This window comes from Drosophila elegans, unplaced genomic scaffold, assembly GCF_018152505.1.
Source record: "Drosophila elegans isolate 14027-0461.03 unplaced genomic scaffold, ASM1815250v1 contig_476, whole genome shotgun sequence".
In the NCBI taxonomy this organism is placed as follows: Eukaryota; Metazoa; Arthropoda; class Insecta; order Diptera; family Drosophilidae; genus Drosophila; species Drosophila elegans.
The window spans coordinates 597,466-719,361 of NW_024545863.1; the positions used below are offsets into that span (position 1 = coordinate 597,466).

The 121,896-nt window shown below is 39.4% G+C and overlaps 1 protein-coding gene across 3 annotated transcripts; it reads left to right on the forward strand.

Moving 5' to 3' along the window:
• The first annotated feature begins 55,337 nt into the window (after window positions 1-55,337).
• On the forward strand, window positions 55,338-121,637 carry LOC108148658. Of its 3 annotated transcripts, none has more exons than XM_017275788.2 (7): window positions 55,338-56,019; window positions 83,797-83,842; window positions 105,204-105,400; window positions 107,665-107,756; window positions 107,980-108,090; window positions 118,283-118,552; window positions 119,463-121,637. In XM_017275788.2, the coding sequence occupies exons 3-7, from the start codon at window positions 105,271-105,273 to the stop codon at window positions 119,841-119,843; spliced, it is 984 nt and encodes a 327-aa protein (XP_017131277.1). In that variant the 5' UTR covers window positions 55,338-56,019; window positions 83,797-83,842; window positions 105,204-105,270; the 3' UTR covers window positions 119,844-121,637. The 3 variants fall into 3 exon arrangements, with proteins under 3 accessions (XP_017131277.1, XP_017131278.1, XP_017131280.1); XM_017275789.2 differs by having other exon boundaries at window positions 105,207-105,400; XM_017275791.2 differs by lacking the exon at window positions 83,797-83,842.
• Window positions 121,638-121,896: the final 259 nt, after the last annotated feature.

The window sequence follows — 121,896 nt, forward strand, 5'->3', positions numbered from 1 at the left end:
CTTATTTTTTGGGTGTGGGGCATGGACCATGGGACATGGGACATGAAAGTATATATATCCCGGCAATAAATGAATGACATGCCAGACAGAATATCCAAGCAGTTCATTAATCATACCACAGCAACACTCTTATCGCATTGATAAGTGTATAGGGTTTTTGGCCTATGAATACGGCTATTGTGGGTTTCGCTTGAGCCGCATTTTAATTGTTCCTCCAGTAGTCGATCCATTTTTCATAAAACCCAGTCCCACCATACTGAATAAACTTTAAAGAACAAACCCAAGACATCAATTGGCGTCAAGGGGTCTGGGTCCTTGGGCTCTGGTTCTGGTTCTGCCATTTTGCGCTGCTTTAAAGAGATCATCAATCTTGTTTAATGGTTGTCCGCACGATTGAATTATTACATGTGTCAGCTGCGCGTGAGTTATTGATATTACGTAACAAATGAAGAAAGCGACCAAATAAAAATCAACCATCAAATGGGGGAACAGACATATAAAGATGGGCTAGTGTTTTTCAAGTGCAGTAGGTGGCTTCAATTGTCTATGGCGATAATAATAAAGAAAATTGGATACGAGGATCATTGATTTGTAAACCTGTGCAAAGGGATTTTAGCTTTAATCAGAAGTAAGGATGGAAATATTTTCGTTTTTACGCAAACGAGTCACTCAATTAAAATGATTATAACAAGTTGATAATTTCAAAATATTTGCTTTTCTTCAAAAATTTACCTAAAACCAGCTCTTACTTTTTCGAATAATGAAACCTATTTTTGTTAAAAAAAATTGATTTGCAGAAAACTTTTTTTTTTACAAAATTTCGATTTTAAAAATTATTATAGGCTTGTGGCTTGTGTGAAGATTTCTTTTCTTGTCACAACAACAGCATTTTAAGCCGTTTGGCAATGTACAACCAGTTGCATGCATTTACTGCAAATCTGCCCAGCAGGTAAATTTCCAGCATTTTAAGTCGCCAAAAAAAACGAATTACCCGAAATGGCTGCGAGTACGGCATGGCATATAAAATCGATGGCCTGCCCAGCAAAAACAACAAAAAGTCGATAAAACAAAGCACAAAAAAGAAAAATAGAATTCCAACGTGATTTGCATATACTTATTTACTTGTAGCGCGAAAGACAAAAAAAAAAACAAAAAGATGAAAAAAAAGAAAAAGAAAAGCGAATTGAGCTGCCGACGTGAATCTGCTAAAAAAAATCGAGTTCGAGGAAAGAGTTTTTCTTCAAAGGATTTTCCCTTCGAGGCGACTTTGATTGCTGAATGCAATTCCGGCTTCGGAATGTTAATAATATAAAGTCCATTTTCGCGCAAGACATTTTCATTTGATGGAATTTTCAATTGAAATATTCAACATTGACTAAATTAACAGTTTCCTTGAGTGAAAGTATTTGTACTATAAATATATTAAGCAAGTCACGTGCGCGACCATAAGCCGCAACTTAGCTGAGAGCCATGAAAAGAAAATCTTAAATTGTCATTTCATATTTTTGGTATTATCCTTGGCAAGGACAATGATTTTAAGCCCGTGGCGGTGACTTGATTATGCAATTTTTGGCTAAGCTTTGGAATTCACATAGACAAACCGCAGGAGAAGAGGGAGAAAGCATATTTGTGGTGCGGTTGGCATGTAATGTTTATTTATGCCACATCAAACTGTGGCCATAAACTGCACTCCATGCCGGCCAGGAATTTGCATAATGCAAATGAAGTTTCACCATGGCATCGAGTACGGTGTAAATAAGTTGGTCTGAGGCGAGCATTCCATTGCGTAAGTTTTAATTGAGCCGGGGCAAGTTAATAATTGATGCATTAACACTGGCCAGCCAGCAACAGGCCAAAAAGTCCTTTCACTTGTTTACACTTGGCCAACACAGAGCACAGCATTGCATGAAAAGCGGTGAAAGCAATGAAAGCTGGAAAGCAAGAAAAGGTGAAAACAATGGTGCAAGAAAACGGAACGGAAGGGAAATCCTTTACCTTTCGGATTGACGATGGGTGACAAGCATTTGAAGCATGTCACAAAAAATTTCATTTCACCCAGCCTTCTTCTTGCCCCGCCTTCTTTTCGCCACGCCCCCCTTCCAGTGTCCTTTACAGCCCTTGTACCGTGTGGTGTCAACTTTTATTTTAGCTTAAAGCTGGAAATAACATTGAATGAAATAGCCCGTTTTCCTTGTTGATGTTTTTCGCTCGTGCTTTGTTTGGTTTTGTTTTTCTTTGCCGTCGTTTCAATTCTTTTTTTATCGTCCATTTATAGGTTTTCTGGGGTATATTCAAGTCTTAGATTTCAGAGGAAAATATGCCTTAAAATAAATTAATAGAAAATATGGTCCTGTAGATGTTCAATGGCTTTAATTGTTTTTTGTTTAGATTTATAATTCTTAGCTAATTTATTTATTTTCGGAAATCCAAAAGATCTTAGCTATGCAGTGGCATAAAAAGTTATTGTAATAAAACCTTTAGAATAAATTTGCCGTCAACTGGTAGCACTTAAAAATTATATAAATTAGCAGTAAATAGTGGGTATACCACAGTCGATAGTAGGTCATAGATAATTTGTTCTTTCTTTTCTATACGCTGCCCCTGCACATTTTATCGCTCATTCGCCTTGCCGTCTCTGAAGGCGCGCTAAACGCTTTGGGGCGTGGCACCGATGGTGACGCTGTCGCCGGCGCCGGTGTAAAACAGCATGAAAACTCAGTCACAACCAGTGCAAAAACATTTTGACACTAATTTCATTTTGTATAGAAAAAAACAGACACGAGTCCCTCTCTCTCCTTCTATATACATTTTACTTATATTTTTTTTTTTGGATGCCTTGCTGGCGTCAAAGGATTTTCCGGGTACAAGGAAACAAAAAAAGGTTGAAATAGAAATAGAATAGAAATGGAAATGTAGACAACGCAAAATGGTAGAAAATGGAAAACACATTGCCACAAGGGACTCGAGCAACCCAACGAAAACCCTAGGGGGTCGTGTCTTTGAAGTTGGCTTGCCAGTGATTTGCTAAATAAAAATATATGCGGCATGCTAATTGAAATGCCACACACACAGAAATAACTTTCAATTTACACCGAGAAATGGCAGGCCGCGTGTGCTTTATAATTAACATAATTTTCGCAGGTTCTCAACACTTTCGCACCTGTGCTGAAAATGGTTAAGGCAGGCTGCTGCTATTGTTGCTGCTTCTGCTGCTGCAGGCAGGATGTATTCGCCAGGGACATTTAACGCTTCGTTTGGGCCTGGCAGAAATTAACTGCCGTGAAAACATTTAACATTTTTCAGCAAGAAGCCAAAAAACAAAAAAAAGGTACGGCAACAAAGGGAAATGTTTCGAAATGTACAAGTGTTCGAAATGGTAGGAACTATTCGAATTCTGTATGCTCTTCAGCCGCCTAAGGTATAATTCCCTGAAAACCACTTGATGCGGATCAACATTTTTTACTCAGCTTGGCTCCATTTAATTGCTTTAGCACTCACACACCCATTTGAGAGAAATCGGAGGGCAGAACAGACCCGGAGGCATGGCTTGTCGTACCAACAACACTGCCAGATAAAGGGCCCCTGCCAACAGGAAATTGCAAGTGACATTAAAAGGTCCCCAGAGCTCTTGGCCAACTTGCCTGCTCATTGCCAAGAATCGCAGACAAAGAACTCTGGCCATAAAACAGGGGGCAAAACACAGTTTGGGGCGTAGGCAAATCGCTGGCTTGGTTAATTTTCAATTTGTTGCTTTGCCTGGCCAACAAGCAAAAAAAACTAAACCAGAAAGTTAAAGCTGCAAATGAGTTGAGCCATAAAAAGTTTTCAATTCCCAACCGGAAAACACAGAGCCCAGAGCACACAGCACGCACAATTTGCCAAAGAAAACATAAATAGTAGGACCAGCAAACATATGTATGCCAAATGAGCTGGAGGAGCTGGGAAATGTAGCTGAGAAAATGAAGTCATGTGCTCACCTGCTCAATGCATTTCGTGTTCATTTGTATTGTTGTCGTTGCCATTATCACAGCAACAGTATGGGCCGAGGGATAACATCACCGATGGCGGCGTGTCTATCGACGCAACATGGAATGTATCCCAATACCTATACCAAACCCAATACCAATGCCTATCCCATCATACATTTGTTTCCCTGTCTGTATGTAAGCATGATTGGAAATTCGATCACAGCTGCACACGTAGAACACATAAATCAGCCTACGAGTCGAGTGGAGTCGAGAGTAGGTTGCTTTTGTTGCCTTCGAGACACAACTCGGGTATCCCAAAGATACACCCCAGGGGCAGGGATATTCCATGTGCGTTTGTCCTGTGTATAAAACCCCCACATTGATATGCAAACGCTCTGTCGCCTGCTGTGTGTGCGTAAATTAACTGACCAAGTCCATGTCCATGTCCTTGTCGATGTATAGTACATGTCCATGTGCTGACTATGACCATGCAACAATTGATTGTTGCATTTAAGTTTTAAAACCGCAAAATGAATTTATATGCCCGCTGGCCCAAGGCAATAGGTTGCTGGAATAATATAATGCACAAAGCCCCATTGCAACAGCAACAAGAAAAATCTATAACATAATTAAAAGGTCGAGACAATAAGACCTAAATATGGAACAATAGTCGTAAATGATGGTTTTTGTGCGGCAAAGCAGGGTTAAGATATGTACTATATGTGAGTTGGAAGGAAGGCTGGCAGGACATTTAGTGGGAACATGCTGAGATATCTATATATATATGTCCTTAGTATTTCCTCAATTTCAAAATGTAAAACATAAATAAAGTTAAATTGGCCATGCACATTGTTCTTGCTTACATCACGACTATTACATAGCAAGCTAAAAGAGAAACAAGTATGTATAATATATTAGAGGGCAAACGACTACAAGTTACCCTAAATGTAGTTGAAATTAATTCCTTAGATTAGTGTTTACAAAAACATAGTTATTATCAAACATTTGTACCCATTCATAATTAAATAGGTGTGTAGAAGGCAATAAAGAAATAAAGGTTTGATAAGACTTAAAAATAAATAAATAAATCTTAACCTTCAGTTCAGTTGTTCAAGCTATGAATTATAATAACAATATTTAATTAAAGAAATAAATACATTTAAAGTCCATAAAGAATTTTCTCCTATATAAATTCAAATAATATTATGGCGCAGAAATTGATCCCCTTTTGTTTTGTCTTTCATGACGGAATATTTGTCGTACAAAAAACTGGGTGACTTAATTATTAATCCTGACCAAGAGTGGCTTTGAATTTTTTATGTGCTTTTTCCCGATTTCATTACAATAATTCATTCCGTAACAGTCGACAAAGAAACACCATATGCCCCACGAATGCTGCGCGTACGCCAAAAAACTACGCTGCATGCTTTTTAGGCTGGCACTTTGTTTTTATATCCACATAAAAATGCTAGATTGAAAATTGCTATTTTTTTAAACAAAAAAGCGGGGAACGCGAAATAACAACTTTGGTTGATTATTTTGATGAGCCGAGCGCGCATAAGCACAGAACAGTGAACATGGCATGGCTCAAACAATCACAAGCACATAAAACAGCGAAGGCATACCAGCGGCACATGTCAATGACTGAAATTGGGGGGCTTTTTGGGTGGACTATGGGCTGTGGGCTGTGGGACATGGGATATGGCATGGTTGCCAAATTGGCATATTTGCCATAGAAGCAAAGAGCAATTCATTCATTTGCCGCAGACAAACAATCTCGACCGAAATAAGCATACAGCACATACAGATAAATACGCATATGAATGCGCGTATTACCGATTGTTTAAAGGAGCCCAGAGGGTACACAGAAAGAAAATATGATGTGTTGCTATGATGATCAATTCTATGGTTTTACTTAGTGTGTGGACAGCAAATATCCATTGAATAAGTCTGGATATCTCAGTGAGAACTTCTTAATATAAACTCAAAGATATATAATTATTTAATTAAAACTTTGATATGTAATAAATTTAGTGGGTGGGAAATATGTATAGAAAATAATTTATTATTAAACAATTTGCCGATTTAGTTGCTTAATTCTCCAAAAAGTGAACATATTTGGGTAAGCCCTAGCAAACAATCTTTTAGAGATTTTATATCTTAATAATGGTATCTTTCCTTGAAACTTTGTTTCAAATATTTCATCTAATTCTTTATAATTGTTTCTCTTTAATAAAATTATTGTGATTAAAAATATTGTAATTTTTGGTGACTAGCACATAAAATAATAAGTACTTATAGTGCTGGGATGTCAAATAAATAAATAATATAATACTAATCTAGGTTTCCATTCTAGGTTAAACAATTGTTTTATGGAAAAGAAGAAAAAATATGTACAAAATTCAATTGATTTTGATATTACCTAAAAATTAATACTATACAGACGTTTTTTTTTTGTTAAGTGTAGACTGAGTAGGGGTGAGATCTAAGTGGGTGGTGTCTAGTAGGCGTTGCCCTCGGCGACGCCAATGCCACAAACAGCGACATATTTTCAAATCAGTGCAAAATGGTAACTTCCGCTCGTTAAGCAAGTGAAAAATTAACTCTCGTCCGTAATTTGCTTATGCCTGGATGTATGGTGGACTGGGGAAAATGCTGGGGAACTGGTAGGGGCTATTTGGATCAGTTTTTGGTACAAAAGACGAGGGCGGTTCGAGCTGACAATGATGCGGCTTATGTGGTGGCGGCGGCGGCGTCGATGGCGACGACAACAACAATAATAAACGCTGGCGCCATAGTGCGCGTCTGGGCAGTAAATAAAAATAATTGCCTTCTGCTTCACTTCGCCGTTCGTCCTTTTTGGGCAATACGTGTGTGTGTGTGGGTGTGAGTGCGAGTGTGTCAATGTGTATGTAAGGATATGCGTGTGTGCCAGCCATAAAAGCGTGTACATTATGAAGAAGCGGCTTAAAATTCACGCATGCCCGTAGTAGTTGTAGTTGCTTCCTCAGTGGGCCAAGTTTGCCATTCTGTAATAAATGATTACTCTTGTGCCGACTTCTCGTACCCGGTAATCGTTGGTAAAAGGGGTATATTGGGCTAGAAGGAAAATTTAACGAGCAAGGTTTTAAAGACCCTATAGAATAAACTTTAGACAAATTCTATAATTGAGCATCTTCAATACTATGTAAAGTTTCGAAGGTAAGGCAAGCTATTAAAAATATTTTTTAATAAAATTCTTAAAAATGTATGATTTTCTTAGGGTTTTTTTTAGCAATTAACTTAAATTCGAAAATACATTTTAAATATATCAAATCTTCTTAATAATTAGTTTTTAATATAGTTTGATCAATTTAAGTTATATTTTAATTTCCGAACGTTAATCTCAGGTTTACTTAACCCATTTAGAAAAATATATAGAAACAAGCTTCCAATCAATCAAAACTTCTTATAACTTGTAAAATAGTAAGACTAGTAAAGTGTAAAGTGCAAGCATTTTCCCAACTGGTCACTAAGTACCAGGCATTCCCAAGTCTGATTGTTAAACTCCCTAGCTTGCTCTTATTTTTTCCCTTATTGTTCGTGTTGTGTGTCAAATGGTCAACAATGCCTCACTTATATGTGAGTCCGTTTTTACTGTTAAATGAAACACGTGCCAAGGAAGCAATTTCAGTGCAATCTATGACACAGGCGGCCCTTCGATCCTTCGAAGCCCCCGGCTCTTTGGTCACTTTGGCGCATTTAAACCGCCACGGGGCTCGTTTCGAATCGAATCGAATATAGTTCGATAGTTCAGAACGGCTCAGCCAGCTCGGAGCTTTCAATTTGGCTGGCCAGTTTCCGATGCCTCTGCCATTTCTTTTTTTTTTTGCACTCTTCCGATCCATTGAAATTGCTTGCCGGTTTGCTGAACTGTTCAGTTCAGTTCGGTTTGGTTTTGGAATACAGGTTCGCATCAGCGGAAGTTAATATTTGACCTGGTCAGTTGCACAGAACAAGGCACTGATTGCGATTGCTGATGGAAATGAGATGGCTTTAATTGCGGCTTTTTAGGGCCGCTCTGTGCATTTCAAGGGCTTCAATTAGATCCCGAATTTTCATATCCTATTTCTCCTTTTTTTTCCTGCTTTATTTTACTTAATTTTGTTTATATGTATTTTTCAGCCATTTGTGTGTTTGTAGCTGGCATGCAAATTTATGCAAGTTCTTGGCACGCTTTTCCAAGAATTCTCATTATTTTCTCAAGATTATGATTTCATAAAAATTATGTGCAGAGCGGGATGGCCAACGGATACTCGGACTATCCGGACTTTGGGCTTGGCAAAATGACCCTCGGACATGCACACATACACATGCACGTTGGGGAAGGGAAATAAACACACACACACACTTACAGGCCGTCTGCCACGAACACACACTCAAACACAAGTGCTCTAAAGTTTTTCTATAAAATGGAAATATTAATTTCCGAGCAAGAAATTTGTTATTTCCGCGACGCCTGCGCCAATACGATGGGCGGTCCGTCCGGGAGGCGGATGCTGAAATTTTAATACGATAATAAATGACTGTTTGGCCGCCCCCCGCTACCCCGCCTATGCACTTGCATATACTTAAAATTTGAGTAATAAATTTTTGTGCTGCAACTTTGGCCGTGGTACCTTCGACCTTTGGACAAGCCAGCCCCGAGAACTAGGCAACGAAAGTTTGGCAACCAAATTAAATTCCAGCCCGAATTCACTAGGCCTCGGGTCCTTCGTCTCTAAAGCGCAGCAGTGGACCAGTTGGGTGACTCTTGAACATGCACATCATTAAATGGATCTCCAGACAACGCATAATTGCTACAGGCCCTCTGGTTTCCCTTTAGCCGTGTGACCACTGTGTCCAGTGTGTCCCCTGTGTCCAGTTGCCAACACTGCTTACCATAAGTGTGAATTCATTTGGTTAATTAGAACGGAATTGTTGGATTACACTGCCTGCTTCGGTGCGAAGCCTCACGGCGTCCTGGTTTCTCGGTGTGATTGTGTGGCTGCACTTGGAGAAAGTTGAAATAAAGAAAACACACTTGATTCTCGAGAAAAATTTGATAGGGCCATGGATTATAAAGTTAATCTAGCTCACAATTTATCTTAAGATTTCAATTTAAAAAAAAGTATTTTATATTTTAAGGCAAAGATTATTTCTTTGATTAGAAATATCTTTGTAAATGATGATATTTTCCATGTAAAAGTTTTTGCTAAAATCCTTGTAAGCATTAAAAGCTCATTGTCCCAATTTAAGCGTTCGAGATAAATATATAAATTATTTTATAATTAAATTAATTATGATTTTAAATACTTTGATAATTTTCACTCCAAATATTCAGCGAATAGTTTTATATATGCGAATAGTAAGTTAATATTGTATTAGCTAGTTAATACAACTAAATGGTTAAAGAATAAATTGATGAATTGATTGTTATTTGATGCAAATAGAAAACAAAGGGAACCCTATTCTATTTGGTCATTATAAAAAAAATTAAAACCTCGTACATTGATTAACTCTTCTAGACTTATTAAATGCACTTCATGTGAAATGTTTTTGGAAATTATTAAATAGTCCTAGGTTAATAGTATAGTAGTCAGTATATAGTAGGAAATGCTTGGCGTTTAATAAAAACCATTATTAAATTGGCCAATTCTACCCGATTTCTCTTAGTGCACATCAGGTGGGTGTGTGGTGAAGAATTTCGGACAGAGTCGTCTCGAAGCATTTTGGCCACGCATGAACAGCTGGGAATGTATTGCGGCTACCACTGTCTTACGTCTCCATCTTGACAATCTTAAGTTTCCACGAATCTGCCTGGCATACACTCGGCCCTTGCTAATGAGGTGTCCGCCCACCTGGACACTGTGTGTCATTAAATGTGAAACAACGAGAACGAACAGGCCGGGGCTAAAAGTTTGCTAATGTGACAACAAATGCGTGACAAACAAGTGAACAGCAGTCGTTCACCAACTAAATTGTAAATATTTTGAACGTTGTGCAACGACGAGAGAGTTGAAAAACATAAACAGAAATGGCAAAAGTAAAAAAAAAAAACAAAAAACAAAAAAAATATGAGCGAAAATTGAATGTTTTTGTTGTGGCCAGGCAACTGGGCAAACTTTATGGCCACAAACACAAATTACAACTACAACATTTGGCAACAATAGCAACAACACAAAGTTTGCCATGCAAACAAGCCAGGATGCTACCTGGTTTTCCATTCCAGCCAAAAAGGGGGAGCACTGAAAGTGCTAGAAAAGTGCGCTGATTTACATGTTGGCCATGGACTACTCCTCTCACGGCCACTAAATTAGTAGTAACTCTGATGCTGATTTTCAGCGGAGTGTGGCGAATGGCTGGCAGGAAAATAGGACGGCAGAAAGGCAGGAAGGAGGCGCTTCCATTTTATCTCAATTAAAAGTTGTCCTTCAGCACGTCAGCAGGAGGCGGGTCCAAGCGCTGTTGGCCACTTGAAAGTTTATGCCTTATGAGCCGCAAATGGCCACAGGACACGAGCACGGGGACACGGGAATACAAGGGAACACCAGGCACCCAGTCTCCAGGTCTCCAGTCTCCCAGCCTCATAATAAAGACACACGGACAACGCAGTAAGGATACATTACACTTAGAAAAAGTTCGCTTCGATAAGGATTTGACCAAAATATTTGAAATTAGTTTTAGGTTGTCTATAATCTGCAAACTTAAATCGGGGATTTGCAAATTCGCCTGAAGCAGCCAACTTTTAAGTAATTTGTAATTTCTATTTTATTTTTGTGACTTCCTCTTGAAATTGACTCAAAAACAAACCACTATTTTTAAAATAATGTAATTATTTTTAACCCTGATGAAAATACTGAATTCAAATAATTATATATATTAAGGTTATTTATTTTTTTTGAAAGTATCCTTATTCTGCAGTATCCTTGTTATTAGTTACAGTAAATTTAATATTTCAGTGGGCCCAACTTCTAGTAATTTTTAATCTTTGCTTTATTTTTAAGTGTTTCTTTTGGTCAAATAATGTTTAAAAATGTATCAAAAACACATCACTATTCAATAAATTAGGACATTTTATAAATAATGTAAGAAAAATAACGGGAACATATTTATAATACAGGTTTTATTCCTAATTGAAAAATATTATGCACACAATATATATATGATTTAAATCTCTTTTAGTCTTCAATCTATACCATTTCAATTTTATTAAAATAATATTGTTTACATTTTTACATATTACTATTGCACATATTATTAAAAATAATAATTCTCAACCAACAGTTTAAATTAAAGAGCAGTTTAAATTAAAAGATTTAAGTTATTTTAATGACGAATATTAAGTTAAGTGAAATTAAATTTTGATTAATATTAAGTTGAAAAAATTGATTAAAGATTAAACTTTTTAAATTTTTTTTTATATATCCATTAAACAAATTTAAATTAAAATCAAAATTCTCTTTAAGTGGATTTTTTGAAGTGGAACATTTCAGGCATAAGCATATCAAATTAAAAGGCATTTTAAGTTTAAGGTCAAATTTAAATGATTTAACTTTATAAATAATACAAATAAATTATTAAAGAAATTACGATTTTGTTCTGGGTGTATGAGGCTAACTAAGCCGGCTTGGAGCACACTAAAAAAGGTGCTGAGTCAACAGGAGGAGAGTTGGCTCTCCTGACTCGGCCGCTTGCGATGCCCTCCAGGGTGTTTTGCGAACACCATCAGCGGAATGGGGCCCTGCTCGTCATTAGCATCAGTAGCCAGGATAGCGGATAGCGGGATTGCAGGATGTTGGGATGGAAGGATGGAGGGATGTCAGGAACAACACCGACACCTACGCGTTTGTCTGCGGTTCTGCACTCGCTGTGGCCAAGGTGCAGGTCCACGGTAACCGCAGCAGCAGCAGCAGCAGCATGGCCCAAGCTCCAAGCTCCTAGTTCCTTGCTCCATGCTCCATGGTTGAACAATAAAACCGAATGTGCGGCGTGTGTGGCCGAACTGGCCAGTGTAAATCCCGAAAAAAGTGAACCAACTTAATTCAGTTTGTTTTGGGATTTTTCACTTTTTGTGACCACAATTTTTTTGAACGGTGTGCTGGTTGGTTTTCTTCTCCCTTTTTTTCTAACTCATTTCGTATGCAAATAAAATCGTTATGAATTATTTATGCATGCGTCTGACTGTGTGCGGTTTGGCTGGTATTTGAAAATAATTTTTATGTAAACTCTAGCCCGTGTACAATTTAAATTTTTGTCCATTCGAATTATGTGCAAACATACGTAAGCCCATCGTCGGACAGAAAACTAACGAGAGAGCTCAATGCAATGCAAATGCAAAGAACAAAAAAATCGGATCATTATGGGGGTTATTGTTGTGCAAAACCACATTATATAGATTATAATATTTTAATTAAAATCAAAGCATGCACATATAAACTACATATATTATATAAATTATGCAATCAACATGAGCCAATAAAGATGCAAATGTAAAGTTTAATTTTGAATTAATATTTCAAATATGTCATCGGTTTTATATACCCTTGCAGAGGGTATTATAATTTAAGTCAGAAGTTTGGAACGCAGTGAAGGAGACGTTTCCGACCCTATAAAGTATATATATTCTTGATCTAGCCATGTCCGTCTGTCCGTCCGTTTTTACGCAAACTAGTCTCTCAGTTTTAAAGCTATCTGCATGAAACTCTCCCAAAAATTGTCTTCCTATTGCAGGTAGTATATAAGTCGGATCGAGCTGGATTGGACGACTATAGCATATAGCTCCCATAGAATCAATCGAAAAAATAAATGAGAAAAAATTATAACTTTTTTGTTTTTTAATTTTTTTTTAGTTCTTCGACATATAGTAATGGTTAAATATTTCAGAATAACGTTTTAAATATCATAAAAATCGGACGACTATATCATATAGCTCCCATAGAAATAATAAAAATATATAAAATAACTATCTAATAATTGAGCTGCAAATCATGATAGCTTCAATGCTTTGAAACATCATAATGTTAATGTTTTAAAAAATATTTAATTCTTGCAATAGCTGCAAGGGTATTTGAACTTCGGCTTGCCGAAGTTTGTTTTCTTTCTTGTTTTTTAATACTATACTGCAGCTAAAGTTATTGATCACTTGTTGGTTGGCTGTGGAAGTTTACTATATATGGATTTCTCTCTGCTCCAAAATGGCAAGTAGTTCACTGTATTATTTAGGGCCATCATTTTGCCCGATGTACTATATTTCATATTAATGACATGTTTAAAATGTTGCAAAATGCTCAATGTCTACCGGCTGCAAGGGTACACAAAAACAACAGGCAATCAGTCCGCCTGCCACTCAGTCAGTCAGACAGTTGGGTAGTTTTAGGGTGATTTGTGGGTGGAAAAAGGGGGTTTTTCTGGGCATGCATAAGCACCTGGGCAAAAGTCGGGGAAAAATGAGTCGCCGCATGCCACATGCTGCATGGCGCTGTAATCATTTTGTGGGGCTGCGTGATGTATTACACTGGCATATGATTGTTCATTTTGTAAATTTACACATGTTTACATGCACCCATCCAACACATTCCCTAAAATAAAACAATCCCCGGAAAAACTGCTGACGATACACGTCGCGCATTTGTGATGATAAAGCGTTATAAATTTTCTGGTCGCATTATATTTGTCACCAGAGAAGCTCACGCACCACGCACTGCACCTTAAATCCCTGTAATTTTCCTAAAATATTGTTTAGCTTTAGCTTGGCCCGCGGCTTTGAGCTGCGAATATGTTTGTTGATTTGCGGCTAAGCCGCTAAACGCTGCACGGCACAAAGTTGATGGCGGCACACACACTTTAAGATTTATTTTTATTTGCAGCTACAAACCACTTGCCACTTGACAAAAGGGCTGTGGCCAGAATGGCGGGGTTTCCGAGGGGCGCCAGTTAGCTGGGGTCGCCCCTAAACCACCACCGCAGGGGCTTCTCACTCACAACTCCCCGTTTCGCTTTTTTCTGCTTATTTCTTTCATTATTCGACCCGACCCTGCCCCGCTGACTTGTGTTTGCCCATTGTCATGGCGTTCACTTTGTGAGCCGACGACCACCGCGCGCAGACTTTTCTTTGCTGCAGAAATTAAATGAAAGGATATTATGATTTTGTTAATGCACTTGCATTGCCTTGACATAAAAGCTTTACGAATAATTGCGGTGGAAGTTAAAGTGTGCTAAAACGGTTGCAGGAAATACAAGCTCAATCTTTGTAGTCGAGGAGATTTTTTAAGCCATGTTTAGATTTAGCAAGAGAAACTATTGCTGCAGTATGCTATAATTCTAAATCAGCTATATTTTATAATACAAGCTTTGGCATGTTTACTTCAAGTTCGCTTAAATACCAAAACTTTATTTTACTAAAGCAAGCTTTGTATATGAAATATATAATTTATTTTTTAAAGCACTTTCGATCTTTCTATATTTAATCCAAAAACGTAGAACTTGTTTGGCTGTTTAGACTAAGATATAAAATTGAAATGTTTAATCTTAACTAAATTCAAACTTGTTAATAGCCAAAAATACATTTCCTAAGAGTATCTAATCATTACCTCTAAGAGCTTAAAGTACTCCTCTTTTGTTTTCGCATATTTAGTGGCGTTGGGATGGGTCTTAAGTGCTAGTTTGCAAGGTCAGCACGTTTGTCTGCTTGACTGGCCATTAAAATGATTAAAACCAGCTTGAGCCCTTTTTCCGAGGCATTTTTCTTAGCTTGAACAGATGACGATTTCTCCAGAAGAGTCGCGGATAAATTTGCTTTACGTGCAATGCCCTGTGCTACATTTGGCAATTTACGAGTGGCAGTGGCAGTGGCAATAGCAGTGTGCTTTTCTGCTTTTACCAGGCCCAAAGTGGCACGCAGCAAATTCTCTTCTCGCATCAGACTTAAGCCGCTTAATCCTTTTAGTGTTAAACGCGGGCCAAGTGGAAACTGGCAACTGAAAAGTGGCAAGTAGCAAGTGGCAAGTGCCAACCAACTTTCGCCGGGGGACGAAAGACTCGACTCGACTCGACTCGACTCGACTCGCCTTCTCTTGTCTTGTATTTCTTTAAAGCGAAAGAATATATAGCATACATACGTATGCAGTATAAAGGGGCGTTTTGGGTGGTCCAGAGAGAGGTGGGCGTGGGCATGGACTTTGCGCTTTACACGCGTGTAATGTGCAAAAACGGCGTTTAATGCCTCACTAATCCCTCAACTACAATGCTGCCAATTTACGCAAGTGGCGCCTCTACAACTCTGCAACTTCCCATAGTCGTAGCCTTACGAAGGGGAAAAAGGGGGCTATACCGTATATCCAACTTGCGACGCGTCTGGCTGTGGTGTAAGTGTAATGAATGGGGGCGAATGGAGGACCTACAAACTTGCCTTGAGTAGTAAAGCATCAATTTATTTAAGTGGATTTTAGCCATGCTTATATTTTGTTCTGGCAAATTTCTCAAGCTTTCTTTGGCTTCACATGAATTATCATTAAAGAGATTTGGCAATAGTGCATTTGAGTTTGGTTTATGTTACCTCAGAACATACATTCTGAAGGTTGAACACGAAGAAATACCAACTTTCGGAATTTATACGTTTTGATTCGTTTAAAAAATCTGCAATGCATTTGAGTTTGGTTTGGGTTACGTACGTTTATGTGCATAACATGGATACAAAAATCTACTTTTTCTGAAATCAAATATATTCTAGCATTTATCTATTTTAAGAAGCCTTATTAATTTGATACAATTTTGTTTTAGCTCCCTTTGATTAAGGAAAATTCACTTACCGATTTGGTTACTAAGCAACTGCTAAAAAATTTTATACATTTTTGATTTACTTATGATAACTATATTATTTTCATTTTGTACTTAATTATTTTATATTAAAAAATAGTTTACAAAACTACATTACATAAAAATTATTTTTTAAATTCGGTTTATTAACTATCACTTGTCATTTGTTTCTATCAACTTTTAAATCCATTATGTTATCCTATATAAATTTGTTTCTTTTATTTAATTAATTGTGTTATTTATATATAAAAACGATTTTTCATATACAATTTTTGTTATCATCTTTTAATTCAATTATATTTAATTTTTTGAAGACTTTTTATATTACTTTAAGCTTTCCCTTCCACAGTACTAGAGTAATTTCTAAAGCTTTCGTCTAAGTTGTGGTGATTCAATAGCTTTGAGGTGATAATAGAGAACTCTGCCACAAGTCCTTGCATTTATTTGGCTGTGTCAGAAATTCGGATGCTAGGGTTTCTGAACAACACTGCATTGTCTTCGCAAAGGCAACCACATGCATATCGTATAGCTCATGTCGTATCGTTATCAGAACCCATTTAATTGTGCTGGCGAATATTTCGAATGCCACCCTTTTCGCCCCCGAAAATCATTTAGTTAAAATGAAGCGTTGATTGCCGTGAAGCTGTGCGTGAAAATGCATCAAACTTCCTTTTGTGTTTTTGTCTGAACATTTTGTAGGGGGCTATTGCTATTTCTCCCGTTTGTTGTTTGTTGTTTTGGCCGCGATGCGTTGCATTGCGCATATAAATTGCATTTTTAACAAACAAACATTTTTTCTGTTGGTTTTGCGCTTCGGCATTTTGCGAACTCATTTTTCATTTTGCTTATTTTTTGGTTTTTCCATTTTAGAATGTGGGTGTGGGTGTGTGCCTCGTGGATTTTAATTGATTTGCAGCACTTTTGGTCAAAATGGCAAAATGTTGTTCCCCATATTACGCATACGCAGTGTTTGCCGGCTGCCGCCGCTTCTTTTCACCCATTTGCCTTTGTTTTCAGTCGGATGCTCGAAAGTCTATCAAAACAAAATTAATTTGAAGGCATTGGCCGGTATTTGTTTTTTGGGTTAGAGCATGTGGGTCCGTGGCAAATGGAGGCTAGAGGATTGCGAAAACTCGTGCGAAAATTGAAACGAAACACTTGAGTGCCAGGGCACTTCACACACACACACACACAGCCATAAAGGGGCGTGGCTAAGGGCGGTGGACGTTGTGCGGGGCAAAGAGTTCAGGCCAAAAACTTTGTGAAACCACTTGAAAAGTTATTTACATTTTAAGTTGTTGAGGTTCACACGACGTCAAGTTGTGTTGTGTCCTTGTGATGTGCAAAATATCTGTAGGCAGGTAGAGACGCTACACAAAGGACAGGCTCCCGTACTTACTACTCCCCTCTTTTTTCCCTGTGTACGTGTGTCTGTGGGGTCGCCGGTGTCAAATCTGAGGACCGCAGAGGCTTACATAGAAAATCTATTAAATTGCGGTGCCTGCGAAAGCAGGAGTTGCTGCAGCTGGTCTTCTTCAGCTCTTCAGCTCTTCTGCTGTTCTGCTGCTCTGCTGGCAAAAGTTTGCTACATAAAACAAACATTGGCGAGATATCCGCCGGAGTAGAGCCACGCGAGTCCTGACTGACGACGTCGCACTCGACGCTCTCAATGGCTGACTAAACTTTTGAATAAAAGCAGCAGACTCGGACTCCGAGTCTAAGTCTGCCAGCTGGGAGTTTCGAGTTGCTGCTGCTGCACTAGCTCACACAGTAAAAAAACGATGCCAAGATCAAACAAATATGTGAGGGGTCATACGAAAATCTCTACAAGTTCTTGAAAAATGCATCGCTCTCGCAAAGTTTTGAATGGCTTTCAGATTTTTAGAGTTCGTGGGGTGTAGAACTTAGTTTTATGTGGCATAAGCCTTTTATCATACTATATTTAAAGACAAAGATGTAAAATCCTATTGAAATTAATTTAAATTTTATCCCAGAAGATAAGAAATATTATCATTTAAATATTTTTGTGTTTATTGTGTATGATATTTTATTGCACACGTCGAATTTAAAAATTTTTTAATTTAATTGACAAATTCCAAAATAATTTAGTCAGCCTTTTGACGAGGATGCTTTGTAAAAATGATATGTAGTTAATATAACAGTAACCTCCTAACTATTAATAAATGAAAAATTTAAAAATCTCCAGACCTAAAACAAATTGCATTTGGTTTTAACAATTATTGTTTCATTTATAAGAACGAATTATTGAACAAAACAACTGATCAGCGCATGCTAAGATATAAAGTGTTTTTGATTGGTATTTGTAATATTAAATCAAAATGAATAATTTTTAAAAATTTTATTTTTTTTATAAAAAATATTGTTTTGTCAAACCTCTTTGATTTTCAAATTGGTTGGTGTAGGCAGGATTAAATCAAAATAACCAGCTTCAATTCTTTATCATTACCTTTTCCTTAAAATACAAACAAAGAGTGACCCCAATTAAATGTATAATTTTGATCGCAGTGCAGACAGGGGCCGCTGGCTGTTGGCAATGCAGTTCAGCCGGAAAACATAAAAAACTACTTGATTCTTCCTGCCGGAGTGCCAAAAGTAAGCACAGCAGCGCCACATAATAAATAAGGCAGACTGCGGGGGTTCGGTGCGGCAATAGCAGCAGTGGCAGCAGGAAATATGGCACTTAAAGTGCTTTAAATAACATTAGAAAGTTGACTCGCTTTGGCCATGCTATGTACTGTATGTATGAGTGAGGAGGATATTTTTGATACCCCCTAAAGTCTGGTTTTCTTACCTCCCCATCATTGTCGACTTTGTCAGTCTGTTTGACTTGTGCGAAAATCTTTCAAGTTGTGACAATCGCTCTGGCAAAGGCACCCTGCATTTGTTAAAGTTGTTCATTTGCAAGGCAGCTGACAGACAGATACAGACAACGAAACAGAAACGGAGACGGCAACTAAGGAGGATCCTCCTGACGTCCTGCCACTCCTCACTGTTTGTCTTGTTCCTACAACGCATATGACACTCGCCACGCCCACCAACTCACACACAAACACACATACTCCTTCTCACGCCCATAAATAAAACATTTCACTTTGTTTTGTCGACTGCCTCTTAGCCTAAACAAACAGAGCTCGGAGAATCCCAAGAACAGCATCCCAGACCTGAGTTTTCAGCTCAATGTGACACACTTTGATTTGACTTTAATGCACAATAACATTTTATACTGCGCTGCCTTTGGCTGTTTTCTGTTTTCAGTTCTCTCTGCTGTTTGTATGGCTGTAGTCTGATGAAAAATGCACAAAAGCCGAGGCAAATTGATGATGGAATGCCGGGGGAATGCAGTTTCACGAGTGCCGCGGTGAAGTCCCACAAACGCAGCTACTTAATATGACTTTGCATGTTCACCAGCCTCTCATCCCCGCACGAAATACCCCCCGGGCTGCTATTAATCATTATTATTCAAATCTCGACTCACATACACGCCAAAAAGGATACGCATTTAAAGGCCAATTAGAAGAGAAAATTGCACAGCTTTGTGGTTTTCGTCTTTGAGTTATCTAAAGCCGCAACAATGCTATTAAATTGCCAAATTGCTAAGGTAAACTTAAGTGGAGAATTCGTTTGTACATATTTTGGTTACCCCCAAGTGTACTTTAAATCAACGTAAGCCGCATTTTTAAGAGACATCAAATTGAGCAAGAATTTATCTTTTCGTGGATTAAGAAAAGTTTATTATTGCCAGGAATGTCTTTAGGTTTTTTTATAATAAACTAGCTAATCTAGACCATTCAAATGCAAGTGTAGATACATTTATGTTTTAGGATGTGATAGAGCATGTTTTTGTAGATAGCTTCTGTGGTCTTAACGTAATTTTATTTACCTTACTTTAACTTGAGTAATTTTTGAAAAACATTTCCGAAGCTTAAAAATCATTTCTTTCTTTCAAAAATGCTCTTATTTTTAGTGAATATTTATTATTAAAGGGTATATATATATATATATATACATATATATACATAAAACACTCAGAGCAAGAGTTTAGCAACCATTTTTCGATTTAAGAAAGGTTTATTTGCTCTGGCAGAATTGTCGTTCTATTCGTCGCATAATGAACTACATAATTAGTTGAATGCAAACTTTTTTCCGCCTACTGACAACTTTTGTGGGATCCACAAATAATGTAAATTTCAAACGCGCCGCTTCGTTTGGTCTCAAATTTTTCTGTGGACTCTGTGGCCCCCAAAAACTTTGCCTAATTGGCAGGAGAAGGGAGGTTAAGAAAGGAATCTCCCGCCAGCCGTCTCCTTCAGTTTCCATAATCTGCAAGCCGCCAACATGTTTAACTCCTGCACAATGTCAGCGGCGCTGTCGTCAAGTTGGCTTGGCTACATTTCGCCAAGAAGCCCCCACTCGACAAGTCGCAATTCTCAACTCACAACTCTGGCCAAAGTTTTTGGCTGCCGAGTGCTCTAAACTCTCCACTCCACTCCACTCGCTAGGAATTTTTGAAATGCGCCCCTGCAAAATTGTTGACAGTTCGAGGTCGTTAACGCCGGCAGTTAAATATTGAAAGCGCAAAGCGCGGTGCTAGCACTGGCACCCCAAGTTATTCAATAAATGTCAGGGCGGCAAGCCAAGTCTGCAGCTTGTCAGGTGGGCTTAGTGCTCAGAGCTTAGTGCTGCCCAGGGATTGCCCAAATTATGGCAGTTGGCACGCATCGAAAGTCTAGCTTCTATATACTATATATATTTCGACTGCAATGCTGACGATTTCTGGCCACATGTGTTTTTTTCCCTGCTTTTCTCCAGTGAAAGGGAAATTCATCCCACATAAGAGTGCATGACCTTCGTCGGCTAGGCAAATTAATACCAGTGCAGGCGAAATTTAAACTTAATTAAACTTTTCGGGTGCGTTTTGCATGTGTGTGTGTGTGCAAAACGCACAGCCAGAATTCAATTTTAATTATGAACTTAAATCGAAAAACTTTGCATTTACACGAGGCCTTCTGTCTGTCTGTGGGTGAACGTGAACCTGCCCGCGGACGAATACGAAGGTCTGCCGACTGCTTTGAGTGCAAGTACCCATTCAAACAGACATTCGCGGCATTCATTCAGTCGCTGCCTGCTGCACCGCCCTGCACCAGAAGAAAAACATGTCCATTTCGGATTTAAAGCTGTCTCAAGGCATCTTAAATGTGTCAGAGCTTTATTTATTTCCTATTTTTTCGGACAATTTCAATGATAAAAGTAGTATAAGTTGGCCGAAAAAGTTCAGGAAAAACTAAATGGCACACATCTGCCAGACAAGTCATAAAAGGGGTATGAATTTAGTACTCAATTCTATTTTCTATTAAATATTAATAGACCCATTTTTTTGCCACAATAAATAAATAAATATGAATGACTTTTCTGGAAACCTTATTTATATTTATGAACCTTATTCAAGATATGCACACTTAAAGGAGTTTATTTAAACTTTAAAAATTATAAGATGCTAAACGAAACGCATATTTAAAGGGTGATATTTTGTCCATAATTTTTGTGTGTTTTAAAATTTATACAAGTTTCAAGTTCTTTGTAAGGTTTTTGAGTTATGCATCACTATTTTAAAATTTCAGTATGTGAAAGAAAATAGAAACTTTTTCTCACTTGTAGTTTGTAACTCGAGCTACGTTTTGGATGAGAATCCAGATTAAAATGTTTCGTTGCAGTGTGCGGCCCTTCTGCTTTTATTTATGCAAATTTTCGGGTTGTTGCACTTGCGGCGACTCTCCAGCGCACTGGTATGTAGCCACTAACTAGCCGGGAGCTAATTAAATGTGGCCCAACAGCGCGAGCTGCAGCCATTGAAAGGCGAGCCAAAGAGCCCGCACAAAATATGAGTCGACTCTGGATGGGCATTTTTAAAGCTAATTTAAAGGCTCCTTACTGTTATTTTTTGAAACAAAGGTGGGATGGGGAAATATCTGTACGGCATGTGCCACACATCACGTGCCGGCGAAGACATTGCAGTCGATGTTCATGCATACAAATGCAGGAGTTTTCCGTGGCCTTCCGTGGGAAGCCTTTTTATGACGTCAGTGTGCGACTTTTGCCTTGCTCCTACGAGAAACTAGGAAAACTATGCCATGACTTTTAGTGTCGTCTAATGCGACGACGAAACTGCCACAAAGTCGTCGCGTTCGCCGCCCTTTCTTCCATTTCCATTTCTATTCCCATTCCTGTTCCTTTTCCTTGTCGTTTTGTTTTTAAAACAAATTTCCAAAATCAATATTTGCCGAAAGTGTTTTGCATACCAAATAATTTGGCCAAACAACTTGCAAGGCAGCCATAGCATGGAGTGGGCAAAAAAGCGGAGAATTTGTAGTGGCAACAGCAGCTAAACAAATTGTCAACAAATGATTTTATTTTCCTCTCTATTTTTTTCGTTCTCCATCGGGGAACCCACATACGGTGGATTCTGACCTGGCCGCAGGGCATTGGCAAACAGTAAAAATTGAATCGAACTTTAAGTTCAATAGGTATCGGAAAAAACGGGGGTCAAAGTTCCCCTTTAAATGCTCTGCAAGAATGTAGTATTGGATTATGGTAGTTAAATTGGATGGGGAAAAGCTCATACTGGGAGCTCCCTTCCCCAAGAAAATGTACAAGTAGACGAGAGCTGCCTAAGCAAATAAGCGTTTCTGCCTAATGTGTGCCTAAGTTTTAGTCCAAGTTTTCTCCTGTTTGTACTTTGCATAAGTAAACAGCAAACGATCCTGGGACCGAGCCATATTTCAAGCGGTCACGGTCCTTCAGTCGGGCGGGCTGATGGGGCTGCATTGATATATTACGTGTCAGTAAACCAAGCGCTGGTCATACCCTGTTATCGGAATTCACAAAGGTGTATTGCCTTAGTTGAAAAACTATGTTTATTTACCCTTACATTCAAAGATACATTTTACTAGCTTTGATAGCCTTCTGTTATTATAAATAACAAATCCTGGCTAAATGTACTTAAAACATCAAATGAACTGTCTTGATGATCAAAATTACTAATCTTTTAAAATACAATTCATAATGGCAATTGTATATAAAAATTGTCTTATGGAAATTAAGAAAATGGGGGGGCGTATATAAAAATTGTCTTATGGAAATTAAGAAAATGGGTGGTGCTACAAAGGTATAAAGGCATTTAAGAGGATGCAATACAAAGTAAAAACGTCGTCTTTATTAACAAATCTATCAGACACAATGGCATAAACATTAGAGTACTTTATAAGTGATTTTGTAAACCTAGTTATTTCTGTAGCAATTTATTATTTTTTCTAAACGAGATATATACAAATTGTATATTTAGAAATCTTTTAAAAAATATAAACTAACAAAAGCCAAATCCCATTTTATTATCTATTGTTGTTTATTATATCACATTTGGTGATATATAGGCAGTAGATGATTACCTTTTAAATAGTGGGTTAGCAAAAGTCGTGATTGACGGCTATAAAGTTCTTGGTTGTTATGCCCGGTGCCCATGACCATGCCCACCGCCTCCATCCTCGTTAGCCTTCCATAGTTGGCAGCACTTCCGTCAGGCAGTGCAAGTTTGACACGCGCATCAACACGCGCTTTGTCAACCGCACCCTCACTCTCACTGCTTTCTCCTTTCTCCGTGCTCCTTTCTCTGCCGTATCCAGCAACAGGAAGACCGCTCAGACGCACACCCATAAACAAACTGTGTGTGTGTAGGAAATTGGTTTCGCTTGGCTGCACTTTGCTGAAAAACCAATACCCAATGGGAGAGTCGAGCAGGAAGTCTTCAGTGACCGCGTCGCACTCGATAATCAGCCATGACGGCGGCCATACAGGACATACAGGACATTCAGGACATCCAGGACATGAGGACTAGCGGACTTGCGGACAGTGGGCTTAGCAGCAGAATGGCCTCTGTGCTTTGAACCCACTATACAATTAATTTACTTTGTTTTTCCAGCTGACCAGACATTAACATTACATACTTGACTTCCGTGCGTGCCGGGCGCACATACTATATACACACTTCGATTGCTGACCTGCCATATGCCAGCATTTAGCCGTTTACTTACTTTAAGCATCATAAATTATTTTAAGCTGCTAAGCTTTTGCTATCACTGATATTTCGCGAGTGCTCCAGAGTGTGTGTGTGTTTGTGTGTTTTTGCCGAGCACATTCTGGCAAAACGGTGGGCAATTATGGCGCACCTGGTTGCTATTAGGGCGTTCGCCACACCCCCGCCACCATCTTACCTCTAATGACAGCCATTTGTGCAGTTTTTGTCAGTTGCGCTTATTTATTACACTTGTGTTGCTGCTCGTAATTTGTTTATTTGTTGCTTTAAAAACTTTTGCCGCACGACATGCAAACCACCTTTTTTTTTCTGGCATAGGTACACACCGAAAAAAAAGTTTTTCAATGATTATGGCTGTGGGTAACTTCTTTAAAATCATGCAAATAAAGGATCTTAAGAGGTTTGAATGAATGCGAGAAAATACTCTTAAGATATGTTATACACAACGAATATATTAGATATATTTCAACAAATTTATTGCATTTAGCACAAAACAAGTAAAATTCAAATGGTTTTTACAGCTTAAATCTAAATAAATTATGTTGTTCATACTATTGAGCAAAACATGGCAATTGAATATTTCATATAATCTTGGCAATTCTTTTAGACCCCTCGGGTCTAAATCAGTACCGAAAATATTAAAATTAATTCAAAGTAAAAATATTTAAATTTACCATGATTTTTCTCTGGGTTTAAGGCAAACTAAATGAACTTTATAGCTTACATCCTGCCCAGAAGTAAAAACATGTAGTATTTGAAATATGTTAATCAAATCCAATAATTAAACTGTACACAGTGTATATAAAATGTTTTAATCAATTCCAATCATCCAACTAGAGATGAGATATATATTTTTTCTTTTGCATCGCGAGTTTCGCTGGCTTCAGATATTTTGCTTTTGTTTAAAGCAGGGAAAGCAGTGAATCGCATTTACATACATTGGGTTTAAATATTCATTTGCTGCAAGTTGCCGGCACCGCACAATCAGCCAGGACAATAAACTCCCGCCGCCCCCGCCGTTTTGACCCATCGAATTGGACAGTGGACGGCAAACAAAGAGCCAACCGGATGGTTCATTGCGGGTCAGGCCACTCAATTTTCAGTTTGGTTTAACTTCAAACGAGACGCGATGACAGCGAAATTGAATTTGCAGCATGTCGCGTTGATCCGCGTGACGTTCGATCGCTAATTGAGGGGATTAGCGTTGCGTTTGCTGACCTGTGACTGCAAATCGGGCACAATTGCAAGATGTTCACGAACCCAGCGAAATGGGGCTTACCATGGCGAAACAATAAACAAATTAGGCGAATGGGCTGCCTCAATTGAAATGCGTTGTCGCTGGATAGAACAATATTAAAGTTCCTTCAAGCTTAATGAGCATAAATATTTGTTTGGCACTGGGAAAGTCTCTGTGGGGATAGCAAATCCTTTCGAGTTGGGTTGAGTTGAGTTGCTGTTGCCGATCAAAGCAGTAATTGAGCTTCTCGACACACAAAAGCCTTGATTGATTGCCGGAGAGGACTTTAAGTTTGCTGCTTATTTAATTAGTCGAAATTTTAATGGCTTTGCTGAAGGGGGAATGCTCGGATGCGCTGAAACATTTGGCTTAAAGCGTTATGACCAAATTATTTTAAAACTGGTTGTGAAACAAGCCCCATGGCTTTCAGTTTGCTAATTTCTCAACATAATTACGGCAATTGCCGTAAAATGTTGGGTACAAATAAATGGGAAATTAGTTAATTTGCTGTTGCATTGCCATGATTTGGGGCCAGGCCACAAATCAATATGCATGGTGCACAGTGCACATTTATATATATTTATTGACATGTCAGCATTGGCAGCAATATTTTAATTAAAAACGTTTGCTAATTTCATAATTTAAGCATATTAGCTCTGCGTTTTTGTTCGTCTCGTACTTAAATATCGGCCATGCGTTCAGCTTAATTCACATTATTTATTTGCCAGGCTTTTAATTGATTTCAATGTTTATTTTCGCCATTTTTTACGTCTACTCACGTTTATATAATAATGTTTTTCATGTTAATTTACCAATTTGTCAGACAAAATAAAATATTATTTTAATTCAACTGTACAAAAGTGCGTTCGCCTCGCGATATTCACAAGCAATTTGCTCAGCTACTTATGTATATCAAATGAATATATATTTTCGTATGCGCATCCAATTATTTATGAATACTAAAATGCAGTCTCATTTAAATGGGGCAGCCGAAAAAGCCCTTGATTACGCACACTTCAAATGCCGAATAATTTCGCAATATAATTTCAATTATGAACAGATTTTACAGCGCCTGACCGCCTTCCCGCAGTCGGTTTCTAAATGCAGACACAAATGGCATTTTGGTTGTTCTTGAACTCAAGTATGATTCAATTAAGCCTTGGTTAGAACCTCTGTGTGAGTGTGTGTGTGTGTGTGTGTGAGTGAGCTATCAGCACATGCACATGCATTTGGTTAAAAGCGAGTTTGAGTGTGTGTGAGTGGCGGTATTATTTTACCTCAGTTAAATGCACAGTTTAAAGCGCATCTCGCAGGCGAAATGGGAGAAAGCAAATTTCGGTCCAGAACTTTCAAGTTAATTAACTTAATTGAATCTATTGTTTAGCCTTTACAGCTTCATTTTTAAGCTGTATACATTTGTATAGAACATGAAAAGAACAAATTATCTAAAATTTAAGTAGCCTGTATCATAGACTAAGTAGCTTAATACTTAAGAAATTTAAAGTAAAATGGTCACGCTCTTAACTTTAACGAACCTATCCAATTCCTTGTAAGTTGATTATAGTTTGTTTAGAAGTCTAGTATATTTAAATTCAGGTAAATATAGATGTAGAGATATGAAGCTTGCAATTTTGGAGGATTTATATTTAGAAATCGCAAACTTATGTACGTTAAATTGCACATGAGCTGTAAAAACGTGTAGACCTATTATACTAATGTTTTTCGTTTTGTAAAAATTACTTTTGAACAAATTTATAAAGTAAACTTTTACTAAAAGATAATTATTTATTATTGCCAATCAGAACTGAAATCTCTCGAGCCGACTCGAAGTGTAGCCTTTAACCTTTGAACCCCACAATCTACCGCCCAGTCGAGCTCGCTATTGGCATTGCAAGTTCGTCGGACACCTTAATGGGCAAACAGCCGTGACAATCTCTTTTCACATTCCGGCCATGGCCCACACATTTTGACACACTCTGTGGCCTTCTAATTGATGTAACAAGTGTTTGGGCCATGTATCTGCCAGAATTTATAAGTGGCAAAAGAGTCAGAGAAGACATGGTCGACACACACACACACACACACTCACACACAGAGTCCAAGACGCTCGTCGATAGTAGTTGGCCTAAGGTCATCAGCAAGTCACCCACATGCGACATGCAGGGGACGAAGGATGAAGGTCGAAGGAGGAGGAAAAAGGGACCTCCCCCCAAGGATTCACACTCAATAGAGGACGACACGTAGCTTGGCCAAGTGCTGATGGCCCAGACAACTGCCACTGAACCGGAGGATACCGCTGCTGCTCCGGCGGCGAAAAGCTCTGGCTTCGGCTGTTGCTTGTAATAAATTTGCTTGAAACATGCAATGATGCCCTCTAGGGGGACAAGTGCGAAGGATTCCGCAGGATACTCCATCTGTGTGTTTTAGTGTTTGTGTGTATGTGTGTGTGTGTGTGTGTGTGTGTGTTTTTGTTCTATATATCCATCGCTGATGATGTCGGTTTGCCGTGCAAAGCCACAAATTGCCACTTGGCTGCCCGCTCGTGCCAATCTGCTGCAATGCCTCCTATTCCTATTGTCCTTATTGCTCCTTCTACAGCTCCTTCTCCTCTTGTTTGTTGGCTTTTGAATAAATCTAAAGAAATAGCATTTAATGTCTATTTGCCGGAGATTAAGATAAAAAGCATTCCCTGGCAATGCCATCCGGGGGAAACGAAACCAAACGAATCGAAACGGACTAGACTGGACCTGCTGCAGCTCTGGGCATTCGTGCGGCTTATCGATCTGGATTTGGTGCATTGTCTTGCTATCCGACCAATCCCTTTTCAAATGGCACGCTCGTAACTGCCACAAACAAGTGACACAATCAACACTTGATAGAACAAACACTTCTAAATTAATTAAATTGCAAATATCCTTGAAGCAGCTGCACTGCTCACTCACACACGGTCAGTTGGTCGCTCACGAAAGTCCTCGGCACTGTGCGAAAATCAGGATATTGAAGAGATTTCAAAGGAAGTATAAAATGGAATTGATTAAATATTTATGCTAAAGAAAATTGTATTTCTTAATTCCTTAGTCTTTAATTATTTAAAAGTTCGGTAATTTGATATTTCGTTTATACATTTTCTACATATTAATTTGATATGTTTGTTATCCGCAAATGAATCAAAATAATACAGAAAATCACTAAAAAGAGCAACATATATAATTAATTTTTGGACATTTCTAACAATTCAAATCTTGCTTATACATTTTATACCGATTAAATTAAAACGATTCAGTTAATAATTAAAGAATCACCATATCTTATCAATAACCAAATGAAAAGATCTTATTTTTAACGATTTTGAGCTAACATTTTGACTTCCAAATTTTAAAACATAAATCGAAATTTAATTTCGGAGAATGAAAATATTTGCAATAGAAAAAAATATTATTTTGGAGTTTATATTTTTTTTGGTCCCATTATTAACATTTTTCATATTTCGAAAATTAACCAAACTATTTTTGAAAATGAAGATCATAAATTACCAAAATAAGCAACATAAATTGTTTTTCAGAAAAATTCAAAATGTTCTTAGTAGAATATGATACTGTTAAGGAATTTGTACTTTTTTGTACCGTGTGCCTTGCACTTCCCATATAGTTGTCAACGTACTCTCGTCAATACTCGTCCGTAGGACCACTCTGCTCAGAGATAATCCAGGCCATCAATAATGCAAACAGTTCTTCCTGGCTCCTAGCTCATGACTCCTGCCCCTTATCCTCGGCCTCATCCTCCTCCAGTTTTGAAGGAGCTGTAGAGCTGTAGCCTTGTTTACTTTTCCTTGCGTCGCCTGCAGTTCTTTTGTGCTTTTGGTTCGGCTTGGAATAGTTTTGCTTTTGTTTTTTACCCCAACTCAACTAAACTCAACTCAACTCAGGTTCTTTGGCTGGCGGCCGTTGGCTAACAATTTCGCCAAAGATTTCTCAAGTTGAGTCGAGTTTGGGTTAAACTTGAAAATTAAATGAAATATTTTGCAGGATATTCGGTCAGCAGCAGCGCTTATGCAAATGCAATCAGAAGAATGCCCCGAAATTGCGAAAGGTTAGTGGAGAGTTCGCCTTATGCGATTGTCTCTTGGGCTATCAATCAAAGTTTTTGGGGGGCGGTGACGCAACGAAGCAAACAGCATCATATAGCTTTTCTCATTGCGACCACACCCACAAATTTGCAAAAGCCGCAGCAGCATTGATGCGGGCGCAGTGGTTTTGGTTACAATTACAAAACACGAATATAAATTATGGGCGCGTGTAATTTTTCAATTGCTTAATGAGCGGAAGTGGCCATCATCGTTATATGTTTCAAGTTGTACATGTCGCTTAAATGAATACCGCATGGAATATGTGGTATGGGTATGGGTATCGATGGGCGGATAGGGCGTGGCCTCGTCAGGTGTTCCGCATGCACTGCATAATTAATTACAATTAGGCGAATCGGGGTTTGATTGCAGGCAGGAGGCTCCTGTTAATTTGCAAAAGTGTTGCTCCGCTGAAACGTTCGTAGCGTTCACTTAATTTATGGGCCAGCTGTTAAATGTTTTACCTTGTGTGACAAATAGCCTGCAAAGTTGCATATGTAGTACATATATGCACTTTCCGATTTTTCGGGCAAAGGTAATTAAAGTTTTGCGAGTGACGCTGAAATGTATGCTACGTTTCATGACCCAACGTGAGTGTGTGCGGGAAATTAAACCGATTCAACGTTTATGAAAGGACTTTTATGAATTCTTGAATTCACCAAATTAAATTGGCCACCCACAAATTGAAATTTTGAGACAAAATATATAAAGTTTTATAGACCATCAATTGAATCTCAATTTAATTTCATCTAAATTGAATGATTTGCCAATGTTTAGTTTTTTTTTTAGAGTGTTGCAATACTTGAATTTAAAATAAACATTTTATGTTAATGACTTTAAAAATTGTCTGTGGAGGAAATCAGTTTAAAAAGTCTGCTAACATGAATCTGACAAACTTCTAGATTTCTAATATATTTCCATTTCATTTTTTAGTATCCCCACGCTCCAAGTACATACTTATATTTATTGCATAATGCTGTATTCTTTTACGCACATTTATAACTACTTTCGAAACGCTAGACCGGAATTGTTTAAGATTAAAATGTAAACGAATTTTATCCTATACAATTTTTTATATTTTTAGTACGCTCATTTGACACAAACAATAACCTATTTATTTTTTCTGCTTTGTTTCCGGTTGTGCAAATAGATCCATATTTTTCTTATTTGCTTAGGCCAGCGCTGAGCATCGAATCGAATCGAATCACACTTTTATCTCGCAGCGAACTCAATTTCATGGCGTTTAGAGCAGATTGCGAATGGCGGCGGTCCGTCGCCCGTCGTCCGCAGAGTGACGTAAATTAAATTAGTGTCAAAAGAGCATTGCGAGTAAGCGTGAGTGAGTGTCTGTGCGTGCCTGACACGACCGACAAACATAATGACCAGCCAACACCAACAGAACATGAGAACAGAGCGGCTGACAAAAAAAAATTAAAAAAAAATAAAAAAAGAATAAAAAACGACGTGGAGAGGCAAAAATTGTATGCAAATTATGCTTGACATTGTTTCAGCATACTTTTTGGCGTGTGCGCCAAGACAAAAGCTGACATTTAGCCCAAGGAGCATAAAAAGTGATACAAAACGCAGGAATGAGACAGAGATAGAGTCAGAGACAGAGGCAGAGAAAGCTAGAGAGAGAAGAAAGGGCAGGCGAAAACTTTGTGACATTTTTTGGCGCGCACAACGGAAACGTGCAAAACTGGCAAATTTATAATGAGCCGCGGGTTCAGCGCTGCGTTTGCGTCCGCTTCTGCATCTGCCACCCATTTTTTGCCACCAAAACCCAGGACCGATTCTCGTCCTCCATCCTGACCCAACTCTATCCATTCCTCCTGCCTGCGGCGCTTTCTTTTGCTCTGCTAAGCACTAAGCGCATTTGTCGCAAGGTCTTGACTTTAAAAAGCGGTTCCAGTTGGGCCCTGGTTTCAGAGCAGGTTAATACCTGAAAATGCTTTTAAGAATTTTTATACCTTGATTTATTGGTTCACACGCATATCCACGCGGGAATTGAGCAGAGTTTACTGCTAGGGCATTTGCATTTCAAATATGCCATGAATTGATGTATGGGGTGGCTGAGGACTCCGCCGGCTGCGAGCGCTGCACATACAAAAAATATAATTTTCTACAGGATATAAGAAAATGATGGTGAAATTGCTGCATCAAATGTTCAATATTTGATTGGCATTGGAAAAACATAAAAGATGTTATTTTTACTTCTTAATTATGAATAATCGATTATTATAATTGGTGTTTTCAAACCACATTATACATTTCAGTTGCTCTTTTCCCATCAATTATTTCTAGACTTCCAATTGCGATTTAATTAGGGTTTTAAAAACCAAACCACACTTTTTAACGGCCCATAATTATTCAAACGCACAAGTATCTCTTTTAAGTAATTAATAGTCCATCATAATTTGAGCACTTTTTTCCTGTGTGTGCTTAAACTGACGTCAAGGTTCGAAGCAATTTATTGCATTATTGATATTAAATCGCAGAGCAGAGCCGGTGCTTTAATTTAAAATTAAATATATAAAAATAAAAACGGCCATCAAGAGCGCCATTGTTGTCTGCTGGTTTTGAATTCAAATTTATTTTTCACGCATTTTAAATGTATCTCCCAGCGTAATGGCGATAACGCACCATCTTTTAACAATAAATAAGATAATGCGGACACTCAGTGCAGTGCAATTGTAGCGAAACCACTGCGAAAAACATTGATAAACCAAAGGAGAAAAACTCTTTGGGGGGAATAACAATTTGTTTATCTTTTAAATGCCACACAAGGCTTGGCTTATTAACTTTGCGGTGCTGTCCTCTTTTCGTTTTATTTTGTTATTCCATTTTTTTTGGTTTTTCGGGCCAAGTACGCGAACTTTGAGCCAAGTAATCAGGCTGCACTTCAGCGGAAAGTGACGGCAAAGGGGGTGGCGTGGGTTGGGCTAGCCAAGCCGTTGACAAGTTGGCTAACTTTTAATGCAGCTCACTTAAAAGTTCTTGCCTTGCGTTTACTTTATTAAAAGCACGACGAAATCTTGATGCAATGTCAGCAACGAAAATTTCCATACGCCATGTTGACTCACTGCAGTACAGTAGTTGAAAATACGTTCTTAAAGGTGTCGCTTTAATGCGCTCTTAAAAGTTCCCTTTTAATCTATGCCATTTTAACTACATTAACGTCGTGTACATATGCAAAATCCTCAGATGGAAAAAGCACATCTGAAAGCATCAGTATGAGCAGGACGACAGACAGATAGATAGACAGGCGGAAGGACGAAGGAGCCGAGTCGATTGCCTGGCACTTGGACACATGTAATAATTCAATTGTGTGAACATCTATTAAGGAAGATTGATGACAAGCGTCGGGCAATGAGAGCAGCCATCCGTCCGGACTCCTGCTGCATGTCCTGCAGGACCTGGCTGACCGGACTGTTGAGAAAAAAGCGGATGCACACGAACACACAAACAGGGGATTCACCCATATACACACACGATAAATAAATAAATAAGAGACCTTTTCGTGAGCGAGGGCAGGCAGATGGAGGAGCATCTATCATACGGGCAGCAACTCAACGCTTCATTTTCACTACGTCACACGTTTCAAAGATGTGTGAGGCAGCTCGGATTCCTCGCTCATTCCGTTTTCTGTACCCTCTTAATGCGATTAACAGAGGTATATTTGTACGAATTTTTGAGAAGGAGATTCTATTAAACTGTATTCAACTGCTTTAAATGTGTCAATGCTAGGCGTTTTATCATTTTCGATTTGATATAATTAAAATAGGAACAAAGTTTGAATCATGAAACAAATATGCAGATTTATTTATTGATATTAAAAAAAAACATAACTAACAAAGTACACTTATTATAGTGAAATCTTCTAAATTAAAAAGTGCAACTAAATAAACAATATTTTGAAATTTTTATTTTTATTCTTTTTGTAAAGGAACTAAAATTTAATAGTCTGGATGGATTTATGCTATATCATTTTAAATACAGCGAATAACGTTATTGAGTGCACGCAAAAACATTTCTTGTTCCTATAAAGAGGAACAAATAATTGTCATATAAAAAAGGTGTATACATTCACATACAATTTATATAAAACAAAAATCCATCAAAAATACTTCAATAATATCGATTAGTTTTTAAATAATATTAAAGTACATATTTTGATCGATGTTTTTTTTATTAAAACGTGTTATGATTTTTTTGAAATACTGAAAAAACTTTTTAATCGATTTTATCCCCACCAAAACCTTTTAAGAGCACTTCATGTTATTATATAAACTTTATCCATATAAAAATGATCTTTTGTAATAAGTTTATTTCAGTCAATTGGTATTTCATAGGCGACAGTCCTTTTGACAATCCAATTTCTTCCTTTTTTTATTGTACACCGCAGTCTCGCATGTCAAATAAACGCTGTCAAATGGAAAATAATTCAAGCCGGGTCCAGTCATGGCAGTCGTTTTTAAAGCGCTAACAGGGGAGCCGTCTAAGCGAGACGAAGCCGTGGCAATATTGACTTACTGCCGGCCATTTTCAACCTTATTAAGTTGACACTGCCTCCGTCGGATTCTATGGCGCTGTTAAAGTTGCTGTCTCCGCCCTTTATGACAATACGCTTGAGTGGCCGCCGCAGTGGCTTTAAAGGCCCTGAAAGTAAAGTGAGGTAACAAAAAAAAAAAAGCGAAGCGAGTGTGCGATAAGTGGAAACAAGCTGACATTTATGCAGTTTGCCCAGCCAGTCAGCCGGCAGGCAAACCGCTGAAGCAGAGCAAAGCACAGTGCACAGCATATAGAGTACATTTCAGGAGCGGAGTGCACATATTTTGTGCTGTTTCAGCTGCGTCTGAAGCTCCTTTTTCCAGCGACAGCAGCAACAAAGCCAATACAAGGAACTAACGAGCTTATTTCCCAGACACCAGCCATCCTCAGTCAAAGTCGCAGCAGTGGCTGCTGCTACTACTGGCTGCCTGGCGGCAACATCACATGCATGATTGACTGCGCAGTTGTGCAGCGAAACGACTGATAGTCCATATAGAAACAAGTCGACGGAACATTGAAAGGGAGATTCAGACAGGAAGGGAAGAACAGGTGGCCGACGTTGCCATTGCCACCGTCACATCGATTGTCATAAACTGCGGGGCACATGTCCCGAGTTTCGCGCCACTTCATTTGTAAGTTTGATGAGTTGAGTTCGGTTCGCCAGCGGATTATAACAATTCAAGTTCGAGATTCCGCTGATGCATACTGTGAATGCAAGTGAATTATCAGCTTAAATTAATTAAAATACGCTGGCTTAGTGATGGCACACATGGCGCATACGCAATGTGGGTAAAAGGGGCGTACAAAAAGAGCCCATTGAAGAGATAAAACGTAAAATGCAGTTTTTTCTTCTATTGTATTATTTAAAGCTTTCTTCAACTTAAATAAAAACCATATACTCAGTTAATTTATATAGATGAATTTAAACAATGCCTAACAGGGCGAATACGCAATGTGAGTGGAGTAGGTTAAGAAAAGCCACTGAAGAGATAGACTGTCTGCAAGATTAAAAACATTTTTTTTTTAATTAAAGCTTTGTCGAACTTATATAAATAAAGTGAGGTAAAATCGAAGTATTGATTGCATATAAAAAGCCTATACTCATTCAATTTATGTAGATGAATTTTATAAATTCAAATAACGTGATACTGGGGGCAATATAATGTCCAACAGGGCCAATACGAAGGCGAGTGAAAGGTCCGTATACTTATAATTAAAAAAGGGGTAAAATAAAAGCGCCCATTGAAGAAATAGACCGTCAGCACATTCTCTTTTATTTTTTTTAAATTACATTAAAACTGAAGAGTTGGGGGCAAAGATAAGTGAAGAAAAAAAACTGACTCCAGGAAAAAACAGTTTACCTCATCGGCTTCGACTGCCAGTTTATTAAAAGTTTATTTCTGGCGCCAGGGATGCAGCAAAAGTTTAGCACCTAAGTAATTACCAATCGACGGACTGTAGAAATTTGATACCAGATAGGTAAGAGAAGACCAACACGGCATTTACTAGCAGGATAAATTTAGCTCGTAAACACTTTCAGACATATTGACGCATCCCTGGGCTCAAGGATATACTACATCCGTTTATTATAAAGCCCAGCGAACTGAACAAAACAGCACTTTATTAAACTATTATTAATTAAATGCTAGTTCTGCTTATCAATTAAAATAGACTACCATGGCAGCTGTAGAGCAAAAAAGGATAAGGGCCAGCTTAGCTGGAGTAAGCGAAGTTAAATTGGTTTAAAAGGCGTTTCCTTTGTCTTTTCAGTTCTATACATCCTTTGCACATCGAAGTCCTTGAAGTCCCGCAGCGCACTCACAGCATCGGAACTGAAAGAGGACAATTAAACAAGCAATTAACAGACGATCAAATTGAGTGAGTTGCCTCGTTGTTTGTCACTTGTCTTTCGGTTTTATGTGCGAAAACCAATGCGAAAACACGACGATAGCAAACAGCGAAAACCAATAAAATGAACTTGTCATAAAATTAACGCATTTATAAAGCAAACAATGCGGGATTAACAACAGCGGTTCTGCTCCAGCTCCTGCTCCTGACACAGTCCAATCCACCAATAACAAATGCCGCCTGATGAGTTCACGGGGTTGTGAAAGGAAAGGCATATAAAAACTGCCGCGTGCCGCATGCCGCATGCCGAACTATAGCCATTTATAGGCCATTTTTATTTACACGCTGCGGACGAGTTGCGTGAGAAATAACTGCCACTTCATTTGCACAGTCCCCGGCAAACAGATAAGACAAACAGCGTCCTGAGCCGAAGCATCAACAACACACTTCAGATCATCATCGACGGGATGTTTATGACAGGCAGTCATTCCCAAAACCAACTAGCATTGTTGATTCGAACGGCTCGTTAAATTAAAATTTGCACACGATTTGTTTGGATAATTTAGGTATGGTATGGTATTTGAAAAATATGTTTTGAAAAAGATTATCTTGACTTGATTTGATCTTTATTTGGATATTTTTTTTTAATTTTAAGGATTAGGGAAAATTAGATTTTTTTTTTATAACTTATAACTATAACTTTAACATAAAAAAAAACACGAATATTTTTAAAAATGTCATTCACAACTATTTGCAATATTAAAACTTTGTTAAACTAATAAATTAATATTAATATTAAAAATATGTGTTAAATACAGCACTGGTTAAAAAGCTTAAAATCAATGAATGTATAAGGATGAGTTTAATAATTCCAAATACTGTAATTTTTGACAGAAATCAATATGGTTTTAAAATTACTTAATAAGTTGTCTTAAAGTATGCAATGAAAAATATAAAAAAATTAATCTAAAAGACTTTCAAGCTCAAAATATAGTAATGTATACTTTTTTTAAGCAATTTCAAAACCGTAATGATTTCTGTGTGTTTTTATGCAACATTTTAATGTCAACTTACAAAATAAGCTTCTTTCTTCTTCACAAGGGTATTTTAACTTCGTTTTTCCCTGCATATCCTTCCACCTTGTGAAGAAAGCATGCCAATACCCGGGCTTTATCGCTGTACTTATGAGGAAGTCTCGCCGTTGCTGTGGATGTTGTTGTTGTCGCTCCTCGTACATCGTGCATTGCACGACAGCTGGCGCACACTTTGCGCCTTTGCCCACAAATTACTGCAGTCAAATTGATCGATTGTCTCGTGCAGGAGCGACAGGGACGCCAAAGGATGGGAATAACGTGATGGGGGAGGGGACAACATTTTATGATATAAGGCAAGAGGCACTGAACTGTGGTAAACGATTTGTTGTTGTTTTTGTCTTGAACATTGCATGCCACAAACACGCACACATCAACACTCATACTCATACTCACACAGAGAATTGAATTAAATTGGATTCGTTGAGTTTGTGTAAACAAAATTTTAATGTCTTTTCGCTTTTGAAGTCATTCACTCAAACTCAAGTTGAGCTGTGCAGTCCAGACTCACACACACACACACACACTCAGACACACGCACATAAAGGGTATAAGGGGTTGGTTGGGGGGATTGTGGTCTGGAGTCACCATGATGTTGATATGTCTGACATAAATTTCATCAACTGTCTAAGTTAATGACAGTAAATTTGTTTGAAAATTGCTTTAAAATGGCAGGGCAACCAAGCAGAGCAAAAACAGAGTCGAGTCTGCCGGTAGAGATGAGTTCGTTCGGTGCGATTGAGGCTGGTTTCGTTCGTTAGTTGTTAAGGTAGGCGCGCACATACAAACATCTCTCACCGAAAATCACGCATACAAAGTGACTGCTCGGGCGCCATGTCGCTGTGACAGCCATATAGCCAAAAGACGCTGGCACAGGCAAAAGAAATGACTGAATCCAACGAAATGTGTCATGATAACTCAAATAAAGAATGGAAGACAACCCATGCTGAAACCCGCTGTCGCAGCCTCCGTCTTTTACCCCTCCTTAGCCCCTCGCGTTTCTATACTGAGTTCAAGTCAGTCAACCAGCCGCGAAATGCAAAGTGCGCGGCATTCGCGGCAGCGGAAGCATCTCGCACACACACATGACGCAAAAAAAAAAAAAAAAAAAATATGGAGGAAAAAAAATGAAAAAAAAAGAAGGGCACAGGATGCCGGCTAGGATGAACTTATTACGTAAGAGCGAATTTATGAAGTGAAACGAGTTAAATGCCAGGCCAACAGCAACTCAGGGGCGTGGCGTGTAACCACCAGGACCCAGAAACAGCAAAAACACGCAGAGAAAATAGCTCAAGGTATGCATTTAATTGGTATTCTGTCATGCGAATGACCAACGTGACACTTTTGTCAACAAAACTAAGCATATTAGTAAAGAAAATCAAATCAAATCATAAATATTGAATGTGTGTATTTGAAGGATAAAAACCCCTTAAAAATCATTGCTACAGGTATATCAAAAGCCACCATAAAAAAACATATAATATTATATTTAAAATATATACAATTTGAAGAACAGAAATATTACAAAATTATTGCTATTAAATAAAACTCTATTAAAAGTAAGTAATAACAAATGTTTAAGTTTATATAAGATGCTTTACCTTATTTTTATTTAGACACATTTTCTATATCTGAAAGGTTTAAGAAAAGAAAAACTCGAACTAATGTATATAATGTTAAAAGAATAATTATTTTTTAAACAATTTATTTTCACTCGCCAAATAAGTTTACACTTTAATTTGGGAACTAAACCAAAATAAATTCGTTGGCTCACAAAGTGGAGATTTGTTTTTGTGCTTGAGTGTCTTTAGCCCCTAAAAACTAAACAAATTGATACACTATAACAAGCGGAGATGACAAATTGCCAACTAATATGGCAGTGTTTTCCTCTGTGTTGCGACAGCTAAGAAATCATTTCGCAGCCTGTGTCTTGTGCCCAAAATTTTTAATCTGATGATGTCAACACAAATTGTGGCCCACAGTGGAGAGGGGGCCAAAAAAAAAAACCAGAAAACACAGAAGCAGCAGCAGCATAAACGCGGAGCGCCACCAAGGACATCAAGGAGTCCGCAAAACGCTCTGACTGGCAAAAGGTTAGACGGCGAGTGTCAAGCGAGCGCAGAGCTCGACTTCGAGTGGCGCACAGCTAGAAACTGAGAATCTGAGAGTCTGAGAATCTGCGACTGCGACTGCAACTGCCACAGCGGCCTTGTAGTGTCACTTACAGCACATAAATTTGCGCGGCTTTTTATTATTTTTTGTGCTCGGTAGCATTATACAACTGCAATTTGCAGTTTCTGACTGCAGGCTACTGGCGAATCCAGCGAAACTGGCGAATCCGGCGAAGAGGCGCTAATGCAAGGCACCGCAGCGTGAAGGATACGGGCATGCCTTGGCTTGTTGGGCTGCCAGCTCCTTTCCTTTCCTCTCCTTTCATTGGCAGATCTCCTGCTGCTCCCAACTCGAAAATGTTAAATGATGTCGCATGACGACACGGCTTAGGTCACTGGACAGGTAATAATGGACCGGCTATAAACTCCGTCTCGAAATTGTGCAAATAATGGTAAACACAGGATGATAACATGGCTAAGGACTTTCAAGTAAACTTGTTATAAACAAATTAAAATAATAACAGCCTTGACCCAAGAAGAAAACTAAGCAAGCATGGTTCAAAATATGTAGAGAAAGTCCCTTTTCACCATTAAATATTAGAGACAAAAATTAAAATTAAATCATAAAAAGAAATCTTATTTGTTGATGCTAACAATATTGGACACTATATTTACGGAAATTGCTTAGAAAGGAATATATTATCACTTTTATTAATTTTTAATTTAATAAACCGAGTTTGTAAGCAAAAAACAAAACAAAAGTCTATACATTCAGTTCGAGTTTAAAGCTAGTGTTAGGTAGACTTTAATTAATTCTTTGCATTTTTGATTTTAATAGTTTAATGTAAAACTTTTTAATTTCACAAATCGATGGTATAATTTGATCACAGATAATATGTATCTCCAAAAGCAATGTTATTTGTCAATTTAATATATTCCGTATGTGGATTATGGCCACGCTCGGATGCTTTTAATTAAGCCAGAAATCCAAATACAATTAAAACGAGCAGAATCAAAGCAATCGGACGCTGCCCGCGGTTTTGCCGTGCTATTAGATATCGCAATCGCAATAGCAACATTTGCTTATCCGTGCCACACACTTTGCCCCCCGAAAAACAAAGCTTAAATCTTCAAGGGGCCCCGGGTCATCGTCATCCTGGGAAAGGATGCCGATGCCGTTGCCATGCACCAAAACACCCCGTGCCAAAAGTCACGAGTTTGCATGTGTTTGGCCATATCTAGTTTAAATTATCGACATTCGCCCGCAAGTATATCAAATTTACGGCACCCAAAGTGCATGCATAACAAGCGAATGGGGGTTTTTGGGGGAAAGCTGCCTCGGGCTATCACCGAAATAGCAACAAATGCTATGCCCAGATAACAATGACGCTGGTGGTGGTGGTGCTGATACTGCCAAACAACAGTGTCCAATTAAATTGCATTCCGACGCGTGTGTGCTCGAATTATGGATGCGAAGCGAATTGCCGTTTATTAAATTTCAATTTCCAATCAATAAACAATGCGAAGCCAAAGCTAGCGAGTAAGGAAGGAGCTCTTGGGACAAGTTCGCTGCAATTTAATGAAAGTATCACAATGATTGGTTTCCACTGGCGACTAAGCAGCGGCAAAAATGTCCGGCATAATGAATGGCATCGGGCAAAGACACTGGGCGCCGTCGTCGAGCAGCGTCGTCTTCGTCCGAGTTGCATTAGTCGCCAACATGGAAATGCTATATATAAGCCCGGACAGGAGCCTTGGCTGACAGGCAGCTTAAATCCTGCCGAAAGCGCCGGACTGCTCCTGCTCCTGCTACTGCCACTGAAGCTAAAAAGCTTCTAAAGAATGGAGAAGCATCAGCATCGCCATCGCCATCGCCATCACCATCAGCGGCCCCAGCAAGATGCATTGTTTGGCGTAGAATTTAATTTTAGTTTAACTTTGTAATTTATCGATGCCGTATGTCGTCGACGAGCTCAAGCTGCTCGTCGGTCTCCTACTCTACTCTATTCTGCTCTCCCCTTCTCTTAAAAATGGCAACGTCCGAAATAGTAAAAGGACCTTTTCGCAGGATGAGCCTTGGCGGTGGCACACACGAAAAAATAACATTTAAATTATCTCTTTCAATTTGTTCACCATATCAAAGGTTTATTTGCTCTCACATTTAATAGGGAATAATATGTGATATTGAAGACAACCATGATAAATACAGCTTACAGCCAAAAAAAATTGGTTTAAATAATATTCATAAAAATGTAATTGCTCGCAGGCTTAAGAAAACCATATATAAATCCTTGTATTTAGCTTTTTTCTTAATAAGATTTATTCTATTTTTTCCATTGCATACTTCTAGACACCTTTTAACTTCATAAATTCCTTAAATATATGAGTCAAGATACAAATTATAACTACGAAGGGTAACCAGGGTTTTTGGAATTACTTATACAGTATTAATTAAAATAAATGCAAGAGTATAATTTGTGTTTTTTTAAGTCGTATTAATTCAATCGTGTTTTGTTCTTTGTGTACTGCATACTTTATAGGTCACTTTTTATATTTTTTGTGGCACTTTAATATTGTTAATAATATAATTTATTTGGATAAATAAATCATAGATAACAAACAAAGCTGATTGTTAGATATTTTTGTCGCAGTGCTGTGGTTTCTATCAAGCGCAGCTCGCCGCTGACATCGCTGCTGACTACCTTCATTAGTGTTTTGTTTGGCTTTGGCTAACCATGGGGGACAGGCTGGGATCCTTTTTTGATGTGGGCTTGCGCTTTTTGAAGTTTACCCCCAAAAACTGCACAGTTTTCGCCGCTGCAAGTTAGCAATCCTTTTCCGGTCTCTATTTTTTTTTTTTCAATCCTTTTTCTGTTTTCCCCTTTTATATTGTTGGTTGGCTCGCCTTACCAGCTGCGCTGTGCGCTCTGCCTTGCATTTGTCTTCATCGACAGCCAAGTTGTTAGCTCTTTCATTTTTCTTTCGGTCGCAAAAACTTTTGGACTCGTTCTCATTTGCCCGCTTTCCACTCAATTCACATTTTGCCCCAGTATCAGTGGCTAACTCGTTTGTCTTTTCAGTTCGCTTTACGTATACGTAATGACAATTAGAATTGACAGACAGAGAGCGCTCGGAAAGTTGCCTCCAGCAGCTGTTATTGTTGATTGCATCTAATCCCGAAGATTTTATACTTGCTGCAGTTGCTCCAGTTGCTTCAGTCGCTTCAGTTGCACCCACTCCATTAGTCCTTAATGAACAAGTTACAATTTGGGCGAAACTAACGCAAAGCCAACCCCATGACAATCTCACTCGGTCTCATCAATATGGAATTAGAGCCCTTGTTATATGGGGTAAAAGTAGAATAATAGTTCTGGCTCCGACCCAAAACTCCTTGGCTTGTTAGCAAGCGTATTACGTGCTGCCAGCTTTTAGTTTGTGGGTGTCGGATAGTAGGGACATTCACCCCAATCGGACCGGGGTTTGCAATTCTTGGAGCTACTTTCAAGTGCACTTCGGTCGTTATTCATACTCCTTTGTCGGGGGCTCAATTAATATGCTCGCATTACAAATATGCGCTCAATTACGCATAATTAGTCAAGCACGTGTAGCCACGCCCCGGTCATTAGACGTACAGAGAAAAAAAAAGGGGGGAAATGGTCGCCAGCCAGACTGCTGACTGACTGTCTGTCTGCCATGTACATGGAAATCCAATTTAGCATGGGTTTCATTAGCAGCTCAGCTCTCGAATGTCGTGTGGGTGACTCAAGCAATTTGGATGCGCGCTTTCAAACAGAAGGACAAAAACCGCAAAAAATAATTAAGCACTCGGCGAATTCGCCGCTTGACAATGTCAGCGTAGCAGCAGCAGCAGCAGGAGCTCCTTTCAGCAGCAGAAGCCCAAGTCGAAACAGTGGCCAAAATCAATGGCTTTTGGGGGTATTGAAATATTTTCAGCCTCCTCTCTCATGCGGCTTAGTCTTAGGCTGGAGTGGAAGTGGCAGTGGAAAAACTCGTGGCACCAACAACGATGGCAAACAACAACGGACATGTGTCGCTTAACATTGTGCCAAAGGCACTCGCAACGTGGGCTTTGCCTCTCCATATTGAGTTGTCTACCCATCTGCCCATCTATCCATCAGTCAGCCAGATAGTCAGATAGTCAGTTAGTCAGTGCTCGCTGCTAGGCGCTCAGCTTGCTGGTCGGCATCAAATGAAGTGAAATCGATGCGCTGCTGACTCTATTCATATGAGCCAAGTAGGGACAATCCGACGCAGGGACGGCCACTCAGCCAGTCAGTCATTCGAGCACACTCGAAAAAGTAGCAGCAGCATTGACTGAATCGCAATACAAATCTTGTTCAAAGAATTTAAAAAACCTGAGTAATAATAATAATTTTCAATTATTTTATATAAACATTTTATCCATCAAAAACACCTGTTAACGAGGTAAAAAGTCGTGAAGATCGCAAAAATAAATAAACATTCGGCTAAAAAAATGCAAGGTCCTAAATAACTTTAATTACAGCTGGCACAAAAATATCTTATATTTATTATTCAATAAAACCTCAATTTTGGTTCCATACAAATTAAACAAACCCAAAGTAAAGTTGTGCTACAAAAATGTTGTCTACATAATTGATTATAATCAAAAAATGGATTCCGAAACCTACTTATTTTTATTTATAACTAATTTTTATAACTAATCTAATATGTTATTGTAGAATAAGATTTTCAAGATATATATTTGTTTAACTTAAATTAAGGTTAAGTAATATCTTGTAATCTTGTAAAAGCAGGTGAGACATCAAAATCAGCTGAGTTCGTGCATAGCAGGAAATATTATTTATTCAGATTAAAAAGTGGTTGCTAATGGATTATTTTCTAAGGAAGTTGTATTGTTTTTGTTTAAGAAAAAGGTTTTTAATGCTCTTATTGATTCAATTGTTATTATTGGATTTTTTCTTGGAACAATACAATTATTTTAAAAATACTTTTTCCTAATCAGGCCTTTTTTCCTGCCATTTTTCCGGAGTGCAGATATCAGGCTGTGGAAACCGGAGAGCAGCTATCTGGCTATCCAGCTATCCAGCTGCGGGCGGGCGACATGCGGGCAGCTGTCAATGTGTCTATGGAAATGCGCGGCGAACATTTGAGTGGATTTGCTAACTGATTTTGTTGAACAGTCGTCGACTGGCGGCGGTGCTGATTGCGATGCCGCAGTGACCAATCCAAAGTGTTCTGGTGCTTTGTGCTGACAATCGAATTGTGTTGACGTGGCTGGATTATTACTTCATAAGCTGGGTGAAACAATAAAATAATAATGCGAATCCACAGCCCATTGCGAGCCAAAAGCAAAGCAAAGCGAAGCCATCGAGAAATCGCAATGTCAATTATCAGTGATTCCTTGTCCTTCTGTGATGTCTGCCCCGACATGCCCTTCCAATTCGACAAAACCCATTAACCATTTCATTCGATTTTCGTATATGCGAATCTCAATTGCCACTGGCATTCCCTATTAGCAGCGGCTAAGCTAATTTTCTGCCAAAGACTAGGCAAAATCGTGCGGATGTGACTGGGAGCTGAGTCACAGTTAAGGGCCACCACAATGCCAATTGTCCCAGCGTGGGGCGTGGCTGGATTTACTTATAAGCTGTGAGAGCGGCTAGTTCATTTAATTGAACCAGAGATCAAATCAATCAGAGTTCTCGATACAAAGAGTTTGTTAGCCAGTTAACCATGCAAATCAATGGGGGATCGTTAGCTTATCGTTAACACAAAATCACAGAAGTTAAATGGTTTCAAATAATTATTACTACATTTACATTCATAATTTGTTGGTAAAGCAGAATCATGTTTTAAATTGCCTGCAGTTTATAAACAACATAATATTGAGCATATACCTATATAAAAGCCAGCCAGCCAGCAACTTTTTTCTACTCAAAAATTTAAAAAGACACCCTTTTTCTGATGTCAATATATTTCTAAATGTTAGCCAACCAACTAGTTTTAGATTACACCTTAACCAACAATTAACATATTGGTTTTGGAAGCCATACAAATTTATATAATTTTAAGAATAGATCTCATAATATTTTTAAAATGTAAACTATTCACATTAAATAACTAAATAAAAAGTTGATTTAAACTAAGAGAAGCCTTTGTACAGATCATATGAATCATAAAAATAAATATTGGACATATAACTTAATTTAAAAGCCAGCAATGTATTGATGCTTGTATTCAAAAGTGCTGAACAATAATTTTGCGCTGCCGTCAACATACTTTTAAACGTTAGTGCTTTTCAATTAACACCTTCAACAACAAATAAACATTTCCACAGTATATTTTGAAGCTATTAACCAAATGCTCTGCTATATTTTCCCAAAAAACCAAATCATCATTTTAATGCATTTATTTTATTGGAACGAATGCAAAGAGCAAAAAACGTGGCCTCAGCTGCCGATAGTGATGCTACTGATGGACCCACAATGACGTGACAGGACGAAATGGAAAGAACCAAAAACGATGGGGCGCCAAGGCAGTTATTTCCGTTTGCAGAATTGTACCCTTGCAGAGACGAGAACCTGTTAAGTACTCAATGCGTAGTAGAAAATATTCGGAAATAAGTTCATTCATATGGAGTTGGCCCAGGAGCGAGTGGGTCTATTCGATGGGAGCAGCGTCCTCGGTCGGACCTTTAAATGGATTTTACGGAATCCTCATTTAAATACACAACGGGAGGCAATCGTTGCGATTGGGCTAACACCGATTGTGAAAAACCCTTAAAATACATATAAAAAATAACTTATACAGGATTGTTTACCTATTATCAATTTTTCTTTCATATTTTGTTTCAATTACATTTATTAAGTCAATATATTTGTGTATAAAATTATGAACACAGCTTTAAAATCTACCCATAAGTTACGGAACAACAAATATAAAAAAAGATATATTAATGAATAAAGGAGATCGAACTGTTAACATTTTTGTGATCTTCAATCTTTTTCTTTTGCTAAAAAGTATTTGTGTTTTAAGTTTTATGTTGTTTAAAATATAATTCACTTGTTTCTGAAATTTGAATGAAAATTTTTGTTAAATCATTTTGGAAATACCCCACTTTTACCGAGAGTATTGCATATGTACGGCTTTGGTGGAATATAGAGGCGAGTGAGCCAGTTCAGTAATCGCATGTGCCTGGCCGCAGAAACAACCCACATGCATACACAGCTGCCCAAGTGTGTGTGTGTGTGTGGGAAAACCGGTGGAAAATCGAGGGAAAGCCAGGGAGAAAGTGGAGAAGGGCAGAGGTCAGCGATGGAAGCGAGCTGGCGAGCGCTGGACCGGCATAAAAAGCTTGTTCTATGCAGTCGTTTAGCTTAACCGCAACATTATGTCGAATGCTGGAATCTTCAATCTGCTGATGCTGCTGCTGCTGCTACTGCTGCTTCTGAGCGCACTGATGGGGTTTTTGGGGCTTGGGGGAGTGGCCTGGAGTTTATGTTTCGGGTCAAGCGTGAAGGCATATTCATTTTACCCCATTTCCATGGGTACGAACCTAAATTCCCGCTGAAATATGCAGAGCTGAGCGATGCGTGTGTGTACGCTGGCATTGTTTAATTTTGAAATTTTTGCACAGCGAACCCGAGCTTAATAAGCAAACCCTGGGATTGCATTCCTCAATTCCGCAATTCCTCAGCTTTTTAACCTTCCACAACAACCACCATAGATATCTTGAAGAGCTAGCCGAATGCGTTTAAATGGCAATTACCAGTCAAACATTTTTCACTTTGAGCAGCCGACTCTTAATTCAATTGCCGCTGCACTCAGAAAAGGAAGTTTTTTTGGAGATCAACTGGAGGGAAAACTCAAACAGAGACTGGGACGGGGACAGACGGAATTCGCAGCCGGGCCGAGTCCATTAAGTTGCTTTAAATATTTAGCAGCCTTAAAAGCGATGCCTTTTGCGTTTTAAATGCCAACGAGCCGAGCCCTTGCATTTAATTATGAGCACCTTTGTCTGCTGTGCCGCAGCACTGCTGCCAGAGTATAACAAACTTTGTCAACTTGGCCCCTCGCAAATGCCAAAAAGGGTCGTCAGTCCGGCAATAAATAAAACGACCTCTAATATGGGAGAAGAAGGCATATAAATTGTGGAAAAATTCCGATGGCTGGCCGATTGGCTTTTGCCACCTGACAGTTGAAACTTTTGGCGAAAAACTCAAAGAGCACATGCACGAAATCATATCCACGCACAACAAACACAAATCTTACCCACACACACAGGGCCATATATATATATACATATATATATATATATGAGAACTTGGGCCTGATCCCGAACACGAAGGCTAGCTGCGTCAACGGCACAATTTCGTAATTTTTATGGCAAAAGTTCTCTAATCAAATTTAATGAATTGTGAAAAAGGCAACAAATATACGACAACTTTTTGGCAAAGTTTGTCCTGAACCCGAACTTGAGCATAGAGCATCGAGCATTGAGCATCGAGCAGCTCGCATCTCATGGCTGATATTTCTTATAAGTAGACGAAAGTCGAGGATGCGGCCTCGATTCGGTTTGGCGTTGTAAATTGGCGGATGTGATTTTTGTGGGCTGGCATTATTAAATGCGGCATAAAATCAGCCCAACCACTCCGCATTGAAGTCTAACAAATGCGCACAGTTAGCAAGGGGGCAGCCAACAAATTGTTGTGCACACTTTTTTTCTTATTTTTTTTTTTTTGACTATGGCTGCTCTAGTCCTTTGTTGTGCCTTGTGGCTGCCGGAGTGTCCTGGCATTGTTCAAGCACTTTTGCCGGCTCAAAGTTTGTCAATGTAACGGAAAACTGTGTTTAAGTAAATTTTTCATAAATTTTCTGTTTGTTGGTAGGGTGCAGATGAGTTGTGGAGTGTCTCGACTCGGCAAGATAAATATGCAAAGTATACTTTTCATTTCTTTATTTATTTAGTTGAGAGTCATGAGAAAATTAATTTTTCCGGCAATTTTATTTTATTTAAAGCTTAAATATTGGTATCGGGACTTAAAAAAAAATGGTATAGTATTCTTTCTAAATGTTTTGGATCTAGCTTAAATTTACTCATGCAGCCAATGAAAGTATAAAAACGTGAACATATTTTTAAATTTTACTATATGTTACTTTCTATATGCATTTAAATCTTTAAATCTTTTAAAAGTACATGTTTGTCAAGCTTATACTCTCATTGAGTTAATTGCAGTTGAAAAGTAATGTTTCTACTTTTTTGTTTCGATTTTTATGTCAGTCACCCTGTGTTTTTGCCTGCTGGCTGCCTTTATAATAAGCCGCCATAAATTGTTATATTTTATTAATGTGCCTTGAAGGCGTGGAGTTCGTCGGTTGCCAGTTGGCCATATGGATTTATTAATCAAAGCAAGAACAAAAAGTGTAGCATACATTTGAGCGCTGCAAAATGTTTGGCTATTTTTCATTATACGCGTATTTTTGGGTACTCTAGCCAAAGTTTTTGGTACGCGCACACAGCATTGGCAGAAGCAATTTACGCATTGCCACAAATATTCGACATGCCTGTGTGTGAGTGTGTGTGTTTGTGTGTGTGTGGGGCTGCCATTATGATTACTCATACGCTGCGTTTGCAACAATCATACGCCACGTTATTAGCTGTGTCAGCCTAACAGAAATAATGACAATGAGAATATGCCAAAAGTATTTGTATATACATATACATATACTATATACACACGTAGTTGGCCAGCTCGTTGCCAGCTGATGACGACGTCTTAACTCCTCATTGCCGTCGTTGTTAGCGTCTTGGCCCAACTGAAACGTTGAGATTTATGTCTTGGCATGATCTTTTGTGCCAGCAGAGCAGCTAAGAAAATATTTTATGAAATATTACACACAAAAACACACGCTTAAACACACACGGGCACGCATATGATTCCATACCATACCATACCATACCAAATATACACACACACACACTCATTTTTGGGGCGTTAAGTGCTTTTTGCTGCGTCATCCTTTAAGTATTTGCAGCATAATTAGCTTGCCGAGTGCGTGAGTCGGGAGTCGAGTTGAGTGTCAAGTCGAGTGTCGAGTTGAGTTGATTTTGGCCCAACTAAAAACGAATTCACAGGCTAATTGTTTCGTGAAAAGGTAGATGAGTATGTGGGTTGGCCCTTGTTGTTTAAGCCGGTTAATTACGGACTGCTACTGCTTTTCAAAGTCATTCCGCTTTAAGCCTTTTGCTCTTTTCGCCCCAAAATGTCAATAGTCACAAGTCAAATTGAAAACCACATCAAAGATTTCTGGCCTACGAACCTTTTTTCCCCGTTTACAACCTTTTAGATATTTTTACAAATTTGTTAGCTAATTAAAGAACGGTTGGCTGGCCATAAATTGCTGCTGCTGCTGCAATAGAAATGCTCGGCTCATAATTTGTATTGTGCTGTATTTTTTCCTGTCGCTTTTTAGTGCTGCAAATTGAGTTCATTGCACTTGTCGGCCAGCCACGCGGCGTATGCGCAATATTTGCTGGCTGTGCAGCATTTCTTTGGCATTTGGTTGGCCGAAAACGCAGTCAGCTGAACTTTGACAGTGGCGGGCTGTAATTTATGACTTGTTTTACAGGCACCCCCACACATAGTAGCACACTCCATCGATAGATGGCGCCACTCGCTAGCAAAGGACTTGAAATATTTATGGAGTTTTCTTTTCGTTACAACATTTTTTCGCCCACGATTTCGTTTGGTTTTTTCCTGGCCAGCTTTTAGCTCGGTTTCTCTGTGATGTGGTTTATCTTGGGGACACGCCTCCGCTTCTGATTCCGGGTCGCTTAGTCAACAGTTGACTTTGTCTTTGTTTATGACATGTCCCCTCATTCATTTTAATTAATTCTAGCCAGCATTTCGCGCCCATGGCAATGACGTCGCAATGCAAACAATAAAAAACAAGCGAGGACTTGGATTTGGACTTGGGTTTTTTTTTGCCTGGACATGGCGTTGGCGGATCAAGGGAGAAGAGGGAAGTGCTCCTTATGTAAAAATCACGGAGGCGTTTATGCTGGCCAACTATTTTTATTTTCATTTTCATTCTCATTTTTATGCTCATTCTTGGCGGCTGCTTTAGAAGTTACCCGGCAACATTGCGATGTCGAGGCCAGGCATTGGGGGCACGGGCATTATTGACGTAGTTTATGGAGCCATTTATGACGATTCAACATTTTTATTTCCACCGCACTGCAAGGCGAGCTCGGGGATAAACGAGAATAAAAAAAAAAAGAGGAAAGGAAAGGAAAGAGCAGCATCAACTTAAATTTACTGCTTGTAAAAGCCGCTTGCTCCGGTGTGGGTAAATAAAAACAAAGGACGGACTGCGGGGGCAACGAGAACAATGCCAAAACAAGGACGGAGTCAGAGCCATAGATAAAGCTTAGATGCGCAAAGCGTATCGAGTTTCTATTATCTCTGCGAGAACGTCGCGACGTCTAGGAGTCGAAAAGTTTTTACGCAAAAGACGGCGAACTTAAAAAATATAAAAATAAATACCAGGAAAGCATAAAACAACAGCAATAGCAAAGGCAAAAGCGCCAGGAGCAGCCAACAGGCAGGAGCAGGAGCATTAACGGCATCCTCACACAGGCGCATAATGAAGCGCGTCATTATCCTTAAGATACATAAACAATGCCGGCGAAAGCAGAAAGCAGCAGCTGACTAAAGCTTATGCAGCTGCATGGACTACACCCAGAAAAAATTAGCTCTAATTGGCACTCAATAAAAGTTGAGCTTGAATTGGTCAAATTTGTTTATTTGTTTGAAAATATAGCAGGATTCCACTTAAAAAATATTTTCTGATATTAATATACCTTATATAATAATTGCCTTTTAAGAAGCCGAATATTTTAGCTATGGAGCAAAAATATTGAAAATATTTGTTTTAATCCTTTATATGGTTGTGATGCATATCTGCTGTACATCAAGAAAGCAGTAAAAGATTAAAAAAATAAAAAAAAGAAATGGAAAAAAGAAATCTCAAAGTCGGTGCTCATGCCATAAAAAGGGTTAAAAATAATGTATTCTATACAAAAAATTTATATTTTAAGCCCCCCATTTCTAGATTTATATTAAATTCAAATATGATTGAGGTGATGAGGTAATGTTTAAAGCCTAGATATTTTTGTTGCACCGTCAATTATCAAAATATATAAAAATTAAACTTGTTATAAGTAGAAATTATTTTTTTTAAATGGTTTCGTTGTTTATACCAAATCTTAAATGTTATTCAGCTTTGCTCTTTAATAAAATCACACATAATTATTTTATTTCCAGAGTGTATAGCTAAACTATAAGAAAACAAACGGCAACAGAAACAACAATAGACAGTCGGGCAAGCGAGTGGAAAATACTCCGGCATTGTTTCTGTTCAGTGCTTAATTACCAGGCAAAGTTCTATAGTTCCTTGAACTACTGGGCGAAAGTTTGCTGCATGCGAGGATTGGACACAATGTGACGTTACACAATTACCTTTTGGATTGCAGCATAAAATGCCTATAAAAAAATGTTGATGAGTTCCGGACGGCTCGAAAACATCAGACATATTTTCGAGTTGGAATCCGGTTTCATTCCGAACTCCAATAGTTTCGATTATGGAATTCTCAATTAGCTTGCATAAACATTGTTTTGTCGGCCAGACATAAACATGTGCTGCTGCTGCTGCTGGTTGGGCAAAATAATGAATTTAATCGAAAAAGTGCATAGAATAATATAGTATGCATGCGAAATATTTTTAATAGATCGTTTTAGTGGCATGCTTTTGTGCATGCCGGTTGCAAGTTTATTTACTGAGAGAGCGAGTATTTCTCTCCTTTTTTGTTTCTTGCCGAGCATTTATTGGTTTTTGAATTTTAATTAAAATTTGATAGCCGACGGCGCCGAAAGCAGCAGCTTGGGCCGGCACGAAAATACTATATAGTGGAGCACGAAGGGGTTTGTCTGATACTGATTTTATCTGGGCATTTACGAGTTAGTTTTGATAGTCTTTCGACCCCCTTTCAATCTAAGCCCCTGGCATGACACTGACCAGAACGCCCTCCTGTTATTGTTGTTTGAATATTGTCCATGGTTTTGCTGGCCAGTTGCATTTTCGAACTACACAGATATTTACGCTCTCTCGTTTTCTCAATAAAAGTTTATTAAGCCAACAAATGCAGCAGTCGACTGGAGTTTACAAGGGGGAGCTCACTGTACCTGTGTGCCAATCAAATTACAACCGTGGTTTACTGATCCCGGCTCAAAATTTCATTTGTGTTAATCTGGCCAAATTGTTTTGCTTATTATGTAGCTACAATGCTGCTGGCGCATGTTGCTTCGGCACGGTGCACATGGCGTATGAGTAATGTTTATATGAAAATTATGCAAAATGTATATTAAAAAAAGAAAAGGTAAAAAGCGCCAGCTCGTTGGCTGCTGCTCTCTAAACGTTGGCTGCATTAAAAAATGTGAGCCAAAAGCTTCTTAAGGATTAAAAACGTCAGCAATTTTGCGGTATACAAAAAAATGAGAAAGGAGAGGGTAACAAAGCAAAGGCAACTGCCACAAAAATATTTAATGAATTTTACAAGTAAATAAGCACCAGCCGGGAGACTGTTGAAAAAAAGTGCAAGAGTGCAGGATTTTTGTTGTCCGTACGGGGGCAGTCAAGGGTTAAGGGGTCGCCGGATGCCACATGTTAATGATAGTTGGCCAAAGCCGCAGCTGCAGAAAATCTGTTGTGGCACACGGTGGCTCGTTGACTGGTTGGTTGGTCGGTCCGTTGGTTCGTTGGTTTGAGGATCCCAGGGGAATGTGAGCCCGTGGGGCTGGATGGCTGGCTGGCTTTGTGTGCCTTAGCTGAGTGACATGTAAATAAAAGTAAAGTGCGTTCATGGTGACGACAACGTGAAACGACGGATACCGGTGAACGGCACATTTGGCTTTAATGCTGCATAATCGCCCAACAATTTCATTCCTCACACTGTGGAAACCTTAGCCTTTTGATTTTCCTGCCAGTGTCAACAGTTTTTGCAAGCTGCACGCAGGGCCATAAACGTACCGTATGTGTACACACACGATACAGCCAAAGGAGGTTACATGGAGGTTAGGAGTCCTTCTTTAGTTTAGTCTTTTCCCGAGAAGGCTATGTCCTATGTGCAGCTCGAGTTCGAGCTCGCCAGTCGGCCCGGTTTCGGGTCACTTAAGTTTTATGTGGCGAAACGCGTTACCAAATTGCGTTCAAATTGCGCACGCAGATAACAGTTTTTCATTACGGCACATAAAAGCGTTTGCCATTGTCCTGCTTTGGCTCTCCTGCTTGTTGTTGTTCTTGGTGTTTTGGTCCTGCCAAATTGTTACGCCAACACGTGCCGCACTTTGCAGCTCATGTCAGCAGACAGGAACATCCACATCCACATGCACATCCCCATCATCGGGACAGGCAAAAGCGATGGCGAACCCAAACCTCAACCCAGACGCACAATAGCAACAGGCACAGCTTTGTCCAGTTTTAATGCTGGACAGGGACACTTCGCACTCCAATATCCCCCAGGACACCCAATCCCTGCCCACATGTCGTCGTGACATCGCTGATGATTCCATAGCACTTAGATTAGGAGCTTTCCCGAAAACCGTACTCAAAGAAAATGGAAGTGAGTTTGCCTTTAATTCCTGGGAATCGGGCCTCTTTAAATACGTTTCCATGCTCACACTTTGAGGCAAAAGTTTTATTTTCAAGAAATCGTTTTCTTTTAAGGTTAGCCTTGAACATATATGTTTGTTTTAATTTTTTCTGCTTAAAACGGTTTGTCTTTTGTCTTTATTTAAATTGTGTTTTCCATTTACAGGTGTTTCACGTTCGAAACTAAGGGATTTAAAATCTAAAATTTGTTTGCCTCTTAATACTTGATTTAAAATGCCTTAACCTCATTTTTTAAAACTTAGAAAGGCCTAAGCGAATTATGGACATTACTGGACAAATAATGTAACACAAAAGTTGGCAAACATTTTCTTTAAGATTTATTTGCATATTTATAAATATTTTGTAGCTATAAAGTGATCACTTATTGTTATTCCTATCCTAAACTGTTTTTTCGCGTGCAGACTGGCTTTCAAAAGGCAGAACCGTGCTCATTTACTGGCGCCAGTTGGCGGGCAAGTTAATTTTTCAACAGCCTAAGCGGACGGAAGCCGATTCAAGTCCCCCAATTCTGATTTAAATATGTCGCTAGCAACCGCAGAGAAAAAGGCGAATCGGAAACTGCAGAAATACCAACATTATGTTATGCGGGGGCACGAGATTGATAGGCGCCCGTCGCAGACTTGTCTGCGATTCGTTTTGCCCAAAGTTTTTGGGCTGCCATTGTGTGGCGTGGTTTTAGACGCTGACAGTGAACAATGAACTTTTTTGCTTATCATGCGTGCAAGTTTCGCCGACATTTTAATTGAAAAATACTTAGCAAAGAGTAGCACTTTAAGGAATCCCGTACCCGGAGAGCACCTTTGCGGCTGCAGTGTCCTGCTAGCCAACATAAAGCCTCGAAATTTAATTGCTGGCTTAAGTTGGCTGGCCCACTAACCTACTCTGCCTTTTTAGCCCCGGCTGCCGACGAGCTCATGCCGACGATTTCCTCTCCGGGCCACGATGACAGCGACGATAGTGTTTTTAATTTGGCCAGGATTAGGATGGAGTCCGTGTTTAATTTTAAAAAACTTCGAAGAAGAGGCCACCCGGATTAGGGATCACGTACCGTTCGACACGTCTCACGCTTTCTTATTACGCACTCGTAAAAAGAAACGGCTGCTCCGGCTGACTTGTCCAACTCGTTCGGGATTATAGCCATTAACTTTGGCATTGCATATCGCTGCGTGACGTCTTTAGCGCGTGCAGCTCGGACCTGGCCTGTTTGTCACTGTAATAAACTTGGCAACAAATTACCAGCCGCCGTGTCTTCTTTTAGCCTCAGCTACCCATTTTCTATTTTGTTTTTTTTTTTCTTTTTTTGGTTGACGTTTAACCCTTTGCCAGCATTTTGACACGCACGTGTCGAAAAAAGGCGCACACATTTTTAAGTGATTAAAAAAGTGCTCGCACACACACAAATTCGCAGCGAGAAAAACAGAAGAAGAGAGTCGGAGAGAGTGGAAAGCAGACAATAAGCAAAAACATTTAAATGCCAGCAACGTGCAAAAAATAAATTGTTGTCAAAAAAGTTGCAACCTCTTATCAGGCGGAACATTTTGGACTTGGCACACAGCATCCACATATATCCTTTTCCCACTCGTTTTGCTACACGAAAAACGAAGCGCTTGCGTTCCACAACACACGACACAAAAATCGAACTCGGGTCCACGGTACTAAAACCGAAACAGAGGACTTCGGCTCGGCGAGATGCCTCGTTCCGCCGCGACTTCGAGTGCGAATCAGTTGAAAAAGGTCCTTCGTGCGGGTCGGTTAGTGTAACGGTGTTATTTCGCTCCCACTGGGAACCAAAAATCAAAAAAAAAAAAAAACATTGACTGGTTTGGCCCAAAAGTAAACAACAACAATAATTAAATATCAATTGACACAGTTCTGGAGTGCAACGCATATGTTCTATTATTTAGTTAACTAACCTGATAATCGCTGGGGAATCGCGCTTGCAGAAAATACAAATTATATAAACTCACAGGAGCCGGGCAGGATTCAATGACCGCAAAAAAATAACCCGCCGATAACGCGGTCCGTGGTTCAGTGGCAATTTGCATTGATGAACTGTGTATGCTCGTCGCCGTGCCCGCCGTGAATAACAAAAACCGAGAAAACAAAACCAATCTGGGGGGCATCGATAATCAGAAGCCCAGGACCAGGGAACCAGGATCACACAGCCTCCTGCCCGATTATCCTTTGAAGTCCCCAGTGAGTGAGTGCGTTCGTCTTATTCCCCTGTCTTCGTCTGTGTGCAAAGTGTGAAAAAGCGCAAAATAAATATTAAAAGCGATACGTGCGTGGATTAGAAAGCATAAAGCCGGCAAAGTAAAAGGAAGCAGAAACCACAAGAACTCCAGCTACAGTTTGAAAGGGCAAAAGTGCCGAAAGAGCTGCCCTGCTGAAGTATTCCTACGCGTTCGCCATAAGGTTGGTATTTCTAAATTTCACATCATGTACTACTATACAAGTACCAGTTCAATGCACTTCCATCTCTCGCTTTTTGTTTTTCTTAGCTGGCTGGGGCACTGTTTTCCTATTTTTTTCACCTATTTTTATTAGGGACCGCGCACGTTGGCGCATAATTTACGCAAACTTTTATTTTGCATTGGGGTTAGGGCCTTTTCGCTTATTTCCCCTGGCAAGGCAAGTGAACTGGAAAGTTCGGCGTACAGAGACTGAAATTTGAATTTTTCCGTTAAGTGGGTCGTCGGTCAAAACTTGCACCTGTCAAAAGGTGCTGCCTTGGGCATTGGGCAGCGGAGCGAACATATGCCAACCAGCGGCCAAACAATCGCTTGACAATGCCCCTCATCCGATATATCTGGGCTGTACGGCCGGGTCCATGTTGATTTATGACAATCGAAGACAGGGGATTCCCATGCCCCGGTCTCGTCTGTTTGCCCAAGCAGCAGGAGCCCAGTTTCCGTCCAACTGGAAACTAAATAATTATGTGACTCAGGTGGAGGGGTGAGGGAAGATCCCACATCTCTCCGCATTCCTCTGCCTGAGTCGGGTTGAGTTTAACGAACATTTATGCGAGTGCGGTTGTTTATGCTGAGCTCGAGTTATGTGGCACTCAGGACTCGAGAGGCGTGGCAACCACACACACACACGCATTCGCACTGGGGGCTCATTTCCCAGCCGCACTCATACGCCGTGTGGCCCTCGGCCTGTAGCAACAACGTTTGCATATGTTCATCAAGAATGAATTAAAAGTTATTTTAAATTCGTGACACTCGCCTAATTTTGCAGGTCTCCGATTCTTGGTGCACCGCAAAAAAAGCGCGGTTTTCACAAATTACAAATTTTATTCCAAAATATAATAAGCTCCATATACAAACTCGTAGTCTGTATCTTAACTTGTTAGCGAGGTAAAAAAATTATTAAAAAAAAGAATCGCTTAGAATTTTATTGAATAAAAATATAAATTTGGACTGGATGTAAAGCAAAGTAGTAAAATGTAGCACAATATAAATTTCAAAAGTATATTATCATTTAATCGTGGATGTTTCGATTTAATTAACATTTTTATTTTGAAGTCTCACTAAAAAAATCTCATTGATTCCATTTCCACTTATAGTTTTGAAAATATAAAGTGGAATGTTATTGAATTTAATATAGTAAATCTTTGTTTTAAGGGTTAATAGCTTAATAATACAATATGAAATTCACTTCTGTAAGAATTTGAACAAAATGGAAACCTTTTTGGCAAATATGTTATTAAAGACGCCTGATCAAAGCTCACATACTAAAGTAACTATAAAATCACATGTGCAGTTATGTGTCTCTAGTGTTTTATTTTGATTTTTTCCTTGATTTTTTCTGAGTGCATTTGTGTGAGTCGGCGGACTTAAGCGAGTGTGCTGGCCCTGTCAGTTGTTCCCGGCATTGCTGTGTTGCCGTGCTGCTTTGTTAGTGTGTTACTGTGCTCAAGTGGCGGAGGTGTCACCTGACAGACAGGTATGCTATGCTGTTCTACTATGATGCTGCCACTCACGAGCTCTAATGTGCGCACACATATTGCATATGGGAACACATATATACGAGTTGAGATATTCCCCCATAGGGGCAATAGTCCCCTGAAGGACTGGGCCTGCCAAGTGAATTAAATTTCAAATGTTTCTTAATTTACTTTTTCGGTTTCCCGTTGACAGTTCAAATTGCTATAACAAATTTTCTAGCGCTCTACGCATGCCACTCAGTCATTCGTTCGTTCATTCATTTCACTTTGCTTTTCACAGGCTCTGAGGGGCGCACATGCATAAGTGAAATATTATGTACAACTGTCGGGTTTGTTTTTCCTTTGCGCTTTTCGCGCAGTTTTTCTTCGCTTCGCTTCTTTTTGTATTTGTTTTTTTCGTCTGTTTTTTTTTTTTTTTTGTTTTTGCCGGTCGTTGGTGGCGAAAATAAATGAAGCCATTCGAGCGCAATCAGAATTTCGCATTAAAGCGTGCCGCACACGCATTGGCAATGCGATTGTCAGATTGAGAGCACCAGTGCCATATATAAAGTAATCGTGTTCGAGCAGCAAAGTCAAAGTTGAACAGGTTATTTCAGCTCAAGAGGATGGCACTGGCAGGTAGAAAGAAATTGAAGACAGTTGGCAAATGGAGTTAAATAAATTATACGGAAAACTTATATTTATGGGTGCATGGAAACATTATTAAAATCACAAATACAGATTTCCAGGATTTTTGACAATTTTAAGTCTCTTCAATACTTAGGCCATAAGTTCTTAATTACTGGAATTAAACCAGAACATAGATCAATTAAAATTAAAACATGTTTTTAATAACATGTTTGTTTACCAACCCCAATTAAAAAAAAAACAATTTATGGATACACAGACCATTATTAAAACCACGAAGATTTCAAAGGTGATTGCCAATTTTATATCTTTTTAATAAACAGCTAAAAATATAAACACCAACATTTTTAATAAAATGTTTGTTAGCAAAGCACATTTCGAAAAAAAAAATTTAAAGCAAATACCAAATCAAATCAAAGCGAACACATTGAAAGAATTTTAGCGTAAAAATCGGAAAGAAAATGAGATAAAAACAAGAATAATTTATTCTACATGCAGTGTGCTGCAGGCAGAAATATGTAGGTTATTTGATAAAAATAGAGAAGTAAAAAATGAGATAAAACGCAATTTGGTGAAGCCAAAATATGCAAGGTTTGATCATTGAATTTCTAGCTTTAAAAATACAAGCACACAAAGTAGAGGCAGTTATATATTCTCAGATATCACATTTTTCATTTGCAATCCTTGAATTTACTTCGTTATTTCGGTTCCGTTTTGCTGATTACCAAGTCCTTTGGGTTGGGTGCAATAAGAGTAAACTGCAGGCGGGCACTTGAGAACTTGGCTAAATGAAAGGAAACAAGAGGCAACCAACTAAACCATCAGCGTCTGTTTGCCCGCTTGTCTTAACCGCCGAGCTCTAGAAAGCATTTACAGCTTTCAGTTAACTCGCAAGGCAAACGCAATGGCTGCGTGAAAAATAAATAAATACTTTGCAAACTTTTCAACAGCCAGAGCCAGTCGTGCTTTTGTGAACAGCAGCTCTCGCTCGCAAATTGAACTTAAACGTAATGCAGTGGAATTACAACTTATTTCGGGCTACTATTGCCTCTGAAGCCCTTTGGCTTCACAACCTTTAACTGTTGCTGTGCTGGAGTAGCTTTTGTTTCGATGTCGATGCTGCTGGCTGGCCACAAAAACTGTCTGAACCAAATGAAATTAGTGTCAAAACGCTGGTCCTGCAAGTGCTGCATGCCTCGTCAAATTCGTTTCCGTGGCAAATGGTAAAGGCTCAAAGGACAGCGACAGACAGGCGACAAGTCCTGGCCGAAAACATCGGGCGTCCTGGCCCAAAAGTGGGCGTAATCGTTGGCATCGTAATGGCGATGGCGATGCCAAGCCAATGCCCCTGGCGGTCTAGCAACCAACAACCAACAGAAAGCAAACAACAACCAATAACCAACAACCGGCAACCAGCAACAGCTATTACTACAACTACAACATCATTTCGCTATGGTCTAAGCTTGCACTGCAAAAAAAGTGCTCCTAATGTTTTTTAAAGGGAAAATGTGTTTACTTTAACCTACAACTAAAAACTAAAAAGATCTTAAAAAATTTTAAAGTAAATTATGAAAACTAGGGAAAACAGTATTTTAAAAATACCAAATATATTTAATAGATTTTTAGTTTGAGTTTTTTTAAAAGAGATTTCTCTGATCAAAAGACTTCAGAGTAGTTTTTAATATTAAATTATTATTATTATTTGATTTGGCTTTTAAAACCGTACTCCGAGTTCAAAAGATTTTCAGTTTGAGATATTTTAAAAGAGATTCCTCTGATCAAAAGACTTTTGAGTATTGTTAGATTTCTAAGTAGTTTTCGGTAATAAATACCCTACAAATCGTTTTCCAAAATGATCCAAATTTGGTTTCCCGTGTACTTATTCCAGTTGCTGTTGTTGTTTTTTCTTGTTGCCAATGCCTTTTAAGTTGATTATGGGCTCCAAAAAATAAAAAAAAAAGCTGGAAACAACAAAATAAAGGAAAGCAGAGGAGTGTAGTGGAAAAAAAGCGGCGCCGTTGTGCTGAATCAAATTGATGAAGTAGTTTCAAAAGCTGCTGCTTCTGCTTCTGATTCACAGCCGGAGCTACTACAACTGCTACTGCTGCCACTGTTACTGCTGCAGATTTTGCTTGCGAGGCGAGGGGAGGAAAAACCCTTCCTGACCAAAGTAAATAAGCCTTGTTTTTGCCTCCTGCTCTTTGCAACTTGTTTGCTGCTAAGTTTTTGCTTTGGCCGCCTGCGCTTTCACCTGCAAATTGAATGGGATTTCGGTGCTGCGCACCCGGTGAAGTGCATTGCCCTTAGAAAATGGGCAAAACAGGGACAATGGAGTTGTGCTTTAACTGCAATGCCTTGCGGCCAAATGAAGTCCTCTTCTCTGTGCGCCTTAAATTGCGGCCGCGCTTTGATTAACTTCAATCAGCGCTGGGGAATCGCTTTCAAAATTAAAATTTATTACCAATTTGCGGCAAATTCGATTAAGCTTAGGCTCTTCTCCGTTTTTTGTGGCGCACAAAAGCCAAAGCAGAGCCGGAAAAACACTCAGCTGGACATGCGAAACATGGAGGAGCAGGAAGTCTGGGCATTTAAATCCAATATGTAAATGAAAGCAGCATGGGAGGCAGTACCCCCATCCCATCCCGTCTCATCTTGAACTGTTGAAAAGCTGTTGAAGTTTATTGGAAAAATATTCAAATCACGTGGGTGGTCTCAGCTCATCGCCCCAGCAACGTCGACTTCCTCCTGGCTGTGTGATAAAAATGGCCAAGAAATTACTTATAGATTGAATAAAATCGTCAGGACTGCAGCTTTTGCTCTGCTCTGTTCTGGTTTTCCTGGAAACATTTTTGATCAATTTAAATGCCCCGACTTCGACAATAAAAAGTCTTATTGGACCGGCTTAGCTGGGAATTTCGAGGGGCGCCGTATTTTTGGTCCAGATAAGCTTGCAATTAAAATTGAAGTCGGCTTTTTGGCCAGGCAAATGGTGAAATGATGTACGGCGAGGCTTCAAAAAACTTATCTAATAAGTGTCAGTTGGACAACGTGGGGCCAAAACGAATAACAACGTGCTGCGGCTGACCCCCGACCAGAAGGCAAAAGTTTCACTTTCGCTTTTACTTTTTGGGGTTTTGCACCCAAGACTTTTGTCACTTTTCCGGGCATTTTGCTGGGAGTCGCCGAAGCGAGGAGCCGGAAAATCAATGCCTATAAATTGCTTGACGCCTGCTCACGCTTATTTATAGCATAGGGATTTATGTTCGGCATATTTATTTATGAACAACAATTTGCCGGCTGCTTTAAGGCTCATTGATGCCCGGGAGAGAGTCGTAAATTAGCAGCCGCCGCCCTGCAACAGCAACAAATGTAAATAGTTCAATAACAAAGGCCATGCCAATACCAAACCGAATCCCAATCCCAATAACAATCACAAGCTGCAGGCAGTTTTGTGCCCCCTTGAAAACACATGGATTGGCAAGGAAAGAACGTCTGTCGAGGGCAGCAATAACAAGTGGACATGTTTTATTTATGGAGCAAACGTAGACGACGACAAACGACATCGAAAGTAGCTGTTAAAATTGTTTTAATTTGCTGTTCGCAGTTGAATACACAGCTGAAGGGGAACGAGAGCATTGGCCAGAAACAAGAACAAAATTGGCAACGACAGGGGCGGCCAACAACAAGTCGTCATCAAATAAAAGCCCAGACTGAAGGTCAACTAGGATGCGAATGGGTCAGTAAGCCAAAGGCAAAGGGATATGGGCATCTATAGTAGGTTACATAAAAGGTGAACCGAAAACGTGGGAAATCCCAAATGGTGTAGAGAATATTATTACTGAAAACATAGAGCTTAGATATTGAGTTGGTACAAGTATGCTCTTAATTTTTCTCAAAACTTATAGTTTTAATAAATCGAACATTTCATAATCTGCCAAAAAAACTAGATTCATTCATTTATGACTATTGAAAAACTTAAATAGTGAGTTTAAAAACTTTTTAACTTCTGATAAATAAATTAATATCAATAGATTATTTCATTTATAACTTACATAATTGTTACAAGTATGCTCTTAAATTTAACAACAAAAATAATAGGTTTAAAAAATCAAACATTTCATGTGCCAAAAAAAAAACAAGATTATTTCATTTATGACTAGACTAGTAAAGGACTTATAATAGTGAGCTAAAAAACATATTAAATATCTTAACTTCTTATAAAACAATTAAAGTGAATAGATTATTCTATTTGAAACTTAAATATTGCGTTGATTTTTAAAAATTATATGACTATTGAACCGAACATTTTAAAATTTTACTTAAGAGCTTAGATTATGTAAATAAGTAGTTAAAAAAATAAAATACATTATTGAAAAAAAAAATTGTAAAATTATTAACTCATTAATAAATTTTTTTCAACGGCTCGCCTAAAGCATAATATGAGGCATAATATACACAAAATAATAATTTTCTGTAGTCCCTAGCTATGATAATTTTTAAATTGAAATTTTGTATAATGCAGTGGCATAATATTAACAAAATAAAAATTATCTGTTTGCTTAGCTGTTTTTTTTTCCGTTAAATTTGGTTTAAAGTGCAGTATATAGAATGTTAAAAAAATTTTATGGTATTGTTAAAAATCAATTAAAACGTTTTCTTTAGGAATACAAAATAGTGAGAAAAGACAAAAGAGCAATGAAATCGATCATTTTACAGTGAGCAAAGGCAAACAAACATGGGTGCAAATGAGTGTCGATGTCCTTGTTGCCGTGGTCGCAGCCACTCACCATGATGTCCTTGTTGTTGCCGATGATGCGAACTGCTGCTGCTGTCTGTTGTCTGCTGTCTGCTCCTTGTTGGCTGGTTAAGTGACCAAATCGAGTACCAAATGGCCAAACGTCTGCTCAACCCCATGTAATAATTCAATTGTGCAGCGGACCGATGCCCCCAAGATTGATGGTGTGCATTTGAGACTTGCTTTTCGGCGACATTTGTGTGTCGTCCCCGAATTGTGTGTAGATCTGAGTGTGGTATGTGTGTGCGGCGCTTCGAGGCGCAAATGTTCAAGCACAAAACTTTGCCAACTTTGGAAAACAAAAAGAAAAGAATAGAAAAGCTGAAAGCTGGTAGCAAAGAAAGCCAATGCCTTTAGTGGATTTAAGTTGGCTTTGAGACTCGCAGTAAGGCCATCGTCATCTAGTCATATACTCGTTGCCAGATAAGCATTTATACGCATTAAAGCGACAGCCAACTTTTGACCAACTTTTCCTCTCTTGGCAAAGTTATCAAAAATTCCACTTGCGCAGTGAATCAAGTGCCATTTACTGATTGCGCCACGGTGCGACGGCTGAAAGGAGCTCCTAATCCGCTTCACATTTTATCAGCGCTGTGACAGTGGCTCTCACATCCCTGAATCCTTCGGTTGAGTCTATGTGTGTGGCTGTTGGTGTGTGTGCACGCGCATTCATAAGTTCCCGAGTCCTGTGAGTTCTGGGCCTGGCCTGAAGCGCTTTTAGGCGCCCCAACTTCGAGTAGCCAGGCTGAACGACGCGGCGGATGAAAGGGCAGGGGTCGTGTTAAATCGACGCCTAATGCCACATCTAAGCCCTTAACTAGGACATTGACAGTTGTCCTTGTTGGCGCGGCAAAACTCTCGCAAACAGGATACCAGAATGCCCGGCATAATGAATTAATCGAGCACCAGACACGCATTTCCCTTTCGAGTCACTTAAACTATTTGGGCCAAGTTTTATCTAGATTTTCTTAAACATACAGAGACCATAGTCCTATTTAAAATTAATTAGAAACGCATTAAATGGGAATTTGGTTGAGACATCAGATTGTGGGATTAACAGATTCCATTAAGACGATGGCCCATACCATATACCAATGAATCATGTACGAAAGTGATTACTCAACATTTTGTTCCAATTTCTGGTGTATATTGAATGGCAAATATGCAGAGATATGGTTGAAAATATGCTTTCTGAGGCAGTCAACAGGCATGTGTGGGGCATGGTTCGTGCTGCCTAAAAATAACAAGCGATTTTTGAGGCAAAATCAAAAATCAAGCCATTGCGTTGAGCTACGGCCAACATGGGACCATAACAGGAACATATAGTACACCCAGAGATAGATATCCTGGCAAAAAAAAGGGAGGGCAACAACGGGTGGCACGAAGCTAAACATTTCCTCAATTTATTGGTGAAATACGATTTGTGCCAAGAGACTTTTACGGACAGGCTGCTGAGCCATGTGCTATGCCATGTAGCCATGTTCTCCAGATGCTTTTTGAGGCATCAGGGCATTTTATGCAAATGTGGCAAGTTTATGGTTTTGTACTCCTGCTGGTGCATGTGCAAGTGCATAGTCTCTACGCCATCGAAGCATACGACTTTTAAGTGAACTGTGGTCATCATAACGACGGGCTTCTCAAAGGCTTTCCACACATACATCTACATTTGTAAATACCTTGGTCAGTAAAAGAAGTTGAATATACAGCTGCGGTCATGAAATAGTAGTTTCTATGCTTACGGATATGGCAATCAAAACTAATTTTGAAGCTACTTTTCAATTATTTTTAATTTCATAAAAGCTATAAGCTAAAATTCCTCTTTAAAAAATATTTTTTTTTTATTTTTACATATTTATTCCAATACAAAGTATAGGGGAACTATATTTTTTGTTTATTCTCTTAAATTTGTTAAATAAATTTTACTACAGGGCTCTGAAAAGTAAAAAGTTTTTCCTTAAACCACAAAAACAATATCCAAAGTTTTTAAACCCTATTTCTAAATTAAAACAAAAGTAACATTTTGACTTAAAGGTATGTCTTTGAGCACTTTACATTGTTCCACTACATTTTTTATGAACGCAGCTGTATATATGTTGCAAAAACAGGCCTGGTCATCGAAAATGGGTTAAAGCCAGTAAGTGACATTGACGGGGAGCAGACTTTGCCCAAAAGTTCAGGGGGCAGGACAACAAGGAACAGCCAGCTGCACAGAAAGAGAATTTATGTAAATTGAGTTGAGTTAACAATTGCAATTTTTGGATTCGGACAGGCCTTCTTGTGTGCCATTCGCAGGCTCCGACTTTCGGCATGTTTTCTGCATTCGAAGCATTGTTGGCTTTCTGCTGCCTCCTGCATATCGACAGATAAATCAATCAAAGTTTCCCCTGCCCCGTATGTTGCGAAGAATGTTGCCAGTGGTAGTCGGCTTTCAGTTTCGGCATTTGGTATTTCCCATTTACAGTCAAAGATTTTCAATTAAAACTCAATGTTTTGCGACTAGCAAACATTAACAAAAATGACTAAATTATCCCCAGGCAAAACAATGCTGTTCTAACGAAAATTCCTCGTTCATTGCGTGTGTTTTGTACTACAGCATCATGCTGAACGAGTAGAGTATCTTAGATAATCGAAAAACTTTTCCCTGCCATGTCGAATGGCTTGAAGGGATTTTCCAAACTACGATTATATATATGCATAGTATGTGTGCTGCTGCTGGTGCTGCGTTAAAAAACGATATCCGATCCGCTCGCAGCCGTTTTTAGAAACGCCATTAGTGCCTGACTGAAGCTATTAAAAGCGCAAAAGTCAAAAGCAAAATTCATCCCTTTAACGTGCAACTTTTAGACCATAATTAATCATTTCTTTTGGCATTTCGTGAGTGTGTGTTATGCGGTCCCTTTTCGAAAAGTTTTAACTAAAAAATCCGGTATTGGCTGTGGCATCAATTATAATTAGCTGTAAAGTAGGATCCAGGCTTTAATTATACCTACAATTGGTGGGCGGCTGTGAAGGCGGTGGGGAGTTGCCAAACTATGGTTGATTGCCAATAATCAAGTATACGCCGCATGGCGCCGGGGACAAACTTTTAAAAGCTGCGTGATTTGCGTTTTACGCTTTTAGTTCACAATTTGTCTTCTATTGACGTTGGATATTGCGCATTTTAAACAATTTACGGGGGTATCAATATTTGCCGAATGTGTTTTGAATATCAAATGAGTCCCCGTAATGGAATGCTGTCCTTTGCGGCCCTTTCACTCGGTTCGTTTTGGTTCAGTTTTGTTCGGTTTGGCATGGTTCGGTTCAGTTGCCTTCTGTCCCTGTAAATTCATTAAAAATTTGCTGCCACACGGCGAACACAAAACACAAATCCGCAGCGCAAATACAAATTTTGCGGCCTGAAAATGCGGGAATGGAATTTAAACTTTTGTGTGAGTGATAAAAGTCCCCGGGTTTACTTTTCGGAATCTTCCGGCGCACTATTTGAGCGTCTATAAATAAACACGGAAGATGTTGAAGGGTCTGCTTTTCTGCCCCTTTTTTCGGTTTCGGGGCTCACGACATAAATCGAATCTTATTTATTTTGGTTTTGCAATTTCTTGAGCACGAGTGTTGCTTGCACAGATAAAACGTATTGAATGCTCCCCAAATCGTATTCCAAAAAAAAAAGAAATACATTCAACGCCTAACCATCATTTGTTGTTGTTTCTAATGCCTTGGCCTAAGTCCTTTTGGCACCCTCGCACAAAACGAAGCGATTTGTAGGGGTTTTTGCCAGGGCATAGGCATTTTGTCATCGGGGTTGAACCAGAAGTCTCTGATTGATATATGCACAAAGGGGAAAGAATTTGGACAAGAAATCTTATACAAATACCAATGAATGTGAACATTTACTGTACCTATGAATATAAATCAGGAAAACCATTTGTTATTTAAGTGCTTTTATAATAATTTAAGTGAAATTGTATATTATCTGTAAAAGGTTTGTGTTACTACATATATTAAAAGAATATAAATATAAAACTATGTTCATTTTTTATTTAAATATTATAATATATTTATTCATTTACTTATAAGGAAGTTATATTTGATAAATTTAATTGAACACCATTGTAAAAACTTTGTAGTATTATAATATGTAGCAACAAAGTTTTATATACAACACTATGTTAAGCTTTGTTTAATATACACATATTATTTATTTTCTTGTAAGATAGTTCATATTGTAACATACTTTAATTTGGATTATTTATTGTTGGTTATATGGAGACAAAATAGTTTTTTTGTTGAGTGCAAGGATACTAAGTAATACAATTGAAAATCTGTTTAGTCAAAGCGATAAGAGCATTCGCAAGTCGCCTACTTGGCATTGAAAGATCCCACATCTTGTTGCTTTATTTATTTGCACACAGCGGCCGGGGCAGGACAAGTTTAGCATGAATTCGGGTCAACTTTATGAGCAGCCACGCAGAATTCTGGCCGGGTGCGTGCCGATTCCCAGCGTCTCCAGTGTGTGTTTGTTTGTTAGTTAAATTCTGCAAAATCCTTTCATACAGAAAATGGCAAGCAAACACACACTGGCTACACACACTGACTACATGAGACAAAGGAGGGAGGGAGCGAATGAATAAATAAATAAGCCAGTGCCGCTGTTCCACTGCTCCTGCTCCTGCTCTGGTTTCCGAATCCGAACCTGAATCCTTTGAAGGAGCGCCCCGTTTGCTGACTGACTGCGCTGGCATTTTTGGACAGCGAGCAGCGGCAAATTGTAAATGGTAAATGAAATGCCGTGCAAGAATTTATAGAAATATATTTATGCTCCGCTCTGTTTCGCTCCGTTCCTCTGGCTACAAAGTAAACAAATCTACGAACGTGCCTGGAACTTACCCACACCCACACTCCCATCCACACTCACGTATGGTGTGTGTATCCCCAGCACGCACACCCAGACACACACACACACACGCTCTAAGGATCTGGCCAGCCATGAAAGCGAGCTGGAAATTAAATTTTCGTAAATTGGATTCGAAATGCGTGCAAGGAAATTCATTTAGCGCGGGATTGTCAAACAATTGAAACTGCCTTTTACACTTAATTGCCTGTTTATGCGTCAATCAGTTTGGTCACTGGACTGCGGTTGCCATTATGATCCCTACTTGGCCACGCCCAAGGACCTCTCTGTGCCCTTTGTGCAATTTGAACACGTAGTGTCACGTTCTTCAAAATATGAAACGTTCACTGATTTTTAATGAAGCAAAGTTGTTGCGGCTGGCCCAAAAGGTACAAAGTCAGATGGAAACTAGGACAAGTCAAACACAACAAGAAGGAAACTTCAGAGTCCCCTGATTAATACGTGCACTGAACGAGTCCAGGCATCGCTACCTGTGCTTCTGCTAAGTCTGCGGCCATCTTCTCTAAAGTCCGGCTACATCGTTACGGTCATGTACGCAATAATTAAAAGTATCGAAACTTGTGTGTGACTCCCCGTGTTTCCAGCTGTGTGTGTATGGTGTGCATAGCGATGGCTTGTGTTGCCCTCTATGTGGGCACTTGTCGCCTGGCCGCGCGGCCACTCACTGCGGCTGATTGCAAACGCAAACCAGTACGGTTCGGGGGGACGACAGTGTGAGAGATATGCCAGGTTACGTATACGACATGTGGTCCGGTGCCACTGTGAGTAGTGAGTGTGTGTGTGTAGTGGGCATGTGGTACGTGAGCTTCAACAATTGTACGGAATTTCTTTTTTTCTGTTTCATCCGCCCATTTCCTCTTACAGAGAGAAAAATACATAAAATTATAAAATCTTAAAAATCCAATATGCCCTTCAATATAAGTTTATTTTAAGAGGTTTTAGGTTGACCTTTTAAATGCAAATGAGTTTTCTAAATAATTATGTATTTTTCTGTAATGTATTTTTACATTTGGAATGAAATCCTCATTTTTTGATTGTTTTTTTCCGTTCAGTGTGCGAATACCGGCTGGCTGCGCAGTCAATTTAGGGGCATGGCCACTGTGGCATAGATTGCCAGTGCACGGAACAAAGCAAATGACAAATAAACAAACAAACGAATGAAACGAAACGAAACGTAGCCATTGCCGTTGCTGCACACGAAACGTGTGTATAAATAAAAACTTTGCAACAGTCGCCCGAAGACTCAGGAAAACGGGTAAGAAGCAGCCTGGAAAAGCGGGGGAAAATGGGAAAAACAAAGCCCAGATAGCAAGAGAGAGCCAACGATGCCCTCCTCACTAATACACAAATACACTTAAGTTATTGTTACTGTTATTTAGTTAGTTTATGCCACTTTGTATTAAGTGTATGTGGATGTGTGTGTGTCTGTGTGGAAGTGCGTGTGTTTGTTCTTTGTCTGCGCCCGTATTTGTTCTTCATTGTATTGCATTTTCTTCTGATTTTCTTGCCGCCGCCACCGCAAAACCGGAAAACCATACATCCCAACGAGCTAACGCCGACAATGAATCAAACAATTCCACTTTGATTTGATTGATTTGCGCTGCGTCAGCTGGGCGCGTATATGTGGCTGGAAAATGGGGGGATGGGCATCAAAGTTGAGAGTGCAAAATAAACGCAGGAAGATGAAAAAAAAAAAAATCAGAAATCGGCAAAACAAATAGGACAGCATATGGAATTGTTTGGCAATCAGACACCAAACAAACATCTTTGTCGGGGCCGAATTTTAAAATGCTCTCGAGAATTAAACAACCTTTGTTTCTTTTTAATACTTCTCATTTTATGTACCCACAATTAAAGCCGGGTGAATAAAAATACGTACTCTAACTTTAAAAAAGATCATAAGCCAGTGGAAGTATTTTTAATTATTTTGCAGGATGGATCCTTACTTTTTTATGTTCCACTTTGAAAATTTTTTAAAAGAGCTATAAAATCAGAGAATTCATCACCATTCCTTTCAAGGTTTATTTTCGACTTAAATACTTTTGTCTGCCAGACACTTCAATTACGTTGGTAATGTAACAGCTAATAAACATGTTAAAAAATTTAATAAATTCTGTCTTTAAAAAAATAATGAGTAATAAAACATTAAAATCCCCTCGCATTTTTAAAAATATATTTGCTAGACAATTTTAAAATATATTATTGCAATTGATACAAATTTTAAAAATAATGTCGTTAATTGAACGGTTTATTCTCCAATAAATCATCATACGAATTTAAATACTTCAAGGAACCCAAGAAGCTGCTCAAATATTTACCACTCAATATCCAGCCAATAAATCAGATTAAAGGTAAATTATTGCACCTTAAATTTATAATCCCGCATCAAAGAAAAAGTCTGAGAAGAGCATTAAATATAGTGAAGTGTTTGCAATTGATTTTAGGGTTTCTCCCTACCAGCAGCAATTTATTCTCCAGCTGTCTGTGTGTGCGGTGGTACTTATACACAACACACCGAGCATCGAGCACAACCCACTCATACACACGGCTAGGTGTCCTTACTGCCGCAAAAAGTGTATGCTCTATGGGTCTAGGCTTAGGCCCCAGGTTTCAGGTTTCAGGATTCAGGATACACACCGGAGTTCAGGTCCTTTTTATTTGCCGGCAGGCGGCGGGAACATGAAAATATACTTTGCATGAATTTGTTCGTCACGCTCGATTTTTTATTTATACATCAAGCTGGCAAACCAAATATGTCACATGGGTGTGCATAGGCCGTGAACGGATTAGGGGCGTAGCCAGCAAATGGGTTTGAGGGGGCTATTCGAATGCAAATAATAGATTCAAATCCGAGCTATGTACGTTTTTCTTTTGGTACTATAAATTAAATGGGGTTTTATTTTGTAGTTAATTGCAGGTGCGAGCAATTTAATAATCCCTTTTAGTCCACCTCTGAGTGGGTACTGTACTTTGGGGATAGGTTTATGGTTTGACTGCCCTAAAGCACTTTAAGCACAACCGTAACCTGAGAGAGAGTGCTCAAAAGTTTCAAGCTAATTAAAAGTCAAACAGAATTGACTTTTGGAACAGCCCAACGACAACATGGTTCGAATTTGAGGCATTGCTCATACGCAATATGGGACAGCAGCAATGTCGAACAAAAGCGTTCCGTAAACTTCGACCGATTGGCAGAACATAGCAGGGAGACAAGTATATACTACAGATGACAAAGGGGCAATAGCATTGCTGAGAAGACAACAGAAAGTAAGGATGGCCATCCTGCCGAGGCTTATTAAAATTTTATTGTTCAACTCAGTTGCTGTCTGGCCAAGAAGTTGGAGTAGCTGGTTGACATACGACAGTCGGAGGTGGATGGTGCTGCCGAAGACACGATTGTCAGCTGTATGTTGTGGTACAAAAAACGGGGGCGGTGATTGTCCATTGATAGGGACAAACAAAAGGCAGGTGCAAAATGCGCACAAAGGAGCACTTATCCATCGTCTTTTGTACAAAGATCGATTAAAATGAGTACACCCAAAAATAAAAAAGTAAGTTTGTGTGTATTGAAAATAAACTACAGACAGTACTAAAGTATAAGTTTTATTATCATACAATATAATACTTCTTAAAATTTACTTTTTGTCATTAGACAGATTGTAAATAAAAATTAAATTAAAAAAAAAGGGTCTAAAACTGTAGTCCAAGGCCTTATTTTAAAGCCACATAAGTTTTATTTTGATACTTTTGCGGTATTAATTAATTACTATCTTTTTTGACAGATTTTTCATAACCAATAGCTTAAAACTCATGTAACATGAGTTTCTGTGACAATTTTTTGTTTGGGAACTTTATAAATTACAAGATGGCAAATCAAATCAAACAAAACCGAAAATTAGCGTGGACAATTCCAGCATTTTTCAATGCTTTCAAGCCCGATGACCTGGTAATATTTTTTAATAAAAATGTCAGCTTTTGCGCGCTCAACGGGTCGCGTGACATGCTGCCACAGACAGGTGGTGGTGACACAGCATCAGCTCCAGTCTCAAGTGTCCCCAGTTCAGCCCATACCAACCATAGTATCATCCCAGAAAAACTCCCTTCCTGATGTATTTATGATGAGCCCAAACTGATCTGCCCGGGATATGTGAAGCACGTTTTGCGATTTTGTGATTTTGTTGCTGCTGGAAAATCCATTTGCTTCCCAGCCCGGCCTTACACACAGTTTAGTTGATATGCGTAAAAATATTTAAAGGACCCTCGTGGCCGCACGGCATCGGGAAACTGAATTCCGAAATCTGGAATCAACGCATGTAGGCCTCATAATTCTGTCAGCGTCATAAACGCGTCGCTTGCCTCAACATGGCAGCTGCATGCGAATGGAATAATAAAAGAGGTCCTACACCAAACATCCACTCAAAACCGAACAGCCAACAACCAACAGCCAACATCCAACATGAATCTGCCTGACTTTATGTTTTAATTTGATTTGATTTGTGTTGGGCTGCGCTGTGTTGCGCACACTGTCGCATGTGCAAATATTGTTAAGGCAACCAAATTTGATTTATCACGCGCTCGCACCATTGGATTTTCCCCTCATCTCGCCCGATTTCCTCATCCCATGTCCCATGGCGTCTTAATTGGTTTTGGGCGTGCGAATTTCGGGCGCGGAAATGGGCAAAGCAATTAGCTGCACTTTCGTATGCCACTTTTCGAGGGGTGGCGTGTTGGCGTGGCAGCGGGGGAGCCTGTTAAGTGGCCACAAGTAGCAAAAAGCTGCCAAGTTAGCCCTGGGCGCAGGAGACAATTGCTGGCAGAGCAGCCGAGAGGAGTTTTTAGTGGAAATTAGGAAACTCGGAGAAACACTTAACCGCGTTTATGCGTTGCAGTTTAAGAATTTTCATTAAGAGAAGACTATGACATCTAATAAATTATAATTCCGCGCATTAGCAGCGTTTAACTGCCTTGTAATTAAGACATTTCATTTAGAGAAAATGTTAACTTCTATTCTAGTTTAACTCATAAATATGGTATTATTCAGTTCACAAACAAGGACATAGCACTTGTAAATTAGCACCTACTTTAAATTAGTTAAGACTATCTGTCTATCTGCGTTTTTTAATCTGCTTAACATATATATTTCTACACGAATTTGTTAACTTGATTGAAAAACACAAACATTTTCAAAGGCACATTAAGCATTTTAATTAACTAATGAATTAAAACATATATAGTCTCACAATTCATAAAATGAAAAGTTTATTTACTGGTTGATGGAAGCACAATTTAGAAAATAAAAAGAATGTAATTAACTTAACACATTTCTCTCAAAATAAAGCAACTATTCCCACAAGAACACTCAGAATAAGTAAAGAGTCTAGCTTTCAAAATTCATTCATTTATAATTGCATTAAAGTAAACTTATTTGAAGTAATAAAGCTATCAACATGGAATTAATTCTAGCTCATTAGAATGAATAAATATTTGTTTATGCTATTTTTGTTGCTCTTTTGCTAACGCACAGTAATTATTTATTTGATAAATCCGTAAAATTGAAAGGGTATTTTGTTGATTGAAAGAAACACATTACAAATTCATGAATTTAAGCCCAACCAGAGACTGTGTTAACCGGGTTAAAAGGTTTTCACTCTAATCCCCCGCTGTTAAACGGATAAATTGAGCTTTTGTGAACTCGGAACTCGAAACTGGAAACTCGGACTGCGACTGGTGTGAACGCGGCTTGAAGGCGGACAGCTGCTTTTTGCCACTTTTCTGCTGTATGCTAGCTGTGCTTAGGATTGAACTGCCATTTTAATTATGCAGCAGGCGGCCAGAAGACCGAAGGCAGCCGACGGTCGCTGTAACTCAAGGGCGGCTCGAGGTCAGGATGCCTTGCTGCGAAATTAATATGAAATGGGCAAAAAGTTTGCCAAGGATACTGCGCCGCGACTGCGAATGCAGCCGCCAACTGCATAAAATTCAAAGAGCGAACCCCGGCTGGCTGACAGCATTCAGAAACAATTTGCTGCAGATTATGAAAATTGCTTAAGAAATTAAATTTCTGCAATGGGGCGGGTGGTGGTCGGGCCCAAAGGTTTTTGTGGTCGCGGTAACCGCGGGAAATTTGCATTTCCATTTGCGGTTTCGCTCGACTCCTGGCCTGCTGTTGCTGCTGCTTTGCCTTTGATTTGCCCCGGCACGTAAAGGATTTCTACTGCCTGCTGAATGGCTGTCCACTTTCTGCCCTGGTTACTAATTCAATTTGCAATAATAGCAACAACTACAGAGACCGACAGCGGTATGCTCTAATTATATTGCGGCTGGTTTGGGTTTTAGGGACTGGTTTTGGTCAGCAGCGAAAAGTCGCTTAGCCATCATGAACTTTATTAAAAATATTTGCCCAACTTGGAGTGTATTTACATACTTTCTTTGCCAGCGAGTGAGGTCGCGTTTTGGTAAATTTTTACGATTCCTAGACCATTTGGGGCGCTGAGCACGCGCCGAGCCTATAAAGTGGCCCCGGGTTCGCTTTTTTTTACTGTTCAATTAGCATAATGGGCACACCAAAAGAAATGGCAAGGGGCAGGCAGATAAGAAGACGCGACTCTGATCCTTTTGGCAAATAAATAAATGCATAAATATAAATACAGTTGCGGTTTGGGGTTGAGTGCCCTTTTTTTTTTTGGGGTCTTCCGTTCATTTTGAAAATGGTCAGTCGGCGGGCGGCACATCATTTCCGGTTTGTTTACGCAAATCGAGCACATTTCGCATAATTTCCTATTGCCAAATACCCAGTGGGTGGTAGCTGGTGTGCTGTGTGCACGCCACTAACACACACATACACACACACACACACACACACACATATTTATATGTTTTTCTTGTGGGAAATTTTATGAAAATGCTTTCCAAATTGAATGAAAACATATTGACTATGCCATGACGACGACATCAACGATGGCAAACGGCAAGGAAAACAACGTTGTTGATGGTTGAAGCTTGACGGAAAGGGAACCAAAAGCAAAAGCGTTTGATGTTGGCACTGCAAATACATGTCCCCTGTATATTTGCCTAGACGTATGTGTGTGTTCAGTTGTGTCTATGTGAAGTCCTTGTATCTGAGAGTTTTGCGTTATCGCCTGCTATTTGTACTTGCTACCCGCTGTGTGTGTGGGTTGCGGCCCTTTTTCTGCGGTTTTTGAATATGTCTCATTTGAAATTGTTCCTCTGCTATTCGCCTGGCATTTGCCTTTTTACTTATCCTCCCATTCACTTGTAAATTCCAATCCTGTGACAAACATGCTCCTTGGAATTTGATTTCGACGATGTCAGTACAACAATAAGGAAAATAAGTAGGACCCACACTGACCGCACTTGGCTAATAAAGAACAAAGCGCATAAATTCTAAGCCTAGCCAAACAGCCACTGTCCGCCCGACTGCCCGACTGTCATGGCCATGGCCAATTGGCTGCAATCTAACAAAATGCATCGGAGCGGAGGAGCCAGGGTGGAAGATCCAAAACAAAAACTAAAATAAAGTACGCAAAAAATGACGAGAGAATGTTTTCAGGAGGCGGAGATAGGGACAAAATGAAGCAAAAGCCAGGCGACGAGGCACCCAAGCGAAGGGAGATCATGCGAAGGAATGCTGTGTACTTTCTGTGTACATACATCCTATCCAGTTTCTGAAGAACAGATTGCTTTAAAAGTTTAGTGCTGGAATGTGCTGGCTATTGAGCTGAGTATTTCCTATAAACTCTGGCTAAATTTAAGGTGACTCAGATATTTTTACACAGATTGAATACCATAACATGTGCTTTAGATGAAAACTATTTCATACTGCTTTACAAGTATGTATATACATAAGTACATAGCTCAACAGCTTTATTAAAGATGTGAAAATAATAAAAAATTTTCCGTTTATATTTAGGCATGTTAATGACTTAAAAACTAACACAGCTTTCAAATTTGGCTTCGGTTGTCCTTAAAAAATTATCACTTTGTATCCAGATTCTAAACAAATTTGCTCTTATTTTTATCTAAAAAATAACATATTTTCTGTAATCAGTAGCTCAATTGAAAATTTAAAAAATATTTTATAAATATTTTTATTTATATTTTAGTTTTTAATGATTTACTAATTCTACAATTTGGTTTTATTATCATTAGGTTGTTAACGATACTGCAGACAAATTTCAGTTTTTTCCAGCTTAAAACAAGGTTGCTGTTTGACCAGAAGCTAAAAATACTAGTAAGGGCATTACAAATTCGACTTCCTGTTGTTTATTCATTGTCCTATCATGGGCTTTGTTTAACAAATGCTTTGGTGGCTCCGCCTTTTCCAAATCCCTGTTCCCGGACCGACCGTTTCTGTCGCTGTTTTTGCCATGTACATATAAATAACATCCTGCCCCTGCTGGCTGTCTCTTCCTTTGACTTGCCGTGCATAATTAAATCAGATCACATTTTAAAATTCCATTTATATTTACCTCTTGTCGGCTTGCCTGGCAGTCTGTCTTTCGCTCTGTCTCGCTGTCGTCCGGACTCGTAAATCATGATTAAAAGCTTCGGGCGACAGGCAACTACTATGCCTAAAACACGTAGCAGCCCGAAAAAAGGACAACACCCAACACAGGGCGGTGGCGGCAGAAACTTCAAATAAAAAGCGCTGCGGCCAGCAAGACGACACAGTTAGCAGAGCTAGTTGCCGCTGCCGTTGCCGCAAAGATGGCAGAACTCTGGACAAGATTCAATTCTGGAGATACAAGTGGCAAAAGGAGAGCAGTTTTCCCTAGCTCCAACCTAGCGGTGACTCACTCTTCAGACGAAAAGACGGGCAAAAAACATAGGCGGAAGCAACAAACAACATAAAGGACACACAGACCGAAAAAAAAACCACTGCGAACGTGATATGGTGGGGTAGATTGTACTATACATACATATATGTGGCTCGTACTGGTATATAAGGCGAGATAAATCAAATGTGGCGAGAAATTGCAACAACAATGGCTGGCAAAGCCAAGAGAAAAGCAAAAAAAAAAAAAAAAAAGAGGAGAAAATGCGAAAAATTTATCCAATTTGGTAAAAATTTAGGTCACAGCCGGGGTTCTTCTTTTCTCTCTGGAAGCGCCAAAAGCGCAGCAACAACGGCATCGCCATCTCCATCGCCATCGCCATCGTCATCGGCATCCACAGGCCACAGGAAGAGCTCAAGTGCAGCAAAAGTGCTGAAGCCATTGTCTCGCTCTCGTTTGTTGGCCAGCCAGCCGAGGAGCTATTAGATAGCGTGAATTTCCACTGGCCGAGGACGACAGTATACTCTACTCCTTTTTACTTTACTCTCTATGCTCAGCTAACGAAGCCAAACGAAACCGCATGGAAGAAGGCGCAGCCGGCACAAAAGTGAGCCATGATAAATATGGCACAAGAGGACCGGGAAATATAAACATAAAGCATACAACTGAAGGACCAAGGACGAAAAGAAGACCCTGGCCAGAGTTCGTTGAAAGTTTGCAACTACCAACTGGTTACCAGTAGTTCCTAGTTGCTGGCAACTGACAACATAGCATTTCCCAGCGACACATACATACATAATATACAATTTACAAGAGCACCAGTACCAGCACCACACAAACCCTATTACCGACAACTAATAGCACATGAAATGAGTAAATTATGGCACACTTGGTCACCCTCTTTGCCAGCTAATTTGCAGTGAAAAGAAAACCAACATGCCACAACATTGCGTATACGTGATATTTGCACCCTTATGCAGGAGATGTTGGCTGCCAGTTGGCAGATAAGCGAAAAAGGAAGTGCAGCGTAAAAAATCGAATGCATATTTCACCAAACAAAAATGACACAAAAAGAAAGGGCAAGAAATGTTTTCAGCAGGAGAAGGAGAGCAAAAGGTAAATGGTAGAAGGTATAAGGTATCCTGTTTCTGCTCCCTTTGCTGCCAATAGCATTTTCTGAATTGTTTCGCACGATATGAAATCAAGTCCCAATAATTCTTAAGCTGCCAATAAAAAGGGAAAAGGAAGCAGGAACTGGGCTGTTGCTCTGCATTAAATCAATGATTCGAACGGGCAACGGATGTCAGTAAGTTGCCATTTTGAGAAATTAAAAGTTCCCATTGCCGTTTTCATTTCCGCACTGCCATCGACTCGCTTCCGCTGCCTGCGGTCAATTTCTATATCTGTCTCAGGTAATTCCCCAAACACAATCCTATTAAAAATGAAAAAAAAAAACGGAGAAGTGCGTAAGGATACTGGAAATTACTTTCGCCAGCCGGACGGACCCGCCCAAGGACCCTCGGAAAGCCGCAAAGCACTCGATAATGATGCCCTGGCCACGCTGATGCGTCCGATAATAAGCTGCCTAATAACCCAAAGGCGTCCTGCCGAGACGTTTATGGGCGTGGCAGTGGGAGAGGCTGGGGGTCTGGAGGCGTGAAGGTCCTGCTGCCTTTACAGTTCGTCAATTTTAATGGTTCGGGTGCGTGGCGGTGGCGCAGGACACACTCGGAAATCGCTGCTAAAAGTAATTCACTTTTATATTAAAAAGATTTTCGTTATGCCCGGGTAGGTCGCTCATTTGCATGGTTTCCTGTCCTGAGTCCTGCGTCCCGAATCCCTCGGCTCGCTTCGGCCCAAAAAAGTAATAAAATAAACAAGTGTCCTGGAAAAAAAGGACCGCTTGCAGTAAAAACGGGGTCTACACCCGATGTCCTGATGTCCCGTTGTCGACAAAATGGTGTGAAAGTGATTTATATTTTAATTCAAAAATGAATTATTTAGCACACTTTTTAATTCCTTTTAGTCTTCTTCGCTTTATTACGTGGGCTCGAATCTGAAATTCTGATTACTTTTTATTTGCTTTTATTTCGGTAGAGAGTTTATTGCATTTGCTGCGGGCCAAAGAAATGCAAATAATTTCGGGCTCATTATTGCGCTACATTAAACAGCGCAAAGCAAAAAGAGAGGCCTAAAAGCTGTTGACACTTGGACAACAAAATAAAATGGGACTCAAAAGCCATCAGACAATTTGCTGCTTTAGCGTGCAATGACATGGCGCGGAAATGGAAATAGAAATGGAAAAAATAACTTCTGCATAACATGCATAATAAGGTACATGAGGGCACTCCACACTCCACAGTGCACACCGAATAACTAGTTCGTTCTGCCACCAGGAATTCCTCATCATATGCAAAGCGAAATCTCGCGGTCCTTAGACAAAACCATTCCGCGACTCAGCATCACCACCATAAAAACTGCTTATAACCATTACTTGGCTCGACTGGGTAAATGCCTGTGAAATCGACAGTAAATTCTGCACTCTTTTCTGTAACATCCTTTGTAACTGATTATTACGGACACGTAAGCAGCTCGGGGACCACAAAAAAATCATGAAAGGAAGTAAACAAGCCGAAGCTTATATGCACTTGCAGCTATTACAAAAACTAAATAGTCTATAAACAGATTTTAAATCGAGTAAAAACAATGAAATTTTGTTGATTTCCCAGCTTAATAATATCGTTGTCCGAATTTTATTCTAAAACGTGTATATGTATATGGAATCTTAAAGATTTAGTCGTCCGATTTGACCCGTTCCGATTTTTATGCTATCTGCAATAGAAACACGACTTTTGGGAATGTTTTTTCCAGATAGATTTTAAACTGTAAGACTGTTTTGGTTAGAAAAGACAAACGGACAAGCGAACAAACGGACATGGCTAAATCGACTTTCCTAGTGATGTTCATCAAAAATGTGTTCTTTACAGGGTTGCAAACTTTTGACTGAAATAATAATACCTTCTGCAAGAGTATAACTAGTAGAAAATATATATATATATATATATATATATATATATATATATATATTGTGGGGGCAGGGCAGAGAAGAGTAGAACAGGGCAGGGCCAACAAACTGCGAATAGAATGTGCAGTGTCCTGGTCGCCAGACTGCAGTGAAAAAATTTGAATACAAAATGCGTTATGCTGTGGGATTGACAAAGGGCGCGGGCGGAGCACCAAAAAGGCAAGGGAATGGGCATGGGAATGGGCATGGGCGAGAAGGACCGCCAGTTCCTGCGGCAACAATGAAATTGCGTATGTAAATTTCATGTCGTTACCAGCAGCAACATTGCTGAAATAATTAAAGTGGAATGCGCCCGCAAGAAAATGTAGGGAAAAAATCGCGAAGCGGGCAGTTTGGCGAAGGAGTTTCGGTTGGAGTCACAGTTGTCCTCAGTTTTCGGGGTCCTGTTTGTCTATTGCCAGCTTGGCAACCTTTTTTTTAGTGTATTTTAGTTGCCTCCACTCGGCTGGGGTCCTTCGTCCATATGCAAAACAGTGTCAGCATCTGCTCCTTGCATTGCAAATGTGCGGCTGCTACGGCGACAGCGAGACACTGACTGCAACTTGTCAAAAAATGTCGCAACAACTGCGGCAGTAGCAGCAGCAAACGCTTTGGCTTTGGCTTTGCTTTGGCATAAATATGAGTGCCATCAAATTAATATGCACGGCATATGGCGGACGATTTTGTGGTACAACATGTTAAGTGGATTCAACGGCAGATGCTGTTCCCACACTTGAAAAAATAAATAAAGGATAAAAAACGAATGTAAAATTAAATTATTCTATTATTTTAATTTTTTTCCTTTTTGGCTTAAGTATTTTATAAATTAATTTCTGTCGTACTAAAATTTCGTAACTAGAATAACAATAAACTATATCCAAGAGCCTTCAAATATATATGAAATTTCAATAAATATATGTAATTTTGCAAATATTTGTATATTTCCATCTTTTTTTCCCGAGTGCATTTGCATACTGCCTTGAGACAACTGCATAATGCAGGCAGGACTCTCCGGGCTGACTCCTCGGCATCTTGGCAGGTTTTTCACGCTCCTTGAGTGACGAGCACGGATGCCCGGCGTGAGTTATGATGCTTAGCCGCATTGCTGCGGCTGGCGTGGCAAAGATAAAACTCCCATCTCCTCGAGCGTTTTTCGAGTGTGCAGGAGCATGAGTTGTAGTGGGAGAAACAGGAAGCGGAGAAGCGGAGAAGCTGAGGCATCCGGAGCTGGAGGAGCGTTTAATTTGACTCGGAGTTGGCACCCGCAACTGTCCACGGGTGTGAAGCTTTTAGCGGAATTGTCTGTGGCATGCACGTGGAGTGTGCAGTGTTCAGTGTGCACATGTTGCACTGTCAGCTCAAGTGAAAAACCAGCGAATCCTGTCGTCGGCACCTGTGCCCTTTGCTAATATCTCAAATGGATCTCACCGCATCGCCCTCTTGGCTGTTCTTAATTTAAAAGCTTTCTATTAGAACCTCAAAAACAAACAAAATGCCAAGCTGTCAAGGCTGTCGATATCCAAAGATACAGAAATACGCTGATAAAAATAGGAAGTAAATCCAAGTATTTCATTTCTATTTTATTTTATATAAGTTATTAAATTACTACATTTTTTGGCTAATTTTGGAATGGATTTTAATATATTAAATCCTTAATTTACTTTAGATAGATTAATAGATTTCAATTAAAATTTAAATATTTAATTTAAATGCAAATTATTTAAATAGGACTTATTAAATCCAATAATTTGAACATTTATACAATTATTTTCATTTTAAATCATCCAAATTAATATGGATTGTATTGCTAGTTATTAACGGAACAGATTTCAGCATCTGAAATAAGCATAACCCATTACTAAATTAATAATCTTGAATTTCATATTAAGTACATTATGATATAGTGGATTCAATTCCCTTTTGTATCAGTGTAGATGTGCTCAACTCCTCAAAGATGTAATTTCCATCCTATGGAGATGTTATCTCCTGGCTAATGACATGTGAAATGTGTTGATAAAAAGCGTGGGAATGGGGCACTAAGACATTATAAATTTGCGTTCCGAACGTTTGGCAGCTGTTGATTCAGTCCACTCAACGCATCACTGAGCAAAAAGTGGCCCAGCTAAGCTGTGTGTGGGTGGAGGGGTGGTGGTATCATCACCCCAAAACCTTTATGGTCAAAGGAAGGGGGCTCGTCCTGCCATCCCTTTGGCCACATTAGCCACGCATCACTGGACACCCGGACTTCGCAGGCATCTGCTGTCGCATTTGATTAGACTTTGTTTGCTTTTCTTCTTTTGGGCCTGGTCAAAAGGATATATTGATAAAGGCATTGCCTACAAAACACATTTGTGCAAAGGTGCGTTTGCAAAAGTTGAGCCAAAGGTTTTCGCTTTGACTCGTAATTAATTTGCTTTGTTTCATCCGCTTGGCTGGATATTGGGGCGGGAAGGCGAGGCACAAGTGGTGGCCAACTGAAATGGCCCTTCGGCCTGGACCATAAATTATTTTATTAAGCCACTTTGGCCAGCACTTCGGCACGCCCCGAAGTTATGTGAATTATTTTGCAAAAGTTAATTTCATGCAATAAATTCTAAATCGCGTTGGCAACATTTCATGCCCATCTCTCACTGGAGGCGATTGCGATTTGTTTTTTCTGGTCGAGAACTTTTTCTGCGCGGCACTGGTAGAAAACAACCGAAGTACTCAATTAAAATATTTTTCGTTTTTATTTTCATTTATTTTTGTTTATTTTTAAAATCAAAATATTAAAAGTATTTTGAAATTGTGTTTTTGACTATTTTAGGAATCGATACCATATTTAAATTCAAAAAGAATTAATTTTAGTCTAATAGTAAGTATTTTAAATCTAAAATTTTCCACATTAATTGTTATATTAAAATATTAAATCATGCAATTTAAATGCATTGTATTTGACATAAACTTTTAATAAAATTTTTTTATATGTGGACGAGACTGCCCCGAAAAAGTATGCAACATAATTACATTTTCAGCAAGTGATTAAATGGGCCGTAATTGTTTCTGGCGCTCTTGTTGTTGGCCCCACACTAATAGCCGTAATTAGTGGCTGATCCTGGGGCTGGGGACTCCAACCTAAGGGCACCTGGCATCTGAGAACTCTGAGAGCAATGGGGGCTCCGACTTTAATTCATGCCCGCGTGTCTTTCAGTCGTTTGTTAGCTTAGGGCTACATTTAAATTACACCACTTCTCAGCCGCCAGTTGTCGGGCAATAAAAGTTTTTCACTCAAAACAATAATTGAGTGACATTGCCGGCCGACTTGACTTCGTCTGGGTGTGTGTTTGGGTTTGAGTTTGAGTTTGTGTTTGCGTTCGTCCTGTTTGTCCTGGCTGTCTGACACTTCGGGCATCAATAAGCATCTCTTGATAAATGTCCAATTTAATTTTGCTCTCTTTACTTATCTCCGGGACTGGCGCTGTGCCTTTGATTCGGCTTCTCTACCACCCACCTACATCTTTTATTTTTTTTTTGGTTTTTTGCTTACATGCAGCCGGAGCTAAACTTTTCCAGCTTTTTATCCCATTCTCTTCGTTTCCTCTTTTTTTTTTCTGCCGATTTTATTTCGTTTCATTGGCACCATTTCTTACATTTTTTCGGCTTCTTTTTATGCGCCCTGTAATCACGATACGAGCGAATGAATGGCATATTCGTTTGCCACTTAAGCAGATAAGCATTTCAACAATTGAGCGTCGGGATTATGGAGTGAGCGCGCAGTTTGAATTTATAGCCTGCGCCGGGCAGACAAATAATTTTATAAAAATATTACACGGTGATTGTGTCACTCACTTGTTGACACAGTCACAGAATTGTTTGTGTGTGCAGTGTATCTCAACAGTCGTATATAGTAGGTTTTATCAATTTAGTTCTTTCTTGGTTTCGACCCACATTCACATCGATTCAATGATTTTCATTTTTTCCCTCTTTGCTGCTGGGCAATTTATTTTCCCTTGGTTTTTTGCAGCCTGCGCTTTAAATGTAATTTAATTCGTCTTCCATTTCTTCCATTTCTTGCAGACACTGCCGCCAGCAGACGGCGTCTGGCGCCGTAACTGTCTAGCGGGTAAGAAATATGCTGAGGCTTTGATTTAATTGAACTTGCGTAATTTTCCCCCCAAATGGAGCCAGAGCCAGAGCCAGAGCATAGCCGCACTCGCACTAACATCCGCATCCGAATCCGGGAACTCTGTGCATCTGCTCCATATTTAAAATACGGTGGTTTATTAAACAGCAGGCGTTCATAGGAGACGAGGGCACGGGGCAAGGGGCGGCGAAGTTTTTGGCTAATGGAAGTCTGACACTGATATCGAGCGTGCCTGCAACCTCCTAATGCTAGGCTACACTCTAAAAACAAACGGAAAAATATCACAACCCACTTTGATTTTCACACAGATGGGAAAATATTTTTAACTCAATATCAAATAAGTTTATATAATATACTAACAACATTAGTCACAATTTTTGTTATATGTGTTTGTATGTCATTGTTTATTTATTTTTTTATTTTATTCGATATTTTAAATATTAAAAAAAAACAAACCATGTTTAGAGAAATGTAATTCTAAAATCAGATATTCGCAGTGAATTTCTAATAGAAAAAAATGGTGATAGCTTCTTAATGTTTTTTTTAATTTATAGTTATTAGAAAGTAAACTCATTTTCAATGATTGGCTTGTTCTTGCCGCCTTTTTACCTAGTAGAACGAAGTTAGCCAAGTGTATTTTTCAAAAATAATTAGGCAGCTACTTCTAAAAAGTTGTTCATTTGTTTTTAAGTGTATGTCATGGCGTTGCCACATGTGGGCCAGCACCGAGGCTAGTAAATATTGTCTCATTTGGTATGCTGTGTGCCGTGGCTAAAATCAATAAATCAAAGCTGGCCAGGCAGGCGGACTGATCCGGGGGTAGGAGTATTAGGGGTAGGGGTACGAATACGAGTAGGTGGACCTGCGTCCCGGGAACACAGGGTCTTGGATGCGACGTCACGAATGTCGCACTCTGGCGCGTGCCTTGGCCCCAGCTGAAGCTGCCAAACATATTTGCGTGCGCCAATGCAAACAATGCCGTGTTGGTAGGTTGGCCACCCCCCACAAAACACCCACTATCCTTTCAAGGTTGCCTGCTCTGCTTGTTCAGCCCGCTAGGCTATATCGCAGCCCGCATTGATAGCCTGTCTAATGTTTACAGCAGCTTCCCGGGCCCCCAGGTCCAAAGGTCCTGACCTGGCAACAGGTTGACCCCAAAAACACCCCACCCCACGCAAGCATGCAGTGCAAACTTTAACATAGCTGCAGCTATATGTATGGATATATATATATATATATAGGGTTGGATATTTGCCTGAATGTCAGCTGGGAACGGAGCAGAGCGGCCACCACAAAGGCAAATACGCTTGGCTAAAACTTGAAGCGGCTCAAAAGTTTCACGTTTTAAAGGCTTAACTCCCCGCCAACCCTTTCGGGCCACACCCCCAGAGAGGGCGTGGGTTTTTTCTCTTTTCATGCCGCGCTCTGTGGGTTTAAAAAGCAATTCCGCAACTGTTTTTGCACATTGCATATGTAGCTCCAGCCCTCTCCAGTCCACCACACACATTCGTATATATATATATACATTTCCCAGCGGGCTGGCAACAAAGCTGCTACCATGCCATAGCAAACCATACTAAACCCTACGAAACCATACTCAATACCCAATGTGGATACCCCGGATCTACGAGTTTTCCCAGACTCCCAACAATGCTGCTGTCGTTATCGTCGTTTTCACTTCAATTAAAAGTTGGCAACTTTTCTTGCCATGTTTACCTAACTTGGCGAGGAGGCCCAGGCCCGCTCCGATTGCCATTATGCAGATTCGTATGGCTGATTACCGAATTACAAACTGTAATGGCAGCAATTGTTTTACTTTGGCTCTGGCATATGGCATATGGCACACGCGAATGGCAGCAAGTAGGCCGCAAGTTGTCAACTGCAAACGAAAGTTGGGCCCCTTTTAGTTAATGCCAGCCAAAAGACATGGAACAATGTCATGCAACAATTTGCAGCAGACACTCAGCGACACGACACGAGAAGCTCACACATAAAGAAGGTCAGACCTTAAAGCACGTATCCGCCGAGTGGGCCGAACGACTTCCGTGCTGTTCACGCCCCAATGCGTTTGCCCCGCCCTCTGCGCCACCTCCTTCCGACCCGCTGATCCTGGCTGCCAGGAATTTCCGCGAACGTTAATTGCGACAAGCCAGGGCCAAAAGGGAGCCAAAGAAATGCCACCTGGCTGCACCTGCAAATAGCTGGGGACAGGTGCACGCAACTGTATAACAACTTAGTTGAGGGACTTGCCTGCCGCCCTCAAAGGAAATACTTAAAACGAAAAGAACTCGGCACACATACGAGTATACCCATTAAATATGATATGAGATGTCCCAGGGTTTCATTCTTTTTGCTTTTTAGAGTAACTCGCCCTAAAACTACATTTTTAGCAAATAATCCGATTGTGGGTGCTTTAAGGGGATGGTTTCTTTTACAAAATATTAAAATGGCTGTGGAAGAATTTTTTGATTAGGTACAACGACCAAGGCATTACTTTTTATATCTTATTGAAAACATAAAAGTTGTTTAAACAATTTCTTAAATAATGTTTAGTAATAACGGAAATGTGGAGGTAGAGGATACAAATTAGCTAAAAATATTATAAATCTCTCATTTAAGTTATCAACAGAATATTTTTTTATGTTTTATAAATCGGCATCAAGTATTCTATTGATAAATAAAAATAAAATTCATACAAAATGTATATATATATATAAAAAAAAGTCCTTATCTAATACACATTTTAATGTTACATTTTATTGAAAACGCAAAAGAAGTTAAATAATATGATAGTAAAAGCGGAAATATATAGAAGAAGTATACAATTTAGCTCAAAAAATTAAAAACATGTGAAATTTTTCTTTTACGAACAGAACATGTTTTTACATTATTTAAAACTTAATTAAAATACTTCGTTTAAAAACAAAAGTAATAATCATCAATAAACTATATGAACCTTATATTTATACAACATCTGCTGTTAATATGCGTGATTTTTTGCTCATCTCTAGCTCGAAGTGGGTAAAAAACCGCAAAGTCGACCCACTGTGAACTGCATATGTTGCAATCGAGGCCAAGATGAGTTAGGGGATAACCATTTTATGGAGGTGCCATTTGCCATTTACTTGCCGCCACTCGCTTCGCTTCCATTCCATTCAGGCTGCCTGGCAGTTCGGAATCATTAAAATTGATTTTGCAGCAGGATGGGAGGATGATGCTGCGGGGGGAAAAGAACGAGCGAGCCAGTCGAAGGCAAAGACTGAGCAGCATTGGAAGTTGGCTTTTCTATTTGCCAAACACCAAGGAATTTGCTAAATTGCTTTTCAGCTTGCAGTCGCCACCGTACACCTTTCCACAAAAGTCAGAGAAGTCAGAGGTGGCGGCTGGGTGAAAAAAAGGGGGGATCAGTAGCTACTTGGGATGTGCGTTTGGTTTTGCAATTAGTTTTCGCCCCCGAGCCAAAAGGCAAAAAGTTGCAATGGCTGCTGCTTCTGTTGCTGCTGCTGCTGCTTAGTCATACAAAAGCGAAAGCTATGGCACAACCCACGCATACACGCAAACCATATTCTTTTTATTGTGCTCTATTGTCAAGTTATTGTTGCGACTTTGGCAACTGTAACAAAAGCGATTAAAACAGCCATAAAACCTGAGCCCATTAATAGCGCAATAATATTATCAGCTTATGTTCGTTCGATGCCTTCTCGTGCAGCCAAAACGATTCCCAAACTTTGTCTCTTGTATTTTCATTAACATTTATTGGTTTTTTACTTAGACGTTGGGACATAATAACTTGGCCCAAATAGAAACACACACACACTCAGTGCTGCAGGTCCTTCAGAGACTGGGACTGGGACTGGGACTGAGACCGAAACTGACTGCTTGCCATGGCACAAAATATTTCGCGGTCGTATCAGCGTCATCATAAAATAACGTTAATGACGGCAACAAGGTCGTAAAATCAAAATTTCTGCTATTTCAACGCTGAAACCGCTGCGGTTGGGAGTAACTGATGCTGGCAGCTTAGCAACATTGTTGATATGAGACCAGACTGGGGGCCAACCCAACACAAACCAAACCAAACCAGACCAGATGAGATGAGATGATGGGTATGATGACGATGTAGGAAATGGCAAAGGAAACAGAGACCCAAGACTGGTGCCCTTGCAACCCAGCAGGCGTCGACATGGCCTGGTTACAAGCCGCACAATCAAACGCACACAGACGGGAATGTAACATGTGGCGTATGCGTAATATCACGGAAATTTAATTACTTTAAAGGCGCGCCAGCTAGCTAGCTAGGTCAGTGGATTGGAAAACACAAATAAAGTTATCAAACGTGCACAGATTTTACGAGATATTACCTTGCGACTTATCTGCCACTTAATACAATGGTCGAAATAAGTTTTACATTGTTATACCCGTTAGGTGTGGACAAAAATAGGTGTAATGTTTTCGTTGAAAAGTATGTAAAAGTAATAAGATTCGAGATCTCGGAATCTATAAAAGCAAGAGATTTGGGATTAATTTTTAAGGACCAAAAATCACGAAACTCTGTCATTTCCCACTGAGACTCCAGTTTTGAGGTATATGTTTATTCGGTCAATATATATCGGCATACCAAACATTTTTTAATTCATACCATTATATTAGAAGTTATTAGGAAAATTTTAATTATGACGTCACTGCATATTTGAAACACGGAGTTTATACTTTTAAAAGAGCGATGGAGAGGGAAGAACGGCTCGCTCCTATCTTGCCGTATTGACAATGTAGTCCGGCAGATGGTGCCACTTAAGACCCAACAGATTTTTGAGGGGTTACTTATTTTAATTTGCTTAACAAAGTAAACGGTATTAAATAGTCGGGGCACTCGACCTTGGAGATCCCCATTTTTCCATGGAGACTTCTGTGCCCTGCTGCAAATCTCACTTAATGCGCTGCCACGGTAACGCAACCAGTTGAAAAAGGGTCCATATATTTTCTATGTGCTAGTGGGACGTGCAGCATTTTAAATATTCATTAGCCCAGCCGCAACTCTCAACTCTCCTGTGTGCCGCAGGTCAGGGTCGATTTGTGCGCCGCAAGTGAGAAATGATATTCGAAATTAATTTAAATCACCGAAAATGTGAGCCAGTGCACTTTTCAATGGGGAGGGGGGAATCAATGGGAAATCGCTTTCAAGACCTTCCGCAGCCATTGCCTGAGTCCCGGTTTATGGCTTTGGGCCAGAGTTTATGGACGACGAGAACGGGGAGCATTGGCGTTCAGATTTTATCGTGCCGGGCGTTAAAAGGTCGTAAACGTCTGCTGTCTGTGGCCTAAGTAAATCAGCATAAAAACCTAACTAAATGAAGACAATCAAAGTGTGGCCGCGCCCCAAATTGCATAGATATAAAAGGGCGAAACATTTATATATATTTGTTCTATACATGTGTCTCATTTAGACAGCAGGGCACTCGAATTGAGTCACAGCATCTGGGGGACTTGTTTGTCATGGTTTTTGCTCCTGCTGCTCCTGCTCGGCTTCCTTTTTGCACTCGAAATTATGCTGTGGCCAGGACTTTGGCTTTTGGCCTCATTCCTCTCGAAATATTTGCGGGCCGAGCAACAAAAGTAGCCCCCCCCCAACAATATGGTAAACTATATAAAAATTTGCCCAGGCCAAGGGACAAAAGGTCGGGATAGCAGCGAGCGGGCGACATCGTTATTGTGTATTGTCCTCATTGTCCTGGGCCTGGTCAAGTGGCTAGCAGCCGGGACGACGATGACGAGGACGATATAGCCATATAGCTATATAGATATAGTAGAAGAAACAGAAACAGCAGCAGCAGTAGGAAAGCAAAAACAGCAACAAGGAAGATTTTACTGTCCTAATAAAAGACAAACAAAGGACTTTTTGGGGTGGCCACCATACAGCTCTTTCGTATCGCAATTTTCATTATTTTATTTGCCTATAAACGCAGCCATATTTTCTGCTAGTGTATATGCCACATCCATCCATTCGTCCCACACACACACACACACACACACTTGGTCACTCCATTGGTTTATTTGCCTACACTACACAATTTTAAGCAAAATAAGTAATTAAAAAAGTCATAAAGTGGTTGGTGCTGGTGCTTCTATCTCGTCGGCAATAGCCCAAGAGCCACATAAAAATCAATGCCGACAGACTGGGGCCACAGCCAGAAAGTGGAAAAATTGGAGGGAGAGCATTGGAGATCCAGCCGGTCAATGGGTCAGTCGCGCTGAGGTCAATTCACTTGACTTTAAACGATAAACATACTCGGCAACAACAAGGCAAACAACTTGTAAGCAATTAAGGCAAACGTATTGACTTCTCCTCTCGCCCCGTTTTGCGTGTGCGAATGTGCAGGATGTGAAGATGTGAGGATGTCGGGGGGGTGAGGAAGTTGGCCCGAAGGAGGATAATGGTGATGGCCAAAAGGGGATGTTCGAACAAGCCGGCTGTCGCCAACCGTCTGCCGTCGATATTCCATGTCGTCGACATGACGATATTTATCCATGTTCCACGCCCAGTTGACGACACGAATAAAATAACACTGCCCGATCAGAATCTCATGTAATTCGATATCGATATCGTTAGGCAAATCGGTTAATTGATTTCATTAATTATGTGCTTATGAAAATAATGTCTGTATGCTGAAATACATTCTTTTTTCTTGACCAGACTGTAATTATATACTTGCATAGCTGATTATATAAAACTGAAAAAGTGTATCATTTATTTTTGCACCGACTTTTATACTTTCCTGCAGACATTTCAGTTTATTCATTAAAATTTTCATGTCCAGACTGTAATTTAATATGATAGTACATTTGCATAAGTAAAGTATTAAACAACAGCATGAGTATTCAATGAAGAGCGTTATACAAAATAAAAAAAAGTGTATCACTGATTTCTGTAACGACATATAGACAAACATTTTTGTTTATTCATATCAAAGCTTTTATATTTTTGACAAACTAGCTTCAAAATGACTATTACGAGGCAATGAAATGCCAATTTATCAATAAACAAAAGATATTGGGTAATTTGATTTAATTAATTATTTCTGTATTATAAATCCGAAATACATTTGTTGTTTTTTTGACCAGTTTGTAATTTAATATAATTTGCATTCACATAATTAAAAAATATTGAATAATAGCATAATTATAAGTGACTATTATACGATAATTATTATAAATTATACAATTCTGCAACTATTTATAGACTTTTGTTCTGCCAATTCTGTTTATTCCTCAAAGCTTTTAAATTTTTAACAAACTATAAAATTTCTTCTTCTAAGAAACGAAATGCTGTTTTCTAATGAGAATTTCATGCAAATCATTCTTGGACGCCGAAAAACCTGTCTTCACAGAACCGAATGACAACTTAGTTAGTCAGCTATCGTTTAAAGAGCATATCCATTTCGTTTTCTATGATTTTTCATTTAAATATTAACTGACTGTCTAGCTCGAATGGCCTGTGCTCCGTAGCACTACAGTTTTGTTTTGCATTTGTGGCCAGTTTTCGGGCGCCACTGGCCAATTAAAAACAAATTGTTTTGTCTTTGCTTTGTGTGGCGCAGTTGTTCAAATGAATTTTTCTGCATATTTTGATTTATTTGAAAAATATATTATGGTGTATTTGGATTGTATCGCGTGTGTGTTTGTTATGGTAAATAAATACATTTCGGTCAATGCGCTGTGAAAAATAAAGCGTTTTTATTTTGCATAAAAAGTGTTTATGCGCTGGAAATTGAGGTCGTCAGCGTTTTGGAGTACATGGTAGTATACATGTATCTGCGTCTGTGAGTGTGTGTCTGTGTACTAGCGTGTGTGTGTGAGTGGCAAGTTTTGGCTCAGGGCTGAAGTGCCACCCCCATTTCACTACAAGGACCTGCTAAATGTTTGGCGACATGCAGGCAAAAAATGAATTTCTCCGCCTGTTTTCTGCTTTTACGGCTGCTATTGTTGCCATGAAGTTGAGCTGTGTTAATGAAATGCGTTTGGGTTTTTTAGCTGTGCCACAAAGCGCAACTTGCAACTTGCAACTTGCCATTTGCGGAGGCCGAGCGCAAACTTTCGCGACTGCCTCTCGAAAAAGTACGCGACTCGTAACTGTAATTAAATGCAGCGCATAACTGCTCCGAGCAGCGGAAGCGTTTAGACTATTTACTAGAGTGTACTAGCACACATCCAGGAATGCACTTGGAAAAATATTTCAAAAATTTTTCAAAAGGTGACTTCATGTTTTGTCACCTTTGTTTTGGAAGAGCAAATTATTAATTTATAGTTCGATTATCCTTAAATAAAAAAACATTTCATACATTTATTTTTAGCTTGATTAAATCAAACATATTTTTCAACCAGACAGATTTACTTACAAGTATATTTTCTGACTTTAAGCTCGTAAAATTTTTATTTTTGTAATCTATTTTTTGCTTTTTGTCACTATTCTGGTGCTATATGAGAATCTTATATTACCTTTAAACTATTTAATATGATAGTATTATTTTCCTTTGATATTTAGTCAACATTTTTTATCCCTATTTTTCCCGGAGTGCAACGACTTTTGCGCATTTAAAGTATTTTCACTTGTTTTTGGTTTTTCTAGCATTTTGACCTAAAATTTTCGTAGCCACCACACTAATGTCAAGTATGCTGCCGGCAGAGTTTTCATTTCGCATATGCGGCAATTATGTGCCCCTTTTTCATGAATGTATATATATATATATATATTAGTACTATATATATATATATGTGGGTGTGTACTATAAGAGAGTGTGTGTCAGTGAGGAGCACAGTAACAATAATTGCGGGTAATCAAGTAATGCTCATTTGTAAGGCACAACAAAGTGGATGGCGGCGATAAAGACATCGTGTGCTGGCTGCGGGATTGCGTCAAATGTGACATGTTAATTCCAGGCGAACAGGCAGTCAAGTTAACCGCCCTGCTGATTGAAGTGCGACGCCCCAGCGATAAGGACATTTTTCGTCAGGGCCAACGTGTCTGAGGGCAGGCTGATTTTCCGCGGAAAAACGCTCGACTGCCTACATATGCGTAAAAGGTGCGACACTTGAGAAACGCTTCAGTACGTTACGTATACGCGAAAAATTGCGGCTTTATTGCGTTCAACTGTAAGCAAAGCAAATAGAAAGTGGAAAAAAAAGCCAAAGCTAAAAAAATTGGCAAACAAGAGCCCAGTCAAATGTGAAATGAAACAAATTTGTTTCCCTGCCGTAGCAATCGAAAAAAAATATTATTTGCACAGAGTAAATCAAAAAATGCAAAATATAAAATGTTGTCATCAATTTATTTCCATATAGCTTAAATTGGTAGAACACATCGAAATTTAAGTCTCAATTTTCCAGCGCTTTCAAAATATTTTAGGCAAACAAACTCAAATATACTGCTCGTATTAAACAAATGTATGTCTTTGCTTGGGCAATGACAAAACTATTTTGATTTATAGATGCAGAAAGTGCCAAGGATGATCTAAGTATAAACATCTTTATTACTTCAGTCCAGAGATAAACAAAACATAAAAAAACATAAAACAGCATAAAACAAAAATAAAATATATGTGTCTTATTTAATTTGCGAAGTCTTTCAGTTTAACAATTTTTAATGCATTAAAAACCATTTTAATGAAAAAAGATGAAATAGACCAAAAAAGTTATACAAGACAGTGAATTTTCGCGTTTATCTTTGCCTGGCCATCAATATTCGGTAACTTTTTAAGCCGCCCTCCATATTCTGGCCTTTATTTTAATTTATTTGCCATTCCGGCAGCAGATAAACACGCATACATAAGAGCTGGCGCAGCCTTCACATCAACGCTTTGGCAAAAGGCTAAGGGAGTTGAGTTGGCTTTTTAAAAAATAACAAACTTTTGCTTTGCTTTGTGCAAAGGGCTAAGAACAGAAGGAGCAACAACAGTTTAGCTTTTAGCTGGCGTGTGTGTGTGTGTGTGTCGGGTGTGCCGAGAGCAGCAGGCTGTCAAAAAGTTACTTATTTTCTTTTAAAAACTTATACGAGTCTTTTCTCGTTTCGCCGGCTCCTCTGCAGCTCCTGATTGCTCCGCCCTGTGCGATGTTTACACAGCTTTTGCTTTTGATAAGGTTAATCAAAAGTTTTTTAATCCATTCTGCATACAGGCAGACATATAGACACACCATATACAAAAAAAAAAAGGGCGCGAGGAGATCATCAGTATCAGATTCGTGTGTCCTCATTATACATTAGTGCCGGGCGGAAAGGAGCAAAAAAAAGGCCACTTTGAGCCCGCCGGCTCATTCGAACTTTTGGCCCTGCAAAGTGAATTTCATGAATGCCAAATTATATGTATTTGTTTTCTTCAAGTTCGCCCAACTAACCAAGCAAAATGTGCTGAAAACTGAAAACGGAAAACTCCCGAACTGACTGTTTAAAAATTGCATAATTTATGTGCCAAAGTTCAGAGCGAAATCACTTTGGACAGCAACGCGGCGCGCGACTTTGGTGGTGGCAAAAACTTTGCAATTAAGCTGCGAGATGGCATTTGGCAAACGGCACAAGTGAATCGAACCGCTGCCCCCAAAACCCCACTGCTACTATTCGACCGGTGTTCTTCAGGTTGCACGGCAGCCCAGGCAGCTGCAACTTTTGCGATAACTTTAAATCATCTAATTATGAGTAGCAGAGCCAATGGACAAGAAGACCGGGACCGTCCCGCAAACAGGCGAAAAAAACCCCTCCCCTCAGTTGGTGAGGGGAACTGCCAGTGGCAGCATTTAATTTCCGCTGTCTCAGCTCAGCCTGCTCAACTCCGGTGCCTTCGTAACCCTCAAACCCCTGCCTTCCAACACACCGACATAACTGACACTTTACTTCATTTCTGCTGACTGGAATTAATGGCTTTTGTTGGCATAGTTTTAACGCTTGAAGTTCGGCTGCCGGTGCTGTGTGTATAAAATTTATGTTCGAATTTATTGCAAAGTTTATTAGACAATTCCTTGCTTTTTTATTATTATTTTTTCTTTTTTGCAAAGTAATTTTCACCAAAGAAAATTTTTGTGAAATTTATGAGCTTCATAAATGACCAAGGCAGTTCGGTCAAGTTTCTAGAGGGCCGTGGTGGGCCCACGCTGCGTATGAGCAACGTGCCAATTGCCATGATTTCTGTGCAGTTGGAGAAGCAGGGAGCTAAATGACCTGCCCAACTGAGTAAGGTCGGTAACAGCTCTTCACATTACGAAATGATGTCGGCTGAATGCAAAAATGCCATAAATATGAATGAGCTGCCGGTGCAGAAAGAGGAATCCTTACCGCATCGTCTCATACCCATTGCCATTGCCCAACTGATGTACTTTATTTGTTACAACATATTTAACTGTAGTTTTCTGCCTTGCCCAGCCCCGCCTCTTTTGCCCCTTTTTGTGTGGGCAGGCAGGCTTTTAGTTTCAGTTTTCTGCTTCTGATTTATGACGGCGCAGGCAAAACATTTCAAAAGCCAGCCGGAGAAAACTGTGTCAGGGAGCAAAGAGAGTATGTATGTATATGTAGGTTTTGGCCAGGTTAGATGGGTGTATGGGTGTTGGCCAGGCCAGGCCAGGCCAGGCCAGAAGTTTCCTCATAACTTGCTGTACTGTGGCCCCAGTTCGCCCCGGCTGTCCATTCGACTGCCACTTGTTGTGTGTCGCTCATCAAAAATGTATTAACGAGCTGGCTGGCTGGCTGGCTGGCATAGCAGAAGATTTTTATCTGCCGGCGATGATTTCATTTTGAGCTTAGTCCCCACGCCGGTGGACTTAGGCTCATCCACTCATCTCATCTGTAAGTTTGCCTTAGATTTGTATCGCTGTTGGTGTTTCGTTTCAACACGTGCATGCAAAGTTGTTTGTGGCAGCTGCGAGGCGCCAGTTTTCCCTCGTTTCCTTTCTTCCGGCTCCCGGCTGAAACTTTTAATGGCGCATTATTTAATGCCATAAATTATGAGAGCAAGGCCGAGCCGCGTATTAACCGCCAGCAGCAGATAAAAACTGTTAGCATTTAACAAAAGTCAAGTGGCGCCTCGCCACCAATGACAAAGCTCTTTGACATTTACACTGATGAACCAAACAAAAAAGGTGCATTTTCGACTTGCCCCTCTGACATCGTCGCCGTCGCCCCTTTCATTTGGCGTCTAAGCAAGCGGAAACTGGGAAAAGCGATGGGGAAAAGTTTCATTTCCAGGCGTGACGCGATCTTGTGCAAAAAGTTTCCCCAACGTAACACACACACACACAGTAGCGGCAGAAAACAGAAAAACAAGACCACAGAACACCGAACAACTGAACAACTGAATAACTGAACAACCGAAGTAGTGCGCACAAGTTTCAAATGCCACTTTATCTTGCGGCTACTCTACTTTATTTTCTCTCGGTGTATCCTGTCTTCGCAATTTATGCTACTGCGGATTTTTGAGCAAAATAAGCAACTACCAGACGAAAAAGTTATGAGTTTTGTGTCATAAAATGCCACCGAAACGGCGGATGCGATTCCACCTGCATGGCCATTGCTTAAACGAGGGTTCGTGTGTGTTGGGGCAGCTAGAGATGTTTATGCACAAGCTCATTTCACGCTTCCGCTTCCGTTTTCTATTATGTAAGACAGCAGTGGCACTGGCGCTGGCGCTGGCGGTGGTGACGACGACGACGAAGAAAAAACAAAATCATAAATTTGTAATTAAATAAATATTCCTTTATCCCCGGTGCTGTAGTCTTCGCCCCGCAGCACACAAAAACATAACTTCAGCTTAAGATCTCCGGGGAGGCGGGTTAAAGCCGAGCGCCAAACAACGTTTCCTCTTATTTTGCCAACTTTGTAACATTAGCCGAGGGCAAAAAAATTAGCACGAAATTGAATTAAAAGCGTGGGCTAATGAAGGCGTGTATTTTCGGCTTGCTAATCAAATTAAATGCATTCAGGGCTTGATGAGAGGGCCAGGCCGAGGAATGAATCGAAGGAACGAAAAAGGATGCGAAAGGGCTTTGCATGTCACGCAGACCAACATTAACCCCAAAACGACTGCGGGGGTGGCTTCAATCTCAGCATCGCTGGCTTCTCATGTGAGATGCCACGCATCGTGTCGCCTACAATGTGGCAACATAAAACTATTACCACGACGACATGAACACAACTCCTAATTACCCAGGGATTTGCATTTGTCTTGCGACGTGCTCAAACACAAATGCAAACGCAAACATAAATACAAACATATAGTGAAAGAGGAGAAATGTGTGTGTGTGTATGTGTATGTGTGTGGCATGTTGAGGGCGTGGGTGTCATAAACGAATCTTATCTGCCGCGCCTTTTTCTGGGCTGACACGCCCCCACGTCTCCGGCATGCAATCTCCATCGCTCGCAATTTGGCCTTGTTTTTTCTTCCTTTCTGCTCTTTAATTTTACGGCTTGTAGCGGAAACGCAGCAGCCATTTTCTTTTCTTTTCACTTCATTTCCATCGCCATGTCGTTGGTGCTTTCGTCACCACCCAAAAATCCCCAAACCACATTGCAATACAACATATGAAGCCCTTGCCAAGGCAAAGCGTTCACTACTTCGCCCGAAAGTCATTAGCTTGTCTCGTTTATCTTTTAATGAGTGTAAAATAAAAACGACATGGGAGTGGCTGCTTAAAAGCTCACCAAAAAATCCAAGACAAACGCAAATTATCGGGCTGTTAAAGCCACACAGCCCACTTCCCACATTTCCCCCTAACATTTTATCTATTTCCCAAAGTCAGAGGCCAAAGGAGCTGGATAATCTAAAAAGACCTACTAATAGGCAAATGCTCGTCATTAGCCCGATATCCGGAACAAAAGCATAAAAAAACATATCGAGAGGAAAGCTTCAAAAAGGGGGTTAAATTAAGCATGTTACATCATTGTTATCTTCATCCACATAGTAATTCTCATAAGCAAGAAACAAAAACGCAACAATGGATAAAGAAAAATGCACAAATAATGATTGATTGGTAAGGAAAATTCCAAAAACTATTGATACTGATTACTTTTTTTAAGATTTACTTGTTATAGATTTATAAAAATTGACTAAGATTTCGTAAGAAATTTGCTTTAAAAATTCCTAGGGAATAATATACACTAAAAAAATAAAACCAAACTGATACAAATTCTATGAATAACTATACTATTTATAGATATAATAAACAAAATCCGTAATTACATTTCCGAATGAAACTCGTGTAAAAGCTATTCTGCTTCAAGTCACAAAATTTGAAAAGATTTTTTCTGTGCAGCCTTAAGCATTTTTTCGCTCTAGTGCATTTGCCATAGTTTACTTAGTTTTTCGCCGGATTATAAGCGCAATAATTTCCCTTTCTCTCTTGGGGCCGGGGGGACCGGACCGGACTCGATGTTTTCTAAAAGATTATGGTCGGTTTTTCCATTTCCATCCAACTTCCGTCATTTGTTTGGCTCTCTGTAAGGCTTTGCAGCTAGCAGATAGCAGCAGATCCCGCTGTATTACTGGAGCTGCTGATGCTACTCCTTATCTTCAGCTTCTACTTAACATTAAGCTTGCCTTTAACCAAACACTTCCACACAAATCAAGTATACGCACTGGGGGCCAGATGGCCCAGTGGCCAGCAATGTTTTAGACACTCCCTAAAGGAAGAAATCTCGCATTTTCCAGCTTCCAGATCTCGAGCTCTCCGAGACCGCCTCTTCCTGTTTATTCTTAAGCTGCCACTTAATCCAGCCACTTCATCCGCTCCACGCCCATTCCCTTGGATAAACAGCCACGCCCCCTTTATGGGGAGTGTTTGCGTGCTCACGATGGAACCATGGATGGGATATAACGAAAGCGACGGGGTTATGGTACGCATTTTTTGTTGTTCCTGGTTTCCCTTTTTTTTCGACCCTTAATTAAATATTAAATGCGCCTAATTGCGCATTTCATAACTCAGGCAACGGCAGGTAATTAATTATTTACGTTCAACTAAATTGAGCAGCGCCAGGCACACGTTGGCTCACGCACAAACTTTTAGGCGCCGCCGGGCAACGAAAACACGAATGTGTTTGGTTCAAAAAATTGGTCTCTAGATGGGTTAGCCAAAGTTTCAGGGTAGCGAAAATGTAAATTAACATGTCTACGGCAGGCAAATGAAAAGGAATTATTTGCAGTCTTAAAGAGTAAGAAGCGAACTAAAACATATCGACTTAAACATGCGTGACTTTGATGTTCAAAACTTAACCCGACAATGCCCCGCGGGGCATTTAACTATGCTGAAGCTATAATAGTGCTCCCGGTGAAGCTGCTCGTGCATAAAATGAGCGGACTGGCATGATTAGCTTTGGCATTTTGCACAAAAACACACAGCCAAAAAACAATCCACAAGCATCGAAATTAAAACCGAGAAATCACAGAGCCACCCGTCCATTGTTCGGCCACAATTTGCACAACTTTTGGCAGTCAGCGGTTAGGAAACTTTCCAAACACCATAGTAGATATATATATATATATATACTGCATAGATACATAGGGCTGCTTCGATGGAACTTGCTCTAGCAACTATTTTCATAAATAGCGCCGACGACGAGCGACAAATGCAAACATAGAGTCGACGTCTGGTCTCTGTTCGTTCGTCCGTCCGTCGGTCTGCCTGTGCCATGCCCCTCTGGACGACCGCCGACCTACAGTCACCACCTTCTTTTGGCCGAAAAACTCCTGACAGCCGCCGGACAGCCGGCGTGAATCCTTTAAGTTTCTTTTGTTCGGAATGTACTAATGCCGGTTTTTCACTGTGTGATTTATCGGTTTCGAGGTCCACAGTTCGAGTTTCAAATGCGTTTTCCATGTTACTCGGCTCCGGGTTCGGAATCGGGTCCGCTGTCAGGCTTTTGGACTCCCCAAAACTTCAAATAGCCTTGGTTACCACTCATTTCATTCCAAAGCCAGTGCCTTCTTCATCTGCACTCGGGTGGGCAAAACTATTTGGCTTTAAAGTTGTCAACTCATCTCGACAAGTAGTTTTTGCCTTCAATAATAATAACTGAATGATAAAGTTTTTGTGTGAGCGTGGGTGGGAAGGAACAAATTGGATACAAGTCGAAGTCAAATATTCTAAAACACCGCATTAGCTGTTAACGACCATGGGTCTAACCTAATGTTTCGAAAATGTAAATTATTTTAATATTTAGTCCGAAATATGAATATTGTTTTCACATTGATTATTATTTCTTCTATTATATGGTATTAAATATTAAATTATTATTAAAGGTCTGGATAAAGGTCCAAAGTCAAAATAGTAATTATTATACCCTTGTTAGTACAACATGCCCTTTTTACAAATTTTTATGGTAGGCTCAACTTTAAGGCCACGTTTATCAATTATTCCTAGCATTAAAGAATTTTTCCTATAATCAAGAAATTGTTCTTTTCTAAGTGTACATAAAACAGGAAAAAGTTTAGAGTAAATGTAATATATATATACGAAGTTAAACATTGTTTTTCGATTCTTCTATAAATTAATTTAATTACTACCTTAATAAATGTCATATTGGTTTCTATATTTTTCCACAATTTAAATAAGTTAGGCAAAATGCCAATTATGGCTTTATACTCCAAGGTATTTAGGCTATTAAATTGAGCATTTGTCGCCTGGATTTAATCACATATCGGCTGGAATCCTACGCTTGAATGGATGGAAATTGAAACTGCAATCGCAGAGGACGACAAAGAGAGGTGTAGTGGCTAATTAAGCCTCTGAGGTTGCCCAAGTCAGAGTGACAAGCCGCAATCGGCATTTTGATTAAATATTGACCCCAATCGAACTGCTGACCACGTCTTTGGCGGCTGGCGGGCTGCTGTGGCTGCTATCGCCGCTGCCTGCAAACAATTACGGCTAAATTCATTAGTGAGTCATGCATAATTAAGGGAACTGAGCCCTCTGTGACACCTCAATGGTGGGTGTCCTTGGGGTGGGATTATGCATAAGTGGTTCTAAAGTGGACAAGAAGGGGGTAAAAGGAAGGAAGAAGGAAGGAGAGCTGATCAAACAGCTATGGCATAAAAAAGAAATCAATGTCCTTGCAGGAAGTGCCTTGGCAATTTGCAATCCTTTGTGCCATTACACAAAGCTTCCGCCGTCTGGTCTGCGTGCTCCTGGTTTTGGATCCTAGTTGGGTTTATAGCCTGCAGCTAAACTCTTCTGCTGCTGCTGCAATCAAAACGTGGCGTTAGTGTTTCAAACCAGCAGCAAAAGCAGCAGCAGCAGCATTAATCCTTCATTGGCAATCAGTAGTGAACCTGTGATGAACTTCACTCTGCCCTTCGAAACGGAAGTTGTAAAAACGCCAACGCCGCACAAAGCAAACATGAAGGGTATTTTTTGGCTGCCTGGCGGCAACAGAAGATAAGGGCTAACCAGTGGCACGGAACCGATTATAGTATTCCGTATTTGGATTTGGATCTCGATTCCGCTTCTGATTTTGATTCACATTCAGTTCCGCCCCGGGGGCATTCGTCAAACGACGCATCAAGCAAGGCAATTGTTTCGCCAAGTTTCTTTGCCGCTTTCGCTTTGTTCATTATGTACTTTCAGTTCAGTTCAGTTCAGTTCGGTTTGGTTCCTTTATTTCGATTCGTTTGTCCTTAGGTTCTTGGTCCTTAGGCCTTGGTGCCAACAAAAGGGAATGTGGCATAAACACTGATTGATTGATTAGAGGCTTGAGTCGCTGGAGAAGTTGGAACGCAAGTGCTCGACTCACACGGGGCACTAAACCTAATGAGAAGCCCTCCAGCAAGTGTCGCATCAATCAAGGACGCAGTTAACGCGTAATAAGTGTGTGCGTATGATAGCAACGATTTCTCTTGATTTGCGATTATTGTATAGCTGTATATGCTTCGTCTGACAGCCGGCGATTAGCAGAGTGGATCAGCGAAATGAATGAGTTTCACTGGGAAACTCATGCCGCCACAGCTGACTGAATTCTTTAAGTGGATTTAATCTTAAAGTCCCGGCCTAATTTTTCCCCCAACAAATCAACAATGGCAATTTGCCCCGAGCTCTGAACTCTGTTGACGTTTGCCCAAGCTCAAGTGTCGGCGATTGGCATCAATAGCTCCGAAGTCTATGGTAACTGGACATCGAACAGAGCTTACCTGCTGCTGCTTACTCAGCACACTGGTCTGTCATGGCTTCCGCATTAGATACCGGTCAACAACCGTTCTGCAGTAACAACTATTTTTCATACACTAGACCAAATCACCACTGAAATGTATTGTGGCATATAAAGGATATAGGATTCAGTTTTATATATTAGATTGTGAGAAAATTGACAATGAAACGTTTAGAAATTCGTGGTATAACTGTATTGTACAGTTTTATATCAAACTGAGAATTTAGTTAAGTTGTGTTTTCTTAGTTTTGATTTAATTGTGTGTCAAAATAAATTGAAAAACGAAGTATTCTATTCTAAATGAGTACAAAACCTGGAGGAGGTCTTTTGTTTAAATGTAACAATTCATTGAATTATTTATTGCATTCTACTATTTAAAACAATAAAATATTAAAAGTAATGAGTTCTACTCTTTAACATTAAAACATTTTGATTGAAACCAAAGACGTCTTCTTTAAGGATGAAATTTTCAACTATTTTTGATGTTTAAGAGGATAAAGAAATATAAGAAACTTCTATTAACACAAACGAATATTTTTTCCAGTGTATCTGTTGTTACACATACACCATTAGCCTTTACTCTGCGAACTATTTCCAGAAAATCATATCAATTGGCTCGCTCAACGGTTTTCAACAGTCAGCATGATGGTTATACGAATGGGTTTGCTGACGTGCCATTCACTCCTATTCCTATTCCATTTCAACTTTATCTGTATCTATATCTATATACCCACACTCCATCGCTTTTTGTAGCCCAGTTCGTGACTGTCTGTTGCCCCCCTGGCAAAGTGCTCATTATCAGCTGAAATGTTGTCAATTACGGATTTTCGTTTGTTTTGTTTTGATTTGACTTTCAATTGAATTTCTCCTCGGAATTTGAATATCCGGCATTGTCCTTTGTCCTTGGCGTTGCGTTGCCATCGTCACGAGTGGTTGCCTTCCCCTTCCCCTACCCCATCCCCCCTCAAGAATCCAAACCCAAACTCCATCCACCGATTTGGCCATTAAGTCGAGCGCCCTCTTTTCAAAGCTGACTGCTTATGATGAGCTGGGTTCTTATTGGTAAACTGCAAACTTTGTACATAAAAAATTAATTTCATTATTTTTCTTCAACGCTTAGATTTGCGTTAATGACGCCATAATCAACTGTTTTATAGCACTTTTAAAAAAGTTAATCCAGCACATATATACATGCACTGGACATTTTATTAAGCTGAGCGCTGTAACTTTTTTAATTACACCGCTTTCATGTCTGCAGGGTAAAATTTGTTGCCACTTCGGCAAGCGAGAAATAATTTGTTAATTTACGTGCCGTTTATTATTATGATCTACGGACTTTGGCTGATTTTTGGTAAGCCACTGGACATACCTTAAATCAAATTATTCTCTCTTATTTAACCCAGCGATGCATAGCAAAGGCGGTTGGGCGGGCAGCATTTACTATGCGTACAAATTTCAATTAAAATCATAATGAAATATTTGAAAATTTGTTTTTATCAAATTCGACCCGAACAACAAATTTGGTGAATTCCTAACGCCAGAACACAAAGACAATGGGCCGGGAACAAAGGATGCCAGAGGATGCGGCATAAGTTTGCCAGGATATCACCCCCCCCAGGCAGCAACCGCAAAATAATTTTATCCCAGTACCCCGAAAACAGAAAGGCTATTAGTCAGAGAAAGCCCACTGATGCTTCTGCTCTGTTCCTGGGCCATTCAAACAATAACACCGAAACATTAAAGTTCAAAATGATGACCCGAACATAATCGACTTGCCTACAATAATATTTAAATTTAATTTAAATGCTCACATGAGGGCATTTAACAGAGTCGATCCTTGGCCGAAAACCCGCAAGCAAACAAATCGATGAGGATGTGTCTCAATCTGCCGGACAATTTGCAAAACGATATGCTTGAAAGCTTCAAATGGAAAGGTCGTCGGTTGGGCCATGCAAAATGCAAAGGCAACACTTCGTCCTTGGTCCTCGGTCCCTCATTCAGTGCTATATGTGTGTGTGTGATTGTGTGTGGGTTAATGCGTTTGTTGTTTTTGTGGCAGAGGGACTACGACTACGACGATAACTTTGAGTCGCATGCTTAAAAGCACAAAATGATTGGAAGCCGGCACCGAGGGCCCCGGTCCAGGCTAATGGCATTTTATTGCTCTATCTCTGGCGCTCTGGCTCTGGTTTTGAGTATATTTATTGGAGGGGGGAATTCATTCCATTCCATTCCATTCAAAATTAGAAGCAAACGCTCTGCGCACTCGACCTTAAGACGAGAAACGTCCACTTGGGTGCAGTAAATGACGTATAAGCCCCGACCCAGGCTTATGTGCTTAGGGCTCTCTGAGTTAATGCGTTGATATGATATCATTATCAAAATGTGAACACTGGCTATATCTCTGTAGCTGCTGTAAAATATCTATACTGTTTGCTTGCGGGCCATTTGTAACTTTTGACCATTAGCTTCTGTTTTTGCGGCCAAATGGAAGCTAAACAATTGGTCTTGCTGATTTTGTGGTCTAATTGATACAAGAAGCAGACATCTTGTCCTTGTCAGCCAACAGCTACAGCCAACAACCAACAACCAAAGCTGAAAATGCAACTAGAAACTGACAATTGTTTCCAATGTTTTGGTCAGCATATGCCCCTCTTTTCTCCTCCAGTGCCGTCCACATCCAATCTATTTCAGTTGTCAGAGACACACACACTCAGTTTTTCCTGGATACTGCCGAAACTACAGCCCCCCCAGCTGTCAATCAGTGGGTGTGTGGACAGACAGACAGATGGACGGTTCTGATGCATCTGTCTGGGCATACGCTACGTATGCTTAATGCCATTTGGCACACACACACACACACTGCTGAGCTGTTTAGTTAAAGGTTTTTGTCTTGCAGCTAAGTTTTTAAGCACGTGGAGCTGTTGAAACTTACGGATGCGTGTCACTGAAAGCCTTAAAAAGTTGTCAAAGGGGTACAGAGAAACAAAGGGGATAAATAGACTGAAGAACTGGGGTGCTGCAAAAGCAAGAGCAACATTTCAATTTGCTACTCTAAAACTTTGACAAGTAGCCAGGCAGTTATCAATAAGCCTGAGAGCATCATCTCAAATATGATTATACGATGCTTCAAACTTTTTCTCATGCACTGTGCACTGCAACTCTTTACAGCAGCAAAAACCAGCAGCAGCAGCAGCAGCAGCAGCAGATATTGCGACTGTAGCGGCAACAAACAGACATGGCCAGCAAAAGGATACGGCCAGAAGAAGGACGAAGAAGGATGAGCGCCTGTAGACCGGGAGCCTTGCATACGGCACTCAATATGCTGGCGTTGAGCTGGATTATAATCTCAGAGTTATTGCTCAGTGGTAAGTGTTCAAAAGACCCATATATAAATGGCATATTGCTGGGGTTTCCTTTTCCCTTTCCCATCCAGTCTATCCCGTCTGTCTGTCATGTTCAACAAGCTGAATTTATTATGCCAACTGCGTGCGCGGGGCGTGGTTAAAATTGATTATTTAATCTACCAAATAACGGTTTATATTATGCACTGCAATGCAGCCTGCAGGCCGAAAAAACCATTTCAACCAGAATATCCGCCGCCTTCCGCCCGAAAGTGGGCTGAAGTAGTCAATTTATTAAATGCCCCGGTACTGGTCTTTGATTAATATTGGTTTGTTCAATTAAAGTTGCCATAATTTGGCCAGCCACATGCCTGTCACTCCACTCGTTTCTCGTCGAACTCGCCACAAACCGATGAAACGATTTCGAACGACATGTGAACAATTGCGTGGACAGTTTATTTATTGAAATCGCTACACTTCGAATCGGAAAGTATATATTTATTGTTTGGCTTTCATGGGCAACAATGAAAGAGATTTTTAAGTACCATGAATATAAAAAAGTCATTTATAATTTTGTCATTTCCCAGGGACAGAACTTAATCAAGTGCTTGGTTTGATTAACAAATATGAAAGTTGTTTGGCAAGGCTCTCTGTCATATTAAATTCCACTTTAATGATTAAGGCCAGAAATTATGAATTGAAAAGAAAGACAAATAACGGTGCACTTAAAGCTTACTTTAGCTTAGTAAATAGTATTTTAGTATTGGACTCATGATGACCATATTAATTTAAGAATCTTTCATTTTACATACTCTTTCATAGCACAATAAAACTTTAAGATATATTTCTACGAATATTTTAGGAAACAGAATGATTTTCATAAAACAGTTAGATATGGTAATCACAAGAATTGCATGTTAAGGAAAACTTTTTTTTTTTAAATTGGATTATACTAATCAATAGAATGACATGTTAAAAAAATAACTTTTTTTTTTAAATATCCTAGTAATTATAACATAGAAATGTATTAAACGAAAGAACGGTACATTTTGTATCAAATAGTTTTCTCTCAGTGTATAAATGCAGTCAATGATTGTTCATATGTATGGATGTATATATACATATATATTTGTGATAATTCCCCAAGTCCCGAATTTTATTAATAAGCCGACAGATAAAAGAATCTTAAATTAAACCACTTCACTTTAACTCCAACAATAAAAAAAAGGATGAAGAAGAATAAAGAAAACTACGCAATTAATAAACACAATTGTTGGCCAATGCACACACATCAACAACAAAATGCGTAGCAAGAGAAAAATCATAGGAAATGTTTAAAAATGCTTAATAGTAAATTACCTTTTAGTTTAAATACACAAACGATAAGTTAACTAAATTGCAAGGGTGTAAAAGTTCCTTATTTTGTATTAATTTTGTTTATTTTATCACAATTAAATGAAATACTGCATTTCACGATCTGTTTTTAGCAAAGAAGAAGAAGGAGATAAACAGCGTTGCCACTTCTTTAAGCTTGTGATGGGTGTATCGATATATCGTTAAGTCACGAGTATTTGCGATAGCTCCAGTCACGGGTTTAAGGTCACTTAAAAATGATTTCAAATTGTAACGATTTTTAAATTAAATACATTGGCTTTATTATTTAGGTACTTTGTTGTTAAATTTTCAAGCGTAAATTATTGTTACTATTATTATTATTACTTTCTTTAATTGATACTTACAAAAATACACAATACAGCGATACACTTCACTTAAATTATTTTCACACGCTTTGCGTATGCCATAATCATATTGACATATCTCTTTAGTGGTATTTATTTAAATTTCCACTGGACTCGGATGAGCCGTGTTTAATGTTGATAATTGCTGCAACTCGCGTTTAATTCCGCAATTCAGCCAGCGCAAATGAATAAACGAATCGAAGCCGAAATGAAATGGAATAAAATAAATAAATTGCATTTAAATGCAAGTCAAAATTGGACCGTTGCCCCGTGTGTCTTTGTCATAAATTAACATGCAAGTGGATCCCTTTCTTTTACCGCCTGGCTGGGTAATTGGGTTTTATTTTTCGAATAATTTTTCGTTCTCTCTTGTTTTATATACTCCCGTCTCTTCTTTTGTCCCCTTTTTTCCGTTTGGCCTGATCATAATCGAATACGAATGCGTATACGCCATGTGGGACTCGTCATTCTGGAGGTCCTACGGTTAAACGATTTTTGGGACAGCCCTTAATATTAATGTCTGTCACCTCCCCTCCCACTCGATTTCAGCTCACTGCCTGAAGGATCTGAAGATATTTGTACCGGAGGCCGTCATCATGGGAAATGCAGCGACATTGTCTTGTCAATACGATTTGGAGCAGGTAAGCGACACTTCCTCGAATGGAACCAGGCGACAAAACGAAGGATATTGTCGTCGGCGGCATGCTTAATTATTATAATTACTTGCACTTTGTCTTGCCGTCGACATCTTCCGTCTTGCGTCGCTCATTGTCCTGGCTGCTCCACCATCTGCATGTCCTTCTCCTTGTCCTCACTTTCCACTCGGGCTTTTCATTAACGCATTTTCCTACTGTTCCTCCGCAGGCGGCACTCTACGCGGTACGCTGGTACTTCGGCCAGGAGGAGTTCTACCGCTACGTTCCCCGCGAGGCCAAGCCCACATTCGTCTTCGCCGTTGCCGGCATTAATGTTGATGTAAGTTTAATTAAGCATGAGATCGCTCCTTTTTCTAGCTAGTAAGAAGAGTACTCCTTGGATAAGAACGCGCTTTAGTAGTATCTTTCTAAAAAGGTTCATTTATATATTTTTTTGTCATGATAGAAAAATAGAATATAATAAAATATTTCATTTCGGATCTCTCAAGGTACATAAAACTTCCTCTATCTGTTTAAATAAGACTTTTTTTGTAATCAAGTAAGGAAAGATTGTATGCATTTATGTAAAACAATATTTATGTAAAACCAGAAAATTATATCATTTTATTTGCATTCGATAATTGGCCATGTACATATTTGATCCATATGGTGTACAGAATTATTACTTAGAGACTTACAACAAGTATTCAAATCTTAAAACTATATTTAAGTGGCACTATATTATTATAAAGCCAAAAACATGTCATTTATTTATATTTATAGGTTATATAAATATATTCCCAACCAAAGTTCAACCGATTCAGATAACTTTACTTGAAAAACTTAAATTTATTTCCTGAGTCGGTACGATTTGTCAAGATGTCCCTAGTTGGTCTCAAACCCCAAAGATAGAACTTTGGTTACAATAAAAACGCAACCAAAACCTAGCTTTTTGAGAAAAAATTAAAAAAAATGATGATATTGGCAGACAAACTAAATGCTTCAAAGAGCACACCGGAATTTTTAACTCTATTCTTGTTTGAAATCGGTATCAGTTATCTCTTTGTCGGGGGTCTCGATTATATAAGTTTTGTTTTTGGCTTGCCTATCGTCAGCTTAATGGACAAATCACTGAAGCATCAGGGCATGTGTTTCGTTCGTTTGGGCTGAGAGTTTGCATTTCAACGAATGCAAAATGGGAAACGTGAAATGGAAAATGGGAAAGCATTCAAATGTTGTGCAAATATTTAAATGCGGACAATGCTGGGGACGGGGACTCTGGCCTCGGGCAGTTTGCTGCGAGCATCTTGCAGCCTCTTTGTCCCGCTTTCGGTGTCACCCATTTTATTTCTATTGCTGTGCAATATTTGTTCACTTTTATTTACAATATTCGGTGGTGTTTTGCATTTACAAGTGTGGATGTGTGCCGTTGTCTGTGTATGAAATATTCCTCTCTACAATTTGGAAAGTGCCACAGCACACACACACACACACAAACATACGCAACTGACTGAAATATTGCGAAAAGTGCAAAATAGTTTATGGCGCGGCTGCCGGGCAAACAAAAACAAACAAATAAAAATAAACATACATAGTACAAGGAGCGGATGGAACAAAACCCAACTAGTGGCGAAAAATGCCCGACATTCCCGCTTTCCCATGCTGCACTCATTAATAAAAACAGCAGCCGCAAAGTAAGCGATAAATTATTCGCCCAAAGTCCAGCGTGAAAAGTGGCAAAGTATTTCCGACACCTTTTTAAAATCACCGTCCTGCATCTGTCTTGGAAAATTCATTGTGAGGCCAGGCCAAATGGTTTCTGTTTTAAAACGTTTTAAATGTAAACACCCTAAAACAACTCAAAGCAGGAACATGTGAACCTTTTATTCGACCAAACTTTATAGTCGATTGCAGATATAAGGTTTATCAGGGACGGATTCTGATTTTTTGCCTATAGCCCTAACAGATTATATTCACTCTTTAAGACCTTTATTTAATATTTGTTTAAATTCAACTGTTGGAAATCTGATGGTTAATCCACACTAATGGGCTTTTAATAGCATTTTTAATTAATTATAAATTTTAAATGTATTTTCATCACTTTCAATTATAAAAATAAAGTCCCAACAGTTTCTGATTCTCTTTTTAACGATCCTTTTTTTTAAATTTTAAATTAATCTTTGCTCAAAACACTTTAAATTAAATACCATATCTTATAAAGAAAATACAGCCATATCAGTTTGTGGTTAGCTTTTCAATTAATATTTTTTTCATTGTTGGTAAAAATTAACTGTTGAATGCATAATTTGAAAGTGCACTAACAGGTTTTTTAGTAGAACTGATACTGTGTTGAATGAATTCTTATAACTTAAAACTATATTCCTTTGCTTGCAAGCCACCGCTAAAAACCATCTGAAACATTGAAGATAATATTTATTTGATTTAAAAACCCGATAACATCTGCTTTTTGCTGATGAAGTGCCTTGTACTCGAATAACCAGTCAGTGTAACAGCGTCGATTTCCGAGGGCTGTGAAAAACGAATCGATTGTCGTCGTATAATCATAAATAAATAAAATTGAATTCACCATGAAAAATTTGTGTGTGAACGACATATAAATTGAAAACTCATTCGTCCGCACATAAAGCTGCAAACTCATTTACAAACACTTCGGGCCACATTTTTCAAATGCTCCAAAAAGGGGGAACGTTAAATAATCATAAATAATGGCATAAAGCGAAGCGAGGGCGAATGATGGAGTAATGTTTGCTTTATGTAAGCGAAACAAAGCAATTTCGAAGGGAAGCCTGATGGCCGCCTTGCCCCATAGAAACAACTTCCGTTTCCTGTTCAGTCTGTGCTCCCCATTCCACAAATTCTATATATATATATATATATAGCAATATCCATTGGTCTTTCGTCGATGGTAATGGCGTACTGGCCACATCAATCAGCGTGGGACTTGATTAATTTGCTTTGATTGTGTCTTTAATTTGCACCCCGAAACAAAAGGGGAGGAATAAGCGAGCACGAAATAAAAACCGAATAAAATACAAATAAAATAAAAGATGTTAATTTGCCACTAATTAGCATTCAAAGGCATTTTTGCACTAATTAAATATTTCGATTGCAGCGGTCCTTGGCGTTCTGTGGGCGTGGATGTGGGCAGTGGGCGGGGCGTTAAGCTATGCGTGTTAATTATTTCCGTTTTTTCCCCAATCACCAATTCTTTCTTTCTTTCTTTCTTTTCGATTTTATTTAGCCTTACATAACCAGCGAATTGGAAACTATTCAAAATACACATATACATTGGAAATAAAAACGTAGTAGATCCAATTATTAAAGGCTTAAAAATATTTTTCACTTTAAATTTCATTCATTGCGGTTTTAAGTTGTTGTAAATATGAAAATATGAACTTAAAATTCATGTAACTGAAAATTCATGTAACTGAAATTTGAAATCTTATATTTTTACAAAAATTAAAATATTTCAATGTTAAATCATGCAATTTAATATACATAATACATATTTACATATTATGTATAACATTTTGAATTAATAGTCAGATGTGTGTTTTTACTGTATATGTTTTATCAGTGTACAAATACAGACCAATGGCATTGAGGTTAATGTGAAAATTTTTGTAGCCTACTTATGGCAGCTCGGCTGCATCGGATGGAAACTCATTTTAATTTGAGCAAATTTCCACTCCACTCCACTACCAATGCGGATTGCGAAATGCGAAACTGCTTGAGATGCAATCAGTCGTGAACCGCAAAAGGTGAAAAGCGTAAGAAAAGATGGGAAATCCGGGTGGAGAGATGGAGAGCTTTGGTCGATTGCATAATGCAAATGATTTAGCCAGCGTGCTCGCTGTGCAATTAAGTTTGAAGGTTGGCCATAGTTTTAAGACCCCCTGCTGATGAGGCCATGTTAAAAGGTGGCTTTTGAAAGTGCAAAAGTGCAAGAGTGCACAAAAAAAAAACAAAATGCTCTACACCCCGAGGCAGCAACAAATCGAAATGAGGCGGTGCCCATCATCAGCCAGCTGGCAGCTGTGTTTTCCAACTTAAATTGATAGTTGCCGGCACACTAACGAAGGCAAACGGCAAACGGCAACGGCAACCGGGAAACGTCAAAGGCCAGGCCGCAAATGGAAATGGAATTTTTAAGTTATGCCAAGGCAACCGGGTCAAATGAAGAGGGCGGCTACGAATACGAGGGCAGCTACAAAATTGTGGCAAGTGCCTTAATTGAGATTAAAACATTATAACTTGACTTGTTTTACTTTTGCTAAATCATTTCAAACACGCTAAACACGCTTAATGAGAAAAGTTACGACCATTATGCATATGTTCATATGTACGTGTGGTGGGGTTTTTAGGAACATCCGAAGTATGTGTGGGTGTGAGTGTGGGTGTGGGGGCGTGTCGTAGGTGTGTGTGTGTGTGGAGAGGGCGTGGCACATAAAGCATCGAGCACTTGAAAGGCAGCCGCTACTGCAACTGCAGCTGCTGATGATATCCTGTCGCTGACATCCAAAGGCACTTGTGGGCGTTGGGCACTGGGCGTTCGGGGGCGTGGCCGACCAAAGTGCACTCGTGTCGTCCACTTGAGCGTTATTGGAATGTAAATGTATGCATATTAAGGCGGTGGGCACAGGAAGTCTTCCACCGCGGCCGAGTCGCGTCGACAAAACTTCAAAAGTCATTCAGCAAGGCAAAGCAACAGCCACGCCTCCTGCCCCTATGCATTCAAACATGAAAAAAAATTATACACTTGAGGAAAATTCGTTAATTAAGAAGTATATTAACTCTGTTTATTCCATTCAGTTAAATTGTATCAACCTTTATTAATTTATTCAAAAAAATATAATTTAGAAATTCGATCTAATCTCTAAAATAATTTTTTTTTTAATTATACAATTCTTTAAATGAAAATGGTTTTTTTTTAAATACTTAAATAACTTATTTTTGTTATATAAAGTTTTGCAAGTTTTATTCTCGAGCAATTAATAAGACACTATCATTTAATTGTTACTGATTGTTTGAGTTTTCCTACAATTCAAGCAATTTAATAATATAGTGTAAAAAGTATTTTTACAAGCTTTTAAAAACCATTTAATTGATTCAAGAAAATGTTTTTGTTTAGAACTTCTTTACCAACACTAGCTAAAGGTTAACTTGCTTTAGCAAAGATATTACAATTGCATTGGAATAACAAGATTTTAATTAATTTTTAATGCATGAACTTTACAATTTCTGGAAGTGTACTACTTTACACATATCAACGGGGACAACGGCGAAAAAAATGAATAAATGAGAACGAAAAGGGGGAAATAAACAGGAAAACCATCATGTTAAATGTAATTAAATTTTTAATTTAGAGACAGCGCTCGCTTCGCTGGCAATCTTCAATTAAAAACACAATTACCATGGCCACCCGCTGAACCGGTTGAGGGTTAAGGGTCACCCTTCTGAATTATGAAAGGGGATGGTGGTATGCTGAGGTGGCTAGCGGTGCTGAGCGAGCAGGAATAGGATATGCCAAGTGCTCCGAAAGTTTTGCGGCTTATTCATTGTCCGCCGCAACAATTAAATCGCCGGCCGAAAGACTCGCTGCCATTGGCTTCTGGACCTGCTTTTCCCTGCTTTTCCTCAGATTTTCGCCGCTTTTCGCCGCGTTTTTCCCTCAGAGTTGAAGCTTCCAAAAATTTGCGACCCAAAAACTTTTTGCACACTGTCAACACGGAAGGAATTATTCCGCATTAAGTTTGCGGTAATGGCAGCGTCACACACACACAGACACACACACACATACAAAATGGTGTCCTTTTGGCTTTTAGTGGATTGTCCTGGCTGCTGGCGCGTTTGCTTTTAACATTGTTAATAACCCGACACGCCTCGCATTTATGCACAGCAATGTGCGCTTAAAATTAATGCACTTGCCACTGGGAAATTTCAGTAGAGGTCGAAAGGGAAAATTCTGGGCGACAGAAGTGACCAAAAAAGTTGCTCTGCCAAAGGGAGCCTGCCTCATGGTCTATGGTCTACAAGTGCTGATTTGAATGTACTCCCTAGGGCTTCTTTTTTGGGCTTCTTCAGGCAGTTGTTAATTAGTTGCACCAGACAGGAGAATGGGCCAAAAATTAAGTGGCCAAGGGTAAGGGTACTTTTTTCTAGCTGATCCAAGCGAGTTTCCAAAGGCTAATTGAGTTTACTTCTGTATTGCAGGGTAGTTAATGTTATTAAAAATTTAAAGATTATTTAAAAACAGCATTTTGTGAGTTATTCCTTTAAATATGTAAGGTTTTGTTCTATTTTTTTTAAAGAAATATGAAACTATTAATAAAATATAAATGACATAAAAATAAAAAAAAAATATCTTTTTCTTCAGGTATGCAACTTCTTCAATTCTCTTATACCATGCTTGCATTCCCCAGCGACTTTTATCATGATACCTTTAAAATTCCCCTCTTAATTTGAGGACTCCCTTCAATTTCCATTAACAACCCAAGCCAAGCATTCTCGCATGCCATTTTCCCAGTTGTTGTTGACGCCGTCGTTGCGGCCTTGGATGGAAATTGTTGTGTGTGTGACAAATGGCAACAAATAAACATAATAAATAAAAAGGCGAAATGCATTCGTGAAGTGTGCCGACCAAAGCTCGCCGGAATCGCAGAGTGTAACTAGCTGAGTCCGTCCTTGTGTCCCCTTGGTCCACCAGTCACCCCCCTGACCACCCACCACCCACCACCAACCATTCACATTGGCGTGCTGTTGTCTGCCTGCGCCAACAATGAGCACAATAAAAAGCCATGCATTTTCCAAACACCAAAAATTGTTCATAGCAACTGCTCTGGCAGCAGAAGAAGAATAACAACCGCACCGGAAACATCTCATTCACTAAATTTGTGGTCGGTTTTTCGCCAAGCGTTAGGCAGTCGAAGTTGTGAAATGCCAACGGCAACTGCAAAATTCGTGCAAAAGTGGTGGAATGGACGGATGAGGGGTAGGGGCCTGGGAAATTGGTTGGGAAAAGGGGGTTACATTGGGTTGGGTTGGAGTGGAAAACCCGTTAGTTACAACAAAGCTCGAGGCAACGGAAATTCGGCATGACATAATACGTGCACATGCGAGTGTGTGTGGCGTGTGCAGTGTGTGTGTGGTTGTGTGGCCGCGACTTGAGTTGATACAGCAATAATTCATAAAGTGTTGCATGCAAACGAGGATAGGATGCTGCAGCTGAGCCAGGCTCATACAGATACTCCACACTCTGCACTCCGCATTTGTATGTGTGTGTGCCGCATGCGACAGCGGTGGCAAAATTAAAATTGCTGCACAACAAATAGCGGAAACTCAGCGAGGAGCCATAGTCGGAGCGGAGCACGAGTCAGAGTCAGAGAAAGAGGAAAAGGAAAATGGTTGTGGGAAAATGCTGGGAAAATGGGAAAGTGGGGACCCCACTGCAATGAAATTCATTGTATTCTTACAACTCGACGACTCCGGCAGCTCAGCTCGAGCTTTTTTGCCGTAAAGTTATTATTTCATAAAGCCAGAATTATTGAAACAATACTTTACTCTCACACATGGGTTGAAGGGGTTGTAGCATAGTCTGCAAAATAGGGAAAAGGCAAACTCCTGTGTGGCATGCAAAATTACGCTTTAGTGGCGTAGTTTTTTTTTTACCCCTCATACTCATGCCAGAAAGTTTCAGCTGCTGCGGCTGCTAAAGCAATATAAAATATAAATAGAAATTAAAAGCCAACAAATAAAAATAAATAAAAACGGAAAACGGAGTGGGCCGAGTTGGACTAAAAAAATAACTTTTTACGACAAACGCAACTTGAGTTGAGTTTTCCCTGCCTTTTCTGGTTGCTTTTTTATTCCCTTCTAGTTGTTGTTGTTGTTGTTGACTGCCCGCAGGAGCAGTTACAAAATGGCTACAGTTTCATGCAAGGGATATGTGGGTGTATGTGTGTGCAAGTGTGTGTGCATATCATTCCTCAAAATAGCAGACATTTGCGTTTGTTTGGCGCGCTTCCTGGCGCTGCCACTTCCGTTTCCGCCGCAAAAAGCCACCGAGGGAGTAGCAACAAATAAAGTCACATGCAATTAAATAAATATGACAGCCACAGCATTCCAAACAACAAGAAGGCCCCATCAAGTAGTTGGATAAATAAAACGGGACAGGAACAACTTTTCCGTACATGTTTGATTACATAATTACTGTCATTTAATTAGACGAGGTTTAAAATAACCCAAAGGCGCAGTGAAAGCAGCCAGCCATCGTCTTTGTGTGCACAGAAAAGTTGACTTGGAAATATTTGTCAAATTAGCCAGTTAAGCAATATAATATCGCTTTTGGTAGAAGATCAAGTACTTCAAATACAGTTGAAGGTTTTTTAAATTGCAGAAATCACAAAATTATTACTTATAATCTATGTCAGAAGTCTTATTAATTTATCTTCTTAATAAGTATGAAAAATATAATTTATTTTTGAATGTAATTAGGGCAAAAGCATTAACAAATATGTTTTACATAAATCATTGAAGGTAAATTAGAATATGATAGTCAATCACTAGGAAGCCTTAAATATTAAATAAAGCGACTTATTTTACAAAATAGCTCAAATCACCATTGTGTTTTGAAAACTTTAAATTGCTTGACTTAAATATTTATGCAAAAACTAATTCGGGGGCAGTGGCAATCGGCGGCCATAACTCATGTTTACCAATGCGAAGTCATAATGTATCTCTGGCCCAGGGCACATTATTCATGCCCCCGACCGACCGACCGACGGGCCACGCCCCCTTTTTTATGCATATAGAGAACCTTATCAATACGTTTCGCATTTGTTTTCATTTTACGATTGCGTAACGAGATCAGCGTCGTCGTCAACAAATCGAAAAGCCACTAAAACCACAGCTCGCCAGGGGCCATTGGTTAGGAGTCGTGTGTCCCATGCCATGGCCAATATGCCAATTGTGTAAGCAGGGATGTGGATGTGGATGAGGATGCGGATGCGGATTCCAAAGGGGCTCCTTATCGACGGTGTTATCTGCGAATGAACTGGCACAACTGGCTGGAAAGAAAACAACAAACTAAATAGGAAAAGCCCGGCCAAGTCGAGCAATGCGCCAAAGTGTTGAAACAATCGTAAAAAGCTGTTGTTTGCCACGGGGCACTAGAAAGGATAGAGGATGGTAGGTATGCCAATAGCAATGGGAGCGAGCGACCAAACCAACCAACAAACAACAACCAACAACAGCAGCCCTGCCGGGATTAGTACAGATGCAAATGAACAAAGCGATGGCAACGTTCGCGCTCTGGCTTTGGTGGCATATGCAAAACTCGAATGGGTTGCTCTCGTTGCAGCCCGAACTTAAATACAAAAGGCCAGGACTGCGATAAAAGGGCCAAGCTCACAAACAACCAACCACCCAACCACCCATCCACCCACACACACACGGTAATCGCGAGTGGTTCGCTGCTGAAGTGGATTTTGAGTAGGATATTGCACAACTGTTTGCCAAGTGGCAAGCGTTTGCTGGCAATTAACAGAATATGCTAAACTGCGACAACGAGAGCGGCTCGAAATCTGAGTGCTTTCGATCCGTGCATACCCTATTTGATGGTTCTATCAGGGGTGGTTTTGCTTTGCCAACTAACAGACCAAGCTCAGCATACCCAATCAATGGGAACTTAGCTCCTGGTACTTACTCATGCCCTGCTGATTATAAACAAATGCATTTCCTGCGCTTTTCACATCTGCATTTGGGGACGGCCATCACCCGAGCATCCGAAAAGGATCCTGCTCAGAGCTGGAGCTTAGTTTGTTTCGGATATCGACAGGACCAGTGCCCAAAATAACATTTCCCTTACTCACTCACGCAAAAAGTGTTGTTTATTTTAAAAGATTATTCCGATTAATAATACCGTTTTGTATCGGAATTGGCTGTGTTTGAACATAAGGTTACCCCTTAATTATGTTCGATATACATTTGGGATTGGAATTGTAACTTTTTTTTGGGTCTGAACTATACATGAGCCATTAATACTTATTTTTGTCATTCAAAGATTTAAACTCGTAATGAATAAGAAAAATAAAATATTTCCTTATTTAACTTTTGCGATTAAAAGAAAATGTACTTGAATGTTAATTAATCAGGGACAATAACAAGTTCTAATTTGTTGAGCAAATAATCGTTGTTTGTCGAATTGATTTTAAAACTAAACGAGTTTTTTGAGACTCATATAAAAATCAAATAATAAATACTTTACTTCAAGCTTTTAATACAAATTTAAACTTTGAGGCAGAAATGATTATATTGGTATACATACTTCAAATATTTTACGATTTTTTTTTTCGGTAGCCGTAAATAGACGTAAAAGTAAAAAATTCAAGCATTGAAAAGTCCTAAGATATTTATACATAAAAAAGGATGTATTAGCACATCATTGTTTTACGTACAGTGACACATCCCAGCGATGGCGCACTAAACCGCATTTCCGTTTCCCTCACTTGCAGCTCTCCAAATCGGACGCCACGTCGGTGACCCTGAAAGGTGTCAACCGGGGCCTGAGTGGAACCTATCAGTGCGAGGTCTCCGAGGACGCACCGCTCTTCCACACGGAGATCCGCTCGGCGCACATGCAGGTGATTGAGCTGCCCAAGGACAATCCGGTGATGCAGGTGGACAAGAAGGTGATTGGCATCAACGACCACTTCAAGGCTGTGTGCACGGTAGGCCCTTCGTATCCGCCGGCCAACATCACCTGGTTAATCAACACACGCCCGGTGAGTGACAGGATCCCATATTAAGGGATATACACTGAACAAAAAAGGGCTAGCTTCTCATATAATAGTCCAAAAAGACATAATTGCACGGCCTTCAAATATGTTCTGTAAATTTTATGGTTTACAATATAATATTTGTATTATTGAATTATTCGATTTCAGCATTAGGAAAGAATTCACTGTATTCCAAAATTGCAAAGAGGCTTTATCAACTGATTTTAAATGGAATAGTTATAGTTAATATCCAGTATATTCCATTTTTAAATAATATACAATGTAATAAAATACAATGCACGTTAAATAAATATATGCCAAAGATAGTAAAATTAACAATTAAAAAAAGGGATTTCCCCAATATTGTATGTAACCAAAAACACCAATAGATGAAAATAAAAAATTGAGAATGAAAAATTCGTCTTTTCTACGTTTCAGTAAAATATATCACAACCCTATAAGGCTTGATTGCAATAAAATGTTGGTTAGAAGTTGTTACTGAGACATCCTTAACCAAGTTATTTTAGATTTTTGAGACGATAGCAAGATAATTAAAATTTGTTAAGATACATTGATAATATCTATAATGATAGTTTTCCATACTCAGTATAAATATTTGTATTGCTCCGATTTAAATCCAGTCTAAAACTGTAGTCTAAGCCCTTAATTATAAACCACATAAGTTACTTTTTGAAACTTTTGTGGTATTAACTTAATACTCATCTAATTGAGAAAATGTTCATACCCAATAGTTTAAAATTCAAATAGCAATAGTTTAGTTTCAATGACAATTATGTTTTTCGAATTTTTTAAATAATGAACGCCCAGTTTTCTGGCAAAAGCATTGGTATTTTTTGCTGTTTGAGCTGTTTATTGTTTGATCACTGACTGACACGATTCCTATTTCCATCCGCAGATCCACAGGACCCCGCAGCAGCGCATCACGCAGGACGCCTTCGACGGCTCCAACACGTACTCCTCGCTGGAGATCCTGCCACACAGCCAGGTTCTGCAGGGCTTCTTCGAGACGAACTACCAGCACAGCGTGAGCCTGCAGTGCGAAGTGACCATCCTGCACATGTTCCACAAGATCGTCGAGGCGCGGATCGGTCTGAACCGGGCGCCGCCGACGACCATATCGCCGAATCTGCTGGGACTGGAGGGTTCGAAGCGGTACGCCAACGGCGATCCCGACAATTCGGCGTTAACTGGCGCCTCGCAGCGCTGTTGCATCTGCTGCGGCGCTTTGGGTGCCATTTCCCTGGTGATTTTCACATTAACGGTGGCCCAACTGTGACCTTGCCGGACAGCAGCTTAAACCGTTCATGGCAAACGAATGGAAAACCAATGCAAACGCAGCCGGACAAGTCACCTCCAAGAAAGAATTAATTAAAGAATAACATGCATGTGCCGCATGATTAATTGTGTGAAGAAAGAAAAACAACAGGAAAGAAATGCAAAAATCAAAAGAAAAAAAAAAAAAAAGAAAAAGAAACATAATAATAATAAATATGGGAGAGGGGAAAACATGTTTGGCGACAGCGCCCGGTAGCATGTCCTTGTATTTTTTATATATTTTCTGTTTGGTTTGCCTCATTCGCCAAAGAAAACAAAAACCAGCAGCTGGGTCGCAGTCCATAAGTTCAAAGCGAAGGAATATTTTTAACGCATTCATTAATTTGCGGTGGCTATATACAAAAATTCTGATAATAACAATACATTAAACATAAGTCGGCCGGGGCTGAATTTCCACACACACACAGCTCGGGCAAAGGTTAAAATAATAATAATAGTAAAAGTAAATATATATAGCGTAAATTTAATACATAACACGCGTAATTTCATGTTATGTATAGAGGCGTGATGTTGAACTCTTCGTAAAAAAAAAAAATGGAAAACAAAACAAATCTGCCTGCAGACAAACCGAAGTATAGGAAAGATAAAAAACAAAAACGAATCCATAAATTTAAATAAATTAACACATGCACTTGCAAACAAAACTTGCAAAAACAAATTACATAACAAAAGAAAAACAACAATTAATAATCATAAGTGACACACATTTAAATACTAAGTACACCCTACCCTCCAACTACCGCAGCCTAGGCACATAAGTTATGTAAATAATTACTGTAAAGAACTCAAATAATATAAAAAAAAAACAAAATAAATTAATAAATACGAAACCCTCGCATGGGCAAACATTAATTAAAGCTAGAGCAAAGTGTGGAGAAAAAGTTAAATACAAAACTAATTAAGTCCTTATGAAAAATCAATGAAATCAAAAATGGATATCGGCCAAATTCAGTTTAATTGAATTTGTTTTAATTTCCATTATGGCTTATTTGCGCTATTATTTTGTCGATTGTCTGCTAAATGTTTTGTTTCCGTTGAACGGTTTGCGTTGGCAGCATAAGATGCACTTTGTTTTAGACTAAATTTACATGCGTACATGCAAAAAATATATATTTATCGAATAATAAATGTGGAGACGAAAGAATTTAGTGCGTATATGTTAGTTGGAAGATGTTAAGATTATATTCTGTCGAACTCACTAAAAGTAAATCCAAACTCATTGGCCGAAGGACTATTTTTAGATTTTCATGATTGTGCATCGTGTGCTCTGCATATACAATGTATATCTCATCTAAGAAACGAAAGCCCAAACAAGCTAAAAGTATTGTAAATCAAAACAAAGAAGACAAAACAATATGATTTTAGCGAGTTCGAGTGGCAGGTCGACATAACTAAAAAACAAACTAAAACTAACTAAACCAAAAAAGGCAACTCTAATAATAAAATGTAAAATCAAACTTAAATACAGGAAAAACGATGAAATAATTCAAAACCAATAAAGAGCCGAGCAAATGAGTCAACACACAAGAGGAAATTATATATTAAATATGCATAATTATGGATAATTTAATGCGATTTAAGCAAAGCCAAAAAGGTCAAACGAAATCAAGCCACACAGAGAAACCAACCAAACAACAACAAAGTGAACGCCAATGTGGGCGTCGAATTTAGCTCAAAATTAAATGCGATAATGGCAAGAATTATATGACGAAATAAATAAATAATACAAAATGTAGCGAATCGTGTTTTATTGCTATTTCAAGTTGTTTTGATTGCATATGCTTTAGGTGTGCATAATTAAGGCAATGATGCGACCAACGAAGTTGCTCCTTGTTCCACGCGTTTTGGCCAAACAACAGCTGCACTTACACATAGCACATGCAACACCAGTTACCAGTTGCCAACTGAAGCTGATATCGCTGACACAGCCGGCGAGTGCTGAACACACAACAAGGGATCTCTGGTGTTCTGGGTCTTTGGTCCTGGGAAAAGGA

Coding starts and splice junctions, on each gene's coding strand:
- LOC108148658 (XM_017275788.2), top strand. CDS start 105,271: ATGGCCAGCAAAAGGATACGGCCAGAAGAAGGACGAAGAAGGATGAGC. Junction 105,401..107,664: donor CTCAGAGTTATTGCTCAGTG/GTAAGTGTTCAA, acceptor ACTCGATTTCAG/CTCACTGCCTGAAGGATCTG. Junction 118,553..119,462: donor GGTTAATCAACACACGCCCG/GTGAGTGACAGG, acceptor TTCCATCCGCAG/ATCCACAGGACCCCGCAGCA.